At 48.7% G+C, this 122,068-nt stretch overlaps 2 protein-coding genes across 2 annotated transcripts; one reads left to right on the forward strand and one right to left on the reverse strand.

Moving 5' to 3' along the window:
* Positions 1-14,793: 14,793 nt before the first annotated feature.
* AP5Z1 (adaptor related protein complex 5 subunit zeta 1) lies at positions 14,794-46,614 on the forward strand. The gene is made up of 17 exons (XM_033167396.1): positions 14,794-14,868; positions 16,110-16,247; positions 16,556-16,742; positions 17,036-17,180; positions 20,324-20,433; positions 20,789-20,957; positions 24,472-24,612; positions 26,137-26,174; positions 26,277-26,439; positions 31,794-31,972; positions 33,535-33,677; positions 35,071-35,217; positions 36,373-36,484; positions 39,879-39,976; positions 43,314-43,446; positions 45,483-45,697; positions 46,293-46,614. Exons 1-17 carry the CDS (start codon positions 14,828-14,830, stop codon positions 46,561-46,563), a joined length of 2,430 nt encoding a protein of 809 aa, XP_033023287.1. The 5' UTR covers positions 14,794-14,827; the 3' UTR covers positions 46,564-46,614.
* A 4,113-nt stretch (positions 46,615-50,727) lies between these two features.
* Positions 50,728-101,629, reverse strand: RADIL (Rap associating with DIL domain). Its single transcript, XM_033167675.1, has 14 exons — positions 101,066-101,629; positions 77,940-78,274; positions 75,938-76,618; positions 72,898-72,935; positions 70,137-70,297; positions 69,589-69,701; positions 65,779-66,016; positions 63,756-63,928; positions 62,230-62,380; positions 60,643-60,833; positions 54,937-55,351; positions 52,814-52,953; positions 51,678-51,817; positions 50,728-51,571 (listed from the first exon to the last, which is right to left on the reverse strand). Exons 1-14 carry the CDS (start codon positions 101,613-101,615, stop codon positions 51,463-51,465), a joined length of 3,435 nt encoding a protein of 1,144 aa, XP_033023566.1. The 5' UTR covers positions 101,616-101,629; the 3' UTR covers positions 50,728-51,462.
* Positions 101,630-122,068: the final 20,439 nt, after the last annotated feature.

Below are 122,068 nucleotides of genomic sequence, written 5' to 3' on the forward strand. Positions count from 1 at the left end.
ACCGCGGAGCTCCGGTGCCGGTCGGGAGGGGGCCGTGGGATCGTGCCCAATGTCGGGCATCATCCCACGGCCCTCTCCCTCCTTCCCGGAGCCCCGCCGCTGCGTTTTAAGACTGCAACGATCGTTGCAGTCTTAAAACTCGGCGGCGCGGAGCTCCGGTGCCGGTCGGGAGGGGGCCGTGGCATCATGCCCGATGTCGGGCATCATCCCATGGCCCTCTCCCTCCCTCCCGGAGCCGCGGAGCTGCGTTTTAAGACTGCAGCGATCGCTGCAGTCTTGAAACACAGCACCGCGGAGCTCCGGTGCCGGTCGGGAGGGGGCCGTGGCATCATGCCCGATGTCGGGCATGATGCCACGGCCCCCTCCCTCCCTCCCGGAGCCGCGGCGCCGTGTTTTAAGACTGAAGCGAGCGAACAGCAGCGCTGCTGTTCGCTCACTGCAGTCTTAAAACGCGGCTTGGCTTGGCTCCGGTGCCGGTCGGGAGGGGCCCCCGGACTTTTTTTCCCATAGGAACGCATTAATTAAATTTTAATGCGTTCCTATGGGAAAAGGTGCCTCGCAAGACGAAATTTCCGCAAGACGAAGAGTCTTGCGGAACGAATTAATTTCGTCTTGCGAGGCACCACTGTACAGTATATATAAAAGCTCAGACACAGACCAGGAAAGCGTGGACCTGTGTCTAGAAATTGTGGGGCAGGAAGTAGGTGTGGAGTAGCCCTCACTTCAGACTCTGGTTTGTGTGCCTTCTGAATCCAGGGGTAACTTAGCTTAGGGCAAAATATGTCCCCGACATCTCCTATTGTAGGGTTGCTGTAAGGCAGCGAGCGAGGGAAAGGCATCCCCAAGTTTTCCTGCAGATTCCCAGAGGTATCCTTTCCGCCTTGCTTTGGCAGTGGTGATGGCTTGATGTTGCAGAGGCTTCTTCTAAGGCTCATCATCGCCAGCCCTCGCCAAAGCCTGATGGATTTCACCACTGGGCACAGGGAGAGACATCAGCCTTGAAGGTGGACGTTCAGGTTGTTGGAGAGGGGAGATGAATCCAGCCCCATGGGACACGACCCACTAGTAAATTCTCCGTTGCGGCCCCCTGTCGAGTGCTCTTGCACAACTCCCGTTGAAAACTTCCTGGTAACTTGCAACCCATTTTAAATGAGTGGGATACAGAGCGCTGGTGCCTGAATTTCTCACCTCAAACACCCAAGTGTCCAGCTCTGGAACTGGGAGTGCCACCCCAAGCTGGCCTCCTTTACCTGCTGTCAGACCACAGAGCTCCCATACTGCAACTCCTTGGCCATCCTGGCTGGAGTCCTGGCGGGTTGGAATCGCCAGAATATGCAGAGGGCAACGCTTTGGGGAAGGCTGCCTTAGGATATGACAAGACACACTTGTGGCTGTATGCGATTTCTGCATTGCAGGGAGTTGGGAATAGATAACCAAAACTGATTTTATGTTGCAGGGGGAGATGCGTAACAATGCACAATAAAACTGTAGTCCAAGGAAGCTTGCTTGCAGCTCCCGATCTTCTCAAAGAGCTACCCTCGAATTTCAAGTCTTGCTTTCCTGTTACACAGTATGTGCTGTGCATCCAGCAAAGCCTTAAGCGTGTGGGATTTGAACTATCCTTCCCCTTCTTTGGGCTCAGGTTTGCCCTGCTCCGAGCTGACATTTCCGGCATCCATTGCATACGCTTCAAGCATGCAGAGGTGCATTCGGTTACCCAGACTTGCAGATAAGCACACACCTGCTCACCTGTGGCAAGTAGCAATCTCACCAGGCAAAGGAACTGGCGGGTAGCTCAGTTGGATTGAGTGTGGTGTTGCTAATGTCAAGGTTGCAGGTTCAGTTCCCGTAAGGAGAAGCTGCATTGCCCTTCCAACTGTATGATTCTATTTCTATGGAGCTCAGGGGTTTTTTTTAATGTTCCTTTAGGTCATAAATGACTTGACGCCCAGGCATGCGTGGAGAAAGGGGGATGGAAATGGTTGTGGCCTACTGCTTTTCGACAGCTTTCATAGAATCCTAGAACACGGGGAGTTGGAAGGGACCTCAAAGGCTCATCTAATCGAACCCGCTTTGCATGTTTAAACTGCCCTGCTGGTTTGAGCGTAGCTTGACTGGGCAGTCTTGAGACGAATGTTAAGGACACAAAGGCACAGCGGATTTCTAGGGTTCCGAATCTCCAGCCATGCTGCCCGTTGGGAGAGGCAAAGAATGGAGACCTTGAGCAACGCAAGCAGTCCTCTCTTAACATTTGAGTGCCGAGCAAGTTTTCTCAACAGCAAGTTCCATGGATTTCAGGGCATCCCGGGCTGATTGAGACGTGGTTCTGGGTGGAGCATGAAGAACCTAACCAGTGCAGCATTGCACGTCCCAGACACCTGATTCCACAGAACTGTAGAGTTGGAAGGGCCCCCTAGAGCCATCTAGTCCAGCCCCCTCCTGCAATGCAGGAATCAAAACCGGGTGCAGAGTGATAGCAGCGGCTGGGGGGACAGGACCACATTGGCATACTAACATGGTCTGTGCAGCTTGTGTGTCTCTGTGGGCACTTGATCGCCCACCCAGCATTACGTAAGAAGACAGGGGTTTCTTCCAAGTGCCATCCTGGGACCTTCAACAAAAGGAGTGGGGTTTTGTAGTAGTTTTTGGACAAGCCTAAAGGCCATGTGCTGTGATGATATCTGACAATTAGAATTTAGGTTACTTTTGATACAGGTTGGGGGCCTTTCATTCTAGTGGTGAAATCACCCACTCGGCCCTTGGCACAACAGAATTCTTTCTCGCCTTTAGGTAAAACCTAATACAGATTTTTATTGAGAAAGTAACAGGCCACTCTCTTAAACCCATGTTCTTGGATGGTCCAAGAAAGCGTGTTTTCTCTCCTAAGGCAGGCTTTGCTGAATAATAGATTTGTGTTAAACTCTGTGAAGGCAGAAGGGGCCCTGTGGGGTTAAGTATTTCAAGAGTCGAAATAAAATTTTAAATTAAAAAATTCCTTCCAGTAGCACCTTAGAGACCAACTGACTTAGAGACCAACTTCAGATAACAGATATCTGAAGAAGTGTGCATGCACACAAAAGCTCATACCAATAACAAACTTAGTTGGTCTCTAAGGGGCCGCTGGAAGGAATTTTTAAATTATTATTTTTTTGTTTCGACTACGGCAGACCAACATGGCTACCTACCTTTAACTATTTCAAGAGTGTTGGTCTGTCTCAGCAGAGAGTCTTGCAGACCCAGCCATCCCCATCTTGGTGCCCTCAGATGTTTTACACTGTAGTGCCAAGCAGCTTGGCTGCAGTTGCTGGGACTGGTAGAATGGGGCAGTCCAAAACATCTGGAGAACACCTGGATGACAAACTTCCACAGACCAGCCCCTGAGGAGGTGGCCTGTAGTCCATGAAAACTTACGCCACAATAAACATCTTGGCCATTAATGTGCCACAAGACCCTCCATTGTTTTTGATGGTCGCACATCTCTACACCAGATCCTTCCCCAACCTGTTTTGAGGTTTCGCAATGCAACTCCCGTCAGCCGCAACATCATTTGTATGAACTCGGTCATTTAGCACGGCAGCACTTACACTCTGGAACTCCCTGCCTCATGAGATCAAGCAAGACGCTTTCGCTGTATCCGTTTTGGCTGCAAACATTCTTGTTTGCCTCCCCGGACGCTTGGAAAGTTGGTGTGAGAATTGTAACCTGTTTTAGTATTTTCACTTTTTTGTATGTTTTAAACTATTGCTGCAATTTTTTTCCTGACGATTTTATTGTTTTGCCGTTTTGTAAGCAAGCCACTTGGAGGCGGTTGTTTCTTTTTACAATCAAGCGGTGCATAGATTTTATGAAATAAAGGAAATAAAAATACATGGCTGTCCTGGCTCGGGGCTGAAGGGAGTTGTAGTTCGTAACATCTGGAAGACGCAACGCAGAGCAGTCGGTGTTTGGCGCATCCCAGGTTCTCTGCAATTTTTCCGTTACCTGCAGTCTCATAAATCAGCCAGTGCTGTACCAAAAATCAACATTTGTCCTCATTTTAGGCTGGATTTGTAAGTTATCATTGAGCTGATTATTGCTTTACTCTCTCTTTGTGTGTTGGATCTCAAGGTCTTTCCTTTGACCTGGTTGCAGGTGAGAAAAACCTTCCCTGGCAGGGCATCCCAGAAGATGCTCCAAAACCAAAATGATCATTCCTGCACAAACACCCTCCTTCCGTACCCCTTCATATTCTTGTTGCATCAAATCCTTCTTTCACACTTGGGTGGTCATTTGTCAAAACCTGAAGGGTTTCGATACGGCACTTGAAATGGAGGCAGCTTTTGTCCTCTGCTTTCTCTGGAGTCGGGCGGGGAGAGGAGAGAATCCCCCCCCCCCCGGACCGCAACAAATTGCAGAATATGTCTGCCTCTGAGTTACAGGAGAACAAGAGGGAGGAAGTGTTTAAATTAATTCAGTTTTCTTCTAAAACCTCTGGCCTCTGTTCATCTTTCAGCAGCTTCTTCCCTTTTGCGATGGCATGAGGGGGAAAGGGGGTGGCTCAGCGGTAGGACATCTGTTTTGCATGCAGAACGTCCGTCCCCAGTAGCATCTCTGAGAAACCCTTCTGAAACCCTAGAAATCTGCTGCCAGTCAGTGTAGACAATACTGACATATAGACGGACCATTGGTATAACTTGATGTTCCTCTGTTTTTCTGGCTGGGTCATTCAGACAACGGTTGGCATTGCCAAAGGTGGTAGATTGATTGATTGATTGATTATTGACTGAGTTTTTTTTAAAATTGTATACCACAAATATTCCTGAGTTGGGGGAGGGGGCCTCTGCCAATGTGTGGGCGCCGGGCGCCATTTTGAATCAAGATGGCAGGCGAAAATGTGACTGCTCAGTTGTTGGCGTGGCTGGTCCTACCTCACAAACTGAAGTACCTGTTTAAAAATCACACACACACACAAATGGTTTCAGCAAATTCCCAGGCAGCATCAGGCACTTCCTGGTATTAATAAATAAATATTTTTTTGATCTCGTAAGACAGATTTGGCTGAGTGGTGGATTTGTGTTAAATACTGCTCGGTTGATACTGAGCAGCAACAACTGGGCCTCTGTGTGTGCCTGAGCCAATCAGTCTCTCCTGCATCCCTGAAGGCATTTCATTTCATATTTTCATGCTGTCAGCCGCCCCGTGATCTTCAGGTGCAATGGAGGATGCTGGAGTCAGACCCAGTTGTCTCTGTGCAAGTATTGGGGGCAACCGCCATCTTGTCCTTTGCCTCAGGCCGGTCGTACCTGTAGAGCTCCTAAGGGCTACTTAGATACTTCGATGTGGGTTAAATAATTTAAAAAAAAAAACTCATTTCAACCCCAGATGGAGAGCAGGGTTGCGCTTTTTTCTCTGAAGCTGTCATTCGTCACGGCTCCTCGTCGTTCAGACTCGGCTGCAAATGGGATGACATACATGGGAACAAATTTCAAGGTTGGTGTGTGAGGAATTCATAGCTGCACATGTGGAGAAGAAGAAGAAGAGTTTGGATTTGATATCCCGCTTTATCACTACCCGAAGGAGTCTCAAAGCGGCTCACATTCTCCTTTCCCTTCCTTCCCCACAACAAACACTCTGTGAGGTAAGTGGGGCTGAGAGACTTCAGAGAAGCGTGACTAGCCCAAGGTCACCCAGCAGCTGCATGTGGAGGAGCGGGGATGCGAACCCGGTTCACCAGATTGCAAGTCTACCGCTCTTAACCACTACACCACACTGGAGGGGTCTTCAGGAGCCACGAAGACATGCCACACGACTGGTGGCAAGAAACAGATGGAAACCAAGCCTTAGGAGGAACGGCGGAGGGATTTCAGTATGTTTAGCCTGGAGGAGAGGAGACTGAGATAGCCATCTTCAAATATCTCAAGGGAGCAAGCTTGTTTTCTCCTGCTCTGGAGGGTAGGACTCGCACCAATGGCTTCAAGCTACAAGAAAGGAGATTCCGACTAAACATCAGGAAGAGCTTTTTGACAAAGGAACAGACTCCCTCGGGAGGTTGTGGACTCTCCTTCCTTGGAGGTTTCTAAGCAGAGGTGGGATGGCCACCTGTCATGGATGCTTTAACTGAGATTCCTGCTTTGCAGGGGGTTGGACTGGATGACCCTCGGGGTCCCTTCCAACTCTTAAGATTCTGTGATTCCGTGATATTGACAGTTTTATTGACACCACATTAACCATTTTAAAAAAAATGGAGAGCAGAATGGAACTTTTTAAACACCCATCCCTAGATTTAATTACACTTCCCTTGATCAATACCAAATGTGTTCAGGGGTTCCTGTGACACAGATTACAAACCACTTCTGTTTTTAATTGCAAAATGCCTGGAGGCCATTGTTCACGAGTTAACGGCACAGTCGATTTGAAGAGCGATGTAAATGCCGCAGCTCTTAAGTTATGATGGACAGATGCACTCAGAAAGCAGCGTGTCCGTATAATGGAACATTTACCCCAGTTAAATTTCTACATAAAAGAGCAGCAGTAGGTTGACCCGGAGGCGCAGCTCTATCTTTAAAACCTGCTTGTACAAGCGTTTTCCTCCCCTCGCGATTTCCATATCAAAAACGTAACGTTTTAATAACATCAGGACACAAATCTAACAGGAGAGGAACTCGGTGACCTCAATTTGCATGAAGTTTGTGGAACAAACTCTGGAGTGGAACACAGGTCAGAGGGCCGAGCTGCGTTTGATTTTGCTAGTCCCTGAAGCCTTGACTCATTTTTTAAATTTAAAAGGGGGGGGGGGGTTCTGTAGACATGGGCAGAGAGGAAATGGCATGGATAATTTACAATCTGGTGGATGCAAACTTAGAGAAGGGCCAACCAAATGCTAAAAGAAGAGGAGGAGGAGGAGGAGGAAGAGTTTGGATTTGATATCCCGCTTTATCACTACCCAAAGGAGTCTCCAAGCAGCTCACATTCTCCTTTCCCTTCCTCCCCCACAACAAACACTCTGGGGTGAGTGGGGCTGAGAGACTTCAGAGAAGTTTGACTAGCCCAAGGTCACCCAGCAGCTGCATGTGGAGGAGCGGAGATACAAACCCGGTTCACCAGATTACGAGTCCACCGCTCTTAAGCACTACACCACACTGGCTCTCACTGGTAGCAGATTTGGTGGGCTGCAACGAGTCCTGAATTTTGCTAGGAAGACTGTTGAGGTGACAAATGTCCTAAGAACACGAGAAAAGTCTGCTGTATCTGGTTCATGGCCCATCTAGTCCAGCATCCAGTTCTCACAGTGGCTGAAGAATATTTTGGGGAAAGAAGAAAGCAGGATAAGAGCAACTCTCCCCTCCTGTGGTTTCCAGTAACTGGGATTCGGAAGCATGGCTGCCTCTGAGGCTAGAAACCATCAACAGCTTTCTCGCTCCATGAATTTCCCTCATCTTTCATAGCCAGGTTTGTGGCCAGTTTTGTCTCTAGTGGCAGCGACTTTAACCATGTGCTGCACAAAGAAGGGTTTTATTTTTTCTTCCGGAGTCTCCCAAGTTCATTCAGCTTCCTTGAGCATCCATGAGTTCCAGTGTCGAGGTTAATAGTTTCACCTGACCAAAAAAAGTGCCCTGCAGAACACACCAATAATAACCTGTCACAAACTGAATCCGCATCTGCTGTATTTACTGCCAGTGCCAGATTTAAGTATAAATTCCCCCAAAACCGCCCCCCCAAAAAATTAAAGGAAAAAAAACTGGATGTACATTTCCAAAATACAAGGTAAAAAACAAATAAAACCTACATACAGCATCAGTGTTTTGTGTTGTGTAGGCTCCTATGATGTAAGTCATGGGCCCCGCCTGCTAGCCTGCTCCCTAAAATATCACTGGTTTGCTCATTTCTATATCAATTACTTTGATAAAATACATATTTTGTTATGTGCAAATGGTTCTAGATACCTATGAGGTCCATAAATTACCATATTCATATATTCAACACAAAAGACAGCAGCAATCTGTTGTTGACAAAGGACAGGTGGACATATAAAGGGTCCCATTACCTTCAGTAGCTTAGGGCCTCATCAAACCTCAATCCAGCCCTGTTTACTGCACTTAAAACTCCCATCAGGAGCATTTTCAGGTAGCATATTTCATGAACCCCTTTTCTGGGGGAAGGGACCCCGATTTTGGGAACTGCACGCACCAGGGCTTCCCAACTACCTGAATCCAGCTTTGGAACAAGCAGAATGAAGCTTGCAAGTCCTGATGGCGTCGCTGGCCCTGCAAACAACATGCCAAGCAGGGTTTCATCCCGGTTTGCAGTGGAAGTGCAGATCATCGTCTGTCCCCAAACAAGTATAAGAGAAAGAGAGTCGCCTTGTGCAAAGGGAAGCAGAGTGGGATGAGTTTATCGAGTTGCCTTCTGCCCATCCATTACCATCAAACCAAGGTTTGGTGTTGTGTCTATCTATCTCAAGGAAGCAATGAAGATACATTCATGCAATTCTATCTCACAATTGAAAGGAGATTAATTGCAAAGCGGTATTAAAGTTGTCAGTCATGTTCTAATATTCTTTTAAAACAAAAAAGAATCCTGCACAGTGTGAGGAGTTTTTAGACATCTTTCCCCCCCCCCCCCCAGTCTCTCTAGTTGATGAGCTATGGCAATGTGTGAAGGCTTTCTGCTTGGCTGTGAGAGAAATCTAGCTGTAAATTTCATACAGTGTCAAGGCACTAACATAAAACCCATCTCTAGCAAACATGCTTTGCATTTATATGACCTTTAAATTCCTGGGGGAGAGGATGGTGGAAGATGCAGCCAGACTCCACAAAACCAGCCACCAGCCGACCATAGGATACCTGCTTCTTTTCCCATTAGCCTATCACAGTTTGCTGACAAGAGGCGAGGGAACGGCAGCTGGAACAAAATATCAAGCATTTCTTTCCCCTCTAGTTCAGGACTGTTCTTTTCATTAGCAAACCAATGGTTTTTCTGCAGGACTGTAATATCAGTGGGGTCTAAGTATTACTCTCCAGAATCAAGTTGCTTCTGTGCCCAATTAGTATTTAAAACCCTAAATGACTTAGACCCCCAAATATCCGAAAGACCCATTTGCTTCCATACAGATTTTGCCGGGTGTTAACATCTGCAGAGGGGCACCCTATTCGGAGTCCTTCTGGCCTCAGGAATTCAGGGATTAAGAAGATTTGGGAATGCTGTTTGATTTCGGAGGAGGCTAAGGGGAAAGTCAGAGGCAAAAACTCAAAAAGGGTTTTGGCCCCCAAACTAGAATACCCCAACTGAATGCTTTCATCCAGCTTTCACCAAACCTGGTGTTTTGAACTGCAACTTCCATCAGCTAAATCGTGGTGGCATTTTATGGCACACCCTTTTTAAGTTCGCAAAGTACTTCACATGCGTTACCTCAGTAATCCTAACAACAGCCCTATAGAGTAGGTCGGTATACTCATCCCACACTACAAATTTCATGGTGAGAAAAGAGAGCTTGAGGATGGGATATCGTGTCTTGCCAGAAAGACATTTGATGAGTTCCTGCTATGTGGCCCAATTCTGTGGATGTTTACTTGGAAGTCGGTACTGCTGAATGCAATGGGACTTTCCCCGGTTAAATGGGAGAAGGAGGAGGAGGAGGAGGAGGAGGAGGAGAAGAAGAAGAAGAAGAAGAGTTTGGACTTGATATCCCACCTTTCACTCCCATTTTTGTTGTTGTTTAGTCATGTCCAACTCTTTGTGACCCCACGGACCAGAGCATGCAAGGCGCTCCTGTCTTCCGCTGTCTCCCTCAGTGAATTCCGGGCATGCACAGTGCATCCGAGTCAGCACTGCTGCTCCCGCGGTGACCGAGCGAGCTGCCAAGCGACCGGCGGCTCATGGGGCTGCCCCGTCCGTAAAGCAGCATGGACGGGGCAGCCCCACAAGCCACCGCCGCCGCTTGCTCGGCGGCTCGCTCGGTCGCTGCAGGAGCACCAGCGCTGGCCTGGACAGACTGAGCATGCGTGGCATTCCCGCGCATGCGCAGTCCGTCCAACGTGCATTGTGATGCCCCCAGGGGGGTGCTTCCACGCGGTGTTTGCCGCCCTGGGCGGCCAAGAGGCTTCCTACGCCCCTGCTTCTACAAGCCATCTTTATGTTTCTATGCAGTCGATGACCATTTCCCACAGGAGTTTGGCGTGTGCGTGCGCATGCAATCATGCACCTTTTGGATATGTGTGAATCGGTCGTTGCCTATACAAATAATTTAGAAACTCCCACAGCTTTGGAGCCTAAGCTTTACTGCCTGAGTTTTATAACTGCTGTATGGAAAGGCACAGGAATCTGACCTTTGAAGAGTTTGTAAGTATTGTAAATAATTTTTAACTGGCCAAACGTGTGGCTCCTTTCTGTGCTACAGGAAGTGGGGAACTTTGGAAGCAACTTAGAAGGGGATATTTTAAACATCTAACTGCCTATATTTCCACACTTTGCTTTGCTGCATCTTTTGTGATTTTAGACATCCGCTGCGGTGCTCTCACTAAAGAGTACTTGCCCCAAACCTGAATCTACGCATCCAGGAATTCTTCTTTTTATATACAATCTTTTTTCTTTCCCAACATAAATGTTACTAGGAGATCACACACAGGAAATCAATTAGCAAGGGGTGGGGACAATACAGACCGGGTCGCAAGACCCTCTAGAAATGTTTGACTCGCATGTATTTCCAAAACCCATGCACAAGTGTCTCCCTGCTCAAACGCCTGGCATTCTCTCTCTCTCTTCCTGGGAGGCAGGGATGAATTTCCGACGGGATAACTGTGCTTAACTGTTTCCTTGTAATGACTTTCCGCCCAACTTGGTGCATGTTGACAGACACATACACACCTCGGGGAAATGGCAGCCAACTCCCTTTGACAGAGCGCCTGCTTCCTGATTAAATCTCTCTGATGCCTCACATTGCGAGAAGTGGCTTGTGGCTAATTAGCAGTCAGAGCAAAATCCGTCTCTGATGCAGAGACATTAATGTCTTTTAACCTTTTCTTCTCAAGGAAGTCTTTCCACCCTTCATCTCCTTGTTTAAGCTTTGCAAAGCAACTTTTCATGGAGGTCATCGGAAGCAAAGTGAAATTCTCTCCACACCCCCCACACCCCCCCAGTTACATCTGTACCTATAAATGAACTACAGTGACGGAACTGTGCAATGGTGTTCTAATGGACTGATAATTAATAATGAGAATATTTAATGGACAATGATTAATAATTAACTCCCCCCATCTGTTTTCCCATGGGGTCTGGCTAAAAGTCAAACAACCAAATCATATCAAGAGCGAAATACAAATCATAGCCTCATAGAACTGTAGAGTTGGAAGGGACCCTGAGGCTCATCGAGTCCAACCCCCGGCAATGCAGAACTATGCAGCTGTCCCATATGGGGATCAAACCAGCAACCTTGGCATTATCAGCACCATGCACTAACCAGCTGAGCTATCACCAAGCTTAGTCTAATCCAGAAGTTTTCAAACTTTTTGAGTCCACGGCTCCCTTGGCCAACTACATTCTTTCTGTAGGGCCCTTGTGGGGCTCAGGAGCCCAGTTACGTCACCCCTTGCCTGCAGGGCTGGCAGCCTCTCACCCTGTTTCGAACACTCTCCATTATGGAGGGTTCCCTCGGCCTCCTCTCCTCCTCTCCCCTCTCCTTGGGAGTCCTCCTGGCAGCCACTGCTGCTGCCCCTGGTCTCTGAGCTGCCCCAAAGAGAGGTGCCTCCTCACACTGCCCCACAGGGACTTGGGACTTGTCTGTCCATTCCCAACAGCAAGGGTTGGTGGACTGGCTGGCTGGGCTCCCTCTCGCCCGCTGGCTTGCTTACTCCAAGGCAGGCATAGGCAAACTCGGCCCTCCAGATGTTTTGGGACTACAACTCCCATCATCCCTGACCACTGGTCCTGTTAGCTAGGGATGATGGGAGTTGTAGTCCCAAAACATCTGAAGGGCCAAGTTTGCCTATCCCTGCTCCTGGCAACCAGCACCCCCTAGCCAGCCCCAGAGGCACCATTCGCTTGGGGAGCTTGTAGCCAAGGCTGTTGCACCAAACAGCTGTGCAAGCCTTTGGGAGGCAGAGACACAAAAGGGCATCAGAGGAAGGAGGGAAGGAAAGAGGGACAGAGGCCCCTGTTATCTGCAGCACCCCTGACCATCATTCAAGGCACCCCAGGGTGCTACGGTACACTGCTTGAAAACCACTAATCCAAAGGTAAGTCTGTGCCTGAGCTTGAGTCTGGACTAAGGATTCTGAGCTCCTGTGTTCTGATTCGATACATGATGTCCAATCACAGAACATTTCAGGATTTGGGCCTTTGCCATTGGCCCTTGAACTCACGAGTCGTGATTCGCAGCTCGGAAGTTTAGACAGCCAATCACGTTGGGAGTGGGAGTGGCCCAGGCGTTCAGGTATGTATATAAGTAGTTGCTTTGCCCCGGTTACCCAGTTATGTAGTTCAATAAAGGTTATTGCTGTTACCGGTGTGTCTTGCCTCATGGGAACCCACCTACACTCCTCTGGTGATGAAGGTGGGATGCTAGGCTAGGTGTGCAGCCCTGGCTAGCTTCCACAAGCTGGGGAACTGTTGCCTCAGCTGAGCTGAAATCACTGACTGCAGCCACAAGGCAGATCACACAAAGCAGACGACATGGCCACCCAGGGCCACACCGAGGAAGTTGACACAACGGTTCCAGGGAAATGGGACTCCTACGCCACCTGGCTTGAGTTCTTCCTTGCAGACAATAAGGTGACTGACCCCGAACTGAAGCGGGCTACGCTGTTCAGTGTGTGTGGGCTTGCTACGTTCAAGATTGCCCAGGCTCTGGTGGCTCCAGCCAAGCTGAGTGATACAACGTTCGATGCAATCGTGCTGAAGCCGAGGACCCACTTTGCTCCCCAGCCATCAGAGATTGCCTGCTGGCATGCCTTCTACAAACAAGACCATGTGAATGGTGAATCCATTGCAGCCTTTGTTGCGGCTTTGCGGCAGGCCGCCCGCCACTGTAGCTTCAGCGACCTGGAGATAATGCTCCGTGACCACCTTGTGTGTGGCCCGAGGAATGAGAAGCTACAGCGGTGCCTTTTTGCCAAGAAGGACCTGGCCTTCCAGGTTGCCTTGGATGAGGCCTTGGCAGCAGAGACAGCTGACAAAACAATGAGAGAGATTCGCCACGGGCGCAGCCCACCCATGGCACGGAAGGCGAGGCCGTGCATTCTGAAGAGATTGTGGGCAGTGAGGAAGACGAGGAGGTCCCAAGACTGTGCCTTGTCTCATCCAAGAGTTTTGGCCAACAGAGAGGTACAGGGGTGCCTTGTGTCAGTTTCTGTGATGCCCAGTGCCGGGCAAGTGGGAAGACCAGCCATATTTCATGTGCCTGCCGAACAAAAGAGCAGTGGGACAACCCCCAGTGCATCCCCTAGCGTCCTACGTTAGGGACTGGGGAGGGTCACCGTGGGACTCCACGTGTCGAAGAATGCCACACCATCTCGAACTGCGCCTGCACACACAGGCCAGCTGCCATGTCTAATTCGGAGTGTGCAGCAGCCGACCTGTGAGAAGATTTGAGCGAATGACCATCCAGGAGGTTCCATGCAAAATGGAGGTTGACTCTGGGCCAATGCAATTACAATTCTATATGCAGTATTCCATCTCTTCATAATTTTGAGAGTTTAGAGGGCAACATGGTCAGGCCTTTGCCATCAGCTCAGGGGGGACAGAGGCACCATGCCCAGCTGTGCCCCCTGCCTCCCAGGATATAATGGAGAGGAAGATGACCCCATCCATCAAACATAGGGTAACTGCAGGGAGAACATAAAAAAGAGCCTGCTCCTCCACATGCAGCTGCTGGGTGACCTTGGGCTAGTCACACTTCTCTGAAGTCTCTCAGCCCCACTCACCTCACAGAGTGTTTGTTGGGGGGGAGGAAGGGAAAGGAGAATGTTAGCCGCTTTGAGACTCCTTCGGGTAGTGAAAAGCGGGATAACAAATCCAAACTCTTCTTCCACATTTCAGAGTTGGGAATCTGTAATGAAAAGGACATCGGAGCAGAAAGGAGTTGAAACCCAGTTCCACAATCTAATAGTATAACCAAATCAGCAATTTTTGATATAACTGTAAAAACTACTCTGAAAATTTATTATTCCAAAAAAATGAAACCTTTGTCTGGTTGTAAATATTAAGATTATACCAGCAAGAACGAGTCTTTCTGTAAAAAAAAAAGAAGAAGATTTAAATCAAGTCTTACTGACTAGTGATTTAAATCGTGATTTAAATAAATTTGGCTTAAATCAAATCCACCCTGTTTCTGATCAGGGGTACACCTTTTCCGTGTTTTTATAATGTAACCGCCCTGTGATCCTCGGATGAAGGGCAATGTAGAAATTTAATAAATAATTTTTAAAATAAATCTGCACTTCCAAGCTGCTAGTCCTCTGTGTCCTCTCCCATCGCTTCCTGCTCCTTAAGAGATCCTACCCACGGCCAGCCCTTAAAGCTGTGCCCTCACGCGCACCTGACAATTAAAGACCTCTGCACCTCCCACCCCAACATAACAGGGGCTCTCCTCCCCCCCCCCCCAAGCCCACGTCCCGCGTGGAAGGAAGGCCGCCAAATCCCATATAGGAAGAAGCGCCGCCTCCTCCTCCCTTCCGGAACTCTGGCGCCGGGGAGGCCGCTTTCCACACGGACGGATTTGAAAAGGGACCCGCGCGCATGCCCAGAAGTGGTCGGGTAGGGAAAAATAACCCGGAAGTAAAGGGGGCGCTGGCTGTGCTCTCCCAAAATAAACCCGGACTCCTCCCCACCCCTTTTTTTCTTTTTGGAAAATAGGATGTATTCCGCGGGGACAGAGAGCTTCCTGCGCCAGGCCAGGTAGGGGGAGGCAAAATGGGGGGGGGGTCCTCTTCGCCTCCTGGCCTGGGGGGCTGGGGGAGGGGGAGCCACTGGGGGGGAGGGAGCAGAAGCCCTTCAGAGGCTTTGGGTTCCAGCTGCTTCTTTGGGGGAGGCTGAGTTGGGGCTTGCCAGTTTCCTCTTCTTTATTAATATTACTTCTTGTTGTTCAGTCGTGTCCGACTCTTCGTTATTACTACAGTTAGTTAGTTAGTTAGTTAGTTAGTTAGCTAGTTGTTTTCCCCCCTGCCTTTTGCCCTGGCAGATTCTCTCTCTCTCTCTCTCTCTCTGGCTTTTTGAATGCTTTATTGATTGAAATGTATAACAATAAAAAGCACATTCATTTGTACCACAGTATTGGAATATGCTTTTGGGATTGACAGGAAGTCTAATCATATGGTTTAATGGTTGACAATTAGCATTTTTGGTAATTTTTGGGTTTTTATTATTTTTTTATTTTTTATTTTATTTTTTTAGGTTAGCGGGGTTTTGGGGTGTTTTTTTAGGTTGTGGGTTCTTTTTCTTCTTTGAGGTGTAAAATATTTTGTACCGGTGATCAAATGTATCGTTTAATAAGAGACATGAAAATACTGTAAAATAATGTTGTTTATTATTGTAATACACGGAGTTTAATAAAAGAAATTTGAATACTTTATAACAGAAGTGTAAAATAGATATTATAGACAAAATGAAAAATACAAAATAAACGGTTCTTTGTTCTTTAATGAATGCATGCTTTGTACATCCATTTGTGACTAGATTTTACAAGACCTCCGATCTACCCCTTGCGTTCCTGAATTAAATTCCTAAAATAACGCACTTAAACTTTACTTTCTCCATTCTGTGAAACGTGGAGACTTCCTCTCGGTTAAGATCTAAGGACACAGAGAGAGCCTGGCTTTATCAGGCCTGTGGCCCATCTATTCCAGAATCCTGTTCTCATGGTGGACAACCAGATGCCTCTGGAAAGCATGCAATGCTCTGATTTGCTCCTTGCCTCACACTGGCGGATTTTCATAATGGAAATATAAGAGTATACAAGGGTCTGTCTTGTGCTTTGCCAACCCATGAGCCACCCAGCCTATCCAGTTGTCACTGAAGTTGCCAGCAGAGTCTTTCCCAGCCCAGCGTATGGCAAAGCAACTACTGTTCTGGTTGGCAAAGGTTTGATGTGGAAGTTTGCAAAACGGAGATTTCTTAATTTCTATATGCTTTCCTATTAGGGAGATCCAGGATGAAGAACTGAGAAAATTCATTTCACGAATCACAGGCTTTCTCCAAAATCAAGACTTCGGAAATGAAACTGTTCATAGCTTGCAAAGACTGTTTTTGATTGTCTCAGCCACTAAATATGGACGGAAGTAAGTGAAGGCAAATGCTGGTTTTAATGGGTCCAAGCAAACATCTGTAGCCTATTTGTAGCTTGGTTAATCAAATGCCACAAGTGTCTCTGAAACTAGGATGTGAGTGGCTTTCCTTACCTTGGGCTGGTTCCCTTTCATACTGGTGTTCAGTCAGTAGAATATAACAGAAATATTAAAACAGCTTACAGTGCAACGCTATACATGGCTGCCCAGTTTGACTTACTCCCAGACATGTGTGCATTGATTGCACCCTTAGCTTCTCTTCATTTTGTGTTTGCTGCTTATGCTGCCTATGCTTTTTGCAGGATAGATGGCAAATTTCTGGAACTTCTGCAGACAGTGTTGCATCTGCCAAAGACTCCTGAGCAAGTCCAGTTTCTTTGTGCTGCCATCCTGAGAGAGACGTCGCTTTGTAATGATTTATCTGTGTCTTGGGATAACATCCAGGACACCAAGCTCCTGAGCCTTGCCTTCTCCATCGTGCTAGCCCAGGTAAGTGAACTGTGATTTTGGAAAGACCACAATTTGGTTCTTTGCTTTGCTTCCCTGTGACTGTGGCCCGTTTCACACCCAGATTTTGGACATGCTATAGTTTTTTCTTGTCATATTTTTTTTAAATGCTCCCTCATCTGGTGAGATCTGGTATATGCCAAATTCCAGGCATCCTAAACTTTTTTTAGTTGTTCACTCAGAATCTTAAATGCAATGCCAGAGGGCGGATGCCTTTTGGGTTAGCTCAGCCCCTGTGGCTTGTGAGCCTTCAAAATCTTTGCTTTTATCCAAAGGGCAGTAAAAAGGCAGTGGTGGAAGCTTTTGGGCAGCGTGTGGTGAAATTCCTGGAAGGCAGGCTTCCTGAAGGTCAAAATGCACGGCACCTTCTCCCCCTCCTGTCAAAAATCATCAGCTTTGTACCGATGAGCCTTAGTGAAGGTAAGTGCAAGAAGTGGGCAGGCTGGTCGGATCTACTTTATTTTTTTACTAGAACCCCAACCTCTGAGCTGAGGAACTGAACTAAGCTGAGAGTCCTTTCACACAAAACTTCAATCCTGGTTAGCATTCTTCGTTTAAAGAGCCTTGTTCAGGTGAGAGAAGTCATCTGGTTGTTGCTATTCTGAGACATTAGGGAGTCTGAAATCCTTGTGTAGTGAAATACCGAATCTTTGGTTCAGGAAATAAAGACCTTTGGGTAAATCAGAATTGGGGGTATCGCTACACCATGGGATACGATCAAGAGATGCCTTTTGGGAATGTAAAAAGGAGGTGCCTTTAAGAAGATCGCGGGAGATATGCAAGTTTTGGCTTCGGAGAGGCACCCTGGCCTGACGAGAACTGGGTTGGGGCCAACTGGTGCTTGTTAGGCTGATGAGTAATTTAGGAGGTAACAGCCCAGACTCACAGCTGCCCTTTTATCTGTGACAGCTGTGACTAACGACCTTAGGGCAGTAATTGGCCAGCGGGGGTGGAGGCCAGGTCCCCTATTGGGTGCTGGGGAGAGGGACCGCGTGGGCTAACCCCTTATCTAGGCTGGGCTGTGTCAAGGAGAGGGGGGCGGAGAGCTTTAGAGCTTGCAGCTTGCCTACTGCTGGAACATCATTGCTAAAGAGCTGAGGCGTCGAAGGACTTTCTTTCCCCACTAGCCATTATGTCTTGGGGGAACGATTGAGGACTTTTGCCAGCTCTTTCGGATGCTAAGCAGTTGAGTATCTAACCCTGCCTGAAGGAGAGGGATCAAGTATGTGTATTTAGTCTAGTTAATTAGATGTTTTGTTGTTTTAAGTTTGTGCCTTGTTTTGTGAAAACTGTGCCTTTTGTGTTTTATTAATCCTTAATTAAAAGATATTTTAGAGAACTTCTGTTCTCGTGTTTTGTTTGCTCCATTGTTTGCTTGGCTATTCCAGTCCTGACCAATCGGCTACTCTACCGTTAGAAGTACTATCTGTGGCTCTGTCTGAGCCGGGGGGAGGCTGTCTGCGGGAGCACAGGGAAAGCGGCCCCCGCGCTTTGGCCTGTAGCGACAGCCAGGCCCCGAACCCAGGGGGTGGTGGCAGCAAGAGACCTCCTGTGACCCGGCCGGAGGGCTGGGTACAGGCAAAAGTAAAAGTAAAAAGGGAAAAACCCCGCAATTCCCCCTGCTTGCTAGAGAAGGGGTAGGGGGGAAGCGGGGCTAATAACTCTACACCTTGATCTCCTGCAAGCTGCCTAGAGATCTGCCGGTAGACCGAGATCTACACAGGAGAGCCAGTGTGGTGTAGTGGTTAAGAGCGGTAGACTTGTAATCTGGTGAACCGGGTTCGCGTCCCCACTCTTCCACAGGCAGCTGCTGGGTGACCTTGGGCTAGTTACACTTCTCTGAAGTCCCCCAGCCTCACTCACCTAACAGAGTGTTTGTTGTAGGGGAGGAAGGGAAAGGAGAATGTTAGCTGCTTTGAGACTCCTTCAGGTAGTGATAAAGCGGGATATCAAATCCAAACTCCTCCTCCTCCTCCTCCTCCTCCTCTTCTTCCTTCTGTCCACCCCTCCTGTAGAAAACAACCAAGTTAGTTTGAGGCTGGGACTTTGAACATTTGTTCTAGTCCTTTGAAACTGTAAACCACCTTAGGTGCCTCAGCAGAAAGGCAGTATATCGTTCAGCCCAGACACTGAGGTCCAGCTCCAAGGGCCTTCTGGAGGTTCCCTCACTGAGAGAGGTGAGGTTACAAGGGACCAGGCAGAGGGCCTTCTCGGTAATGGCTCCCGTCCTGTGGAATGCCCTCCCACCCAATGTTAAGGAAATAAACAACTCTCTGACTTTTAGAAGACATCTGAATGCAGCCCTGTTTAGGGAGGTTTTTAATGATTGATGTTTTATTCTGTTTTTAATATTCTGTTGGGAGCCGCCCAGAGTGGCTGGGGAATAAGTAAGTGGGGTATAAATAATAAATTTATTATTGTTATTATTCAGACTAGCCTTCCCCAGTGTAGTGCATGGCATATGTTTTGGCCTTGCCAAATTTGGTACTGTGGGTTTTGTCATCCAGAACTTCAGGCGGGGAGCAGTTTGAAGAAGGTTTTTTGAACCATGCTGAGGTCTCTGGGGGAAGGGCAATATACTAATTTAATTAATAAATAATAATGATGGTAATAATAATAATAATAATAATAATAATAATAATAATAATAAAACCTGGACACTGCCAATGTCTAAAGCAGGTAGCTGTTCTGCTCTGCTTATGCAGTCAATCAGTATATTTTCAGTCAGTATTACAGAGATGAAGTTTTAGAGGCTAAGGGGTTTGCTGTTTTGCAAGAGCGATTAAGTGCAATAAACATAGACTGCATCTGTTAGGATTTTAATGTAGCCTCAGCTGCTACAGCTTGCTATTATGATTAGTATAAATCACATGAGTGTCTGAGAGAGTGTGGGGAAATGGAATACTGTCTTATCTCTTCCGCCTAAGTGTTGTTTTTCACTTCTGCTGTGTCGCAGTTTGTTTCTTGTTCTGCCGGAGCTCGGAGAACACAGACATGGAAAATTGATTCTCTGTATATAGACTGTAAATAAACGTAGTTTAGATCTACGGATGTTTCCTTCTTCTTGCTGTGTGATGCTAGAAGACTTGTGTGCTCTTCTCATAAGAGAAGGGTCGCAGATATAGGCACTCTGGACTGAAGTGACATGCCAGCCAGAGAGGGCCTCCTCTTGGAGTTCACCGTCTCCGAGCCAGCGCCATTCCCAACAGCATCCAGCCCAATGTAATTAGGAAATGCTGGAGGTGTTTATAGAAGGGTAGTCTCTTCTGGTTCCTGATAACAACTCCAGTTCCAGCCTCTTTTCTCCACAGATGAGGGTGCGTGGGTAGAATAAATTGTGGGTGTTAAAGATGCAAATCCACAGGAACGGCTCTTTTGTTGATCTGCAGAGTATTCTCGCTTCTGGCCCCAAGCACTAAACTCTTCTCTGGACAGCGTAGGGGCAGATGAAGCTGCAGGTGGAACCGAGGCTGCCTGATGGTGAACCATTGGAATTGCCGAGGCTCCCCACAGTTGTCCTCTGTTGTGTCTTTCTGACGGGCTGTGTTGCTTTCGATCCATAGATCAGATCAATCTGCTCAGCAAAAGGATGGTGGACTGGCTGAGGTATGCCAGCGTCCAGCAAGGAGCCCCCCATTCCTCTGGAGGCTTCTTCAACCCTCGAGCAAGACAGGTGCGGAACTGCAGCTCTAGGAGGCATGAGCCCCAGCTGGCTTTTTAAGGGAGGGCACATGGAAAAGCCACCCAGCGAGTCAAGTGCACAGACTCAGGTTCTGCACTGGGGTGACCCTGAATCCTGCCCTTCCCCCAAGGAGCTTGGAGTGACTTGCATAGTTCACCTTTGCCTTTGCAGCAGTGCGAGTTTCCCCCAGGCATCCGGTTGGCCACTGTGAGAACAGCAGGATGCTGGAGGAGGTGGACCACTGGTTTGATTCTCATGTTTGGCCTTTATAAACACCTGGGCTCTCTGGTCCTGATTCTCTGATTTCTAAGTAGCGGCTTACCCTGCTCTTTCTCCCGCCCCACAGCCTGGCCCCATCATGGAGGTGGACGGCACGGCCACCACCGACTTCTTCACTGTGCTCTCAGTCGGCCAGTATTACACAGAGGACCAGTGGTTCAACATGCAGACTTTCTCCATGTTGCGGAAGTGGCTGTTGTGCTACGGGAGCAATGGGGCAAGCAGTCCAAATTCAGGTAAGGATCTAGAGAGGTGGAGGGGAGGGCGCTGGGCATATAGCCAATGAGGAACATGATTGGCAGCCGCCGTCAACACATCTGCTCTAATGGTAAGACATGAAGGGATCAGGTGGCGAATGGCATTGTTTATAGTGACATGTTCCACAACGGATAGGATAATAAATACAATATTATTGGTTTGTTATAATTAGGGGGGGGGGATCTCTTCTTTTGGGTTGACATGTTCTTTGCATTTCTTCAAAAAAACACAAACTCTCTTTATATATAGTGAAGAGAGTGTGACTTTGCAATCACGAATTAAACCACGAGGTCTCACGAGGAGAGGTTGCCTGTTGCAACTCTGCACAACCCACTGCTTATTCCAATGGGCTTCTGTTGGGGGCAGCTAAGTTGTGCTGTGTCATCCACATTGGGAGTGATTAGACCATTCAATTGCACCTCATGCAGAGAGGCAGTAGAGTTACCAGCCCTTAGAGGAGCTATGCCCAGAACAGGGACTCAAGCAGAAACATTGGGGTGGGCAGAGAAGTTAGGCCCTTCTAAGTCTAGGCAGTGCTTGCCATCTTACAGTCTCAAAAGTAAACACTTTCAGTTTTAATTGCGTTAGAATGTGGGTTGGAAATTTAGGACAGTGTTTTTCAACCTTTTTTGGGCAAAGGCACACTTGTTTCATGAAAAAAATCACGAGGCACACCACCATTAGAAAATGTTAAAAAATTTAACTCTGTGCCTATATTGACTATATATAAAGTAATTCTCTTGAATTTTTCAATTTTTCCCACGGCACACCAGGCAACATCTCGCGGCACACTAGTGTGCCGCGGAACAGTGGTTGAAAAACACTGATTTAGGAGACTTTTGGGGAAAATAGGAAATTGACACAGATAGATATTTACTTAATACTGATTTGAAATTTGTTTTTTTTTTTTAAACAGAATTTATTGACATTTTCACAAAATAACACAAACCCAACCCCCACACCTACAAATATCAAAACAAATACAAATACACATAATGTCAGGATTCTTCTTCTTGTCTGTATACCTTACTAAAAAAAAAAATTCTAGTTCCAAATCTTGACGTTTGACTTCCCCCGCCTGTACACCTTCGGTTTTAAAACAATACACTATTTCCTTAACAACTTTTCTCTATAAAAATTTAGCATTACTTAAAAAAAAGGAAAAAACACCTTTATCTTAATCTTTGCATTATAACCTAAAACTTAACCAAATATTCTTACAGCTAGACTTATTTCTTCTATCATTTATCATGCTGCTTTTAACTTAGATTCAATATCTCCTTACTTATTTAAAATAAACTTGTAATTAACAGACTTCACACTCCGATTTCGGATACCATGGCAGACCATCTATGTTATACTTTAATTGATTCAGCCCACTCCCCTTTTGTCCATTATCTTCTCCTGTCTTTCACCAGAACCGGATCTCCTATTGTATTCTTCTGAGTGTCCACAGATCCTGATTGCAACCACAACAAACCCTGCATCGAGCTCCAAGATGTTCGCCCTCTCCAATCTGAGTTTCTCCGTGTCTTTGTACCATACTTCTTCTTCTTGTAGAAATCTTAATTCTATGTCCCTCGACCCCGAGCTGCCACCTCGAAGTCTGGATATTAAAAATCTTTCCGTTCCAGGGTTACTGCCACCCCCTGAACTCGGCCCCTGTTCCAGACGGATTTGCTCAGCCATCTCAAACCATCCTTGCAGCACATCTTCCAACTCTTTGCAAAAGTCTGTTTCCATTGAATAAAACTTTCGAAAAGCCTCCTCTGTGGAAAACAAATTCTTTCCATTTATAATCGCACTCAAGGCTCTTAGTTTTCGATCAAGCAGTTCCAGTTGAAAGACAGTAAGCTTTTCCTCCTCCTCCCAGTCCTTCAGTGCCAACATAAATGCAAAGTCCAGCATCTTCGGGGGGAGGTGGGTATCAGATTGCATTTCCTGTCTTTTCCTTCCTTTGTCTGAATTTTTTCCTACGCAAGTCCGAAACGTCGCCATTTCTTCCAATGCCGGAGTATAAAGACCAAAACTTCAAATGGAGATATTTTTTCCTCAGTTAACCCCCAAAAGGAGATCTCAACAGACTCAGCTTTCAAATTCCAAGTACTTTCAATTGATTGTTGTAGCAGCAGTCACTTAAAGAGTTAATTTCTTTCACCACCCGAAGGGAGAGAGGCGGGCTGCCTTTCTTCTCTTAATCCCAGAGCTTTCCCGGAATACAAAGAGTCAGTCAATTACTCACAGCTTCTGGTTTCTTAGCAACTCCTTAATGATAGGTAGAACAGAGACGCTCATCACGGACTTTGCCGCCGCATGTAAACATCCCGGTTGGGGCATTTCCCCTAAGGCCCGGCTCCGTGGTCCCTTCACCCCCACTCCCCCTTTACAGGGGGTGCGGGGGAAGGGTTCGGAGCACAATGGGCACAGCCGGGGAGCCCAGGGCACGGGACGCTCTTCCCGTGCCCCAACTGGAGCCCGCTATGCGGTAGCGGAGCTCCTAACCCCCGGGATGAACTGGGTGCCTCGCAGCCGAAGCAACCCACGACCATCCATGATTGCGCCAGCCGCCGGAAGCCAATACTGATTTGAAATTTGAACTTGAACCTACTTAGTATGCTGGTAGGTTCTTAGCCTCACAGTTGTACCTTGGTTTTCGAACAGCTTAGTTCTTGAACGTTTTGGCTCCCGAACGCCACAAACCTAGAAGTGACTGTTCCAGTTTGCAAACTATTTTTGGAAGCCAAACGTCCGATGGGGCTTCCACGGCTTCCAAAAGACGCACTCTGGTTTCCAAACGTTTTGGAAGTCGAACGGACTTCTGGAAAGGATTCCGTTCGACTTCCAAGGTACAACTGTATTAGTTTTTTCCTTCCTGTCTTTTAATTATTTTCTTTCTACTTAATTTTCTTTTTCTTATCGTGTAAAAGACAAGCTGCATAAAAGTGGGACTGTATCAGGCTGAATTTATTGGTTGTGTTTTGCTGATTTGGAATGTTTTGTACACTATTTTGATTTTCAGTTAATAAAATTACTAGAAAAAGAAACCGAGGAAACCTTTCACTAACTCATCTTGTCCCATCTTTATGTTTGTGTGTGTGATTTTTAATTGTATAGAGAACAAGCAGAAAATATAAAGTTGACATATAACCTCCCCCCATAACAAAACAGGAGCGTTAGGACCATAAATAAGAAGACCATACATCAGTGAGAGGCAAAAATAGGTACAAATACAAGAATAGGAGCCGAATCTTAACAGAAGACAGGGAGGAGATCATGCAAGCCAAATTGCCCAGGCGATTGCTAACAGGCGTTTTTGTCTGAGTGATTCAGAGGTATATAAAACAAAGTCCCACCATATTGCACACAAAAGACCGCAGCTGTTCCTTACCCTGCAGCAAATGTAGGTTGTGGGAAAGAATCTTTTTTCAAGACTGCGATGTTCCTACACCACGCTTGCACGGATAAATTGCTCACTTGTCCCTTTCTTTGCAGACGATAAGTCAGAGGTGGACGGCTCGGTCATGTCCATGGTCTCCGTCACCTCCACCTCCAGCCGCCTGCTCCCCCCCAAGGAGCGCTTGCGGGAAAAGGCCTTTGAGTACTGCCAGCGGCTTCTAGAGCAAAGCAACCGCCGTGAGTCCCCTTTTCTGTGCTTGGCCTGCTTCCTGCTGGTGAGGGTGGCAGAGATTCTGGGGTGCTGTTTGCTCTTTCACTCCTTCTGTTTTCCGTCTCCTGTTTCACATTGCAACTTGCACAGAAACTAATTTTTTTTCATGCGCCCATATGTCTGCATCCCCTTCTGGAGTCTTTCCTCCCAACTATTCCTCCAGTCGTCTGTGAGGGGAAGGAAAGGCCCAGCTCTTCCTGGAGAAGCAGCAGGCGGAGGTGGCTGTTTTGGCTCGCATGCCGACTCAGTTGTCACAAGCAGGGTATGTTTAGCTTGGAAAAGAGGAGACTGAGAGGCACCGTGATAGCCACCTTAAATATCTGAAGGGCTGGCACGTGGAAGATGGAGCAAGCTTGTTTCCTGCTGCTCCAGAGGGCAGGACCCAAACTAATGGATTCAAATCGCAAGAAAGGAGATTCTTACTGATGGTAAGAACTTCCTGATGGTAAGAGCTGTTTGGGCATGGAAAGAGTCATAGAATCATAGAATCCTAGAGTTGGAAGAGACCACAAGGGCCATCCAGTCCAACCCCCTGCCAAGCAGGAAACACCATCAAAGCATTCCTGACAGATGGCTGTCAAGCCTTCGCTTAAAGACCTCCAAAGAAGGAGACTCCACCACACTCCTTGGCAGCAAATCCCACTGTCCAACATCTCTTACTGTCAGGAAGTTCTTCCTAATGTTTAGGTGGAATTTTCTTTCTTGTAGTTTGAATCCATTGCTCCGTGTCTGCTTCTCTGGAGCAGCAGAGTCCCTCGGGAGGTGGTGGACGCTCCTTCCTCAGAGGTTTTTAAGCAGAGGTTGAATGGCCACCTGTCAGGGATTCTTTAGCTGCCATTCCTGCATCACAGGGGGTTGGACTAGATGATGATGATGATTAATGATGCTTTTATTTATGCCCCACCCATCTGGCTGGGTTTGATGTTTTATCGTAAAAACACGATAAAACATCAAACATAAAAACTTCCCTAAACAGGGGTGCCTTCAGATGTCTTCTAAAAGTCAGATAGTTGTTTATTTCCTTGAAATCTGGTGGGAGGGCATTCCACAGGGCGGGCGCCACTACCGAGAAGGCCCTCTGCTTGGTTCCCTGTAACGTCACTTCTCGCAGGGAGGGAACTGCCAGAAGGCCCTTGGAGCTGGACCTCAGTAAAAGATGGGGGTGGAGACGCTCCTCCAGGTATACAGGACCAAGGCCGTTTAGGGCTTTCAAGGTCAGCAACAACTCTTTGAATTGTGCTTGGAAATGTACTGGGAGCCAATGTAGGTCTTTCAGGACCGGTGTTATATGCTCTTGGCAGCCCACTCCCAGTCACCAGTCTATCTGCTGCATTCTGGATTAGTTGTAGTTTTCGGGTCACCTTCAAAGGTAGCCCCACGTAGAGCCCATTGCAGTAGTCCAAGCGGGAGATAACTCATGTGGTCCCTTCCAACTCTACAGTTCAATGTTTCTGTGGTTCTGCGAGTTCAATTTTGTTTTTTTCTGCCAGGGGCTCTGAAGAAAGCCGACGGGGATCTTCAGAAAGCCGTAAGTAGCCTGAAGGAAGGTCTTGGGCCTTGAGCAGGGATCTCGGGGAGCCATTCCGGAATCCTAAACGGTGACGTCTCTCCCCCTCTTTCCCTCGCACAGTGCCTTATTGAAGCCATCACCATCATGGATATCATTTGCAGACAGGACTCTTCCTACGTCTACCGCTCACTCTCCTGCCTGAAGAACTTGCATAGCCGGATCAGCGGGGACCTGTCTTATGCCAGGGTGCTGCTGCCCATTGCCCAGTTCTTCCTGAACCACAGTGAGTAAGGCTGGCTGGCTGATGCGAAGCTCTGCCTCCGAAACTGCCTTGGTAGGGAGACCAGCCACGATGCCAGACAGCTTCCGCCACGGCCTCCCTTTCCCTCTGACTCTGCCGGGGGGGAGAGAGAGAGGCCAGAGATGGGAGCCAAATCCTTGCCAGGGAGAGGCAGCAACTGCATTGGAGATTCCTGTCCTTATAGGCAACAAGGGGCAGATTGCTTGCCTTGTGTTTCCCTCTCGGCAAAAGCAGGAAGCTGAACTCCAAGCAATGCAGCGCAGGTGGCGGGAGGAACTTGGGTTTGTCACAGACTTGCCCCCAGACATCAGGTCTAAACTGAGAAAGGGGCTTTTTATTATAAAATAGCAAAAAAGGGAGAAAGGGAATGCAGAAAGGAACTTTACGAAACATTAAGAGGCTTGCAATGCTATGCTAAGGCTCTTGGAAGACAGTCCTGATTTACTGAATCTGTATTTACATGAGAATCAGGACCTGGTGGGAAAACTACTTTCTGGATTTCTCTTAATGGAAGAGCTTTAAAGTTGCAAACTTGAACTCTTGGTAGAAGAGAGGGTGGTATTTCACCCATACAGAAAAATGGACTCACAAATTAAGATTGGCAAGAGGAACAAAGCAGAGAGACACCTCTGGGAAGAATGGTGGCGCTTCATTTCATTTACAAACTGCTAATAGTTTTGGTGTATGTGCTGGAATGTAGGTTTTCATAATCAACCTTGCAAGGTCTCCGGGGAAGTTATACAATAAGAATAATAGGAGTGTCTAATACACACACAGGGACCACTCATTTAGACTCAGTGTAAGTATATGTAAGGTTCGTGTGATGGTGCCTCACGAGTAATGGAGCAGGAGCCCAAAACAGTCCTTTGCAGTTTTATTGTGCAAACTATTTACAGTGCAGAGCTACAAAAAGCATGTCTGTCTCAGTCGCTGGCAGAATCCGGGAGTGGCCCCTTCCGGCCTCTCCCCCAGCATAATAACTTTGGTACCCCAAGTCTCCTCCTACCCTCCTTGCGTTTCACTCCTCTGCGCAACTGGGGTGCCGGAAATGGCGTGCCTCCCTCCTGACCAGCCGGGCGAGGTGAGCGCAGGGTCTCAGCAACACCCCCAAGCCCTCTCCCCGCCAGGCTCCCTGTTTGTGGCTCCTGGCTAGAAGAGGTGCTGGGGCTCTCAGAGGCTTCCCTAAGCCCTCTCCCTGCCAGGCTTGTTCCTTCCCTCTCCTCCCCACTGGAGGTGTGGCGGCTTTCCCCACTGGAAGAGGTGCTGCTGCTGAAATGGTGTTGGGGCTCTCTATGCTAACGGACCCTCCGTTCCCCTCAACGGGCCAGGAGGCAGTTCCCTGACAGTATATATGTATGTATTTCATTAAAAACTGATACTCATTAAAAACTGTCATTAAAAACTGTCATTACTGAGGAGGCAGGTTTAGTCGTTGTCTGAGGACTATCCCTGCCTCCAGGTCTGGTCCTGACCGGATGGATACTGGAATCAGCAGGGGATACCCACATGACCTGAAAGTGTTGCTGTGTAATGCCAGGTCAATGATTAACAAAACCACTGCCATCCACGACTTGATTGTGGATGGAGGATTTGACCTGGCATGTGTAACAGAGACTTGGTTGGATGAAGCAGATGGGCCTGTCCTTGCCGCTGCTTGTCCACCAGGTTTCTCTTACGCACAGCAACCCAGGCCATCTGGGCGGGGAGGGGGGGTTGCAGTGATTTTTAGGAAGTCATTAGTTTGCACCAGGCGTCCTATTGGGAAGACCCAGTTTTCTGAGTGCATGTTCTGGAAGTTGGGCAATAGGGGCAGTACAGGATTCCTTTTGGTGTACCGACCTCCCCGCTGCACCAAGGATTCCCTGCCCGAGCTGCTTCAGGTCGTGGCGGATATGCTCCTGGAGACACCTAGTTTGGTTGTCTTAGGGGATTTTAACATCCATGCCGACACGACCTTACAAGGGGCCGCTCGGGACTTCGTGGAAAGCATGGCCTCCATGGGGCTGTCCCTGAATAAGTCTGGTCCAACTCATAGCCGCGGACATGCCTTAGACCTGGTGTTTACCTCTATGGATGTTGGTGATCTGACACTAAGTAAAAGTGAAACAAAAGAAGTGCCATGGTCAGATCACTTCCTGGTGCACCTGGACTTCTCTGCGACCCTTCCCCTCTGCAGGGAGGTGGGACCGATTCAGATGGTCCGCCCCCGCTACTTAATGGATCCAATTGGCTTCCAGAGAGTGGTAGGGGATGCATTATCCCATGTTGATGGCCTTTCAGTTGATTCCCTGGTGGCCCGCTGGAATGCGGAGTTAACCAGGGCTATTGACTGTCTGGCTCCGAAGCGTCCTCTCCGATTGCATGGAGCCCGGACAGCTCCGTGGTTTTCCCCGGAGCTGAGGGCGATGAAACAGTCGCTGAGACGGCTAGAGCGCCGGTGGCGGAAAACTCATTCTGAATCAGACCGGACACGGGCTAGAGCTCAACTTCGAGCCTACCAAGTGGCAATGGCGACAGCGAAGAGGACCTTCTTTGCTGTTTCTATTGCATCTGCAGAAAGACTCTTCCAGGTGGTTCGCAACCTAGCAGAACCACCTTTGTCACCGGGGTCTGGTAGGGACCCCAAGATCTCCTGCAATGCTTTTGCAAAGTTTTTTGCAGATAAAGTTGCTCAGATTCAGAAGGAGGTAGACTCCACCGTGGGAGCAGGGCTGGGGCGGGAGAGTGCTAGAGCTCTGTCTAGTCACGTTTCATGGGATCAATTTCAATCTGTTACCTCCGAGGATGTGGACAGGCTGCTTGGACGAGTGAAACCAACCACCTGTGTCCTTGATCCTTGCCCATCCTGGCTAATAAAAGCGAGCCGGGAAGGACTGGGCGATGGGCTCCGCGGGGTGGTGAACGCTTCCCTCTGTGAGGGAGTCTTCCCATACCCGCTGAAGGAGGCGGTCATTAAACCGCTTCTTAAAAAAACATCTTTAGACCCGGCCAATATGGCCAACTATCGCCCAGTCTCAAATTTACCATTCTTGGGCAAGGTGATTGAGCGGGTGGTTGCTGAACAACTCCAAGCACGCCTGGAAGAAGCGGACCATTTGGATCCCTTCCAATCGGGATTCAGGCCTCATCATGGGACTGAAACTGCCTTGGTCGCGCTGGTCGATGATCTCCGGCAGGCTAGGGACAAAGGTGAGAGCTGTTTCCTAGTTCTGCTGGACATCTCAGCGGCCTTTGACACCATCGACCATAACATCCTTCTGGACCGGCTAGAGGGGTTGGGAGCTGGGGGCACTGTTATACAGTGGTTCCGCTCTTTCCTCCTGGGCCGTGTTCAGAAAGTGGTGGTGGGGGATGAGTGTTCAGACCCCTGGGCTCTCACTTGTGGGGTGCCTCAGGGTTCTGTCCTCTCCCCCATGCTTTTTAATATCTATATGAAGCCGCTGGGAGGGTTTGGGTTGGGTGTTCATCAATATGCAGATGACACCCAGCTCTACCTCTCTTTTAAATCAGAACCAGTGAAGGCGGTGAAGGTCCTGTGTGAGTGCCTGGAGGCTGTTGGAGGATGGATGGCGGCTAACAGATTGAGGTTGAATCCTGACAAGACAGAAGTACTGTTTTTGGGGGACAGGAGGCGGGCGGGTGTGGGGGACTCCCTGGTCCTGAATGGGGTAACTGTGCCCCTGAAGGACCAGGTGCGCAGCCTGGGAGTCATTTTGGACTCACAGCTGTCCATGGAAGCGCAGGTTAATTCTGTGTCCAGGGTGGCTGTCTACCAGCTCCATCTGGTACGCAGGCTGAGACCCTACCTGCCCGCAGACTGTCTTGTCAGAGTGGTGCATGCTCTGGTTATCTCCCGCTTGGACTACTGCAATGCGCTCTACGTGGGGCTACCTTTGAAGGTGACCCGGAAACTGCAATTAATCCAGAATGCGGCAGCTAGACTGGTGACTGGGAGTGGCCGCCGGGACCACATAACACCGGTCCTGAGAGATCTGCATTGGCTCCCAGTACGCTTCCGAGCACAATTCAAAGTGTTGGTGTTGACCTTTAAAGCCCTAAACGGCCTCGGTCCTGTATACCTGAAGGAGCGTCTCCACCCCCATCATTCAGCCCGGACACTGAGATCCAGCGCCGAGGGCCTTCTGGCGGTTCCCTCACTGCGAGAAGCAAAACTACAGGGAACCAGGCAGAGGGCCTTCTCGGTAGTGGCGCCCACCCTGTGGAACGCCCTCCCGTCAGAAGTCAAGGGAATAAACAACTACCTGACATTCAGAAAACACCTAAAGGCAGCCCTGTTTAGGGAAGTTTTTAATTTGTGACTCTGTATTGTATTTTGGTATTTGTTGGAGGCCGCCCAGAGTGGCTGGGGAGACCCGGCCAGATGGGCGGGGTATAAATAATAAATTATTATTATTATTATTATTATTATTATTATTATTATTATTATTATTATTATTATTATTATACTGTGGTTTACAAACAAAGAATAAAATAGTAAGATTATTGGTAAAAACAATTAAAACATACAGGGAATTTAAAAGCAGCAATAAACCAAAAACACACCAGCATTCTAAATATCTGGGTGCAGTGTGTGTGGATGGTCAGAGGAGGTGACAGAAGAATAAGGGAACCGTGGTCCATATTTATGAATGATTTAGCCCGGGTCGCCTTGAGTGAGAGGCTGCCCATCTCTCACACAGCCAGGAAAGGTCCCTTCAGTGCCTTTTGAAGCCAAGAGACGAGGCTGGAAAAGTGCTGATTTTTAAATTTTATTTTAAAGCATGTTGCTCAGGCGACCTCTGGTAGACATATCCAATGAGCTCTTAGATTGTGGACTTGGAAGGGGCAGAAGTTAATGTGCCTCTGGGCTAGCTGTGTTTTTTAGGAATGTTGCAGCAATACTAGTGGCTGGAAGCCACAAGGTGGGAGAGTTCTCCTGTGCTCCGGTCTTGCTTGCCGTTTTCCCAGCAGGCATCTGATTGGCCGCTAGGAGAACAGGATGATGACTTAGATGGGCCATTGGCCTGATCCTGCAGGCTCTTCTCATGCTGTAATTCTCTTTTTGCAGCAAACGTGCCTCAGAAGGACATATTGCACTGCTCTGTATGTTTTAAATTAACGATTGTAATTTTTTGGTGATTATTTTATTGTTTTATCTGAAGTTTTTTTCTACAATCAAGTGGTATATAAATTTTAGTTGGGGTGTGTGTGTGTGGAAATACCGGTACTCTAGGTCTGTGCCACCCTGGGTTTCCTCCTCCCCAAGGCTGACTAAGGCAGGATGGAGAATGCTAATTTTTTGTGTGTGTGTGTGCGTGTGTGTCCTTGCTCCCCAGGTGAGACGGCGGCTGTGGACTCCGAAGCTGTTTACAGGCACCTGTTCACCAAAGTTCCCGCTCAGCTTTTCCACAGCCCGATGCTGGCCTTTGAGTTTATCCAGTTCTGCAGGCACAACACCCGGTTCTTCACCGAGAACCTCAGCATCTTCCGACAGAACTTCCCAAACCTATTCAAGGTACCTGGTAGCAAGACTCTCACGTGGCCTCGTTGGCAGAAGTTAAAACCTGTCGGAGAATGTGCAGGTGGATTCTTCCTTTTCATCCAACTGCTCTTAGTTGGCCCTTTCTCAGGGCCGTTATTATTATTATTATTATTATTATTATTATTATTATTAACGTATTTAGATGCAGCCTTCCTCCCAAGCTGAGATTCAAGGCAGCTTCCACCATTTAAAAGTGACATTATGAAATGCAAAGGAATAAAAACAAACTGGTTGAAAAACATCAAAACTACATTTCGAACTAGCAATTAAAATCCAGTTTTCTCTCACAGCAGCCCAGGGGTCAGCGTTGCCTGCACGTTTGTTTCCAAAGGCCTGTCTCTCTCAACAGGAAGGTCTTAGCTTGCCAGTGGAAGGATGTCTGGGAGGGTGAGCCAGTCTGACCTCTCTTGGGAGGGAATCCCACAATATGGGGGCAGCCGCAGAAAAGGCCCCGTCTTTGTTGGGTCACCTTCCAACAATGCTTCTGATGTAGATCAGAGAGAAGGGGCTCACCCAAAGACCTTGGCACCCAGGCAGGTTTGCAGAGGGAGATGCAATCTTTCCGGTAGCCTGTCCCAAAGCCACATGGGGCTTAATTAACACCCTGAACAAGGGATTAACCTGCTCCCTGTAACCAGCCCCGGTCAGCAATCTGGCCACAACTTTAGGAGTGATGGAGATGCAAGGGAGAGAGGAGACCAGTGCCGGATTTACGTATAAGCTAAACAAGCTCTAGCTTAGGGCCCCACTCTCTTGGGGGTCCCCCCCAAAAAATTAAAGGGGGGAAAACCTGAATATACATTTCCAAAATATAATATAAAAAAACAAATAAAATAAAACCTGCATACAGCAACAGTGTTTTGTGTTGTGCAGGCTCCTATGATGTAAGTAATGGCCCCCACCTGCTAGCCTGCTCCCTAAAATATCACTGGTTTGCTCATTTCTATATATAGGGTGCCTACATTCTGCATGGGCTGGTTGTATTTCAGTTCAACAATTACTTTGATACATATTTTGTTATGTGCAAATGGCTTGAGATACCTATGAGGTCCATAAATTACCATGTAGCATATATTCAACACAAAAAAACAGTGACAGTTTTTTGTTGACAAAGGACAGCTGGATATATAAAGGGCCCCATGACCTTCAGTAGCTTAGCCTTAGGGCCTCATCCAACCTAAATCCGGCCCTGGAGGAGACCCACCTGTGTGGCCAGCTGCGACTATTGAGGAAGAGCCACAGGTTGTCTTGTTCAGCCTGCAGCATCTCCAGCTAGAGAAGACACCTGCTCGGGATGCTTGAGAACTGCTGCCAACCAGAGTAGACGTCGTTCTAGATGGGCCCAATGGCCTGCCCAAGCTTCAGGCACCGACATTCCTTTGCATAGGAGGAGCTGTAGGTCTGGGCTTGGATCATTGGCTCTGCTGTCTTCCCTCAGTGAGGGGATCTATAGTGGGAGAATCCACTTGGGGTGTGGAGGGAGAGCAGGCCCACTCATTGCAGTTTCATCTCGTTCCCAACTACCCTCCTTGCAGTTTCTGGCATGGAACAGCCCAGCCCTTGTTGCCGATTATATGGACCTTCTGCCAGCCCTGCTTGGGACCGACACGGCCGTGGAAGTCTTCCACCTGCTTCTCGACTTGCCTTGTGTGGCAGCGGCGCTGGATGTCCAGCTGAGGTAATAGCTCTCCTCCCCGCAGCCTAGCGCCAGGAAGCACAGGGTAATGCTATTACAGTGTTTACCTTGGTTCTCAAACTTAATCCATTCCAGAAGTCCGTTCCAAAACCAAAGCCTTCCTAAACCAAGGCGCGCTTTCCCATAGGAAGTAATGCAAAACGGATTAATCCGCTCCAGACTTTTAAAAACAACCCCTAAAACAGCAATTTAACATGAATTTTACTATCTAACGAGGCCATTGATCCATAAAATGAAAGCAATAATGTTCAATTATTCAAATAAATAGGACAGTATTGTAGATGATAAAAATTAAAATTATTATTTTTTCTTACCTGCACTGATGATTGTTTGGTTGGGGGGCTTTTATCCATTTCCACAGTCACACAATCAATCTGAAGAAGTGTGCATGCACACGAAAGCTCATACCAATAACAAACTTAGTTGGTCTCTAAGGTGCTACTGGAAGGATTTAAAAAAAAAATTTTTTTTTGACAATCAATCAATCAGTCAGTCAGTCAATCAGTAGCTGAACTGGGTTCCACACAGTCACAAAAACAAATTAACCGAAAAAGCCTCAAAAACAAAAACGCAAAATAAATAGCAAAAACAAAAGCGCCAAACTTAACCCATTCCGGAAGTCTGTTTGACTTCAGAAATGTTCAAAAACCAAAGCGCAGCTTCTGATTGGTGCAGGCACCCCAGAAACAATAGCCGAGCTTCTGAAAAACATTAAGAAACCAGAACACTTACTTCCGGGTTTTTGGTGTTTGAGAACCAAGGTGTTTGAGAACCATGGTACCACTACTATTTTATATTTATTTATACCCAGACCAGGACTCAAGGCGGCTGATCAGGTAAAGTGGAAAAAGCTCCGCCAAATACAGGTGAAACTCGAAAAATTAGAATATTGTGGGAAAGTCCATTTATGTAAGCAATTGTTTTCATTAGCTACTGGAGTTTAATATACGAGATAGACTCATGACATGCAAAGCGAGATATGTCAAGCCTTTGCTTGTTATAATTATGATGATGGCGTACAGCTGATGAAAACCCCAAAGTTGAGATTGTTAATTTGGGGTTCTCATCAGCTGTACGCCATAATCACCACATTTATAACAAATAAAGGCTTTACATATCTTGCTTTGCATGTCATGAGTCTATCTCATATATTAGTTTCACCTTGAGTTACTGAAAGAAATGAACCTTTCAATGATATTCTAATTTTTCGAGTTTCACCTGTATGTAGGGTTTGGTGTCAGCGTTGCTTGTTTCACCTGTATACCTTTACAGGCTTGTAGGAAGGGGTGGGGGCTTCTTGTGGCCAGATTCCTCTGCATTTTTAACGGACGGTGCTTTTGAACAAGGTGCACATGGGCTTTTCATCTGTCGCTAGGTCTGCCCTGACTCCCCTGCCTGAGAGGACACCTGTGGACTCCGCTGTGAAGCCAGCCACCTGCCTGGAAGCTTACCGCCACCCGGACTACAGAGCCCTCTTCCAGTATCTCCTTCGGGTCGAGTCGGCTCCTGGAGACCCTGGCAGGTAGGAGGCCATCCCTGAGACAAACTGCTCTTCTTATTTGATGCTGTCTATTTGGGAGGTACAGTCGTACTTCATGTTACAGGCGCTTCAGGTTGTGTGTTTTCACTGCGCTGAACCCGGAAGTACTGGAACAGGTTACTTCTGGGTTTCGGCACATGCACAGAAGCACTAAATCACGCTTTGCACATGCACAGAAGCGCCGAATTGCGACTCGCGCGTGCATAGACACGGTGCTGCAGGTTGCAAATGTGCCTCCTGCACGGATCACGTTCGCAACCCGAGCGTCCACTGTACTCCTACCTTGCCCGCTAAACAAAGTTCCCAAGGCACCTTATGATATAACCAAAGTACTGTTGCGGTTGTGGGGTTTTTTTTGGGGGGGGGGCAAATCTTCTTCTTAATGATTTTCATTTTTTTGTCCAAATTGGTCACTAATTAAAACAAATTAAATTGAAGCAAATAGACATTTTCCCAAATCTGAACAAATTGTAACATTTTACCGAAACTTCCCGCACCCCCTCCTGGATGTGTTGATGGTTCTCCTTGGTGCTGCATCATAGAATCTTAGAGTTGGAAGAGACCCCAAGGGTCATCTAGTCCAACCCCCTGCAATGCCGGAATCTCAACGAGATCATAACATGACAGATGGCCATCCAAGCTCTGCTTAAAAACCTCCAAGGAAGGAGAGTCCACAACCCCTGAGGGAGTCTGTTCCACTGTCAAACAACCCTTACTGCTCCTGATGTTTAGTTGGAATCTCTTGTCTTGCAACTTGAAGCCATGGGTTCGAGTCCTGCCCTCCAGAACAGGGGAAAACAAGCTTGCTCCATCTTCCATGTGTCGGCCCTTCTTATATCTTAATATGCGATTAAAAACCTCCAAGAGAGGCCACCACCTCTCGTGGGATTCTGTTCCACTGCTGAACAGCTCGTACCGTCTGAAAGGTTCTTCCTGATGTTGAGTCGGAATCTCCTTTCTTGCAACTTGAAGCCATGGGTTCGAGTCCTGCCCTCCAGAGCAGGGGAAAACAAGCATGCTCCCTCCTCCATGTGACGGCCCTTCAGATATTTGTCCCTTTGGTGTGATCCAGCTGCAGCCAGACTTCTGATGCTATTATGGGTTCTTCCATTGTGGTTCCCCCCCCCCACACACCAGGTTGACTCCCATCCGCCAACTTCTGGGATCCATGGCCAGTTCCCCTCGCGTGGTGCAGTGTGCGGAGAGCGTCCCTGTCTTACTGCAGCTCTACTTTGGAGTCGTAGCCGAGGTAAGGTTTGCTTCCCCCCTGCAAGGATCTGTTCCAGTTGCATTTCCTCCAATACGCCTACTTCAGTGAAAGTGTTAAACTAGGGCTTTAAAAATTCAAACGTCAAAAGTGCATCCAATGCTTAGGCATCTGGGTCCCTCCCCTCCTCCCAAATCTGGATTCAGCTCCTGTTCTGTAGTCTAGGAGGGTATTCACTGTGACTGGCATGATGGCTCTGAGTGTTCTACAAGGCTGGATTATTCCATGTTACGCTTGCAACAGCCTTGAGGAGTGATGGCAATTGGGGGGGGGGGGAGGTTGCTGATTTCTGCCTGCTTACCATGCATGAGTTTGGCTAAACTGCGGGAGGCAGTGGAAGACACGACTGTACGACTGAACAACAACAACCATGGAGACTGGCACTTGCTTCTGAGAAAGTGCTCAAAGGATGGCATCATTAGGCCACAGTCCTCAGCACACTTACTAGGTAGTAAAGGTAAAGGTAAGGTAAAGGACCCCATGACAGTTAAGTCCAGCCAAAGGCGACTATGGGGTTGCGGCACTCATGTCCCTTTCAGGCCGAGGGTGCCGGCGTTTGTCCACAGACAGCTTTTTGAGTCATGTGGCCGGCAGGACTAAACCGCTTCTGGTGCAACGGGACACTGTGACGGAAACCAGAGCGCACGGAAATGCCGTTTACCTTCCCGCCGCAGCGGTACCTATTTATCTACTTACGCTGGTGTGCTTTCGAACTGCTAGGTTGGCAGGAGCTGCGACAGAGCAACGGGAGCTCACCCCGTCTCGGGGATTCGGACCACCAACCTTATGATCAGCAAGCCCAAGAGGCTCAGTGGTTTAGACCACAGCGTCACCCGCATCCCTTTACTAGGTAGTAAGCTGCAGGGACGCGGGTGGCACTGTGGGTTAAACCACAGAGCCTAGGGCTTCCTGATCAGAAGGTCGGCGGTTTGAATCCCCGCAATGGGGTGAGTTCCCGTTGTTCGGTCCCAGCTCCTGCCAACCTAGCAGTTTGAAAGCACGTCAAAAGTGCAAGTAGATAAATAGGTACCGCTCCGGCGGGAAGGTGTTTCCATGCGCTGCTCTGGTTCGCCAGAAGCGGCTTTGTCATGCTGGCCACATGACACGGAAGCTGTATGCCAGCTCCCTCTGCCAATAAAGCGAGATGAGCGCTGCAACCCTAGAGTCGGACACGACTGGACCTTATGGTCAGGGGTCCCTTTACCTTTAGCTTAAGCTGCAGGGAACACAATGGGATTCTCTGCATTGGATTGCTGTTACCCAGTGTGCTTTGCGGCTGCACCAGGATTTGAACTTGGGTCTCCCTGGTCTAAGTTCAGCACTCAAACCACTAGACATGCCAGCCCTCAACCTAAAGGCGGATTTGTTGTTTATTTCTTTATTCTGGGAAGCCTCAGCAGCACCATGGGTGCCGATGACGTGCTCATCTCTGTATAGTGAAGGATTTGCCGCTAACCAGGATGTGGAACCATGGTTGGAAGTGTGTTGGCAAGGCCTGGTTTGTGCTGCATCTGCTCCAATCGAAAGCACTTTCCCTGCTCCTCCAGCCTCTGTCCCTGCAAGATAACAAGCAGCTGCCCCTGGTGTCACTTTGGACAAAGTCCTCCAGGAGCAAGCAAACTAAGCCAGCTTCAGTGCACCTTTGGGATCTGAAGCAGACCTAAGTCCATAAGCCAGTTATTTCCCAGAAGAGGCGTCTGGTTGGCCCCTGTGAGAACAGGATGCTGGACTAGATAAGGCCCCCTTTGGCCTGATCCAGCAGCCTCGTCTCATATCCTCAGCGAGGGTCAGCGCTAACCCTGGTCCACTGGTGTGGCTGCACCACCACGCCAGAATGCAGATGGGTAAACCGAAAAAGATCCCCTGTGTTGCAAAACAGGACAGTCTGCAAAACATCAAGCGGCACGTAGGCTAATAATATATTGACAATATTTATATAACACTATCAAACTGTTTCAAAATTCATAGACGGAAGACGTGTAATATGGGCAGGGAGTCACAAACTAATAAGAATCAAGTAACTATGCCATAAGCAGAATGATTAGAATGGTATGTCACTGTAAAGAATGAATGAAATTGAAGCTGAACGCCTTTCCGCAGTAAATAACCGGTCCAAAATGTTGTCGAGAGTGAGCTGCAGCGTGGTGATGCTATAAGAACAGATTGAATAGAGGCCTGCCATTTCAATCTCTGTATTGTATTTGAATAACAAAATCGAAAATTCTTTCTAGTAGCACCTTAGAGACCAACTGAGTTTGTTCCTGGTATGAGCTTTCGTGTGCATGCACACTTCTTCAGATACACTGAAACAGAAGTCACCAGATCCTTAAATATAGTGAGGGAGTGGGGAGGGGTATTACTCAGAAGGGTGGTGGGAATGGGTGATAGGCTGATAAGTGTGGAAAACCTGTTGACGACTCTAAACGGCTGCAATTAGTCTTGCAGGGAAAGGCAAGGGGTGAGATGGCTAAAGATAGCTTTGTTATGTATAGTGAGATAAGAATCCAATGTCTTTGTTCAAACCAGGTTTCTCCATGGTTTTAAGTTTGGTGATTAGTTGCAATTCAGCCACTTCTCTTTCCAGTCTATTTCTGAAATTTCTTTGTATTAAGACAGCTACTTTGAGATCTTGTATAGAATGTGCTGGGAGACTGAAGTGTTCTCCTACTGGTTTCTCTGTCTTGTGATTCCTGATATCAGATTTATGTCCATTTATCCTTTGGCGTCGGGTTTGGCCTGTTTGTCCAATATAGAGAGCTGAAGGGCACTGTTGGCATTTGATTGCATACACAATGTTGGAAGATGAGCAATTAAATAGTCCTGAGATGGTGTATTTGAATGTAATGGATTTCATTTTGTATTATTGCCAGCTGATGAAGAATTATCATTGAAAAAGTTCATTATCCTGGAAGAACTGTTCTGTCTGCTGCTGTGCTCGGAGCACCCTTTTGTGACGTTTGGAGCACCAACCACCTCACTTCTGGGTTGCTGTTTTATACATTTGGATCTGATATTTACTGCGGAAAAGCATTCAGCCTCAATTCCAGTCATTCTTTACAGTGACATACCATTCTAGTCATTCTGTTTATGGCATAGTTACTTGACTCTTATTAGTTTGCCCATATTACACGTCTTCCGTCTGTGAATTTTGAAACAGTTTGATAGTGTTACATAATATTGTCAATATATTATTAGCCTGTGTGTTGCTTGGTGTTTTTCAGAATGCAGATGGGTGGCAGACCTGCTCAGTAGATCTTTGTTATAGCGGGCGATGGGATGAGTGCAGCATGCAAGGGCCTGGGATTCTCCAGGATTCCTGGATCTTCCTTCGCTGAGTTAAGGCACTGAATGGTCCGTGCTCTTCCTGCTTCTCCAGTTTGCAGATGGGGCTCTTGCAAACAAGCTGGTCCTGGCAATCCTGGAGAGGAGTGACCAGCTTTATGGAATCCCGGCTTTCAAGGCAGAGGTGTTCAGGTTAGTGTCGACTCATCATCTCAGGCGGGGAAAGGGCAAAATCTGCCATCTCCAGACTGGGGAGTCTTACGGTAGCAACCGAAGCTCCTGGATGGAGTAGTTCTATAGTGTTGCCTCTTGAGCCTCTCTCTCCAATGGAGCTATTTTCTGATTTGATACTACCATTGTCTCTTACAGTCAAGATTCCTCTTGGGATATTACCGTATTTTTCGTTCCATAAGACACACTTTTTTCCTCCTAAAAAGTAAGAGGACATGTCTGTGCATCTTATGGAACGAATGCATGGTCCCTGGAGCCGAATTGCCTAGGGGCCAAAAGCAGATCGTGCTTTTTTTTTTTTTTACAAAGAGAGAAGGGGGTGTTGAAAGGAAGCCGCTGAACAGCTGTTCAGCAAGTGATCGGGAGAGAGATAAGGCTCCCTTTCCAGCCCTGCCCCCTTGTCCAGGCCTCCATTGTTGAATGCAGAGGGAGGCTGTTTGTTTCCCCAACGACATGGGACTGGCTGATTAGATTATCTGTCTGGAAACTGTAGAAATGGCTGTAGGACTAGAAGATGCAGAACTGTGAGTTGAACCCTATAAAAACAGGGCTTTTCCTTTTTGAAAAAGAAGCTGCACCACTTTCAGCTGATCCTCAAAAAAGCAGGGCTTTTCCCTTTGCAAAAAAGCTGCACCACTTTCAGCTGATCCTCAAAAAACAGGGCTTTTCCCTTTGCAAAAAAAAGCTGCACCACTTTCAGCTGATCCTCAAAAAACAGGGCTTTTCCCTTTGCAAAAAAAAAAAGCTGCACCACTTTCAGCTGATCCTCAAAAAACAGGGCTTTTCCCTTTGCAAAAAAAGCTGCACCACTTTCAGCTGATCCTCAAAAAACAGGGCTTTTCCCTTTGCAAAAAAAAGCTGCACCACTTTCAGCTGATCCTCAAAAAACAGGGCTTTCCCCCTTTCCTCCTCTAAAAACTAGGTGTGTCTTATGGAGCGAAAAATACGGTATTTTTCTGTTCATCGCCCTGACCTATTGGTTGCTTACGTCTCTATCCTAAGCCTGGTTTATTCAATTGTTTTATTTATAAAAATATTTATTTACTGCTAATTCATTTTTTAAAAAACGAGCGGATTACAGCAATGGCACACAAAGCTCATTTGATAAAAACCACATTAAAAAACTTTAAATCAGAAATCAGCTAACTTACTGTGGAAAGGTATATTGCCTGCTTAGGCATCACGGACTAGAAAAAAATTCAGCAAGCATTTAAAAGCTGAGACAGAAGTTGTCTACTGAACCTCTAGTGGCAGAGAGTTCCACAGGACCGGGCAGATGACACTAAAGGCTTGGTTTCCAAGTGATGTGTATATTATTGCAACTGAACTACTGACACTGTTCTAACTAACCAAATGTTCTTTAGCTGAAAAGGCTTCGCAAGTGGCTTACAAAAATCGGTAGCAAAACAGTCTGTACCTCCAGGCTTGCAATCTCTTTAAGACACGACTCACAAAGAAAAGAAATGATGGGAGGGAGAGAGGAAAAAACAAGCTCCATTCATGTTCTTATACCATTAACAAGCTTTTTAAAAAAGGCATTGTGAGCCATGGAGACAGTAGTGCCTTTGGATAAGAAAAGTCTGAGGATGATTGATTGGAAGAAGAGGTGGCTCTTGAGAAAATGCCAGGGCAGCAGCTAGACTAAAGAAGTGTTAATTGATTAATCACACGAGACTGAGTCTGGCATCTAAATTTGCATATTGGTTTGGGTTTTTTTAAGGCACCAGCTCTCTTTGCTTTAAGATTGTGTGCATCTTCAGAGGCCTTATTTCCTGTGCACACAAGAGAAAAGGAGAGAATGCCTATCTTTTTAAAAACAAAATAAAATAAAAATTTCCTTCCAGTAGCACCTTAGAGACCAACTCTAAGGTGCTACTGGAAGGAATTTTTTATTTTATTTTGTTTTGACTATGGCAGACCAACACGGCTACCTACCTGTCTCTTTTTTAAGTTCAGGTCTCTTAATTTAAAATTTTTCCTAGCTGCCGTTCATGTGAAGGTTCCAGGGTAAAATGTACAAAAGTGAATAAAATCAATCCCCATATAAATACAGTTTAAAGTAAGCATTAAAAAAAAAAACATCCAAGAGAAAGAAGGCATACAAAACCACCCCAGAAATACAGTTCCCAAGAATTTCATCTACATGATAAACATTTGTATTACAAAAAAAATAGCATTAAAAAAACCCTACCCTGCCAAATAAATCAAGAGCAAGTTTTTAGTTGATCTGTGGTTAAGAGTCGTAGACTTGTAATCTGGGGAACCGGATTCGCTCCTCCGCTCCTCCACATGCAGCTGTTGGGTGACATTGGGCTAGTCACACTTCTCTGAAGTCTCTCAGCCCCACTCACCTCACAGAGTGTTTGTTTGCGGGGGGGGGGGGGAGGAAGGAAAAGGAGAATGTTAGCCGCTTGGAGACTCCTTCGGGTAGTGATAAAGCGGGATATCGAATCCAAACTCCTCTTCTTCTTCGGGAGTTTTGACGCAGCGAATCCAACAGATGAATCCCTTTGGCGTTGCAGCCCTAATTGATGCATGCTATCCTGGTGTGGGGCTACCTTTGAAGGTGACCCGGAAACTACAACTAATCCAGAATGCGGCAGCTAGACTGGTGACTGGGAGCGGCTGCCGAGACCACATAACACCGGTCTTGAAAGACCTACATTGGCTCCCAGTACGTTTCCAAGCACGATTCAAAGTGTTGGTGCCGACCTTTAAAGCCCTAAACGACCTCGGTCCTGTATACCTGAAGGAGCGTCTCCACCCCCCGTTGTTCTGCCTGGACACTGAAGTCCAGTGCTGAAGGCCTTCTGGCGGTTCCCTCACTACGAGAAACCAAGTTACAGGGAACCAGGCAGAGGGCCTTCTTGGTAGTGGCACCCGCCCTGTGGAACGCCCTCCCATCAGATGTCAAGGAAATCAACAACTATCTGACTTTTAGAAGACATCTGAAGGCAGCCCTGTTTAGCGAGGCTTTTAATGTTTAATAGATTATTGCATTATAATGTTCTGTTGGAAGCCGCCCAGAGTGGCTGGGGAAACCCAGTCAGATGGGTGGGGTATAAACATTATTATTATTATTATCATCATCATCATCATCATCATCATTATCAAAGCCTTTGTGACAAGGCCTCTGCTGCCACAAGAGCCTCTCCCAGAGCCCACCCCAAACGCCTCCTGCCAGAAGCCTATTCAGGAGCAGAAAGTGGCCCAAACGCTGTTTTGGAAATCTTGCTCTCTTCACCTGTGGGTTGTAGAGAACTCCTAGTCACCCCGGCTGTCCCCTTTTCCCTGCCAGGGTGATGAGCTCCCAGCTGTCGGTTCTGTGCAAGCTGCACCCTTCGCTGGTGGTGGAGCTGTCCCAACAGCTTCTGGAGTTTTCGGGAACGGTCACCAACATTCAGACCAAAGAGGACCTATACACTGACGTGGTAAGCAGAAGCCCACTTGCCCTGGTGGGTAGGACAACCCCCAGCCCTACACACCCATCTGGGATACTGATCATATCCCTTATGCCGGGAGAGGGGAGCCTGCTGGCCTTCCAGATGTTGCTAGACTCCATCTCCCATCATCCCTGATTTAAGGGGCTCAGCAGGGCTGGCTGGGGCTGATGGGAATCCAGCGACCCCGATGGTCTGCAGGCTGCTCTCCCTTTGTGTTAGATTCAAAACAGGGGTGGGGGAATCTGTGGCCCAGATTCTAAGCTGTTTCTTCTCTGATCCACCCAGCTGAAGCGTTGCCAGTTTTTCATCCATTCACCAACTTGGCGTTTGCTGTGGAATTCCCTCCCCAGATAAAATTAATCTGGCATCTTTTAGGTACCAGGCTAAATTTCTGCTGGTAGTTTTAGCAGAACATTGACCAGCTGTTAATTTAGTCCTTGCCCGTTTTTTTAAAATCACATTAACTTTTAATTTGGTTGCTGTTATTTTACATGCCGATTCACCTGACCTCGTGGCGAATGTGCGCATAATCCGTCCCTGAAGAGGGAATTGTGTACACAGTTGGGGGTTCTGGTTGATGTACAGAACCCTCAACAGGCTGTTTGGAATGTCACATATCTTAACTGCATTTTTGTACATTCTCCAGCTGTTACATGTTAATTTCCAACAGAATTTGGGAAATGCACCTACCAGTATCTCGATTTTGCAAGCCACATCACTTAAAAAAAGGAATGGATCAAAAATGTCTTAAATAACCAGAAGTTAGCAGACCCTTTTGGAGTTATGGAACAATTTAAACTACTGAGTTTAAACCACAATTAGTTAACTTATTATTTAAATCCCACTATTTCCCCCCAAGAACTCAAGGTGGCATATGTGCCCCCCCCTCCTATTTTGTCCACACAAAACCCCTTAAGGTGAGGTAAGGTGCAGGGAGAGATGGAAGACTGAGTGGGGCTTTGACCCAGGGTCTTCTCAGTTCCAGCCCCCATTTTTATTCACACCCTATTGTTCAGTTCAGAAGGAGCCACAAGGCAGTTTGCTAGCACACTAACATGAGGACTGCTTGTACCTCTTCTGGCACATAGCCTGCAGTTACGCCTGAGGCCCAGGAGAGTAAGAATCAGAGAAGGGACCACAAGAGTCATCTAGACCAACCCCCTACAGTGTAGGACTTGCAACTAAAGCACCCCTGAAAGATGGCCACCTGACCTTTGTTTATAAACCTCCAAGGAAGGAGAGTCCTCCACCTTCCAGTTCTGGGCACCACAGTTCAAGAAGGATACTGACAAGCTGGAACGTGTCCAGAGGAGGGCAACCAAAATGGTCAAAGGCCTGGAAATGATGCCTTATGAGGAACGGCTTAGGGAGCTGGGTATGTTTAGCCTGGAGAAGAGAAGGTTAAGGGGTGATATGACAGCCATGTTCAAATATATCAAAGGATGTCATCTAGAGGAGGGAGAAAGGTTGTTTTCTGCTGCTCCAGAGAAGCGGACACGGGGCAATGGATTCAAACTACAAGAAAGAAGATTCCACCTAAACATTAGGAAGAACTTCCTGACAGTAAGAGCTGTTTGACAGTGGGATTTGTTGTCAAGGAGTGTGGTGGAGTCTCCTTCTTTGGAGGTCTTTAAGCGGAGGCTTGACAGCCATCTGTCAGGAATGCTTTGATGGTGTTTCCTGCTTGGCAGGGGGTTGGACTGGATGGCCCTTGGGGTCTCTTCCAACTCTAGGATTCCATGATTCTATGATTCCTAGGAAGTTGGTTCTGCTGTCCTACCCTCAGAAAACTGCTCCTGGTTTCAGCCAGCAGAGTTTCCTCCCTTTCTTAAGGAGAACTGTTGGTCTTTCCTTGGCCCGGTTGAGAGAAGGAGGCACCAGGTGCAGCTGAGTCAATTCCTGCTTAGTTCGTCCACCCCTAGGGTCCCACAGGCTTTCTCTGCTGCTTCCCTCTCATGTTTCTAGTCCTCTGTGAGGCAATGAGGTGTGTATGCCCCTCTCTGAAGGAGTGTGCCTTCCCACAGGTGTGGACCATTGGCGAGTACGCGTCCGTGTCGCACGACAAGCGGTGCACGGTGGAGCAGATCAACAGGTTCTTTGAAGTCCTTGAGGCCATGCTCTTTGAGATCACTCAGCTGCGGCCCTTGGCCAGCATCCCCAAATACTCTCCTCGCGCCATTGCCGTCCTCATGACTGCGCTCACCAAGCTGGCATCTCGCAGCCAGGACTTGATTCCAAGGTTTGAACCCGGGGGGCGGGGGGTGGGGGGTGGTGAGGGAAGCAGGACTGAACGTCCGCTCTGGTTTGTGTATGCACACCTGGTAAGAACTGACGAGGACATCAGTTAGGGCTGGGCGACATCTGGTCTTCAACATTGTGATATATCGCCAGCTAAACGTCTAGTTATACCAATATATCACAATGTAAGAATGGAGCTATGTAGAGGCGTTGGCTGGCTTCACAGTTTTTCCTGCATCGTGATTTCTGCCAGTGCCTGCTCTTGTGATTGTAATTGCCACCACTGCCTCTTGTGGCAGTGAGTTCCATAGTTCATTTATTTGCTAGAGTGAAGTACTTCCTTTGCCTTCCCCCAAAAAAACACTTTGCTTAACTTCCCCAGGACCCCTTACCTGGGTGAGGTGTGCAGGATATGTTGGCGATGACAGGTGACCAGGTTTGGAGCCCACAGCCCCAGTGGCCACCCCACTCCAGCGGGAAGCCTGTTTCTCACTGAGCCAGCCTGCCCCCAAACCTCGGGGAGCGAGGGGTGCCCTCCTTCCCCTCTGCCCTGCGAGGTGGCTCAGCCCCACCCTTCTCCCCCTGTCTCCTCACAGGGTGTCCCTCTTCCTGTCCAAGATGCGGACCTTCATCCAGAACCCGGCCATCTCCTCCACCTACAGCCCCGAGGACGCCGAGGCCATCCTGACCCGGGCCACGGAGCTGATGAACTTGCTGAAGATGCCCAGTGTGGCTCAGTTTGTCCTGACCCCATCCCCTGAGGTCTCGAGCCCCCGGTTCCACCGCGACACAAACGTTTCCTTGCCGCTGGCCATGAAGGCAGCCAGCCAGATCCTGGAGAGGGGAGCAAGCTCCATTCCTGGATGAGTCCTTCAGATGGAAACGTATCATCAAGGGCTGTTGGCTGTGGGGGGCTGCCAGAGGCATAGGCAGAGTTTGGGAGGGTGGGGGGGGGGGCAGGATCCCCCCACCAACAGGGTGGAGGGAGTCTCTCTGGGGAAGTTTTGTGGGCAAAGGAATGAAATTGGCCAAGTCGAACAATTTCCTTTTCGAAAACCGGCTTGATTTTTGCCTTCCCCATTGTTTGGGGGCGATTCTGCCTCCCTTCTCTGACTTCTCAGGTGCTTCGATTTGCCTGTCCTGTGCTTGTAACTTGGCGAACAGTTTACAGGCTTTCTTTCCCCAGCCCTGTAATCAGCGTTGTTGGATCTGGGCTCCCCTATGAATAAAATGTTGATTTGGCATAGCCAGGCGCAGTGCAAGCTTGCTTCTTGATCTGCTGCCTCAGAAAGCAGACTTCCGGGGGCAGAAGGCTCCCGGCTCCCATCTTTAAGGTCTGAGTCTCTGGACTCCCTTGGAGCAGCAAAGGGTTTGGGGCATTTCTGCACTCCCGGCTAGCCCCACAGGTGACTCTGAGCCTGTCCCCCATTCCTTTCCCCCAGCTCTCCTTAAAGGTAAAGGTAAAGGGACCCCTGATCATTAGGTCCAGTCGTGGACGACTCTGGGGTTGTGGCACTCATCTCGCATTACTGGCCAAGGGAGCCGGCGTACAGGCGCTTCCAGGTCATGTGGCCAGCATGACTAAGCTGCTTCTGGCGAACCAGACCAGCACATGGAAATGCCATTTACCTTCCTGCCAGAGTGGTACCTACCATATTTTTTGCTCCATAAGACGCACTTTTTTCTCCTAAAAAGTAAGGGGAAATACCTGTGCGTCTTATGGAGCGAATGGTGGTCCCTGGAGCTGAATTGCCCAGGGGCCAAAAGCAGATTGTGCTTTTTATTTTACAAAGAGAAAAGGGAGTGTTGAAAGGACCCGCTCAGCAGCTGATCAGCAAGAGATCGGGAGAGAGATAAGAGTCCCCGGCTCCCTTTCAGCCCCGCCCTCCTTTGTTGAATGTGCTGCAGAGGGAGGTTGTTTGTTTCCCCAGGACATGTGACTGGCTGATTAGATTATCTGTCTGGAAACAGTAGAAATGACTCCCTTTCCTCAAGATTTTTCAGAAATGTGAGTTAAACTCCATAAAAATGGGGCTTTTCCTCTTTGCTTATCCCCCTTTGCAAAAGGAGCTTTGCTTTTCCCCCTTTGCCAAAAAGCTGCAAAACTTTTAGCTGATTCTCAAAAAAGGCCTTTTGCCTTTGCAAAAACAGCAGCAAAACCTTTAGCTGATCCTCCCAAAAAAACAACCCCAAACCTCAGGGCTTTTCCCTTTACAAAAAAGCTGCAAAACTTTTAGCTGATCCTCAAAAACAAAACAAAAAACAAAACAAAACAGGGCTTTTAGAGGAGGAAAACCAGAAAAATATTTTTTTTTCTTGTTTCCTCCTCTAAAAATGAGGTGCGCCCTATGGTCCGGAGCGTCCTATGGAGCGAAAAATACGGTATTTATCTACTTGCACTTTGACGTGCTTTCGAACTGCTAGGTGGGCAGGAGCTGGGACCGAGCAACGGGAGCTCACCCCGTCATTGCGGGGATTTGAACCTTGTGATTGGCAAGCCCTGGGCTCTGTAGTTTAACCCACAGTACCACATGCATCCCTCCAGCTCTCCTTAGCTTGAGCCGATTCAGTAAAGTCAGGCCACCTGAAGGTCACAGGTGTGATGCTCAGCATCTGCAGGCATGGCTGGGAAAAGGCTCCCAACCTGAAACACCAGGAGAGCCATTGCCAACCAGCGTTAATGGCGTTGGCCTCAGCAGAACACCAGAAGGGCCTGCTGGATCAGGCCAGTGGCCCCTCTAGTCCAGCATCCTGTTCTCACCGTGGCTGACCAGATGCCCTGATGGGGAGCCCGCAAGCAGGAGCTGAGCACAAGAGCCCTCTGCCCAGCTGCAGTTCTCAGCAATGCAGAGCTATAGATGTTCTGATAGAGTAAAAGGTAAAGGAGCCCTGGACGGTTAAGTCCAGCCAAAGGTGACTATGGGGTGGCAGCGCTCATCTCGCCTTCAGGCCGAGGAGCCGGCTTGTCCATAGACAGCTTTCCAGGTCATGTGGCCAGCAGGACTAAACCACTTCTGGCACAACGAGACAGAAACCAGAGCACAAGGAAATGCCATTTACCTTCCCACCACAGTTGTACCTATTTATCTACTCGCACTGGTGTGCTTTCAAACTGCGAGGTTAGCAGAAGCTGGGACAGAGCAACAGGAGCTCACCCCATCGCAGGGATTCAAACCGCCGACCTTCCGATCGGTAAGCCCAAGAGGCTCAGTGGTTTAGACCACAGCACCACCCATGTCTTTTACCTCTGATATAAATCAACCTAATAATAGCCTCCTGGATCAGTCCAGTGGCCCATCATCTCTTTCCGCACCAAGTTTTCCTCTGGGGGGAAGCATATGCAAGCTTTGAGCCTTGCTGCCGCCAGGCTCTGGGGAGGTCGTGCAAGGTCTCTGCAGCCCCTCACAGCCTTCCAGAGTCCTCACATGACATTTCCAGGGCACTGGCGCTGTGGTCTAAACCACAGAGCCTAGGGCTTGCCGATCAGAACGTCGGCGGTTCGAATCCCCGCAACAGGGTGAGCTCCCGTTGCTCGGTCCCAGCTCCTGCCCACCTAGCAGTTCGAAAGCACATCAAAGTGCAAGTAGATCAATAGGTACCCCTCCGGCGGGAAGGTAAACGGCGTTTCTGTGCACTGCTCTGGTTCGCCAGAAGCGGCTTAGTCATGCTGGCCACATGACCCGGAAGCTGTACGCCGGCTCCCTCAGCCAGTAACGCGAGATGAGCGCCGCAACCCCAGAGTCGTCCGCAACTGGAGTTAATGGCCGGGGGTCCCTTCCTATATGGTAGGGATAGTCACACTGGGCGTTTTCCGGACTGGGCTCAATTCTGCCTTTTCGCACAAACCGCCATGAATGTAACCCACCCCCTAAGTTGCCGGCCTGCTCCGCAACTGTGCACCCCTTGAGTCTGTGTGAATGGTGTTCCCCTTCCCGGCACTCCTTTGCCCTCCCTTTTGCAAAAATGAACACGGATCCCAGAATGAGACGCGGCTGCCAACGCTTGTTACGACGGTTGCTAGTTTTACTGTATCCAGTTATTAAACCCAGAGGAAAGGAGCTTGGACATACCGGCCCTTTGTCACTGGCCTTGTTCTTTTATCACATCTTCTGCAATACTGTAACTATATATACATTATTATTATTATTATTTTTAAAAAAGATGCACGGTATTAACAAATGAAGGTTGTCTCCCTTCCTCAATCCACGGAGAAAAACACTCGTCTTTCAGCCCAGCGGACCGAGGATGCTCATCCCGGCAGAAGGGATTGAAAATGTTTGTCTTTCAGCTTGAGAAAAATGCGCTTTAATACTGTTTGCCTAGAAAAACAGAAGCTTCTCCTGTTCATCGGGGTATTGGAGGAGGTCTTGTGTAAATGAGATAAAGTCTCTCTACGTGAACGGGACCACTGATGAAACTTCTCTTGAATCACTGGCATATTTTGGCTTCTTTTCCTGATCTGCTACCCGGCACGCAAAGGATGGTGGGCAGCGAAGCTCTTGCGGCCATAAGCAAAACTGCTGCATGCCCTGGCAAGGGCCAATCCGTTTGAAAAGGGCCAAGTTCCTTCGAGGAAGATGGATCCACCAGCAGCTATTGGCTACAGCAGCCCTGTTGAGCCTCCTTGCTCAGAGGCAGTTGAGCTGCTGAATGCCGGCTGCAGGGAGGGCGGCTGCCTTCATGGCCTTCCTTGGGAGCTCCCTGAAGAAGGCATCTTGCTCAGAGAGAGGCTCCTGGGCTTGGAGATTTAGACTAGGTCTGGTGTAGCTGGGCATGGCTCTCCCATGCGCTTCTTAAGCAGGTGTTGAGACAGCCCAGCAAATTTGGAGGAATCCTGCCCTGTGTCTATCCATCATTGGGTCTTGGATTTGATGGAGCTGTGCATTTGGGGTGGCCAATAAATGGGGGGAGGGGCTGGCTGTGAGGCCCCTTTAATAATAATAATAATTTTATTTACACCCCGCCCATCTGGAACATGTCCCCAGCCTCCCATCTCTCTCTGCTGCCTGACATCCATTTCCCCTCCCTGCGGACTCCGACTCCCATCAGCCCCTGTCAGGATGATGGGAACTGTAGTTCAGCAACAGGCTCCAGGGGTAGCGCTTCCCACCTCTCGTTCTGCACATGCACTATGTCATAGTTGTGGCACCCCCCTCGGCTTGTCGCCCAGTGCAGAGAAACCGGTCATGCTGTTTGGGGCTCCCCATTCCGCCTTACTTTGCACCCTCGTCTTAGCCTGGCGACGGCAGCTTCTCCCCCCTGGGCCTGTACAGGAGCAGGTAGCTAAGTGACAACAGCTCATTTTCTCCCAGGCATGTTTGCAGTTAGCGGTTGAGGGCTTGGGATGTTGCTGCAAGGCTAAGGTCCCATCCAGAAGGGCTGGGTGCACAAACAGCTGGTCTCTAAATTCTCCAGTTGCAATGACAGCAGGCAGCCACAACGGGGCAGCGCTGCCTCTCTCTAAGTCGCTAGCTGTTGGCACCTGATGTCTGCAAGAGCGAAGCCCAGCCTTTGGCTCTGAGACCGCAGCAATTCAAACCATCTTGACGGTTCCAGAGCCGGGAGAGCAGAGTTTGCTTTTGAGGCCAGGTGTAGTCTGATGTTGCCGCCTGCAGGCACTTCCGAGGGGCTGGTGGGAGCCTGCAGCCAGGGTGCCCCATTGCAAGAAGTCTCCCCAGGCTGTGCCCACAGCCCCGATCCCTTGTGCTCGATGCGGCGTGCACTGTTGGAGAACCCAGGAGAGCTGTTTCGGAGGCACCTCTTCTTTTAAGGGGAAGGGGAGGAGCTGAAGCTGATTTTCTTGGCAACCTCCAGGTCTGACTTAGCCACCAGGAACCGCAGCTTCTTGCCCCCGGATCGGATGAGGTCGACGGCACTGAAAGAAGAAGGGGAGCAGGGGGAGGGGAAAGCCCATCAGAAAGGAGTTGAGCCACACCATCAGTTCCTCCTGCCCCTACCAAGCCTCCCTCCTCTTTCCCTACCTCTGGTAATCGGAGCCAATGAGGCTCGTGCCATTGACAGCCAGGATCCGGTCCCCAATAGAGAGCCTGCCATCAGCTGCTGCAGGGCTGTCGTGGATCAGGGTCCGGATGTAGATCCCGGGGGAGTTCAAGGGCGTGTGCTGAAGAGGATGGGGGGGGGTGGGGAGAAGGCAAAGCAGGAGTCAGCTCTTTCAGCGATGGATGGAGGCATTTGCAGGAGCCCACTGTTGGACAGTCTCACTGGGAAACTCCTGGGCTGCCTTCTTGCCATCTCTTCTTACAACCGGTTGGCAGTTCGTTTCCAGGCCCAATTCCAGGGGCTCGTGTTGATGTTTGAAGCCCCAAACAACTCAGGATGCAAAGACCTGAAAGGTCACCTCTCCCCTCCAGACTCCCTTGGGTGCTGAGATTGGTGGAAGAGCCCCTCCTGGCACGTCCTCTGCCCTCAGAGGCTCAGAAGGGGGTGGTGACCTTCTCTGTGGTGGCCCCTAGGCTGTGCGACTCCCTCCCTAGAGAGGTGCACCAGGTGCCTTCACTGCACAGCTTCCGGAGGATGCTGAAGATACACTTCTTTGCCCTGGCTTTTGACACCACCTAAAGACCCGCCTTATTTATTTTACTGCAAACATAACAACAACAACCCTGCTGTGTGGGAATCCCTTGCAGATGACCGCAGTGCCTGGTGAAAATCGGTTGGGTTGTGCATCCGCAGCAGTGACCAAAAGAGGAATGACTGCTGAAAGGAGCGCTTAGAGAATAAATGCCCCAGTGCATCTGCAGCAGCACAAGCAGCCACCTTCCTAACAAGTTGGCCAGGGACCATTTTAGCACATGGAAGAAGCTCAACAAAACTCAGGGGCAGGGTGTGTGTTTTGAATTCCAAAAGGTCAATCCCTGGCATCTCCAAGCAGGGCTGGAACTAGGACTAGGGACTAGGGCTGGCTCACATGGGGTGGAGGGGTGCCCTCCAGTTTTTGTTGGGCTCCAAATTTCCCTTGGTCCCAGCAGCCAGCATGGACAATGGCCAAGGGTGGTGACAGGAGCTGTGTTCCTCTCCCATCTGCACAGCTTTCCCTACCAGCCCTTCTTTGGGAGCAGACCAAAAGCGACCGAAGCTGGGAGAACGAGAAACTCACCAGGCCATCGATCAGCCCCATTCCCAAGCCGATGGGCCCCTTTTCCAGCTCCACTACGAAGACGTAGCAGAAATCGTCCGCGGCTGAGCTGCGACTCGAAGAGGCCGGCGTTGGAAAGTCGTAGGGCGTTGGCGAAGAGCCTGGGGTCAGAAGGAAGGCGGTTTGTGAGCCTGTCTGTTCCTCGCAAGCAACACCTTCCAAATGTAAGAACTTAAGGAGAGGCTGCTGGATCAGGCCCAGGGCCCATCTAGTCCAGCGTTGTGTTCTCAAACTGGCCAACCAAACGCCTGTGGGGAACCGGCAAGCGTTTCTCTCATGTATGTAAGTTTTATTGTTAAGATAGCTGGCCAGGTTTTCCTTACCCAGTGGTCAATGGTCTTTATTTTCCCATTTCTGTGTGCAATACACTCTCTTGCTGCTGTCAGCGGTATGGTAAATCAGCTGTAAATCACTTTGAAACTGCAAGGGCCTTCTGACCAAGCGCACACAACCAGCGCTGGGAGCTCGCACAGGCTGCAGCGTGCTCCGTCTGCCCCCCAAGCGCGGCTGTTTTTGTGAAATAAATGGGAGCTCGGAGGCCAAGCGTCAGAAGCCACCGAGCCCAACCGGAGGCTGCGGCTGCCAGGGAGCTTGGCCAGGGCTGCTCCCAGCTGCTTCCACCCAGTGACTCAGAGGCGGGAGCACAAAGTGGCAATACTCTGCTGGAAGAGGGTTTGGCAACTGAAATGGACTCCGTCTACCTCCAACTCCTCCCGGGAGCTGCAATTCCAACGTGGACGGGCTCTGCCCACCGGTGGGCTTGCCTCGTGAGCCACTGCTCCTGCAGAACAAGCCTAGGCGAGAGTCCTAGAAGGCAACTGGTAGGGCGGAAGGCAGGGAGCCCACCACTAGGGGGTGCCAGAGCCAACGACAAGCAACGCCAATTAATTCTAGTGTCCCGTTCCCCCAATCTTCCTCCTCCTCCTCCTTGGTGAATTCTGCAAGGGAATCACCGAGGCTGATCCTCGGGTGAAGGGAAGCCTATAAATTCAATTAACCGCCCCAATCTGGTTGTAAGTAAGAGGGCAGGCAGGTTGGTGAGGCAGCGCCCCATCTGCCCTAGTGCACCAGCCCCTCCTGAGTGGTCAGTATCACTTCAGCCTGCAGGGTGGCAGGTCCCATTTTTTGTGGGGTGGGGGAGAGAAAAAAATAAACCTCCCCACATGTAGAAAACTACCCCCGAGTTAAGGCTAGAACCTCCCTCCCTCCTGTTTATTGTTTTACTTGCTGGAGAATTCTGGGGAGCGTTTGTGCTTAAGCCACGGGGACCAGCATCCCTTGCTACGTGGGGCGGGGAGACCAAAACCATGCACACCGCAGCGTCCAAACCGGACAAGGCCACACAGACGCCAGGGCATCGTCACGTGGATTCAGGGGCGAAACGGATGAAGAAAAACAAGCGGAGTTTGGATCCTAGCGAGACGGAGGCACTGCGTCGCTCTTGTGCCCAAGCAAGAGGTCCGCCGGCTGCCCTGGGAGGTGTTGCCGTCCCCCTGAAGGAGCAACTTTGCAGTTTCAGGGCTGCTCCTGCATCCAGCTGTGTCCCTAGAGGCTCAGGTAGCAACTCCGGCTGGCCTGAGAGCTATGGCCATTCCTGGCCACAAGCAGTTCATGTTCTGGCTGCTTCAATACTAGATTACTGCAGTGTGATTAATTATTTTGTTATTTATAATTTAAATAAATAAATAAATAAATAAATAAATAAAAGTTCGGTAGGTTGAACGCTTCAGAAGCCAAACAATTTGGAACCCGAACGCCGACAACCCGAAAGTGAATGCTTCCGTTTTTAAACAATTTTCAGAAGCAAAACGGCTTCTGAGCAGCCTTTTTTCAATTTTCCCCCCTTGACTTTGCAGCCAGCCCATTGACCCTCGGTTTTCAAACTTTTCGGAAGCCGAACGGTCTTGCCGAACGGATTAAGTTCAAAAACTGAGGTTCCACTGTATTTGCTAAGCCATTCAAATGTAGCAGTTTGCAATAACTCTCGGCAGAATAATTCAGCGGAAACACACTCCCAGTTATCATAACAGCCTTCCTGGAAGGTTCAACTCGCTTGCCCCAGAAAGCGGCTCTTCATTTCCTACCTTCAAGGGTTGTCGTTTTGGTGCCGCTGAGGCCGTTCCTCCGAGGGTCCGCCGTGGCACTTCCGGGGGTGGCCTCTGGGGTGAGTTCGAGGCCCGCTGGGTCAAAGGTCAGAGGCGTGTTGGGCGGGGTCAGCAGGCAGGAGGGGTCTGCCGGCGCCGATGTGACACTGCCCTTCCCCTGAGAGGACTGCAGGTGGAGCTGGTGGAGACTCTCCTGGAGCCGCAGCTCACAAGCCTCGTTATCCCCGGCAGAACCGTTGGCGCCCGGCGGGACAGGAGAGGGACCCCCGGCTGCCCTGGGCTCCACACAGCTCATGGGTCGGCGGCGCTGCCAGTTGGCCCGGGCATAGGAGCGCCCCGTCGCCTCTGCCTCTGAGTCCGCCTGGGGGGTGGTTTGGCAGCCGATGGCATCTGTCTTTAACAGGGAGATAAAGGGAAGAGGAGGTGTCAGTCTCTCTCTTACTTATATGAAACATCTATATCCTGAAATTCATTGGGGGGGGGCAGACTTCACAGCAGTTTACTACAGTCATACAGGAGAACCATGAAAACCATGCTGAAAAAGAATGTTAAAATCAGAAATCAGCTAACTATTGTGCAGAGTGAAACAAAATGAAATAAAAAATTCCTTCCAGTAGAAAACACATTTAAAAGGTCATAGGTTGTATAGTTAGCCAAAGGCCTGGGAGAAGAGGAATATTTTCGCCTGACACCTAAAGGTGTATAATGAAGGCTGCAGGTGAGCCTCCTGGGGAGAGCAAGTGGGGAGCCATTGCAGAAAAGGCCCCGTTCTCGTGTTGCCACCCTCTGGACCCCTCGTGAGGAAGGGCCACAGAGGATGATCTCAGGTTCTGGGTCGGTTGCTATGGGGAGAAGCGCTCCTTGAGGTGTTGTGGTTTTGAGCCGTTTTAAGGCTTTATAGGTCAAAACCAGCACTTCGATTTGGGCCCAGAAACTGACAGCTAGTGGAGTCAGGCCAGGATCGGTGCAAATCGCCTTGCCCTGGTCAGCAACCTGGCCGCTGAATTCTGCTTGTTCTTAATTGCTCACATAAACCTGGCAGAAAAGAAGCGTTTTCTGGAGGCATTGAAAAGTTGGAACAGAAGGTGCCTGCTGGATCTCCAGTGGCAGAGAGTTCCACAGGACTGGGCTGGTGACACTAATGGCTCCATTTCGTGTTTTAGTCAGACGAACCTGCCAATGTGGGATAGAAGGGTTCAGGTGGTCTTTGAGGCATCCGGGTCCTAAGTTGTTCAGGGCTTTGTCAATACACGGACCGTGAACCTGGCTCTGTAGCAGAGGGGCAGCCAGCACAGATACTACAGAAGAGTGGAGTCTTCAAAGCATCCTCATCCTCCTTGATGTGAAGAAGAGGGAAAGGTCTGGACCCAAGACAGCAGGGCATGCCAAGCACCATCCAACCTGTTTTAATCTCTCTACAACCCATGGAAAGGGAAACCATACAATCCTAGAATCCTAGAGTTGGAAGAGACCCCAAGGGCCATCCAGTCCAACCCCCTGCCAAGCAGGAAACACCACCAAAGCATTCCTGACAGATGGCTGTCAAGCCTCCGCTTAAAGACCTCCAAAGAAGGAGACTCCACCACACTCCTTGGCAGCAAATTCCACTGTCCAACAGCTCTCACTGTCAGGAAGTTCTTCCTAATGTTTAGGTGGAATCTTCTTTCTTGTAGTTTGAATCCATTGCCCCGTGTCCGCTTCTCTGGAGCAGCAGAAAACAACCTTTCTCCCTCCTCTAGATGACATCCTTTTATATATTTGAACATGGCTATCATATCACCCCTTAACCTTCTCTTCTCCAGGCTAAACATACCCAGCTCCCTAAGCCGTTCCTCAAAAGGCATCGTTTCCAGGCCTTTGACCATTTTGGTTGCCCTCTTCTGGACACGTTCCAGCTTGTCAGTATCCTTCTTGAACTGTGGTGCCCAGAACTGGACACAGTATTCCAGGTGAGGTCTGACCAGAGCGGAATACAGTGGTACTATTACCTCCCTTGATCTAGACGCTATACTCCTATTGATGCAGCCCAGAATTGCATTGGCTTTTTAAGCTGCTGCATCACACTGTTGACTCATGTCAAGTTTATGGTCTACCAAGACTCCTAGATCCTTTCCACATGTACTGCTCTCAAGCCAGGGGTCACCCATCCTGTATTTGTGCCTTTCATTTTTTTTGCCCAAGTGTAGTACTTTACATTTCTCCCTGTTAAAATTCATCTTGTTTGCTTTGGCCCAGTTCTCTAATCTGTTCAGGTCATTTTGAAGTGTGATCCTGTCCTCAGGGGTATTAGCCACCCCTCCCAATTTGGTGTCATCTGCAAACATGATCAGGATGCCCTCAAACCCATCATCCAAGTCATTGATAAAGATGTTGAATAAGACTGGGCCCAAGACAGAACCCTGCATTAAAGGTCGCTTTGCAGCTGAGGCAGGGATTTGAACCCGTACCTCCCTGGTTCAGCAGTCGGACTGCTACACCGTGCTGGTTCCTAGTGCAACTGAACTGCCCCATCCTTGCCTTCAATCCCCTCTCATGAGATCCACGAAGACCCTGCTGGATTAGGCCAAAAGCCCACCTAGTCCAGCACCATGCTTTAACAGTGACCAATGCAAGATTCGAGCACGAGAGCAACTCTTCCCTTCCTGCGGTTTCCAGCAACAGGGATTCAGAAGCATTTCTGCCTCTGACGGTGGAGGCAGAGCAGAGCCATCCTGGCTAGCAGCCGTCCAAAGCCCTCTCCTCCTCCCTGAATTTGTCTAACCCTCTTGGAAAGCCTTCCAGGTTGGTGGCCCTCGCCACCTCTTGTGGGAGGGAGTTCCACAGTTCATCTCTGAGATGCGTGAAGGAGGACTTCCTTTCCTCCGTCCCGAATCTTCTAGCATTGGATGCCCCACGAGTTCCAGTGCTAACTCTCCCCTTCTTAGCCCTGCTAAGGAGCTTTCCGGAGTCTTTCCATCCTCTCCTCCTCGCTTTCAGGTTAGGGGATTAGCGCTAATCCCTCGCATTGGCTTCTGTCTCTCTTTCTCTCTTGTGAAGCACCAGCCCAGGAGGGGCTTCAATTGGAGATAAGGCAAAGCGAGGAGGGGCTGGTCTCAAGCGCCAGCAGGTGTCTCCCAGTAGGTGCCATCAGAAAAGCAATCACAATTCCACCGGAGAATTGAAACTCGGCAGGAAGAAAAGCAAATTTCAACAACCTGCATAAACGGAGCGCCGTGGCACCCCTTGTCTCGCTTTGCAAAACTCCCGCAGCTTCCGCTACTCCTTAACAGAGTTGCAGCAATGGAGAAGCAGGAGAGTGGAATGGACTCTTGCAAGAGGGGCCGGCCGGCCGGCTGACACCCTGAACTGGAGAACCGCAAGCTGCATTTGCCGTAATAATCTTTATATATAAAGGTAAAGGTACCCCTGACCCGTTAGGACCAGTCGCAGATGACTCTGGGGTTGCGGCGCTCATCTCACTTTACTGGCCAAGGGAGCCGGCGTACATCTTCTGGGTCATGTGGCCAGCATGACTAAGCCGCTTCTGCCGAACCAGAGCAGCGCACGGAAACGCCGTTTACCTTCCTGCCGGAGCGGTACCTATTTATCTACTTGCACTTTGACATGCTTTCAAACTGCTAGGTGGGCAGGAGCTGGGACCAAGCAACGGGAGCTCACCCCGTTGCGGGGATTTGAACCGCCGACCTTCTGATCAGCAAGCCCAAGAGGCTCAGTGGCTTAGACCACAGCGCCACCCGCGTCCTCAATCTTTATATATAATTAACATTTAAAGTGCTGCACCCCTCTTTGTTGCAACAGACTTAAGATTCTTACCCCTTTTGGAGTTTTGCCTTGACCTGAAAATGTGTGGGCTTCCCATAGTGTGGCTGATTTCACAACCAGGTGAACACCCCCCCCCCCCAAAAAAACTGGGGAGACCATGGGAAATACCATTGTCCTTCCCGATTCAGATTATAGGAAGATTTCTTTGCAGACGCTCAGCAGAAACGGGCAGGTGGTGCTGAAGGAAAGGTGATGAGCAGCTGCAGGTGCAAGTTTGGTGGGGGTTTACCATGCGCACTCCTTGGAATTTGAGCCTTCGACTGGTTTTCAATTATTCAGAACTGCTGCTGGATTTCATGTTGGTTTTGCAGCAGCAGCCAGCAGCTGGTTTGCTTGTTGGGTGTGAGCCCTGGGGAGACGGAAGGGGCCCTGATATTTCAGATATGGGGGGGGAGAAGAGACTTGCCCATTTTCTCAACTCTCTACCGGCGGGGTGGGCCCCACTGACAATCTCACGTCCGCAGGTTTGCAAACAATCCAATGCGCGCGCGCACACACACACACACACACACACACATCTCAACAGCTCTCAACATATTCTGCAAAATGTGGGACAGAGGGGTTGGAGGGGAGATCTTGGTGGCCCTGTTTGGGAAGATCATTTTGGATCCTGCCCAGACAGCCCTCGGGCATAGCAAGGGTCGGGTGTTCACTAAGCAACACCGCATGAAATTATTTACCTGAACCAGTAGGGGAGCGACAGGCAGAAAGGCAACCTGTCCTTTCTCCTCACTGATGCTTCCTCTCTTAGAAGCTCCTTGTTGGTAAATTAAGACCACTTCCTTTTGGCCTTTGCTTCCTTCCTGCTTCTCCTCCAAGTTCAGGATGAGCTAGCATGCGCCAGTGGCGCCACACATGTCAAAGCAATACTCAAGAGTGGCTTTGTTTGACATAAATACGGTACAACTGCATAGGAGTTCAGTTCCAAAATGAAAACTGCAAAATGAAATACCTGCCTCGCAGACTGTCTCGCCAAAGTCAGGGGCGTCTTACCCATAGAGGCTAGTGGGGCGTGGGGCGCCAGGGTGCCAAGTTCTGGAGGGCGCCAGGGAAGAGGCGGAGTCTGGACGCGGCGCCTCCCGGCATCAACTTGCTGACCTCGCCTGCCTCCACCATGCCGCGCCAAAGCAGCACCGCACCCAGAGCCTCTGTTGTGGCCACTGCGGCACGAAGTGGCCAGCTGAGCCGGGAGGCGCCGCATCCAGCCTCCGCTTCTTCCCAGCCGGAGGAGCAGCCCTCCAGCCGCTGCCCGCCTCCTCCAGCCCCACCGGCAGCACCGCCCTCCCTAAAAAATCTGGGAGACGACGGGCGACGGAGGGAGCTTTGCACCACGGCGCCGGATATGCTTAAGACTGCCCTGGCCAGAGTGGTGCATGCTCTGGTTATCTCCCACTTGGACTACTGCCATGCAGTTCCCTCCCTGAGAGAAGTGAGGTTACAGGGAACCAGGCAGAGGGCCTTCTCGGTGGTGGCGCCCGCCCTGTGGAACGCCCTCTTGTCAGATGTCAAGGAAATAAACAACTATCTGACTTTTAGAAGACATCTGAAGGCAGCCCTGTTTAGGGAAGTTTTTAATGCTTGATCACATTATTATTGTTGTTGTTGTTGTTGTTGCTGCTGTTGTTGTTGTTGTGTTGGGAGCCACCCAGAGTGGCTGGAGAAACTCAGCCAGATGGAAGGGATAAAAATAAATTATTATTATTATTATTATTATTATTATTATTATTATTACCCAACGCCTTTGTGTCTCCTCTTCTTCAAGCTAAACATACCCACCTTGTGACAACTGAGTGTGATGCCCCTTCTGATATCTAAAAGATGTGACCAAACTCTCAAGATTCTGGAATGGCAAAAGAGTTTTACCTTGGGGGTCTCTGCTTCGGGCGAGTCACTGGGGTGGGGGCTTTTGCTGCGCAAGCTCCACAGGAAGTGGCGGATGTAGAGGAAGTGCTGGTAAATGTTGTCGTCCAGGTGCTCAGCCTCCAGGTCCACCTTGAAGCCTCCACTGGGCAGCATGATTGGCGGGTGGCTGTCGAAGGACTCCAGGATGTCATCTAAAGCCCGTTGTGGGGGGAAGAAAATGTGTGAGTTTTGGGTTTTCGTGATGCAACCAGAAAGAACACACCCACCCCACCGGACACCAGCTCAGCATGTGCCCCAGAATCCTCTGTGCTGTTTGGAGGGGTGCTACCCCACACTCGCCGTTTGCATGGGATGGGAGAACCACTTTTCAGCCCTGCCCAAACCAGCCAAGGAAGCAGAAATAGGCCGCCCTGCCTCCATCTTTCAGCCTAATTGCTTTGGGTACTTGACACAAAATCATTCCCCAAATGTTGATTTAAAAGGTTGCCTTTCCTGGAGGGGGGGGTGCTTGTTTCCACCGCGATATTTCAGCACCCTCCTGCTTTCGCCCTGAAAGCTCTGCGGGGAACGACAGGCATCCGTACTCCGAGACAAGAGCGCATGGAAGGCTGTGGCCGGTGCCGTTTCCCTTGTGTGGAAATGGTGCGGGGACTCCATGCGGCACTCTCTGAGCAATGTGCCCCTCAAACGTCTCCCATTAATCAAAATGTGCACGGGGGGGGGGGGAGCAGGGGAGCCAGCAAAGCGGATTGGCCAGCGCTGCAAAATGACTTTCACCTATGAAATATGAAACTACGCCTGGGATCCGCAGCAAAATGTTGCAGTAAGTGCTCCCGTTCAAGGTCTCGGCTGCGGCGACCTTTCCCAGAGCGCTCCATTCCGTCCCCCATTCCCACAAGAATCAGCCAGTAATCTGTGGCGCTCCCCCCCCCCGACAAGCATGGTTAGCCCTCTCAGGTCTGCACTGGGTCCTCTCCCGACTTGAGATTTTCTTTTCTGAAGTGTTTTCGTATTTTTTGAAAGATTGGCAGAGGGTTTCAGAAAGGGGGCTTCCCCAGCCCTGCTTGGGGATGTCAGGGATTCATAGAATTGTAGGGACAACAGAGGGTCATCTAGTCCAACCCCGCATCAAGGCAGGAATGGAATTGGTGACGAGGGGTGGGCATCCAATCAGCACTGAAGTCCTTCCCATTTCATTTTCAGTGGCAAAGAAATGGGGACATTTGAACTGCATACCCCGGGGTCAGCAAACTTTTTCAGCAGGGGGCCAGTCCACCTTGGGGGGGGGGCGGACTATATTTTTTTTGGGGGGGATGAATTTATTTGCCCCACAAATAACCCAGAGATGCATTTTAAATAAAAGGACACATTCTACTCATGTAAAAACATGCTGATTCCCAGACCGTCCACAGGCCGGATTTAGAAGGTGGTTGGGCCAGATCCGGCCCCTGGATTGCCTTCCCATGGCATACACATTGTTTCTTTAAGCGTTTTCCCCATTGCCCCTTCCGACTCTCCCCTTCTACGATTCCCCCACGATTCTTGACAGAATCCCTCGCTGGGCAACCCGGCCGTGCCTGATCTTACCTGTCCTGAAGGCTGCCGGGCTATCCTCCTTGCTGGGCTGCCAGGCTGGTACACAGCCCATGTCGGACGAGGCTTGGTACTGGGTGAGGATGTGGTGCAGCTGGGCAGGATTGAGGGCAGGGAATTCGGCTCTCAGCACAGGCCAGGTCATCTGAGCAAAGCGAGAGAGGGCCGGGTGATGCGTTGCGGAAGGATGCTCCCCGCGGCCATCATTGGGCGGCAGCTGGCAATCAGCAGAGGCACCAGACCTTCTGAGCTGCCAACATCACGGGATGGTGAGGAGCACCCTAGACGCTGAGATTTCAGAGGCCAAACCTGAGACCTAGGGGACTGGATGGCTGGACACTGAGAGGGGGTGGCCGGAGACTGCTGAGCGGGCACCGGGAGAAGGGGGGTTGGAGACTGACTTGGAGGAAGGGATGATTGATGTGGGAGAGCCTGGAAGATGAGGACGAGAGGCAGGAGAAGCTGCAGGATAGGAGAGCAAAGAACAGGTGCCAGAGGAGGGAGAGGTGGATTGGAATGGTGGGGAGTCAAGGCCAGGCATAGGCAAACTCGTCCCTCCAGATGTTTTGGGACTACAACTCCCATCATCCCTAGCTAACAGGACCAGTGGTCAGGGATGGTGGGAATTGTTGTCTCAAAACATCTGGAGGGCCGAGTTTGCCTATGCCTGGTCAAGGACTTCCACATCTCCTCCTCCTGCCCCACCACATCCGCTCCACGTAGGGGAAGAGGGAGGGGAGGAGAACATTACCCCCCCAAAAAAGGTTATGCAATAATTTGCAGAGATAGAGGTTAATTGGGAGGGGGAAGGGGGGGAGAGTATCAACCCCCCCCCAGAAAGGTTATGCAATAATTTGCAGAGATGGAGGTTAATTGGGAGGGGGAAGGGGGGGAGAGTATCAACCCCCCCCCAGAAAGGTTATGCAATAATTTGCAGAGATGGAGGTTAATTGGGAGAGAGGAAGAGAGAGGGGAGGAGAACATTAACCCCCTCAAAAAAAGGTTATGCAATAATTTGCTGATAGAGGTTAATTGGGAGGGGGAAGAAGGGGGGAGGAGAGCATCACACACACCCCAGAAAGGTTATGCAATAATTTGCAGAGATAGAGGTTAACTGGGAGAAGGGAAGAGAGAGGGGAGGAGCGCATTACCGCCCAGAAAGGTTTTGCAATAAGAGATGGAAGTTAATTGGGAGAGGTGAGGAGGGCAGGACACTCCTGCCCCCTGTGAGGCCATGCAATAATCTGCACCCAGCTCCTGCTGGGCTGAAGCTTGCAAGCTGTAGGCAGCCTTCTCGATTAAATTATTTTTTTAAGGCGCTCTTGCCCAGCTGGAGAGAGTCAAGTCCCCTCTGTCCGCCCTGTCACCTGCAAGGGGTTAGCAGACAAGCCTGGAGACTTTGGGTCAGCCCCCGGGGACCTGGCAACCCTACTTACGAGACGGTGGCCATGGGCACATAAAGCTCCCCCCTGCTAGACTGCCCGACTGGACGTGCCCCTTTGAGGCCAAGGGCTTCTCACCTGTGCCAGCTGGGAGTTTGGCATGGCCAAGAGGCTGGCCACGCTGGAGAGCTTGCCAAAGAACTCGTCCGCCAGCTGCCCAAAGCCCACACGCTGTGCCCATTCCAGGAGCAGCCGAAGGGTGGCACGGACCCTCACGCCTTTCGACCAATGGAAGCAGCCCAAGGAGGAGCCTGGGGGGGGGGAGGAGGAAGAGGAGGAGAGGAAGGTCATGGATGGATCACCAGCTTCGGATGTGCATTGTCAGATCGCCCAGTTGACCCCCTGATGCTCTTGAGATATTCATATCTGCCAGGTTTTTCCATTTCAAATAATTTGCAAGCGCTTCTTAGATTTTATTTCATTTACTTAATGAATTATTTATTAATTGATTGGTTGATTAATTCATTTGTACCCCCTCCTTTTCCCCTGACAGCTAAAAGCAGAGGGTGTGTGGGGGGACGACGACGACAATAATAATTATGAAACAATTAAACCTTGATAGAATTAAATCTCTCTCCAGATCCCTGCCTTCAGATTAAGTATTGTTTTAACTATGGAAAAGCGGCATGCAAATAAAATGATGGTGATCTCTTGCCAGCATCCTTGGTCCTCCTGCGGGAATGTTCAGGGAGGCAAGAGAGGATATATTGTTTAATTATATCCTCTCCAACTTGTGTTTATCTGAAGAAGTGTGCATGCACACGGAAGCTCATACCAAGAACAAACTTAGTTGGTCACTAAGGTGCTACTGGAAGGATTTTTTTATTTTTTATTTTGTTTTGACTATGGCCGACCAACACGGCTACCTATCTGTAACTTGTGTTAACAAGTTCTATGATTTAGCAGAGTAACATTCCCCTTTTAAACTTACACAGCGGATAGGTTTGCCAGGTTTGCATAAGCCTCTAAAATAAGTTTCCTGGTAATTCCCCTTTTATTCCCTCCTAAAAAGAATAGACACGACACAGTCTTGTATAAAAGCATAAAAGAGTTTACTCACACGTTCTGTTCACAAATGGATCCCAGAAGGCAGACTTACCATATTTTCCGCTCCATAAGACGCACTCTTTTCCTCCTTAAAAGTAAGGGGAAATATCTGTGCGTCTTATGCAGCGAATGGTGGTCCCTGGAGCTGAATTGCCCAGGGGCCAAAAGAGGGTCATGCTTTTTATTTTACAAAGAGAAAAGGGGGTGTTGAAAGGACCCAGCTCAGCAGCTGATCAGCAAGAGATCGGGAGAGAGATAAGAGTCCCGGCTCCCTTTCAGCCCCGCCCTCCATTGTTGACTGTGCTGCAGAGGGAGGTTGTTTGTTTCCCCAGCAACATGTGACTGGCTGATTAGATTATCTGTCTGGAAACTGTAGAAATGGCTCCCTTTTCTTCAGAAGCTGCAGAAATGTGAGTTGAACCCCATAAAAACAGAGCTTTTCCTCTTTGCTTTCCCCCCTTTGCAAAAAAGCTGCAAAACTTTTAGCTGATCCTCAAAAAAACAGGGTTTCTCCCTTTGCAAAAAAAGCTGCAAAACTTTTAACTGATCCTCAAAAAAACAGGGCTTTTAGAGGAGGAAAACCAGAAAAATATTTTTTTTCTTGTTTCCTCCTCTAAAAACGAGGTGCACCCTATGGTCCGGTGTGCCCTATAGAGCGAAAAATATGGTAAGTTACAAAATATATACACCTGGACTCTATCCCATAAGGAGATAGTTCCTTTGCTCTCTCTTGGCTAGAAGCCAAGAGAGCATCTCAGGCTAAGGAGATGTTGCTTCTTCGAGGAATGGAGTCAGAGAGAGAGAGAGAGATGGTTGCCTGCCTTGTGCTATTTTGTTACCTGCACATGTAAGGTCACGCCCACCTCTGGCCACATGTAGAGGAAGTTTGTCCCAGCACAGGAGGAAACAGGAAGTTTATCTACTGGCTGGACAAACATCCCTCTTCACGTCTAAACATGTCCACTCTAGGAATGTTGTATCTGACTGCTCTGTGTTTCACACCCCAGACCTCCCACCTGGAAGCTCCTCCCACCTCTCCTGGGGAGCCACTCACCTTTTTCCATCAGCTGGTTGAAGAGGAGGGTGTTGGAGAAGAAGAAGAGGTAGGCGAACATCTGGGAGCTGATTTCGAGGTGCACCTCGTACTGGCGGAGGAGGTCCAGGCTGGCCTGGTAGGTCGACACCACTTTGCGTATCTCCTCGGGCAGAGGCGGGGAAGAGAGCCAGCCCTCCCGCCCTTCGCTCTGGAACGGGTTGCAGTCCAACAGGGGCGGCAAAGACACGTACAGAGACTGGACAGGGATGGGGAGAGAGAAAGGGCGGCTCAGCTCTGTTCTGAGGAGGGGCGAGTGACCCATTTTGGCCCCACGTAGCGCTGGGGAAGCGTTGCAGCTTGTGTGTGTGTGTGTGTGTGTGTGTCTGTGTGTGTATCTATTTATCTAGATATCTGCACTCACAACGGGCCTCAGGATTCCCAGATTGGAGCAACGCACACACGCATTTTTCAAACGTTGCTTTTGACAGCTCTGCTGTGCAAATCTGGAGTTTTGGAAAAGTTGCATTTCTGAAATTTAAAAAAAAAATCTAAATGGGTGGCACAAAGATTAAACTATGATGCACTCAGACTGCAGGGGGTCAGGCTAGATGGCCCTTGGGGTCCCTTCCAACTTGACAATTCCATGATTCTATGAAAAGCCTCACACATAGAAGAGTATTGCAGAGCAGGCAATAAATCAGGACTGGAATCATTAAATTGTAGAGCTGGAAGGGACTCTGCAATACAGGAATCTCGATGCATGGTTCCCCTTCCAATTCAAAACCATACTGGACCCTGCTTAGCTTTGCAAATATGCTAGCAGGTTTATTGCTGTGCCATATATTTCATATATTTTTAATTTTCGGATATGCATTTTTTTTAATACCTGCCAGCGGTCTGCATTATTTAAGTCTGCAGTGAGAGAAGTCAGGGCAGGCAGATATGGAGACGGTTGGAATATTGGACCAATCTCCAAGATGGAAACAACGAGCAGTTTGCAGCTGTCTGGCTTGATTGTGTCACACGTGTCAATAAAGGCGGAAACAGTTTGTCCCCTCCCTCTGCTAATCAATGGATTTGGCTAATTCAATACTATAGCATATTATTCCTCTTTAAGATTCATCTCAATCCACAACAGTCGTGGGTTTTTGTTTTTTTTAGGATTTATTCTTTATTACGGTCGATGACCAGCACACACACACACACAAAAAAGACACATACAGAATTAATAATAAATGCAATTTAAAATTGATCTGAGATTTGATCTAAAAGTGGTTTTCGTTTTATTCTGGGCTTGAAATCATACACATACCCTTTATGCTAGAAGAAGAAGAAGAAGAAGAAGAAGAGGAAGAAGAAGAAGAAGAAGAAGAATCAAGTTGAGAGTTACAGGTGGGTAGCCGTGTTGGTCTGCCATAGTCAAAACAAAATAAAATAAAAAATTCTTTCCAATAGCACCTTAGAGACCAACTAAGTTTGTTCTTGGTATGAGCTTTCGTGTGTATCTGAAGAAGTGTGCATGCACATGAAAGCTCATTCCAAGAACAAACTTAGTTGGTCTCTAAGGTGCTACTGGAAGGAATTTTTTTTTTTTTTTTTTTAAGTTGAGAGTGGGAGGGACACCAGGAAAAGATGAGAAAGGAAAGAGCAGTCAGCTTTCCAACCTGGAGGTTTGCCGAATGTGCGCCAGAACTGGCAAAAGGCAGAGTAACGCCCCTCCAAATATAGCGTCTCGGAAAGTGTTCCCCCCACCCTTCCGGTAAAAGTGCTCATTTCTCTGGCTTTCCAGGCTCCGAGACCTGACTCATTTTGCGAGAGGTTCCTCTCGGCCAGACGCCTGGATACTCCATCTGATGCCCCCACTGCCCATTTTTCCCTGCGGAGAAGGCCAGTGTCTGAGCGACAACGGCTGGCCTTGGGTCAAACCCGGGATTCGAACCCGGGTCTTCTGGTCCCCAGTCCCAGCACAACCCAACCGCTAGACCACAGCAACAGAAGAGTGAAGATTGCCGTCGTGAGATGAGTTATCTCCTCCGTTCCCACCCACCCACCCAGTTTGCACCACCGGTGAGCTTGGGCCACAAGGAATTTAGCAACGTGGCACAATGACTTTTGCAAGGGAAAGGAAATAAGAAAGGAAGATAAACTCTAGCGGTTTCTAGAAGGCGAAAGGGGACCCTAATAGTTTGCAAGGTAAAGGACTCCTGACAGTTAAGCCCAGTCACAGGGGTTGCGGCGCTCATCTCGTTTTCAGGCCGAGGGAGGTGGTGTTTGTCCGCAGACAGTTTTTCTGGGTTATGGGGCCAGCATGACTAAGCTGCTTCCGGCGAACCAGAGCAGCGCATGGAAATGCCATTTACCTTCCGGTCGCAGCAGTACATATTTATCTACTTGTACTTTGACGTGCTTTCGAACTGCTAGGTTGGCAGGAGCTGGGACTGAGCAACGGGAGCTCACCCCGGCATTGCAGGGATTCGAACCGCCGACCTTCCAATCGGCAAGCCCTAGGCTCAGTTGGTTTAGACCACAGCGCCACCAAACAGGAGATTAAAAAGACAAGCCCTCTGTTTTGCAATCATGCTGACTTCTCGATGTCTCCCCAAAACCGTTTGTAATGTATCATGTCCGCAGCGTGCTGGAAGTTGGCCCCCTCCATTCTCCCCCTCCCTCCCTCTCCCCTTCTCCCCGTGACATCATCGCAACCAGCGACGGTTGTCACTGCCATGCACGGCTTGCTGCGCCTGTGGTGCAGTGCAGGATGCGCAGAGCTGCATCTGCAAGGAGACGCTTTCTCTCTTCGTGGTGCCAGCCATGTGTGCAGCCGGGGGCCAAGCCTGGAGACGCAGCTGTTTCTTTGCATGGCGAGCAGAATGAGCTCTGCAATGGTTGAGAGAGAGGTCTGTGCCTCTGACTGCAACTGGGGAATGATTCAAGCTATATAAGCAGGCTTGGGTGCTCCTGAGGGGGTCTAGAATGAGGACCCCCCCTCTGCTGCAACATTGGGTAAAGACCCTGATACGTGGACCTCATTTTCTTCATCCTCAGAAAGGCTGGTCCGGCAAAGGCAGCAGCGGTCCAGGGTGCTAAAAGGGCCAATTTCACACGACAGGCGAAGATCAACATTAACCTTCTCCCTGACAGGCTTGATTTCTGCTTGCAAGGAGGGGTTGCCTTGCATTCAGAAAGGTTCACCCTTCAGTCTACCGCAAGCCAGTCTCCCTGCAAGATCGCCTTGCCCCAGGCATACCCTCTTGACCACTTTGCTCTGAGGAACTGACCCCTTCCTCAGCTGTTAAGAAGTCAGATCTTTTACACTGGTGGCACCTACACACTTTGGAACTCCCTGCTGATGGACACCAAGCAGTGGCAACGTTCGCTGTCTTTTCTCCGCCACCTGCTAAACAAACCTTTTCATTTAGGCAAGCCTACCCAGATACCTAGAACGTGTTATGTATTTTTTATATCGTAATTTTGTGTTGTGAACCACCCTGAGATCTACTGGTATAGGATGGAATACAAATTTAATAATAATAATAAGAAGAAGAAGAAGAAGAAGAAGAAGAAGAAGAAGAATAGAATGCTGGTGTGTGTTTTAGCTTATTGCTGGTTTTTAATGTTCAAATGTTTCAACTGGTCTGACTGATAACCTCACTGTTTTATTCTTTCCGTAGACTGCCTTGAGTATTTCTATGATCGTGCAGCACATGCATTTCATCAAATAAATAAAATTAATATGGGGGGGGGGGTTTCCCAGTCTTTGGAACCTCGGTCAGGAGAAGCAACCCTCAGCCCCACCGCTTCCTGGAAGTGGCAGGGACATGTATTTACCTTGGAGATGTAATAGACACACTGCTGGAAGGTATACATGATGACTTCCTCGAGGACCGTCATGGCTTCTTCGCTGGCAGTGATGGTCAGGGAAATGAGAGATTCCTTGGATCCTGAAAGGGAGACAGGAGAAGAAAGAATGAGGAGGGCTGGGCCAAACATTTGGGGCTGAGCATTTGTTTGCCGAGAAAAGGCATCTCTGCAGCTCTACCGAAAAAGCCCGTGGTGTATGTCATGGGCTCCTGCTGGCCTGCTCCCTAAAATATCACTGGTTTTCTCCTTTCTATATATAGGGTGCCTACATTCTGCATGGACTGGTTGCACAGCAACATGCGCAAATGGCTTTAGATACCTATGAGGTCCATACATTGCCATATAGCATATATTCAACACAAAAAACTGTGACAATTTCCTGTTGACAAAGGACAGCTGGACATATAAAGGTCCCCGTGACCTTCAGTAGCTGAGGGCCTCATCAAACCTGAATCCGGCCCTGACCCCACCCATTCCAGGTGGCCTCCAACCAATCTAAAAGCATAATAGAACACCTTTCATGTCCAGCTCCTCCTCCATGCTCTGGATGTAAACCGGGGATTTCTGCTGGACGAAGTAGAGGATTTCGATGGAGTTCGACATCCAGAAGAGGACGTGCTGCAAGTCGGGCAGCAGGTCTTTGATGGTGAAGCGGGAGAGAGACGCAGGATCCTGGCTGACGAGACAAGCGCAGAGTTGAGAGGCATCCCGGCAGAGCCGCAGGTACGCAGTCCGCGCGCAAACACAACACCACCCCTCTCCAAATGGATCTTTGCTCACCAGGCTCCCAGAGTCTCTCGCAAGATATCACACAACCGCCTTGAGTCTCCGCAAGAGCCTGCCAGAGCCCGGGAAGCGGAGAATCGCTTAGGGAGAATCCTGCGCAAAAAGAGCTCTAAAGCTCTCCGCCTTCCATGCATTTAATTTGGGCGAGTTCAGCCGGACAGCTGCCAAACGCATGAAATTGAAATTGCGCAAGTCGGACGTGGTGCAACGTGAAAGGGTTTTGACCGGTGCAGGGATGGCTATTCCACCTGAGGTTCCTGTGGGAGATCTGGGGCAGTTGGGAACTATAGCCCAAAACATCTGGAGAGTGCCAGATGTTGGTGTAGGCTTCACTAACCACTGCACCACATGGCTCTGCTTAACCTCAGTTTCCTGAGAAACAGCCTTCTTTTAAAGAAGGACATGCCCCTCTTTGTCCCACTGGCCTTTCCTTATAGTCTCTCCAGTCTCCAGGCGCCAAGACTGGTTGTTTATTCCAAAAGAATAAATAAAATCATATGGGATCATTTCACCACAATGATAGGCTCCAGAGACTGCACAAACCAGCTCTGCTCCCTTATATTAAGAATGTTCCAATTATCTAAAGAGGACAAGGAAATCTGGCTCTGGTTTTCTTCTTCCCCTTGCACCGAAGTGCTGTTTTTTTTTGTTTTTGCTTTATATATAGATTGCCGCAATAATAATTCAACCCTGTTTGAATGGATTTTCTTAATCAAGTCCCCTCCCCATCAGATGCCTTCCTGGGTTGTTAAGGAATCGGAGGAGGAATGCAACCGAGCAAATAAAGGACACTAGGAGAGCCTCACCGAGTTGCTGTGCAAACAAGATAAAGCGGCAATAAACACAAGGGAAAGGAGGCCAAAAAAGGCTGGACTTAGCGCACAGAGACATTTGTCCTTTCCGCACTCCGTTTGTCAGCATCAAGCTGAACAACAACCGCAAGAAGTGATCGGGCTTCTGTAAGGTGGCCGCCCTAATTCCATGCCAAGGCAAGCAGCATTCTGCAACCCACGTGGATTATGCAACTGAAGCCAAATTTGCAGTGTGAGAGGCAGCGTGGTGTAGCAGTTAGAGCACCAGACTAGGATCAGGGACAGGCCAGGGTTCAAATCCCTGCTCAGCCGCGAAGCTTGCTTGCTGGTTACTTGCCTCTCAGCCTAGTCCACCTCACAGGGCTGTTGTGGGGATTAAATGAGGTCGGGGGGGGGGAGCAACAGGTATGCCACCTTGAGCTCCCTGGAGAAAAGGGTTGGATGTAAATGCAAAAAATAAACAGATAGACAAGTATCAGGGACTCCAGGGTTTGAATTAGGAATCACAGGTGGAAGCCTTGTCTAGCAGGCTATTGGGGGATGGGGTGGCCAGGCATTGGAGGGAAGGGGACACAGGTTTGTGACACTGGTTCCTGTGACCGGCAGGCAGAATGATGCCTTTGGGTGGCATGCAAAGGTTCTGCTAGGGTTTTAAGCGGATGCTAAATCCTAAATCCCTCTGGGGTCTCTGAAGCCTTTCTGCACTAGAGCAGAACTGCAGAATACAGATCTGGACACAAGCCGGTTTACTCCTCTCCGACCCTTTTTCATTCCCTCTCTTGGAGGAAGTACAGTGGAACCTCGGTTTCCGAACGTAATCCGTTCCGGAAGACCGTTCGACTTCCGAAACGTTCGAAAACCGAGGATCAATGGGCGGTTGGCAAAATCCATTGGAAGCCGTTTAACTTCCGAGGCGCATTCGAAAACAGAAGCAATTACTTCCTGTTTTTTGGCTTCCAAATCATTCTGCTTCCGAGACGCTCGAAAACCGAGGTTGTATTTCTGTCCAGAATGGTTATGCAACCACAGAAGCAAATTTAATTAAGAAATGCTCATATTAAAGGATATCTCTTGGGAGTTGGAGCTGAATGTCAGAAGATTCCGGATAGATAAAAGGAAAAAAAATTTTTTAATCCACCCAGAATCTTCCAATCTAGCTTCACTACGTGTGCAATAGTTCTAGTGGTATGAAGAAGAAGAAAAATCTCTCTCCCCTTTCTCCAGGCTGTGCATAATTAGCAAAAACAATGAGAACAGCAATGAACGATGACATCATTCTGCGATTTCTTGCCAGAAAATCAAACAGGGCTAGTCTGCTGGGCTAGGTTCAGGCATTCACACAAAGCATGAATAAACCGTGGCTTGCTGTACTGTGAGAACCAGGCCCTTTTATCATTTGCTTTGCAGTTTAATAGGCTTTGCATTAGTTAAGAGACCGTCGTTAAGATAAATACTGCTTGTTATATGATGCATTTGCAAGCTGGTATTTTGAAGGCGTCCCCCTCATCCCCCAGGAGTAATTTCGTTGTTCCCGCAAGGGGACAAATGACAATGAAGATTATCTATCTATGACACAGAGCTTGCTTTGGGCGGCATGCAAACCGAAACCTATATGCACATTTATTTGGAAGCAACTTTTCGCGGAAGGAAGCGGGAATCCTGGATGCAGAAGACTTACTGTTGCGACTGTTTCTCGGCTAGTTCGTTCGTTTTCTCCTGGAATCGAGGAAGGAAACAAAGAAAGAAAGGGAAAGGGAATGAAATATCGCTGACACCGTGAAGATGAGAAAATGCCCAAATCTGCAGAGCCTGTCCCAATGTTGCTTGCTAGCCACGTCTTCTCACAATAAACTCCCACCCTCAACCCCATTGTGAGTGTTCATTCGCAGCAGGCAAACCCAGAGATTTGCAGAAGGACAACCAGTCTTCAGAGGAGAAAATTCCAAAGGACAGGCTAATCAAGACTGAGCATGCTCAGTGGCCGTGGAATTCCCGGCAGGAGGGGGTGGGGGCGGGTGTTGTGGAAAACAGGGGAACAGAATGGAGCGGCTGGGATCTTGAACAGCGGAACTCCACGCTGCAGGAAAAGGAGCCCATGTAGCTGTTGTTGTAAGAATATTAAGGCCACACACACACTGTGTGTGTGTGTGTGTGTGTGTGTGTGTGTATATATATGTTATAACTGTACCAAGCAGACACGTATACATGTGTGGGGCACCACAGGAGAAACAGCCCTGAGAGCCATTTTTCACTCCCAAACTGACAAACTGCTTCTCTGCAAGGAAGGAGGGGTTGGGGGAACCTTCCCATTATCTCAGGAATTAAAGTGAAAATCCTTGGCATCCTGATACCAGTGCCAGACAAAAGGGTGTGATTAACTTGGCTGGGAAGCAGGGAAATGTCCTTTGTTTCACTCGATGGGTGTTTTGTGGAGGGCAAGAGGAGACATGGGGGCAGGGTCCGGGGTGCTCAGATTACTGCCACCAGACCCCACCCCCCTTCATGATGTGACCATGGTGTTTCTGGGGGTGGCCTTGAAGGCAGCGGGGGAATTTTAGATTGTTTATATAAGGTGAGGCAGACCTTAATTCTGGGTTCCTCCTCCATCCAGCATGATGTGAGTGAGGACCCTGTTGCAATGGTATTTGTTAATAAAGACCGGGCTTACTAGCCGCCTTGCTTTCCATTAGAACTCTGGTCTGGTCTCTGTCTTTTCTGCGCAGGCAGGGGTTTCAAAATAACGTCCTGCCGAGGTTCAGGATTCCACCCAGAATCGAACCCTTTATCTAGTAGCTGTCTTATACTAAGGAATAAAGCAATTGATGAATAAGTCAGACTGCTGGCCCATCTCACTCATTATTATCTATTCCGACCGGCAGCTGCTCCTCTCTGGGGTCTCGAGCAGAGAAAGGCTTTTCTCAGGACCGTGTTGATTCTGTCCCACCGTTGAATGGCTCTTGCCGTCAGAAAAAGTTCTTCCTAATGTTTAGTTGGAATCTAAGCAGGCCTTGTTGAGTGGTGCTTGGGATTAAGGAAAAGATTCAGGGCCAAAACTGGTCAACCTCCTTGGTTTCCAATCACAGGTGCACTTTTTAAATTTTATTTTATTTTAGTTACCGTATACCTTATATTATTTTATTTATCCAAAGACTCAGGGCCAAAACTGGTCAACCTCCTTGGTTTCCAATCACAGGTGCACTTTTTAAATTTTATTTTATTTTAGTTACCGTATACCTTATATTATTTTATTTATCCAAAGACTCAGGGCCAAAACTGGTCAACCTCCTTGGTTTCCAACCACAGGTGCACTTTTTAAAATTTATTTTATTTATCCAAAGCATAGCTGTCAACTTTTCCATTTTCCTGCGAGGAATCCTATTCGGAATAAGGGAATTTCCCTTTAAAAAAAGGGAAAAGTTGACAGCCATGATCCAAAGATCCCAGGGTGGTGTACAATATTAATAACCTCATGGGGGCGCAGAGATTGTCTGAATGAACTTAGTGCTTAGCATATATTTTTAGCTGCTGTTTTGTTAATGTTTTTAATAATGTTTTATAAATTCTAAATCCTGCATTGATTTGTTAATCACACGACTTGCCGTAGTTGTGAGGTTTAGCTTATTTTTTTAGTTGCTGTTTGGTTAAGGTGTGTTGTTGTTTTTTAGATTGCAACTGTTTTATTGCTAATTTGTTAATTATTTTATATGATGCATGCTGTATTTGCGATGTGCTATTACGTTTTATTATGTTATGGTTATTTATTGGTTGTAAACCGCTTTGAGATTCATTTGAATGAAAAGTGGCAAAGAAATACCGGTAAAATCAATAAATTTACGCAGCATAATAATGAAAACAGAACCCAGAGCATAATAAATACACAGCATCATGACAACATAGTCCTAATAACAGTCCCTCCTCTCCACGCATATAACAGCTCATATAGATGGTTTAATGGCCAAAGGCCTGGTTAAAGAGGACATGCAAGGATGGTGCCAGGTGAGCCTCTCTGGGGAGAGCATTCCACAAACAGGGGGCCACCACTAAAAAGGCCCTGTTCTCTTTAACCGAAAGACAGAGAGATTTGATTATATATGTGGGAATGTTCAGGGAGGCAGGAGAGGATATATTGTTTATTAATATCCTTCCTAACTTGCGCTAGCAAGTTCTATAACTTAGCAGAGTTTGAACATTCCCCTTTGAACGCACAGCGGGTAGCTGGTTGCAGGCTTGTTTAAGCTTCTCAACATAGATTCCTGGTATGATCCTTTATTTCCCTCTTAAAAGAATAAGCACACAACATTCTTGTGTAAAGTATATAAAAGAAGTTTACTCACAGCATCAGTTCACAGTTGGATCCCTGAAGGCAGACTTAGTTACAAAGTATATACATGTGGATCTATCCCATATGGGGGGGTTTAATCCCAGTGACTGCAAACTGGCAGTCACTGCAGCTCACACGACGAAAGGAAGATGGAGAAGAAGGGAGGAAGGCTGCAGGCCTTGTGCTTTTGTTACCTGCACAGGTAAGGTCACGCCCACCTCTAGTCACATGCCAGAGGAAGTATGTCCCAGCCCAGGAGGAAACAGGAAGTTTTCGACTGGCTGGGCCAAACATCCCCTTGCATGTCCACTCTAGGAAAACAAGGAATGTTGTACTTGACTGCTACTTACATATCACTTACGTATCACATCCCACAATATATCCAATATATACTGACCCATACGGTCCTCTGTATCATCTTGGCCAACTTGAGGAGGAGATGGCCAAACTCCCCGGGCCTGAAGTGGCCGGCCGAGTGCTGGACGCAGAGGCACAGGAGGAAGGCGGGCGCCAGCTTGTGGTCGTCGCTGGTGGGCTCGATGAGCGTGACGATTCTCCGCAGCAGCAGGTCCTCGCTGGCCTTGTCAAACTCCAGCTGCAGCTTCCGGCGGCTGCCCCTCCGCCCAGAGGGTCCCTGCGGCGTGGGCGCCTTCTTGGCCGACGAGCCCTTGTCCCTCGCCTGGCTGCCGCAGACCTTGCAGGTGGACGGCAGCTCGGGCTCGGAGGCTCGGCGCGCGGCCTTCAGCCTCATGAGGGTCTGGGCGGGGAGCGGCTGCGTCTTCACGGGGTCCTTGTAGAGCAGTAGGTAGTAGAGGCCGAGAGAGATGAGGTCGCCATGGTGGAGAGCCGCCGTCCTGCCCACCTCGGAGAAGTTGATGGAGACGGCGGCCCCCGCGATGGGCTCCAGGACCAGCTTCTCCTCGGGGCGGTGGCTCGAGCGGCCGGACGACTTGACCTTGCGGATGGTGCAGTGGAGGGGGAGGATGTCCGGAGCGGAGAGGCTGATGCTGGGCTTGCTGGCTTGAGTCCTCTGGCCAACGGTGTGCTGGTCGCGATTCAGCAAATAGACCAAGCTGTCCTGCACAGAGAAAACCACAAACATACACAGAGAAAGACGTACATTAAAATTTTTCCTTCCTTCCTGCACTGAGTCGGGTTGGACTAGATGGCTCTTGGGGTCCCTTCCAACTCTAACATTCTATGGTCCTATTCCATTTATATCCCACCGTCAATGATCCAACTCAATGACCCATCTGAGCCAGCATCCTGTGTTCTTTTTAGTTTATTTATTTGGTTTTTCAGATTAAAATTTGACAGTCACATATTCAACATACAACATAAACACAAGATTCTAAAAATCTCCTGGACTTCCCTCCTCCCCTTTGTGGGTCTTATTGTTAATCCTTCCTCCTGCATCTTTTATCATAATCCAAATATTCTATCTCTCCATTGTGTCCAAAATTCACCATTAAACTACAAGGTTTATTCCAATCCTACTAACTGCTTGCAATGGTCTTTAAGATAAGTTATAAATTTCCCCCATTCCTTATTAAAATTTTGGTCTTCCTGATTTCTGATTCTTCCGGTCATTTTAGCCATTTCGGCATAATCCATCAACTTGATCTGCCATTCTTCTCTGGTAGGGACTTTTATCTTCTTTCCATCTCTGGAAAGAAGGAATAAAGCCAGATGCCCGTAGGAAGCAGGATTGTGTGGAGAACTGTGGAGGCTGAGCATATGCACCCTGGCCAGGAGCCATTGTTAGCCCTCTCCTCTGTGAATTTGCCCTCATTTAAAGCCATCCGGCTTATGCCACCCTCATCTTGAGTCTGGCGCAAACCCGTAAGTACTGGAAGGGGTTACTTCCAGGTTCGTGCCGTTCATGCATGCGCGGAAGCGCTAAATTACGCAAGCGCACAGACACAACACTTTGTGTTGTGTCGTTTTCAGGTTGTGGCGGGGCCTCGGAATTGATCCCCGCCGTAACCTGAGGTTCCACTGTAATAATAATGGCAGCCACTTTGATTTTGCAAAATTTGTCACGGATTAAGTTGCCTGCTGTTGCTTCAGTTTTTTCTGCATGCCACTCACAAATAGATAGATAGATAGATAGATAGATAGATACACACATACATACACACACACACACACAGTAGACCCTTGGGTTACGTTACTCTTGAGTAACGTAAACTTTGGGTTGCAAAAGCAGCAAACCTGGAAGTATTTTTCAAGGTTTCACCGCTCGCACATGCTCAGAAGCAGCACATCTGGATACGGATTTTTCGGGGTGCGCACGGACCCCCGGAACGAATTAAATTTGTACCCAGAGGGTCCACAGTATATAAAGTGGTAGACATAAATGCCGCAGAGCCTATCAAAGGCGCCTCTCGTCTGCTTACGTGTTGCTGGCTGTAGCCCTGCAGGAGCAGGAGGTGCGGAGACTGGTACAGCGAGTAGCGCAGGTTGTTGCCACTCTGCTCCCCAGGGGGCGCCGGCTGCGCATCCCTGCCGCTCTCCAGGCACTGGAGGGTCTCGGGCAGCGTGGAGTAGTGCCTCTTCAGCTGCTCCTCCTGCTGCCCGTCTTCGGCGCTGGCGCTGCCCGCCTGGCTGAGGCTGGTCTCGCTGACGGTGCGGCGGAGGGAGGCCTGCGTGGCGTGGCCCTTGCACCCCGTCAAAAGCGTCATGGCGCCCTTGGTGCGGTTGCGCTGGAGCTTCCGGGCCTGAGCATTGATCCCTTGGAGTGAAGAAGAGGGGATTTTATGCCAGGCATCAAAACAACATACACATTATTATTATTATTATTATTATTATTATTATTATTATTATTAATGCCACGCCTTTTTCCCTGGCAGAGACTCAAGGGGGCTTACAGGTGTAAAGGTAATGGGACCCCTGACTGTTAGATCCAGTCGCGGACAACTCTGGGGTTGCGCGCACCTCTCGCTCTATAGGCCGAGGGAGCCGGCATTTGTCCGCAGACAGCTTCTGTGGTTTAGTCCATAGTGCCACCTGCGTTCCTTACAGGTGAGGAATTGTTTAAAAAATTAAGCATACACATGTGAAAAATCTATTAAAACCATACTTACTTACTTCACCAAACCTCTATTAAGCATTACAAGTATGTAAATGTAAAGGGACCCCTGACTGTTAGGTCCAGTCGCGGACAACTCTGGGGTTGCGCGCTCCTCTTGCTCTATAGGCCGAGGGAGCTGGCGTTTGTCTGCAGACATCTTCTGGGTCATGTGGCCAGCATGACTAAGCCGCTTCTGGCGAAACCAGAGCAGCGCACAGAAACGCCATTTACCTCCCCGCCAGAGTGGTACCTATTATCTACTTGCACTTTGACGTGCTTTCAAACTGCTAGGTTGGCAGGAGCAGGGACCGAGCAACTGGAGCTCGCCCCATTGCGGGGATTCGAACTGCCGACCTTCTGATCGGCAAGCCCTAGGCTCTGTGGTTTAGTCCATAGCGCCACCCACGTTCCTTACAGGTGAGGAATTGTTAAAAAAATTAAGCATACACATGTGAAAAATCTATTAAAACCATACTTACTTACTTACTTCGCCAAACCTCTATTAAGCATTACAAGTATAGGCCATCATAAAACATCCATATATAGAATTTTAAAATATATACACATAAACAGCCATGTAAAAAGTGCAATAACGAGGATTTTCATGGGAGTTTCTTCTCACTAAATAGTGCTAATAATTACAATAAAAAGGTTTCTCCTTTTATAAAAAACAACAACAACAGAAACCTTTCTGTTAGGAATTAATCGATCCAAAAAAACTTTAGAACCATCTTTATGTATGGAATCACGGCAGCCAGAATTCTGGTATCAAAAATTAAGGTGAATTAATTTCTACAAAGCTTGACTGGCAAGTGAAGATGATGGAATACCTGGAACTTGCGAAAACGACTGGGAGAATAAGAGGAAACTCAAATCAGAAAGTGAGCAAAGAATGGACAATATTTAAAGAATATTTAAAACAATACTGTGAAAATGCACATCTCCTGGCAGGTCTAGATTGAATGTTGAATATTAAAGAAAATTATAAACGTAAAAATTGTTCCTGATATGTAATAGATATAATGGGAAGTGTGTATAGGTTAAGAATATTTAGTTGTGTGTTTAGCCTTTTAACCATTCCCTAGAAATGAATTCACACATGACTCAGATATTTGGTTTGGTTTTTGGCAGAATTTATGCCACAATTTTATTAATTACAATCAAGTGGGTGGTTGCACAGGCTCTGGTTCGACTACCTCCCTGCACCCATGCAGGCAGCGCTGTCCCAGAGCCATGTTCGTAGGTCAGCCATGGATGAACACCAGGTCAAGGTCAAGGTCAAGCCCTAAACACCAGGTCATATCAAGGTCAAGGTCAAGCCCTAAATATAGGGAGAGGTGGGCGGGTGTTCCGATGCAGCAGCCCCAAAAGGAAGCTCGGGCACACGTGCATGGGCTTATGTCATCCTGGATAGCTCAGTTGGTTAGAGCATGGTGCTGATAATTCCAAGGTTGCAGGTTCAATCCCTGTATGGGACAGCCGCATATTCCTGTATTGCAGGGGGTTGGACTAGATGATCCTCAGGGTCCCTTCCAACTCTATTATTCTATATCTCTTCTGTATCTTCTATATAGGTCCCTCGGTGCCGTTTCCTTGTGTCCCATTGGCCAGAGTGCTCCCAGCATCGAGGGACTTAGCCAATAGGGTGTTGTGGCTATCTAAACGGTCCCCACCCACAACACAGGGTCTGCTTGCCAGGTCGCACCACAACACGTGTCCTCTGTGAGGGAGGACTCGAGAAAGCACAGTGAAGTGATTCGGAAGCCAAAAACATGTGTGATGTTAGATGACGTGCAGTCAATTAATGTTTACAGGTGAAACTCGAAAAATGAGAATATTGTGGAAAAGTCCATTTATGTAAGCAATTGTTTTCATTAGCTACTGGATTTTAATATATGAGATAGACTCGTGACATGCAACGCGAGATATGTCAAGCCTTTGCTTATTATAATTGTGATGATTATGGCGTACAGCTGATGAAAACCCCAAAGTTGAGATTGTTAATTTGGGGTTCTCATCAGCTGTACGCCATAATCATCACAATTATAACAAATAAAGGCTTGACATATCTCGCTTTGCATGTCACGAGTCTGTCTCATATATCAGTTTCACCTTTTAAGTTGAACAAAATAAAATAAAAAATTCCTTCCAGTAGCACCTTAGAGACCAACTAAGTTTGTTCTTGGTATGAGCTTTCATGTGTATCTGAAGACGTGTGCATGCACACGAAAGCTCATACCAAGAACAAACTTGTTGTTGTTCAGTCATTCAGTCGTGTCCGACTCTTCGTGACCCCATGGACCAGAGCACGCCAGGCACGCCTATCCTTCACTGCCTCCCGCAGTTTGGCCAAACTCATGCCAGTCACTTCGAGAACCCTGTCCAACCATCTCATCCTCTGTCGTCCCCTTCTCCTTGTGCCCTCCATCTTTCCCAACATCAGGGTCTTTTCTAGGGAGTCTTCTCTTCTCATGAGGTGGCCAAAGTACTGGAGCCTCAACTTCAGGATCTGTCCTTCCAGTGAGCACTCAGGGCTGATTTCTTTAAGGATGGATAAGTTTGATCTTCTTGCAGTCCACGGGACTCTCAAGAGTCTCCTCCAGCACCATACTTAGTTGGTCTCTAAGGTGCTACTGGAAGGAATTTTTTATTTTATTTTGTTTTGATTATGGCAGACCAACACAGCTACCTACCTGTAACTTTTAAGTTGAATTACAGAAAGAAATGAACCTCTCCACGATATCCTAATTTTTTGAGTTTCACCTGTAGTTGCCATTGTGGTATTGGTTTTATCTGTTTGTGGTTTGCAATGAAGTTAATAATAATGACATCTGGGGACGACGACCAATAATTACAATAAAAAACAGCACCAGCTTTTTCCTTATAAGCAGTCAGTTCCCCAAAGCCTGTTGGAACAGGAAGGTCTTCACTTGTTGGTGGGATGACAGCAAGTCTGGCTTCCCTAGGCAGGGCGTTCCAAAGTTGCCTGGGAGAAGCCACCACCAAGGAGGCCCTCTCCCGCCTCCCCACCAAGTGTGCCCGTGAACAAAGCCTTGAATGAGGAACATGAGAAAGCCTCGTTGGATCAGGACAAAGGGATCCCAGCCAGCCCGAGATCCTTGTTTCCTAGGGCGGCCAGGAATCCGACAAGGGCGGGGGTGTGTGTGTGATCCTATTCTCCACCATCGCTCCTCAAAAGTTGGTAAGGGAGACTGCCTCAGAAACTGGAGGCTCTACTCATGGCTAAAACTCACTGCTTACAGCAGGGTTTCCCAAACTTGAGTCTTCAGCTGGTTTTGGACTACAGCTCTGGCCACTGCTAGCTAGGAATGATGGGAATCGGAGACTCAAGTTTTGGGGAACCCGGGACTACTGTGTGGTTTTATACAGTGCCTTTTTACTTACAAAGAAATCGGTGGAGATATATATATATATTTGAAGGAAAAAAGAAGGACATGCCATTGAAAAAAGACCTGCCTGGCCTCCATCTCAGGGGATTAGTAGTTTGCCTCCCAGGTTTCTCATACAGTTGTACCTTGGTTCTCAAACTCCAGAAGTCTGTTCCAAAACACAAAGCGTTCTGAAACCAAGGCACGCTTTTCCCATAGAAAGTAATGCAAAATGGATGGATCCGTTCCAGACTTTTAAAAACAATCCCTAAAACAGCAATTTAACATGAATTCTGCTCTCTAACGAGACCATTGATCCATAAAATGAAAGCAATAAACAATGTACTGCAGTCACACAATCAATCAATCAATCAATCAGTATCTGAACTGGGTTCCACGCAGTCACAAAAACAAAACAAAAAGAGCCGCAAAAACGAAAATGCAAAATAAATAGCAAAAACAGACGGACCCCAGCGTAACACTCAAAACGGAAGTGTGGCACTCAAATCAGAAGCATAACACTCAAAACGGAGCAGGTTCAGCTTCCGAAAAAAGTTTGCAAACTGGGACACTTACTTCCGGGTTTGCAGTGTTCAGCTTCCAAGTTGTTTGAGTACCAAGGCGTTACGGACGCTGCGGGTTGCGAATGTGCCTCCCGCATGGATCGCGTTCGCAACCCGAGCGTCCACCGTACTCTAATTAACCAGGAACATTTAGGGAACTACAGTCATACCTCAGGTTGCGCTCGCTGCAGGTTGCGTGTTTTCGGGTTACGGTCGCACCGAACCCGGAAATTCCAGAAGGGGTTACTTCCGGGTTTCGGCGCTTGTGCATGCGTAGAGGCACTAAATTGAACTTTGCGCATGCGCAGAAGACCAAATCGCGACCCACGTGTGCGCAGACACAGCACTGCGGGTTGCAAACGTGCCTCCCGCACGGATCACATTCGCAACCCAAGCATCCACTGTAGCCTAGTCCCCTTAGTCCACTGACCGCACGTCACTGGCAGTCATAGGAAGCAAGCAGATGCCAGGGGAAGAAAGCCCACCCCCAGCTCTTCGGCAACCAACCAAGAAATGCAGGACAGATGCCGCAGGAGGAAGGGCACTGTTGCTCCTCTGCCAGCCCTGCAGCTGGGTAGTAAAAATATCTGCAGGCTAGTAATTTCTATGGTCTTATTTACAAGGTCGACACAACCAGCTCTTCTGATGGCCAATATCCGCCCCTCTTTTTCTCTCTGCCACTTCAGGCCTGCACTGAGACGATGCATGTGAGACTGATATAGATAATAATAATAATAATAATAATAATAATAATAATAATAATAATAACAACAACAACAACAACAACAACAATTTATTATTTATACCCCACCCATCTGGCTAGCTTTCCCCAGCCACTCTGGGCGGCTGCCAACAAAATATTAAAAATGCAATAAAACACCAGACTTAAAAAACTTCCCTAAACAGGGCTGCCTTCAGATGTCTTCTAAAAGTCAGATAGTTGTTTGAATGTACCATCTTCAGTTGCAGACGTCTCCTGAATATATGGGGTTATTACTTAATGCTTGCGGCCGGGCAAATGCTATTTGGCGGACGTCTGGCTGGAAGGAGACTTCGGCCAGGGACTTCTTGGCTCACAGCTCCTGCATTCAGCTCTCTCGCTACGTCCCCAGCAGTTTTTAGGCTGCGCTCCCAAAGCACATTCACCGGGAAGCGAAGCCACACTGGTTTCTGTCACAGGATTTGAGCACAGAGCTTATGTTTCCAAGACCAAAGTCATTAATGGAAATCCCCACCGTAGGTGCGAAGGATGGGTATGATTGCTTTTAAACTAACAAGAAAAGTTCAGGAATGGACGGGGAATGGAGGGACAGGAAGCACAACAGATTTCCATCAAAATTGATTTTTAAAAACCCAGCATGCCCCACCCTCTCAGTCCCCATTTGGCTCTTGCCTCCAAAACATGCAGCAATATAATCCAGATTGCAAAATTCGTTCCAAGGCAACACACTGAGGATGCGAAAAAGGGGGAGAGAGGGAGACAGAACAATTTCTATCCCAGCTAACTGTCCGCTTGGCTCAGCTGTAAAAACAAATGCATTAGTCCAATCTTTCCCTGACAGCTTTCTCTCCAGCTTCCCTTTCCCCCCCTCCCAAATTCTTTCACTCTCCTTTTTCTTAGAAACCCCACCGCCCCCATCAAAGAAATCCATCTGGGTTGTTTTTTACAGCATCCCTCCACAGCTGGCTGGTGTCGTAGTGAGCAGAGAGGGCATTTCCCCCCCAAAAAAACCAAGCGAGAAATTAAAAAGCGAAAGCTGGAACGAAGAAGGTTATATACATCCCCTGCCCCCGCCGACAGAGAGGGATGGATTGGGGGGGGTGTGTCGATGGCTTACCATGGAGCAGTGGGTGTGCAGTATATCCCAGACCCTCTCTGGCATAGGCTATGGGCACCTGCCCTCCTGCAGTCGAGGCTGGCAGGACCTGCAGACTGCAGTGAGGCTCCTGCTAGCTTTGCTGCAGAGGCAAAAAATAATTAACTTCTCTACACTGTCTCTTCGGGGGAAAAAAAAAGGAAGGCTGCCAGGAAGACAAATGTGTTGCAAAAGCCCAGTTGCAAAAGCCCAAACGGCGTCCCTGCTCCGGACCCAAGTGGTAGAGTCTCCTCCCCCTCCCCAAAGTGGAACGATCCTCTGCAATCCATCCTCGCTCTTCTGTGCCGCAGACCCAGCCGACTGTTAAAGTTGAAGCAAAGTTAGGGAGCTTCTCAGCAGGCAGAGAAAGGGGACCCGAGGCGGTTGTGCGCCGGAGGCCGCAAACGCAAAACACAGCAGTGCAACGAGCAACGAAATGATGAGCACAAATCTGCTCACACACACCATGCCCAATGGCAGAGCCGGCCGACTCTCATACCTTGCGTCCACTGCTATCTTGTCAATGATGTAAAGCCAGCAGGAGCCTCTACTTGGTCATTGCCACAATTTCCCATTAAGAAAATATTTCTGAAAGCGAAGAGCCCCCAAAGCATTTTCTTTGGGTTCTTCTCTGCTAAAAATGACCGCCTGCACACATGCAGAAGACAGGACTCTTCTGGAAATAGAGATTTCCCCTCTGCAGAAGTTGGGGAGGTGGCCGGGAAAGGAACCCCCCCCCAACTCGTTCACGAGAGAGCAAGAGTCTTTTACAGAGCAGGCAAAATCCTCTAAGTCTAAGCCAGCCAGATGTGTGTCCCATGTTGATCCCGACATCCAAGCTAGTGCCTTATTTGGTGAGGAACTCTCTCTGGGTTCCAAATTTCATTTTTGTTGCTGTTGTTTTAAAATCCATCCTTCCTTTGCTGGGAAAATTAAAGAGGTGACCGGGGGGGGAGGGAGGGAGAGAGAGGGGAGGGGTGCCCATACTGTTTACATGCCTTGGGGATTAGAAGAGGTGGACAAACAGAGCACAGTGTTCCTGTGCTGCGGCCTGCAGCCGTTTTAGGCAAAACCCGAGCCCTGCGTGGCCACAAACCTGCCCCACACGACGCCAGCTGGCCGGCCAAAGGAAGGCAGTCGCGAGCCCACATGTGACGTGCAGGAGTCGTGTTCGTGGCACGCAGCCAGAAGACAAGGCAAAACTTGGACGCCCCTTTGCCGAGGAATTGCACGCGCGTGAACACGCACCAAGGCTCGTCTCAGAGTCCTGCGATGGCGCCTGAGCGATGCCAACTCCAGGGCTCTGCCAGGCTTCCGTGCGTAAAAAGAGAGAGGGATAAGATGAACAGGCCAGAGTTAGGCTCTTTTCAAGACTTGAGGAGGAACCTGAGCCCTTGGAGCAATATTATTATTATTTATTAAATTTATATCAATATATCAATGGGCTCTGACTCACCACCACCACGAGACTGCGTTCCCAATGGCCAAGGGGGCTGGGGTTTAAGGTGCCCAAGAACCTCTGGAGGACCACAGCTTCGTCTCTCAAATTTCAGAGGTTTGTCAGACAGGGTGGCCATCCAGAGGGCAGTCCTCCATCCACTGGTCTTCAACTGGTGGGTCGCAACAGAAGCACAAGTGCCCACTTTGCCGCTTCAATCAGCCAGACTGGCATTGCTACAGGCGCCAACAGATCCCCGTTCTGCATTTGTAAGAACTCAATCGTTCAGTGTGGCACTTTGGAACTCCCTGCCTCTTGATATACCCAGCAGGCCCTTTCGCTGTTCTCCTTTTGTTGCCTGCTAAAAGCATTCTTGCTTAGGCAAGCTTAGAAAGCTGGTGTGAGGTTTCAATCTCTTTGGGTATTTGAACTTTTTGTATGCTTTGACCGTATGGCTGCGATTTTCTTTCTGGATTTCGGTGTTTCATCCTTCTGGCCTGTGTGGCCTTTCTACAGCCAAGCGGTGCACAAATTTGTGAAATAAAAACAAACTAAGTACAGTACAGGCATCTCCCTGATCTGCGTCACAAGTGACCACATGTACCAAGGCGTCTGAGAACCAACGTACCACTGTAATTAAAATGAGCGCTAGGCTAGGAAGAAGCTAGAGAGAAGAAAGAAGCTAGAGAGTTCCAGAAAAACATCTACTTCTGCTTCATTGACTACGCAAAAGCATTTGACTGTGTCGACCACAGCAAACTATGGAAAGTTCTTAAAGAAATGGGAGTTCCGGATCACCTCATCTGTCTCCTGAGAAATCTCTATTTGGGACAAGAAGCTACAGTTAGAACTGGATATGGAATAACTGATTGGTACAAAATTGGGAAAGGAGTACGACAAGGCTGTATATTGTCTCCCTGCTTATTTAACTTATATGCAGAATTCATCATGCGAAAGGCTGGGCTGGATGAATCCCAAACCGGAATTAAGATTGCCGGAAAAAATATCAACAACCTCAGATATGCTGATGATACAACCTTGATGGCAGAAAGTGAGGAGGAATTGAAGAACCTTTTAATGAGGGTGAAAGAGGAAAGCGCAAAATATGGTCTGAAGCTCAACATCAAAAAAACTAAGATCATGGCCACTGGTCCCATCACCTCCTGGCAAATAGCAGGGGAAGAAATGGAGGCAGTGAGAGATTTCACTTTCTTGGGTTCCATGATCACTGCAGATGGTGACAGCAGTCAAGAAATTAGAAGACGCCTGCTTCTTGGGAGAAAAGCAATGACAAACCTAGACAGCATCTTAAAAAGCAAAGACATCACCTTGCCAACATAGGTCCGTATAGTTAAAGCTATGGTTTTCCCAGTAGTAATGTACGGAAGTGAGAGCTGGACCATCAAGAAGGCTGATCGCCGAAGAATTGATGCTTTTGAATTATGGTGCTGGAGGAGACTCTTGAGAGTCCCATGGACTGCAAGAAGATCAAACCTATCCATTCTCAAAGAAACCAGCCCTGAGTGCTCACTAGAAGGACAGATCCTGAAGTTGAGGCTCCAGTACTTTGGCCACCTCATGAGAAGAGAAGACTCCCTGGAAAAGACCCTGATGTTGGGAAAGATGGAGGGCACAAGGAGAAGGGGACGACAAAGGATGAGATGGTTGGACAGTATTCTCGAAGCTACTAACATGAGTTTGGCCAAACTGCGAGAGGCAGTGAAGGATAGGCGTGCCTGGCGTGCTCTGGTCCATGGGGTCACGAAGAGTCGGACACGACTGAACGACTGAACAACAACAACAGGCTAGGAAGCAGGTGAAAACACACACCAGCATTCTGCACATCTGAGCAGGCATGGCCAGACAGAAATGTTTTTAGCAGCCGCCGCAAACAGTGCAGCAAAGTTGCCTGCCTGGTATCCATCGGCAGGGAGTTCCAAAGTGCAGATGCTGAAAGATTGTTTCCCCCCCCCCCACCAATGTGGAACGGCTATTGCAGAAGAAAGCTCTGAGCACAGCAAGGGTGACAGTCAACTCCTCCATGAATGGGAAGCCCTGGTGCCAAGTTATTCCTGGCAAGCGGCAGGAATGAGGCCCAGGAGGAGGAGGAGGAGGAATGTGCCACGAAATTGCAGGCTTTGGGGGCGACGGTGCAGGAATCGGACACAGCAGAGCACCCTGGCCTCGCTTTTTGCACCCCTCCCTCCCTTTGCAAGCCCAGCTCTCTCCCTGGTTTTCATCAGAGACGTTGCACAGGCAGATTGCAAAGGGAACACCATAAAACGAAAAAGGCCGACCCCATGATGAGTGACATACAGGTCACAATATATTATTCATGGATTATTACACAGATATAAACCCTTTCCACAGGTCAACATAAAAACTGCTAAAGACAATTCTGGTTTAGACAAGCCTACCCCAGAAAGCTTAGAAAGTTGGTGTGAATTTTAATCTGTTCTAATATTTTAACTTATTGTATGTTTTAAGGCACTGGAAACACCCCCCCCCCAATTTATGGTTTTTATCTTTTTGCAAACCACTCTTAGGTCTCTCTTCTGACAATCAATCAGTGTACAAATGCTTTGAAATAAAGACATAAACTAAAGCTACCTTTGGGAGGAAGGAAGATGTTGTACCCGTGCACTGTTTTCCGTATTTTCCCCGTTTCCGATTTTCTCTGTGGTTATAAAAATCTGTATCCCACCCCCCCCACCCCCGAAAGAAATATCAACAACCTCAGATATGCTGATGACAAAACCTTGATGGCAGAAAGTGAGGAGAAATTAAAGAACCTTTTAATGAGGGTGAAAGAGGAGAGCGCAAAATATGGTCCGAAGCTCAACATCAAAAAAACTAAGATCATGGCCACTGGTCCCATCACCTCCTGGCAAATAGAAGGGGAAGAAATGGAGGCAGTGAGAGATTTCACTTTCTTGGGCTCCATGATCACTGCAGAGGGTGACAGCAGTCACGAAATTAGAAGACGCCTGCTTCTTGGGAGAAAAGCAATGACAAACCTAGGCAGAATCTTAAAAAGCAGAGACATCACCTTGCCGACAAAGGTCCGTATAGTTAAAGCTATGATCTTGCCAGTAGTGAAGTATGGAAGTGAGAGCTGGGCCATCAAGAAGGCTGATTGCCGAAGAATTGATGCTTTTGAATGATGGTGCTGGAGGAGACTCTTGAGAGTCCCATGGACTGCAAGAAGATCAAACCTCTCCATCCTTAAAGAAATCAGCCCTGAGTGCTCACTAGAAGGACAGTTCCTGAAGCTGAGGCTCCAGTACTTTGGCCACCTCATGAGAAGAGAAGACTCCCTAGAAAGACCCTGATGTTGGGAAAGATGGAGGGCACAAGGAGAAGGGGACGACAGAGGATGAGATGGTTGGACAGTGTTCTCGAAGCGACTGGCATGAGTTTGGCCAAACTGCGGGAGGCAGTGAAAGATAGGCGTGCCTGGCGTGCTCTGGTCCATGGGGTCACGAAGAGTCAGACACGACTGAACGACTCAACAACAACAACAACAACAACAACAACAACAACAACAACACACTTATCGTAATTGTATTCGTACAACTGTTTTGGTTTTTACCCTGCACAGCTATCTATGTATTGACATTTGTGTGTTGGTATTACCTATCAGTATTGGTATTTGCGTTCTGTGTTGCAAACAGCCCTGTGGTCTTTTGACAAAGGGAGGTACTGTGGTATACCTTGTTTCTCAAACACCTTGGTTCTCAAATGCCTTGGTTCCCAAACCCGAAAACAAAGTAAGTGTTCTGGTTTTCAATTTTTTCCGGAAGCCGACCGTCCAATGTGGCTGTCGGCTATTGTTTCCAGGGCGCCTGCAAAAATCAGAAGCCACGCCTCGGCTTTCGAACATTTTGGAAGTCAAAGGGACTTCCGGAACGGATTAAGTTGGAGAACAAAGGTACCACTGTATTTGGGGCTTTTGGTTTTGCTAATTATTTTGTGTTTTTGTTTTTGAGGCTTTTTCGGTTAATTTGTTTTTGTGACTGTGTGGAACCCAGTTCAGCTACTGATTGATTGACTGTGTGACTGTGGAAATAAATCCTAACAATGACTATCATCAGAGCAAGTAAGGAAAAAAATTAATTTTATTTTTCATCATCTACAATACTGTCTTATTTATTTTATAGTACGGTACATTGATTACTGCTTTCATTTTATGGATCAATGGTCTCGTTGGATAGTAAAATTCATGTTGAATTGCTGTTTTAGGGGTTGTTTTTAAAAGTCTGGAACGGATTAATCCATTTTGCATTCATTTCTATGGGAAAGCGTGCCTTGGTTTTGGAACGCTTTGGACTTCCAGAAAGGATTAAGTTTGAGAACCAAGGGACCGCTGTATATCAATTGAATAAATGAATGAATCAGACAATCGGAGGACCCTAAACTTGTACACTCACTGCCTCTTTGTGGCGAAAGGGCCTGGCAATGAACTGTAGCCGATCCCATGGCCCCCACCCTCCCAAATTTTGAAGGCCAGCCCTGCCTCTCCGGTGAAATCAGACGCAATGACAGGCGGCTGAAAGGGAAAGGCTCTGCTGGAACTATAAGCTTATTTCAGAGTTCACTCTCACGCTCTTTCACTAGAGAAAGCAGCCTTCAGCTTCCTTATCTGTAGCAAAGGAAGCTTCTGTATTTCCTTTGCATAGCAAAAACCAGGGATTTTTTGCGTGTGTTTTGCTTCGGTGGGGTGGGAAATCGCGGAGTTTTCTTATGCTGCAGAGAGCTCTGGTTTCAAACACCGTTCAAACTCTCCATGCCAGACTGGAAAGATAAACATGGGACTTTTCCGGAGCATAACAAAGTCCCTCTATACCTCTTCTTTTTTTGGGGGGGGGGGGTCAAAGTCCCTAGCCAGCAGCTCCCCTTCCACCCTCCTGTTGATATCTGGCATGGTATAGGTAAAGCTAAGGGGCCCCTGACCATTAGGTCCAGTCGCGGACGACTCTGGGGTTGCGGCACTCATCTCACGTTACTGGCCGAGGGAGCCGGTGTACAGCTTCTGGGTCATGTGGCCAGCATGACTAAGCCGCTTCTGGCGAACCAGAGCAGTGCATGGAAATGCCGTTTACCTTCCCGCCAGAGTGGTACCTATTTATCTACTTGCACTTTGACATGCTTTCGAACTGCTAGGTGGGCAGGAGCTGGGACCGAGCAACGGGAGCTCACCCTGTCATTGTGGGGATTCGAACTGCTGACCTTCTGATCGGCAAGCCCTAGGCTCTGTGGTTTAACCCACAGTGCACCTGCATGCCGGCATGGTATAGCTGCCCGCATTTTACAAACAGGGATATCATAGAATCATAGAAGTATAAACTTGGAAGGGAGACCCCCAAGGTACATCTACTCCAACCCCCTGCGATCAGAGCCATCTTTCCCATAGAGCTTAGTGACGCGTTGTGCCAGGGTGCTGGCCTCTCAGGGGCGCCCCAGCGAGTGGGGGAGCTGTGCGGCTTTTGCGGCGGCCTCCCCTTTCCCTGCACGCCTGCCAGCTGCACCCCATCAACCATATGGCTGGCAAGCATGCAGCTTTCTTCCCAAGCCTCTGTGTGGGGAAAGTGATCACCGCAGAGGCTTGGTAAAAGGTCGACAATTCTGGGAAACGGGGGGGGGGGGGCACCAGAGGGATCTTTGCACCATGGCGCCAGATGTGCTTAAGACGGCCCTGCCTGCAGTACAGAGGATATTTATGCTTGTAACTCGGAATGGGGCAGGATTTGAAGCCAGACTCAGGGACCTGGTGTTAGATATTTTGCATTTAAAGGTGATGTTACTGAATTTGCACTTTCTGAAACAATAGAGCCAGTGTTGGTGTCGTGGTTAGAGCGTCGAATGAGGACCTGGGAGAAACTTGGGTTCAAATCCCCCATTTGACCATGAAGCTCACTGAATGAATTTGTGGACTAGCTAGTGTGTCTCTCTCAGCCTGGTCTACATCACATGAGGTAGAATGACATGAGGAGAACTATGCATCATGCCACCTGGAGCTCCTTGGAGAAAATGGTGGGGTATAAATGCAATAAATGAATGAACAAATAAATACGGCAACCGAAACACAGCCACCATGCAAAATTCACACTTCTCTGAATTTTGTAATTCTGCCAGGCAGTGTGTACAAAAATGCATATACTGTATTTTTTGCTCCATAAGACGCACCTGAACATAAGATGCACCTAGTTTTTAGAGGAGGAAGTGGGGAAAGCCCTGCTTTTTTGAGGATCAGCTGAAAGTGGTGCAGCTTCTTTTTCAAAGAGGAAAAGCCCCGTTTTTATGGGGTTCAACTCACAGTTCTGCAGCTTCTAGTCCTACAGCCATTTCTACAGTTTCCAGACAGATAATCTAATCAGCCAGTCCCATGTCGCTGGGGAAACAAACAGCCTCCCTCTGCATTCAACAATGGAGGCCTGGACAAGGGGGTGGGGCTGGAAAGGGAGCCTTATCTCTCTCCTGATCACTTGCTGAACAGCTGTTCAGCGGCTTCCTTTCAACACACCCTTCTCCCTTTGTAAAAAAAGAGAGCACAATCTGCTTTTGGCCCCTAGGCAATTTGGCTCCAGGGACCGACATTTCCCCTTACTTTTTAGGAGGAAAAAAGTGCGTCTTATGGAGCGAAAAATACAGTACTTGGATAAAGCGTGCATATAAATGTTAATGGAAATAACATGCAGAAATCCATTGCAATAGAGGAAATTGCTTGCAGAAAATGTGACTACTTGGAAAAAAACACATACAAAAATGTGTCTATCAGGATAGATTTGCACAAAAATGCTGATGGATTTTCCTGAGTTTTTTGGGACGGTGGCGGGGTTGTTGGGGTGGGGGGTGGGGGATCACAAACTGAAATTGAAGTTGGAAAAATGAGAAAGTGAGAGGGACCGAACATGACACACTCCTCCTCCCAAGGCCTGATCTGAGATGTTGAGTGAAGTGGCTTTTTGCCAAACTGTTCTCCTTCAATTAATCAGAAGAGAAACTGCGCTCGAAAACGGAGAAAGACAAATTTTGGGGGAATTCTCACACGTGAGGTGCAGGGTTTTTGCTGTGCTCCTTTTCAATGTGGCTGAAAAGACTTTTTATGTATGCCACAACAGCTGCACGGATGCCACTAGCCCAGAGATGGAAAAAAGGAAGAGTCCGTAACAGAGAGGAATGGCAAACCAAGCGGTTGGAGTACGCCGAAATGGCAAAACTGACCGGAAAGCTCAGGAACCGAGAAAACCAAAACTTCAAAAAAGAATAGGGGGAATTTATAATTTACCTAGCAGACCACTTTAAGCAGATGAAAACACCAGGATTTTAACAACACTTGTAACGTAGCAAATATCATAGACAGTATGGAGAGATGTTTAAAAATAGATTATGAAATGATATGCAGTTGAAAAGGTTGATAATAGGACCCATGATGGGGAGGGTGGGAAGTCTGGAGATTCAGAGAAATCTCTAACTATGGATACAGTGGTACCCCTGCTTGCGAACAGGATCCGTTCCGGAGGCCCGTTCACAACGTGAAAAGCCCGCAACATGAAGTGCCGTATCTGCGCAGGTGCGCAGTGCGATTTGGCGCTTGTGTGCATGTGCGATTTAGCACTACTGCACATGCGCGAGCGGCGAAACCCGGAAGTAACCCTTTCCATGGATGCAACCTGAAAAAAACGTATCATGGAGCAAACGTAACATGAGGTATGACTGTATGTATTTGGTATTGTTGCAATTCAACACTTGGAAAACCGAGTAAAAATTATTTCGAAAAATAAAATAAAAATTATTTCTCCATGCGGCTGGGGGGGGGGGGTGTTGTTCTTTGTGAGTGCCCTTTCTTTCATTCCACAAATCCTCCTGCTGGTGGCGGGCCTGCTGCAGCAGCCTTCCTGGGTGCTTTTTGTTCCTAGCGCAGAATCTCCGGCAGGGGACGAGATGCCCTTTGGGCTCCGGTCTTCTCCTTGCAAAGGCCAGCTGCGCAGCTTTTTGTCTCGGTCGCAAGGTCCCGCCCTCCCCCAAGCGATGCCACGCTGCCATTCACCAAGCCTGGCAAACGGTCTCCCACTTCCTCCCGGGGTCTGTGTCAGAAGAGAACAAGCGCCATATGCAGGCTGTTTCCGCCCACAGGTGCCATTCACACATTTCAGCAGAGCGCTTGGCATTTCACGTTCCTTGCATGATAAAAACAGGCAATTGTAATGGGGGCGGGGGGGGGCAGGGGGGAGCCTTACAAATTAACCAGAACGGGATAAAAATAACTCGACGATTGCAATCCTCTTTCAGTCTTTCTTCCCAAGGCAAGAAAACCACTAATAGAAGGCTCAATCCCCGGGTTCGTTATTCAGGGCATGTAGGTCACTGGTGCCCGTAGGATACAGAATTGTAGAGCTGGAAGGGACCCCCAAGGGTCATGTAGTCCAACCCCCTGTAACGCAGGAATCTCAGCTAGATCATCCCTGACAGATGGCCATCCAACCTCTGCTTAAAAACCTCCAAGGAAGGAGAGTCAACTACCTCCCGAGGGAGTCCGTTCCACCATCCAATGGCTCTTATTGTCGGAAAGATTTTCCTGATATTGAGTCGGAATCTCCTTTCTTGTCACGTGAAGCCACTGGTTCGAGTCCTACCCTCCAGAGCAGGAGAAAACAAGCTGGCTCCATCTTCCATGTAGGAGCCCTTGAGATATTTGAAGATGGGTCTCATATCTCCTCTCAATCTTCTCTTCTCCAGGCTAAACATCCCCAGCTCCTTCAGCCGTTCCTCATCAGGCCTGGTTTCCAGACCCTTGATCATCCTGGTCGCCCCTCCTCTGCACACCTTCCAGCTTGCCAACATCCTTCTTCAATTGTGGTGCCCAAAATTGGACACAGTATTCCAGGTGTGGTCTGACCGGGGCAGAAGAGAGTTGGACTATTACTTCCCTTGACCTGGACACTATGCATCTGTTGATGCATCCAAGACTCAAATTGGGTCTACTAAACCACAGAGCCTAGGGCTTGCCGATCAGAAGGTCGGCGGTTCGAATCCCCACGACGGGGTGAGCTCCCATTGTTCGGTCCCAGCTCCTGCCCACCTAGCAGTTCGAAAGCACATCAAAGTGCAAGTAGATAAATAGGGGCCGCTCCGGCGGGAAGGTAAACGGCGTTTCCGTGCGCTGCTCTGGTTCGCCAGAAGCGGCTTAATCATGCTGGCCACATGACCCGGAAGCTGTACACCGGCTCCCTCGGCCAGTAACGCGAGATGAGCGCCGCAATCCCAGAGTTGTCCGCAACTGGACCTACGTTGCAAACATCAGGCAAAGGAGAGGGAGAGTTTTGCAAAGCTTGCTGGCTTTGTGTTCTGAGATTCCGCCATTCTGACTGCAGATTGGGGCTACGTTTGTGCGGAATTCTCTTTGTCTCAAAGGTGATAAAACATTTTGTGACGCCCAGTCCAAACTGGGGGAAATTAGCAAAAATTATATCATATATAAGTTAAAATATAAAAAAGGAGTGAAAAAAAGGAAATATGCAGGAAATGATATTATTTTGAAATAAACCAGAGAAGGAGGTTGAAGGAAGTCCGGGGGGAATGGGGAAATTTTGGGGTTGTGAATTATGTTTTGTTATGATGTACACAGTCATACCTCTAGATACGAACGCTGCGTGTTGCGTTCGTCACGGGTTACGAACGCGCTGAACCCGGAAGTACCGGAGCAGGCTACTTCCGGGTTCAGCAGTTTGCGCATGCGCAGAAGCGCTGAATTGCATCGCGCACATGAGCAGATGCGGCGCTTCAGGGTGCGCGCTGCTCATGTTGCGAACGGGGCTCCAGAACAGATCCCATTCGCAACCAGAGGTATGACAGTATTGAAATAATGGAGAACTTAATAAAAAATATTTTTTGAAAAAACTGGGGGGGGGGTTTAACAAGCAAGAATCATGGTGGCAGCACAAATGCAAGGACTGCGGCCGAACCGATTTCAGCTGGGATGTCCTTCTGAACCGGCGGCTGCCTTTGTGCGCTTGTCACAAAAGCGGCACAGTCCTGCCTGCCTGCCTGACATCTGCTTCTTGCTTGGATAACTGTCCTGCCCCCGGGTATCAGTGATAGGAGATGGGGAACATCTGCTGGATGTTTCTTCCTCCGGGGCAGAAAGGAAACAGACCAGCAAAGGTCTCTCGGAAAACAGGCGTCCTTGAATCCCGAAACACACAGGCACCAGCGTTCGGGGTCAGCTATGGAGACGGGCGGTTCTCTGGCTGATTTGGAAAGGGTCCTGATTCTCAAAGTGTTCTACAACATAGGAGCAACCACCAGGCCTCCACTCCCCGCCCCGTCCTAAATTGGGCTGCCAAAGTGAAGAAAGCTTAGGAGACGGATGAGGGGCCTGTGGACCTCCAGATGTTGCAGGATTGCACCTTCCAGACTGCTGGTCAGATGCTAAGATCCTCTGCTGGACACCTTCCCTTGGTCCCACCATCATCAGAGGCATGGTCGGGAGTGAAATGAGACAGGGCCTTTTCTGTGGCAGCCCCCATATTGTGGGATTTCCTCCAAGAGAGGTCAGGCAGGCTCCCTCCCTGTCATCCTTCCACAAACAATATTATTGTTGTTAATATTAATATTAATATTTCCTAGGGATAATGTTATTATTTCTTGGGGATAATTTTATTGTTTTATCTTTTTTTTGTAAACCACTTTGAGTGGTTTTCTCCTACACTTAAGAGGCGTGCAAATTTTAAAAATGAAATAAATGAACAAAGAATTCTGGGCATGGGATTTGCTTCTGGCAAGTTGCAATCTTTGGGTTATCTGTCACCTCCCTAAGTCTGAAGAATGATTCCTAGGCTGTCTCTGGAAGGCGAAGGTCCTGCAATTAATCCAGAATGCGGCAGCTAGACTGGTGACTGGGAGCAGCCGCCGGGACCACATAACACCAGTCCTGAAAGATCTACATTGGCTCCTAGTACATTTCCGAGCACAATTCAAAGTGTTGGTGCTGACCTTTAAAGCCCTAAATGGCCTCGGTCCTGTATACCTGAAGGAGCATCTCCACCCCCATCAATCAGCCCGGACACTGAGATCCAGCGCCGAGGGCCTTCTGGCGGTTCCCTCACTGCGAGAAGCAAAGCTACAGGGAACCAGGCAGAGGGCCTTCTCGGTAGTGGCACCTGTCCTGTGGAACACCCTCCCACCAGATGTCAAAGAGAAAAACAACTACCTGACATTCAGAAGACATCTGAAGGCAGCCCTGTTTAGGAAACAAAATAGAAAATTCTTTCCAGTAGCACCTTAGAGACCAACTGAGTTTGTTCTTGGTATGAGCTTTCGTGTGCATGCACACGAAAGCTCATACCAAGAACAAACTCAGTTGGTCTCAAAGGTGCTACTGGAAAGAATTTTCTATTTTGTTTCGACTATGGCAGACCAGCACGGCTACCCACCTGTAACTGTTTAGGAAAGTTTTTAATCTGTGACATTTTAATGTATCCTAATATTTGTTGGAAGCTGCCCAGAGTGGCTGGGAAAGCTCAGCCAGATGGGCGGGGTACAAATAATAATAATAATAATAATAATAATAATAATAATAATAATAATAATAATAATAATAATAATAATAATTATTATTATTATTATTATTATTATTATTATTATTATTATTATTATTATTTCTTCCAGGTCATCCCATCAGGGCTCGCTCCCTATCTGCAACCTTCCAGCAAAATGCCAGCAAAACACCTCTAGAGTCCTGCCAACTAAGTCACCCGTGATCCTAATCGGCTGATCAGCTCTTCTTCCCGCAGACTGGTTTCTGCCGCCGTCCTCCACCCACCTGCTGCCACAGCCAGGCGAAGAGATGAGCTTAAGTCTCTCACCCTTCAACTGACGGATCAGCTTCCAAGAGTGGAATCCCCTTCGCGTGTGCAAGAAAGTCTTATCCTCCCTCCCCACCGAAGCCCTGTTGACAAAACTGCTTCTTTTATATATAGCAGCTGCAACGGTGATCTCAGAGGGTGATAGGAAGAGTAGAGGAGTGTCGTTGCCAAAGCAATAATGCAGGGGTCCCCAATACGGCCCGAGGGACTCAGTTATCCGGCCCGCAGCAACCCCTGCCACCCGCTGCCACCGGCTGCTCTTACCGGTGCACTGCACCTGCCCACTTCCGGGTCAGCAGAGCACCAGAAATAGCTTGTGCACATGTGCAAGCGTCATTCCAGGTCTGAGGAGGCCCGTGCACACGCGCACAAGTGATTTCTGCTGCTCTGCAATTATTACAGGGTCTTCCAACATTGTGTATGCCATCAAATGCCAACAGTGCCCTTCAGCTCTCTATATTGGACAAACAGGCCAAACCCTACGCCAAAGGATAAATGGACATAAATCTGATATCAGGAATCACAAGACAGAGAAACCAGTAGGAGAACACTTCAATCTCCCAGGACATTCTATAAAAGATCTCAAAGTAGCTGTCTTAATACAAAGAAATTTCAGAAATAGAATGGAAAGAGAAGTGGCTGAATTGCTACTAATCACCAAACTTAAAACCATGGAGAAACCTGGTCTGAACAAAGACTGTGGATTCTTATCTCATTATACATGACAAAGCTATCTTTAGCCATCTCACCCCTTGCCTTTCCCTGTAAGACCAATTGCAGCTGTCAACAGGTTTTCCACACCTATCAGCTGATCCCCCATTCCCACCACCCTTCTGAATAATACCCCTCCCCACTCCCTCACTATATTTAAGGGTCTGGTGACTTCCGTTTCAGTATATCTGAAGAAGTGTGCATGCAAACAAAAGCTTATACCAAGAACAAACTTAGTTGGTCTCTAAGGTACTACTGGAAGGAAATTTTTATTTTATTTTGTTTTGACTATGGCAGACCAACATGGCTACCTACCTGTAACTGATCATCTTGATCTGCTGAAATCTGCCAACTCCCAAGAGACTGCGATCTACTCACAGAGTTAAAAACTGGCAGTGATCTACCCCCTTTTTAGGGGTTCAGGTCATAGTTGTTGAACTTTTTTAGGGAGGGGGAAAGCGACGTTTTTTAGGGGTGCAGGGCAAAAGATGAGCTTCTTTTAGGGGAGCCAAACTTGTTGAGCTTCTTTGGGGGGGGGGGAGCCAGTGATCTACCACAGACACCCAGTGATCTGGGCCTGTGCTAAAAGAAAGGACGCAGTAGCAATGGTTGAGCTACCCGGCATGGACAATTACAGAGGGGTAATAACCGCACTCCTCCAATCTGACTCGTTTTTGCTCCAATCAGGTTTGCCCAAATACTCACTGGCATTACAAATGTCTGCATTTTGCACGCGCACAGAGGCTGCCCCCCCAGCTCCTTGGAGAAGCTCACGTTCCATTCTCAATAGATTGATTATCTTTGAGGTGTGACGTCTAACGGCCTTGTTCACTGTAAAGTAAACCAAATGCACTTATATTTCTGCAGCGTACATTCGATGCTGAAGCCAGATCCATCAGAGGCCGTGTTCCCACTGCTGCCGCAGAAGCATAACTCCGGTTGCCAACAGGGAACTTGGCCACAGAGCTACACTTGCCTGCTAAAGCAATAAAAACAGGCGGGGAGTTTGCTCGGATTCGTTTCCTGGAAATATGTTGATGGTCTCCGTGACCTAAAAGGGCCAGGGAGGCCACAGGAAAACTCATTATCTTAGCCGGGGGGAAAGAACAGGTGGCGCTTTCGCTGTAGGTACAGAAAGCGGCCGGGGTCTCTTTGCCATCACAAAGAGGAAAATGCCTGGGAAAATGCAATGTGTTGGCCCCTAGAAGACGCAGCAAAGGAGGAGAGCCCGGTCCAGGGCTGCAGGAGGGATTTGTGAATTGGTCTGATCCACATAAACCTGGGTTAATTCACAGACTGGAAAGCACTGCAACCACCAGCCAAATATTATGCTTTGGAAACTTCTCTACTCCGATAAGGCCTCAGAGTGCACTTGGAAAACACATCTTTGTGCGAAAACAGGTTTAGAAATGCACATTTAAATACATATTGCACAATGTATTTTCTTCCAAAGTTTGCATTTCTGTACAGACAGACAGAAATAATTGCAGATTAATGTGAAAATGAAGAAGACTGAATGCATGTGAAGCAGGCAAGAGACCGGCGGCGGACGTGGTTCTCCCTGGTGTTTGCGACCCACCCAAACTGGTCCCCCAGCCCATCTTCCCATGCATGTGGGTTTTTCCCCATAGAAATGTCACTGCAGAGATGGAGAAGAGTAGACCAAGGTGGGCGGCTGTGTATGAGAGAGTGGACTCTGTGGGTTTCTGGCTGACGCTGGAAGCTGGAGAAACAGAACAACGACTGCTCTGTGCTGGACCCAAATTTGTGACTTGCGGCTTCCCTGGAAATGTTGTGTTTTTGTGTTGTAAACCACCTTTCAAGCTTCAGCTGAAGGGCTATATAGAAGCTTCATTAATAATAGGAGTAGTAATAGTTCTCTCCCCAAGGAGGTGGCAGGATATAAATACAGTGGTCCCTTGGTTCTCAAACTTAATCCGTTCTGGAAATCCGTTCCAAAACCAAAGCGTTCTGAAACCAAGGCACGCTTTTCCCATAGAAAGTAATGCAAAATGGATTAATCCGTTCCAGACTTTTAAAAGCAACCCCTAAAACAGCTATTTAACATGAATTTTACTATCTAATGAGACCTCTGATCCATTAACAACGTACTGCTGTCACACAATCAATCAATCAATCAATCAGTAGCTGAACTGGGTTCCACACAGTCACAAAAACAAAAGAGCCACAAAAACAAAAAAAGCAAAATAAACAGGAAAAACAAACAGACCTCAGCGTAACACTCAAGCCGGGAGTGTAACACTCAAAACGGAACACGTTCAGCTTCTGAAAAAAATTCGCAAACCGGAACACTTACTTCCGGGTTTGGAGTGTTCAGCTTCCAAGTTGTTTGAATACCAAGGCATTTGAGAACCAAGGTATCACTGTAATAAAATAATAATAATAATAATAATAATAATAATAATAATAATAATAATAATAATTGGATAGGATGTCCCTATTTTCATCGGAGAAACGTCAGAGGTTATGGTCTCAGCCGGTGTACCAGATGGAGCTGGTAGAGCAGCCGTCCTGGGCACAGAACTGACCTACTTCCATCCCGGACCCACAGAAGCCTACCATTAATACTACTACTACTAATAATAACCCCAGGGGCTTCTTCCTCACCTGCCGTGATGGTGTCTTTGTCCCTGGAGGCCAGCTCCTCCACCTCCGCCCGCTTCCGGAGCTCCAGCCTCCGGGAGAATCCTTCGCGTGGCTTCCAGAGCTCCTGGATCAGCAGCGGCTTCTCGTGGTCCTGCAAGACCCTCAGCCCCTCCATCTGCCACTGCCTCTCGGGGCCCCCGAACCTCCCGACGACGTCGCAGAGGACGTAGCGCCCCGCGCTGACCTGGCTCAGCCCGTAGCGCTCGAGGGCCTCCTTGGCCAGCTCCCGGGCGCTGGAGCTGGCCGTGGCAAGGACGCTCTTGTAGTGGGCTCCCGTGCAGACGGCGCCCCCGAAGATCTTGAGCACCCCGGGGGCCGAGGCCTGGGTGGAGAGCTCCGAGGGGTCCTCGCCGCCCTCCGCCGGGCAAGCGGCCACAGAGAGGCGGTCCTTGTAACTCAGAGTCCGGTGCAAGACTTGGGAGAAGATCCGGCTCTGCCGCTTGAACTTGCCTTTGGACGGCGGCGACATGGCCGAGGGCGAGCGGTAGAACATCGCGGCGGAGGCGGTCATGGGTCAAGGCTGCGGAGGCGGGAGAAAGAGAGGGTCAGCACACTTGGGAGAAAGGCAGAAACCCCCAAAGAGAAAATTATCCCCCCTTTTTAAAATAGTTTTTATTAGTTTTCCATTTCAGCAAACATAATCACATACCAGCCTACTTCTTGGGAGGAAAGCAATGACAAACCTAGACAGCATCTTAAAAAGCAGAGACATCACCTTGCCGACAAAGGTCCGTATAGTTAAAGCGATGGTTTTCCCAGTAGTGATGTATGGAAGTGAGAGCTGGACCATCAAGAAGACTGATCGCCAAAGAATGGATGCTTTTGAATTATGGTGCTGGAGGAGACTCTTGAGAGTCCCATGGACTGCAAAATGATCAAACTTATCCATCCTTAAAGAAATCAGCCCTTAGTGCTCACTGGAAGGACAGATCCTAAAGCTGAGGCTCCAGTACTTTGGCCACCTCATGAGAAAAGAAGACTCCCTAGAAAAGACCCTGGTGTTGGGAAAGATGGAGGGCACAAGGAGAAGGGGATGACAGAGGACAAGATGGTTGGACAGTGTTCTCGAAGCTACCAACATGAGTCTGAGCAAGCTGTGGGAGGCAGTGGAAGACAGGAGTGCCTGGCGTGCTCTGGTCCATGGGGTCACGAAGAGGCGGACATATGCTGTAAACTGCCCAGAGTGACTGGGGAAACCCAGCCAGATGGGTGGGGTAGGAATAAATTATTATTAAAGGTAAATGTAAAGGTACCCCTGACCGTTGGACAGTGTTCTTGAAGCGACTGGCGTGAGTTTGCTCAAACTGCGGGAGGCAGTGAAAGATAGGCGTCCCTGGCATGCTCGGGTCCATGGGGTCACGAAGGGTTGGACATGACTGAACGACTGAACAACAGCAACAACCCCTGACCGTTAGGTCCAGTCGCAGACGACTCTGGGGTTGTGCACTCATCTCACTCTATAGGCCGAGGGAGCTGATGTTTGTCTGCAGACGTCTTCCGGGTCATGTGAGCCAGAGTAGTGCACGGAAATGCCGTTTACCTTCTCGCCGGAGCGGTACCTATTTATCTACTTGCACTTTGACGTGCTTTCGAACTGCTAGGTGGGCAGGAGCTGGGACCGAGCAACAGGAGCTCACCCCGTTGCGGGGATTCAAACCACCAACTTTCTGATCGGCAAGCCCTAGGCTCTGTGGTTTAACCCACAGCGCCACCTACGTCCCTTTAAATTATTATTATTATTATTATTATTATTATTATTATTATTATTATTATTATAATATTGAACATGCAAGCCAAGCTCCACTCTGATTCCTCCATCGGCAGTAGAGCTATCACAATGCCCTGTTGGTTTTGGAAGTCGTCTTTTCGTTTCGGGAGGGGTTGCGACTTTCTTAGGCCAGCCTTGAAACTCATATTCTCCGTGTAACTTCAGAAGAGCAACTCCTGTGTGCCAGATGGACTCTGCATCCGTTCAAGCGAGCGAGCAGCATCTCCTGCAACTCTTTGGGAGCCAAGAGCAGAAGGGTGGAGTCCGCATTTCTGGACGGGTCGATGAATCAGTGTACAGTATACAACCCATCTGGGACTCCTATGAAATTATTTCCTCCCGTCAGGAATGCTTGGCTCAGCTGAGCAGAATGTCTCTAGCTGGGTGGGTGGGAAAGAAAGAGACATTTTTTTTTTAGCATCCCATCTTAGAGACTCTTCCTTTTGCTCCTTCACATATTAATGCTGCATATGCGCTCTGTGGCATATCTAACAATATCTAACAAAGACGAATTGGTGTGACATTTTATTATGAGCGCAAAGCCGGTTTTCAGGATAGGGCAGAGCAAGCAAGCCGCTTTCATGAGATCTAGCAACATGTTAGGTGCATCACATAAATTTGGGGGGGGGGCAGGGCTGGATTTAGGTTGGATGAGGCCCTAAGCTACTGAAGGCAACGGAGACCTTTATATGTCCAGCTGTCCTTTGTCAGCAACAAATTGCCGCTGTTTTTTATGTTGAATACATTGGTACCTTTGGGTAACGTAATTTTAGATTGTGAATGCAGCAAACCCGGAAGTGCACAGAAGCGGCGCCTCTGGATACGAACTTTCCAGGGTAAGTACGGACTCACGGGGCGAATTAAGTTCATATCCAGAGGGTCCACTGTATATGCTATATGGTAATTTATGGACCTAATAGGTATCTCAAGCCCTTTGCACATGTTGCCATGCAAGCAGTCCACGCAGAAAGTAGGCACCCTATATATAGAAAGGAGCAAACCAGGGATATTTTAGGGAGCAGGCTAGCAGGCAGGGCCCATGACGTACATCAGAGGAGCCTACACAACACAAAACACTGTTGCTGTATGTAGGTTTTATTTTATTTGTTTTTTATCTTATATGTTGGAAATGTACATCCAGGTTTTTTTTCCTTTAATTTTGTTTTGGGGGGCCCCCAAGAGAGTGGGGCCCTAAGCTAAAGCTTGTTTAGCTTATACATAAATCTGGCACTGGGGCCGTTGGGGGGAACAATTCACGCTGTCCATGGGAACCTGCAGCCCTTCTTCAGATGCTGTTGGAGTCTAGCTCTGGCTAGCTTGGCCAACGGTCAAGGATGAAGGGATATTTAAAGGTAAAGGTAAAGGGACCCCTGACCGTTAGGTCCAGTCGCGGATGACTCTGGGGTTGCGGCGCTCATCTCACTTCATTGGCCGAGGGAGGCGGCGTACAGCTTCTGGGTCATGTGGGCAGCATGACTAAGCCGCTTCTGGAGAACCAGAGCAGTGCTAGAAACGCCATTTACCTTCCCACTGGAGTGGTACCTATTTATCTACTTGCACTTTTGATGTGCTTTTGAACTGCTAGGTGGGGAGGAGCTGGGACCGAGCAACGGGAGCTCAACCCGTCATTGTGGGGATTCGAACCATCGACCTTCTGATCAGCAAGCCCTAGGCTCTGTGGTTTAACCCACAGTGCCACCCATGTCCCGAAGGGATATTTGGACCCCTCCTTATCCTTGCGGCAGTCCTACAACTAAAGACAAGGCATGCTGGGTTAGTAAGGGGAAGGATTGCTTCACAACACCTCACCAACCCTTACAACAATCTTGCAAAGCAGGCCAGCGCTGTTATCCGTGCAGTGCAGACGCTAGGAGCTGGGAATGGAGATGTGCGGCTTGCTTAAGGCTGTTTGACGCATTTGCGGGAGAGCAAAAAGGTTTGAACTTAAACCCAATCAACGTATGGCTCGGTGGTATAGAGCCCTGCTCTGTTCTCTCTCTTTTTTTGACATAAATTTTTATTTTATTTTCAAAAATATAAACATACCACAAAAACCATTCCAAGTCCAAATGTCAAGATTGCCCTGAATCCCTTCCATGGGTCCTGTTAATCCCGTTTTCAACTGCATATCACAGGGGTGCCCAAACTGTTTTCAAAGAGGGCCAGATTTGATGAAGTGAAAATTCATGAGGGCCAACCAAAGTTGCTGAGCTTTTTTAAGGATTTGACCCCAAGAAATAAACTGCCACAGGGGCTGGATTAAACCAGCCGGAGGGCCAAATTAGGCCTCAAAAATGGACTTTGGATATGCCTTGCATATCACTACAATTTTTCTCTTTCTAAATTATCCATATGTACTGTTACATTACAAGTGTGTTTAAAATCCTGCCAGTGTTCTTTTCCCATTCTTTTTTTTTAAAGATCTCGTCTTCTCGATTCCTGAGCTTCCCTGTTAGTTTTGCCATTTCAGCGTAGTCCATCATCCGCTCTGTTCTGCCTCGGTCAGACCACACCTGGAGTCCTGTGTCCGGTTCTGGGCGCCACAGTTTAAGACGGATGTCGACAAACTGGAAGGTGTTCAGAGGAGGGGAGACCAAGATGATTGAGGGTTGGGAAACCAAGCCTGATGAGGAATGGTCGAGGGAATTGGGTACGTTTAGCCTGGGAAAGAGGAGACTGAGAGGAGGTGGGATGGGTTGCCAGCAGGGAAGCTTGTTCAGGCGTGGCCGTGCCCACCCACTGGCCCCCAGAAGCCTGCGCAGAAAGAAATGAGGCCCTCAAGCCCAAGAAGCTTCCTGCATTCAATATGTATTTCTACAGCATCACGGGCCAATTCTGTGCAAATCTGTGCATGCAGCTTGGCTGGGCAAGAACCCAGAACAACCCCATTCGAGGAAACGCCTTTAGCATTAGGTTACCAGATTCCCCCCCCCCCCAAAGAATCCGGGGAAACTTTTCAACTTGAGTCGGAATGGATGGATTTGGTCAGGGGACTGATTTGCGAATCTGGGGACTGTCCCCGGGAAACGGGGACGTCTGGTAACCTTACTTTAGCGGCTGGGTCAGCCCAGATGCCCGGCGGGGATCTACCCTGTCCCTCTCCCTCCTGCGGCTTAAAAGTCTCCTTGCCTCCTCCGTCACCTGAGCCAGGGACCCTCCTCCTCCTCCTCCTCTCATGCTATCAGAAACAGCTTTACTACTTTAGCCCTGGAAAAGCTCCAAAGGCAGCCCTCCCTGCGCAGCTCAGAGGCAAGGTCACCTTCTAACCTAGTACTGCTTTCTATTCTAAGCGCTGCGATGGGACGTCATCTGCCGTGGCTTCGCTGGCTCCTGTCCCACTTTGCGTACACGAGTTTCTCCGGGGCCCTCCGCCCAGCAGCGACCTCTTTCCCTCCTAATAATAATAATAATTTATTATTTCTACCCCGCCCATCTGGCTGGGCCTCCCCAGCCACTCTGGGCGGCTTCCAACAAATATTAAAATACATTAAAATGTCACAGGTTAAAAACTTCCCTAAACAGGGCCGCCTACAGGTATTTTCTAAATGACAGGTAGTTGTTTATCTCTCTGACTGGGAGGGCGTTCCACAGGACGGGCGCCACCACCGAGAAGGCCCTCTGCCTAGTTCCCTGTAGCTTTGCTTCTCACAGTGAGGGAACTGCCAGAAGGCCCTCGGAGCTGGAACTCCGTGTCCGGGCAGAATGATGGGAGTGGAGACGCTCCTTCAGGTATACAGGTAAATGCTCCTTCCCTTGTCACCCCAAGAAATCTTCAAAGGGCAGGTGCCGCCCGGATGCATTCAAGCCCCCAGCCAGTGTGCCTTGCCGTCACGGGAGTTGTAGCACAGGGTGCTAGCCCGGTGGGGAAGGACTATAGCTCAAGGACAGAGCTAGATGTGGGAGGTCCCAGGCTCGACCACGCAGGCATCTCCAGGTAAGGGCTCAGAGAGAGTCCCTGCGTGAAATCCAGGAGAACTGTTGTCAGTCAGTGCAGGCGATAGGAGCTAGGTGGACCCAATGGTCTAGCTCTCTTTTGAGAAGAAGCTCTACTCGTTTTGCTTTTTACTCAGCAAAGGGGCTGTCTGGGCAGACCTGCAAGCAACGCTGGAAATCCATCCGTCCTTCAACCAGCAGGATCCAAAGACCCCTCGTTCTTCTGACATGGCTGCAAACGCAGGGAACTGCCATCTCTACCAAGTCAGGCTGCTGCTCCATATTGTCAACACTGGCCGGCAGCAGCTCTCCAGGATTTCGGACAAGGGAGTCTCTCCTGATTCTACCAGGAGATACCGTCACTTGCCCAGCCTGTCTCTGAGCTATGGTCCTGCTCCGACTGCTAATCCCAGACTCTCCAAGCACCCCTGTTTTCCAGGGACAGCCCCGGATTTGCAGAAACCGTCCCGGTTTCTGATTTGATCTTGGAATGTCCCACATTTCCTTAGGACGTCCCTTTTTTCATCGGAGAAATGTTGGAGGGTATGGAGCAGGCATAGGCAAACTCAGCCCTCCAGATGTTTTGGGACTACAACTCCCATCATCCCTGGCTAACAGGACCAGTGGTCAGGGATGATGGGAATTGTAGTCCCAAAACATCTGGAGGGCCAAGTTTGCCTACGCCTGGTGGAGTTATGCCACCCCCGAGCCAACTATACAACCTTCAGAATACATCCGAAGGCAGGATTATATAGGGAAGATTTTTAATGCTCAATGTTTTGTTGTATGTTGGAAGTCGCCCAGAGTGGCTGGGGCAGCCCGGCCAGATGGGCAGGGTATAAATAATAAAATTTTGTTGTTATTATTATGGAATAGGACTTCCCTATTTTCAGCGGCGAAACATTGGAGGGTTTGTAGCCTGTTCCACTGCCCAAACCTGAGCAAAACCTGCAATGATGCAAACGAACGAATGGGGTGGGTTTTAATTTTCTTAAATTTTTGCATTTGGAATATGTTGGGTCTTTCCTCTTTGCCCCTCCAGACCTTCCCTTTCTCCTTCGCATATTGGCAGCCCTGGGCAGTGAGGGAAAGAGGATAGGGATCAGGACAATTAAAACTTTGGCCCCCTCAGAGGCCTTCAGCGGAGAGCAGGAGAGCCTTCCTGAACCCGCAATGTGGGAGAGAGGAGAGCGCCAAAACGGCAAAGGAAATGCGCAGGGAGGTGAGGCAGAGAGAGGGCCCAAAGCAAAGCTTCCCTTTGAGCAGCTAAGTTGAGATGCCCAGCCTTTCTCCCTCCCCAAGGCAGGCATTTCACTGCAGCACCCAGCGAAAGCGCTTGGCACCAGGCTCTCCTCTCCGCACTGCCTGATTCTCGGGATCCCCTTTGGAGCATCGCCTCCCTGGCAGCGAAGCTCCGGGGACACGTGGCAAATTGCAGAACCGAAAACGTCTCGGCTGCAAGCAAGCCAGCGGCACGGTCAGCTTCCTGCAGGCTGGTGCGATTTCGAGCCAAGGGTGGTACGCATGGAAAGTGGAGCGAGGAGCCAGGGAGCGTTTGTTCCTCGGCTGGTTTTGCAATGAGGTCTCGGTAGCGGAAATTTCTCGGGGCTGTTTGGGCAAACAGCTCCCCTGGTGCGGCCAGCTGAGCGCTAGGCGATGAAGGCCTGAAGAGAGCAGTTGGTTCGGTGACGCAAAAACATCAAGAAAGTAGATTGCGGATAGCCTCCAAGAGGCCCAGGAAATTCTAGCTAGGGGCAGGTTAATCTGCAGCCTGATCAATTAAAGACAGGCTCCAGCAGATTGAGTGGACGAGATCAATGGTGGGTCAAACCAGTGCCAGATTTACGTATAAGATAAAAAAACCACTGCTTAAGGCCCCACACTCTTGGGGCCCTCCAAAAAATTTAATGGAAAAAACTGGATGTGCATTTCCAAAATATAAGATAAAAAACAAATCAAATAAAACCGACCTACAGCATCAGTGTTTTGTGTTGTGTGGGCTCCTGTGATGTAAGTCATGGGCCCCGCCTGCTAGCCTGCTCCCTGAAATATCACTGGTTTGCTCCTTTCTATATATAGGGTGCCTACATTCTGCATGCATGGCAACATGGGCTAATGGCTTGAGATGCCTATTAGGTCCATAAATGGCCATATAGCATATATTCAACACAATTTGTTGTTGGCAAAGGACAGCTGGACATACCAAGGGCCCCATGACCTTCAGTAGCTGAGGGCCTCATCCAACCTCGATCCAGCCCAGGGTCCAACTGTCAAGAAGGCAGTTTCTGCCCCTGCTGTGGAGGGAAGTGAGGGGCTCGTCCGCCTGGGAAGGGAGCCCACCTGGGAGAAGGAAAACCTCCACTACCTTGTGGGATACCATCGGGAGAATCCTAGAATCCTAGAGTTGGAAGAGACCACAAGGGCCATCCAGTCCAACCCCCTGCCAAGCAGGAAACACCATCAAAGCATTCCTGACAGATGGCTGTCAAGCCTCCGCTTCAAGACCTCCAAAGAAGGAGACTCCACCACACTCCTTGGCAGCCAATTCCACTGCCGAACAGCTCTCACTGTCAGGAAGTTCTTCCTAATGTTTAGGTGGAATCTTCTTTCTTGTAGTTTGAATCCATTGCCCCGTGTCCGCTTCTCTGGAGCAGCAGAAAACAACCTTTCACCCTCCTCTAGATGACATCCTTTTATATGAAGGTCTTTAAGCGGAGGCTTGACAGCCATCTGTCAGGAATGCTTTGATGGTGTTTCCTGCTTGGCAGGGGGTTGGACTGGATGGCCCTTAGGGTCTCTTCCAACTCTATGATTCTATGATCTAAACCTCATGCAATAAATAAATAAATTCCCAGTCACCCGCAAGCCTTCAGTTCTGATATGGGCACATAGCAACCTGAAAATATTGTCCCTCCTTTTCCGCTCAACTCAGGGCTGGTGCCTGAAATGTAACATTGACTCCTTAAAAAAATAATATCACTCAGTGCATAAGAATTGCAAATGCTTCCGCAGCCCAGGAAGGGGTTTGGGGGGGGACAGGAGCAGCGATGCAGGTTTTGCTCTCAATCCAACAGGGGGGGAAACAAATAAGGCGACGCTGTGGCATTTGCTAGTGTTCCTGGCGCTAACGCAGAGGTCTCAATGGGATGCCTAATGAAGGTTTTATTATAGCAATAATGACTTTGTCGTAATTAGCTGATCACACAGAGCTCTGGAAATGGAAACTCCCCAAGCAGATCAGTTACCTGACGCTTCTCCAGGATTTCTCCCTACGGCCACAGAACGTGTTGCAAACATTTCCCAGGGAAACCCAGGCAGGCAAGAATGCTAAAGGGGGGTGAAACAACCTATTGGGAACAGAGGGTCCCATATTCCCTCCATCCTTGCCTCCCTCGATCTTCTGGAAGCCATGGGGACCACTGAGGTTGCTGGAGGCTTCCTGTGCCTGAGTCAGGCAGAAATTCAGCAGGTGAAGAAGCTTCACCTGTTGAATGTCTGCCTTCCTTTTGCATGCAGTGGGAGCTGCACAGACCTTAACACTCACACACAATCCTTCTTCACCATTTTGATATAGGACCCTTCAGGGGCTGTAAGTGGAAATATATGGGGTGGGGGTGGGGAATCTAGCCCACAGGAGTCCAGTTAACCACTGCTGCCCTAGGGCATGGTTCTAGATCCCGCAAACGGCAAAAAAGAGCCTCGTTCGTGGCCCCGTCCACTTGGGAGCTGGCCTAGCTTCTGCCACACCAGGCCCAGATTGGTCACCAACAGCAACCAGATGGGCCTCGACTCGCCGGCCAGCTATTTTTTTTCCTGGCTGCACTTTCTGAGGGAATGGAAAACACGAGAAAGGCTCTTCCCGTCAGCTGCTGAGCTGGTCACTTCTGTACACAGCAACCCTTTAAACAGAAGAAGCTAAGGAGAGCCTGCAGGATCAGGCCAGTGGCCCATCTGGGCCAGCATCCTGTTCTCACGGGGGCCAACCGGATGCCCGTCATGGGAAGCCAGGAAGCAGGATTGTGTGAAGGACGGTGGAGGCAGAGCAGAGCCCTCTCCTCGATTAATTTGTCCTCTTTTAAAGGCATCCAAGGCGGTGGTTGTCGCTGCCTCCTGCAGCAGGGAGTTCCACAGTTTACGCTTCCTCGTATCCGTCCCAAGCCTTCCAATTCTCAGCTTCCTTGGATGCCCATTCAAAGCACGTCCTTTCCCCACAAAGAATTCTGGGGGCTGTAGTTCACTCCTCGCAGAGCTACCCCCCGCAACCCTTATAAAATCACAGAATAATCGTAGAGCTGGAAGGGACCCCGAGGGTCATCCAGCCCAACCCCCTGCAATGCAGGAATCTCAACTGAAGCATCCATGGCAGGCATCCATTAAGAAACTCCAGTTCCCAGGATTCTCTGGGAGAGAAAATGCGTTTGCGAAACCGCACGCGCTTTGTGTGTGGTTTTCCTCCCTCTTGCGCCTCGCAAAGATGCTTCCTCCCTGGGCTCTCTCTCCCTTTCCCTCCCCTGCGTGTCCATTTCTGCTCCGCTGCCCAGGAGCTACTTTGGCGCATTGGCGCGCCCCCTGGTTCCCACACCTCTCGGCCCGTCTCCATTTCAGCGTCTCTGCGTCCAGGTCGCCAGCTCACCTTTCCGGTCCGTCTGCCTCGACGGACGTCTCAAGGTCGGCCTGTGCTGCAGCCATCGGAGAGGCTGCTTTATGCAGAGTCAGAACATTGCTCCACCGGGCTCAGTGCTGTCCACACAGACCGGCAGCAGCTCCCTAGAATTTGAGAGAGAATCCTCTCCCAGAGATGTCAGCCGGGATTGGAGCAGGAATATTCTGCATGCAAGGCATGGGCCTTTCCCCAAATATCTCCCATTAAAAAAGCCAATGCAATTCTGGGCTGCATCAGTAGGAGTATAGCGTCTAGATCAAGGGAAGTAATAGTACCACTGTATTCCGCTCTGGTCACACCTCACCTGGAATACTGTGTCCAGTTCTGGGCACCACAGTTCAAGAAGGATACTGACAAGCTGGAACGTGTCCAGAGGAGGGCAACCAAAATGGTCAAAGGCCTGGAAACAATGCCTTATGAGGAACGGCTTAGGGAGCTGGGTATGTTTAGCCTGGAGAAGAGAAGGTTAAGGGGGGATATGATAGCCATGTTCAAATATATCAAAGGATGTCATATAGAGGAGGGAGAAAGGTTGTTTTCTGCTGCTCCAGAGAAGCGGACACGGGGCAATGGATTCAAACTACAAGAAAGAAGATTCCACCTAAACATTAGGAAGAACTTCCTGACAGTAAGAGCTGTTCGGCAGTGGCATTTGCCACCAAGGAGTGTGGTGGAGTCTCCTTCTTTGGAGGTCTTGAAGCGGAGGCTTGACAGCCATCTGTCAGGAATGCTTTGATGGTGTTTCCTGCTTGGCAGGGGGTTGGACTGGATGGCCCTGGTGGTCTCTTCCAACTCTAGGATTCTAGGATTTTAGATTCTAACCCCCCCCCCACTAATCCAGCTGCAAATGTCACTCCTGGGCTTCCAGGCCCCACCTCCGATTCCCCACACAACAGCCGGGTCTGCCTGTGTGTGCCTGCTCTATTGGCATGGCTTTTAGGTAGGTATCTGTGGCCACGTTGGCACGATGCATTAGAAACAAAATAGCCCCACTTTAAAGAGTCCCCAAGATGTCTCTTGAGGACTGTAGTTGGGACAGCACCATCCTCTCCCAGTGCTACAGTTCCCAGTGCTACGGTTCCCAGAGCAGTTTAAGAATCGTTTCCTCCTCCGCACAAGCTGCCGAGCCAAGGGAGCGCAAAATAATAATAATAATAATAATAATAATAATAATAATAATAATAATACCTATATTTATATGGGTTCCTACACAGAGTTAGGCCCCGGTCAGACGGCCGATTGAGTTACTGCAGCTAGAACATGGTCCCTTGAGAGCCAGCGCAGAACAGAAAGTGAGAGGGCCCCCACCCCCCAATATATATTTAGGGTGTCAAATTTTGTCCTCGCCCAGGGCGCCATATTACCAAAGTCCGCCCCTGTCCCCTGGGACCTGTGATCCCATCCCCGGCACCCATGCTGCTGTTAGTACCGTATCATTATTGATTATTGATCACCGGCCCTTCGCCCTAAAGTTCCATAGCAGGTTTCAGCATCAAAACAACCTTAGAACAACACAGCGGTGGACTCTAAGCCTCTTCTCCTTCGCAGGAGGTTTTCAAGCAGAGGTTGGACTGACACCCGCCAGCTGTGGTGCCGGGCATTGCAGGGGGTTGGACTAGAGGACCTCAAAGGGTCCCTTCCAACTTGACGATTACATGATTCCGCAAACTTCCAACTGTGCAAATAAGGTGGGGTCCTAAAGACATACACTCTGAGTGTCCAAAGCCGTGGGCCAAACTCTCTCCCTCAGCTGCGTGTCAGTTATGGAGTCCAGAATCGCAGGCCTTTCGCAAGTCAGCTGCACCCGCCAGCTCCCCTTTGGAGCCGCTCCGTCCGAAGTGCTTCAATTAGCCGCTTAATTAACCCAGGGTAAGGACCGACCTCGGGTTCCACCCTCACAAACCTGTCCCTTTTCGTGGGTGGGGGGAAAACACCTCTCCTTGCGCCACCGGCCATGGAGGAAGACAAGGAGGAGGAGAGGACTCTCGATGGAAGCTGCAGGATGGGAGAAGGCGGCTCTTGTGCTCAGATCTTGCTTGCTGCAGGTTTCCATGAAGAAGCACCCGACTGGCCACTGAGAGGACAGGATGGGCCACTGACCTGATGGAGCCTCCAGCTCCAGAGGCAGTCTATGCACATTCCTACATCATTGGGAGTGCTTGGCCACTGGCCCGATCCTGCAGCCAGCTTTTTCTTGTGTCCTTGTTCCTTCCTGGCCACATCAGGGCCACGAAATTATCTTTTTTTAAAAATCCGCATTCAGTGATCTCAAGGGTCCGGGGCATGGATCCTGACCAGGGCTGTATTTAGGTTTGATGTGGCCCTGAGCTCCTGGAGGCAATGGGGCCGTTTATATGTCCAGCTCTCCTTCGTCAACAAATTGCCACTGTTTTTTGCGTTATGGACCTAATAGGTATCTCAGGCCATTTGCACATAACAAAATATCTATTTTATCATAAAATACATATTTTATGTAGGCACCCTATATATAGAAATGTGATCTTTTAGGGAGCAGGCTAGCAGGCGGGGCCCATGACTTACATCACACAACACAAAACACTGTTGCTGTAGGTCAGTTTTATTTTATTTGTTTTCTAGCTTATATTTTGGAAATGTACATCCAGTTTATTTTTCCTTGGGGGGGGGGCTAAGCTAGAGCTTGTTTAGCTGATACGTAAATACGGCCGCCCCGATCCCACTTTCTGGCTGGGATCTCGGGATCGGCGCTTGCGTGTCTCTCCGCGGGGTGTTGCAACCCGATCGTGCGCGCTGCGCACTCTTGTGTGTTTGCGGGCGCCGCGAACTCCGTCTCTATGTCAACCTGCCTGCGCCACTTTCTGGCTCCTCCGCTTGGCACGTCCGCACTTGCGGAGCCCAAATTCCTTTGCACCCATTGCTCGGAACAGTTTTCCTCTCTTTTGGGGGGCGAGGAGGGGAACCCCACTCCTGGGAATCCCCACCGCACCCCTCTCCCTCCCCCCCCCCAATTGCGCCCAGGCAGCAACAACCAACCCCACCCCCCGTTTCGCCCTTGCGCTCCTGGCTTCCCGGCGCCACTCCGGTGCCACTCCGGTGCCACCTTCCAGCGCGCACCCCCAAGTGCCCCGAGCCAGCCACTCACCTCCCGCGGCGTCCTCCTCCTCCTCCTCCGTGCGGCACCCGGGGCATCGTGGGCGTCGGGCACCCTGGCAGCCGGCTGCTGGAAGTCTCCGGCCGAGCGAGGCTCCTTCTTCGCCCTCCCGCTCCGAGCGCACGTCCCGGCCGCCGGGGCGGAGATGAGCCCCGAGCGGAGGCGGCAGCCGAGTGGGTCGCGGCGCCACCTCGTGGCGGATGGGTGGAGGAGCCGGACGGAGCAGCCAGGATTAGGAATGGCAGGAGGGTTTTCTGTGGGTACTCGGCGGTACGCAGTGCCGGTCCCCCCAAATGTTTGAAATGTGCCACTTACTGAAACAACTTCATAGTGAATACCGGCACCTTTTTCCTCCTGTCCTTTTCTTTCTTTTCATTTTCAACGTTCGATTCTCCCTTATTTCCCCCCCAGCTTTGACTATCTATCTTCCCTGTTCAAAAAAATAAAAAAAAATTCCTTCCAGTAGCACCTTAGAGACCAACTAAGTTTGTTCTTGGTATGAGCTTTCGTGTGCATGCACACTTCTCCAGATACAGACACGAAAGCTCATACCAAGAACAAACTTAGTTGGTCTCTAAGGTGCCACGGACGTGGGTGGCCCTGTGGGTTAAACCACAGAGCCTAGGGCTTGCTGATCAGAAGGTCGGAGGTTCAAATCCCCCCAACGGGGTGAGCTCCTGTTGCTCGGTCCCTGCTCCTGCCCACCTAGCAGTTCGAAAGCATGTCAAAGTGCAAGTAGATAAATAGGTACTGCTCTGGCGGGAAGGTAACCGTGCGCTGCTGTGGTTCGCCAGAAGTGGCTTAGTCATGCTGGCCAGATGAGCCGGAAGCTGTACACCGGCTCCCTCGGCCACTAACGCAAGATGAACGCCGCAACCCCAGAGTCGTCCGCGACTGGACCTAATGGTCAGAGGTCCCTTTACCTTTCAGGTGCTACTGGAAGGAATTTTTATATTTTTTAATTTTGTTTCGACTATGGCAGACCAACACGGCTACCTACCTGTAACTAGAACTAAGGAAAAGTGGAACATTCCAGGATCAAATCAGAAACCAGGATGGCTTCTCTAAATCAGGGACGTCCCTGGAAAATAGGGACACTTCAAGGTATAATCAGTGCCATTATAAGAGAACAAGGGGGAAGTTCGTGGTGAGCTCCAACACCCAATAGTACTGATGACAATGATTATTATTATTATTTCATTTCTATACTTCAATGCCAAGATGATCCGGGGTCTGGAAACTAAGCCTTATGAGGAATGGTTGAAGGAGCTGGGTATGTTTAGCCTGGAGAAGAGGAGGCTGAGAGGAGATTTGAGAGCCCTCTTCAAATATGTGATGGGTTGTCACATGGAAGGTGGAGCGAGCTTGTTTTCTCCTGCTCCAGAGGTAGGACCCGAATCAATGGATTCAAGTTACAAGACAGGAGATTCTGACTAAATACCAGGAAGAACTTTCTGAGCGTAAGAGCTCTCCGACAGCAGAAGGGACTACCATGGAAGGTGGTCGTCTCTCCTTCCTTGGAGGTTTGTAAGCAGAGGTTGGATGGCCACCTGTCATGGATGCTTTAGCTGAGATTTGTGCATTGTAGGGGGTGGGACTATGATTCTATATTTTAAAGAAATATATAGCCCTCTCCTCCTCCTGCTCCATGGCAGTGGTGGAAGGAGTGATGTCTTGGGAGACCATGGAGGAGTGAGTCAGTGTCCTTTAGGGGCGTGTGTAGTTAAGAGCGGTAGACTCGTAATCTGGTGAACCGGGTTCGTGTCTCCGCTCCTCCACATGCATCTGCTGGGTGACCTTGGGCTAGTCAAACGTATCTGAAGTCTCTCAGCCCCACTCACCTCACAGAGTGTTTGTTGTGGGGGAGGAAGGGAAAGGAGATTGTTAGCCGCTTTGAGACTCTTTAGGGTAGTGATAAAGCGGGGTATCAGATCCAAACTCTTCTTCTTCTTCTTTGCTACATTTGCAGCAAAATATTCTCTGGAATATATACGTCTACACGCACATATTTACACAGACATAAATATATAATATTATCTAGTATTTTTAGCATTACTGTATGTTGTGCATTTCATGTTTTTTACATCGTAAACTGCCCTGCAATCTTTGACTGAAGGGCAGTTGATGATGATGATGATGATGATGATGATGATGATGATGATGATAAATGAGTCCAGTTTATTTAGTTTACAGGCCACAGACATCAAGCACAGGGGACACCTGCGGCAAAAAGCACGATTTTGCTCACCGACAGGCGGCGCCTTTCGAGAGGCTTGCCAGTTCCATAGAAACAGTTGGGAATGTAGACAATTTTGAGTCAGAGCTCACCTTCCTCTGAGTAATTGCAACCCTCATTTTGACAGCTACAACCCTTCAAGTAAATGAATGGTTTTATTAGTCGAGGTTTCTCCTTTTCGGAACTTGCTGCTGGTAAACCGGTGCCCCATTTCTGCCCCGTTTTGCTCACCTTTGGAAGATGCCCTACCAACCTTTGGCGAGGTGACTCCTTACAGTCATGTTGCCGTCCGTCACTCAGTTCTAGCAGCAGGGCCCTGTCGTGAGCTCCACTGCCACCTTGAGCCCTCAAAGCAGCTCAGCCTTGTGCTCTAAGGCCAGTGTACTGGAAGAAGCAAAGATCACCCGTGTCGAAGCAATGATTTTTCAAGATCATCTTCGTCGGACTGGTCCTGTTGTGCGGATGCCTGATGATCATCTTCCAAAGCAACTACTCTATTCCGAACTTAAAAATAGAAAGCGTAATGCTGGTGGTCAACAAAAGAGGTTTAAAGACTGTCTCAAGGCAAATCTTTAAAAATGTAATATAAACACTGACAACTGGGAAACACTGGCCTGCAAGGGCTCCAGTTGGAAAACAGCCTTTACCAAAGGTCTCATGGGCTTTGAAGACACTCGAACTCAGGACGCAAGGGAGAAACGTGCTAAGAGGAAGGCACGCTTGGCAAATCCACATCGTGATCAACTCCCGTCCAGAAACCTCTGTCCCCACTGTGGAAGGACGTGTGGATCCAGAATTGGCCTCCACAGTCACTTACGGACTCATTGTTAAAACCGTGTATATGGAAGACAATCTTTCTCGGCTATGAGGGATCTCCAAAGAAGAAGGGGGGGGCATTATGGGGAATGTAAATGGTGCCTAGGCCCAAGTGCCCTTTCTGTGGGCATCCAATGAAACTGAGTGTTGGAAGATTCAGGGCGGATCAGAGAAAGCCCTTCTTCGTGCAATGCACAGATAAACTGTGGAACTCCCTCCCACAGGAGGCAGGGATAGTCGCCAACTTGGATGGCTTGAAAAGAGGATTAAACAGGAGGAGAGAGGGTTCTCGCACTCGGGTCCTGCTTGCTGGTTTCCCATTGGGGCACCTGGTTGGACATTGGGAGAACAGAATGCTGGACTCGATGGGCCATGGGCCTGATCCGGCACACTCTTCTTACTTTGCCATTGCTTGGTAGGCGTCCCGGGACCCCGTCATGGGGTGCAGAATTAAAGTGGTAGGTTTGTGCGTCTGGAGATGCGAATTAGCATATGCAAATGTGATGCAAATCTGCTCTCCTTTGTGGCAATGCAGAAGGGGCAGCCTAGCCCTGGGCTGGTCTATTATGACCGCAGGATTGGATGAGAGGATGCAGATTTTTTATTTTATTTTTTGGACACAGGCGAATCATTTTAAAACATGACACATACACAAACCCCATAGAGCTATTCCAGGGTGTTTTGCTGCCCGAGGCAGAGAAGCAAACAGCACACCAATTCAGGGTTCGTAGTCCCTGAGGCCAACCGAGGTATTTGGACACCTGAGGCAAATAAAAAAACCTTAAAAAAACTAAGCAATTGCTTCTCTTTCTTGGCTCCCAAAATCAGCTGCCTGAGGCCACTGCCTCCCTCTGCCTTGCTGGGCTGAACCTACAGAGGTTTGACCCAGTTTTGTCTCCTCCAGGATTTCACCCTCTCTAGAATCACAGAATTGCAGAGTTGGAAGGGACCCCCAAGGGTCATCTAGCCCAACCCCCTTCCCTAAAATGGGGATTTCTTCAGTCCAGCTGTGGTGGTCGCTGCGGTTGATGGAAGCCGGAGTTCAAAACATCTGGAAGGTTGGGGAAAGTGGCTTTCGCTGGTCACAAGCTTTGTTCCTTTTTTAATGCTTTATTAGTTTTGAAAATGTATAACATAAATAATCAAAAGATGTTAAAGACAAAAAAAGCAAACCATCGTTCTTTCCTTAACTGATACTTGCTTTGTACATCATTTTATAGTTGAATTTAACGTGACCTCCAGTCTTCCCATTATGTTCCTGTGATGGATTCCCTGAATACGCACCTAACTTTATTTTCTCCATGTTGTTCAACTTACCGGTACTTTAAATTTCATAAGATTCTCCGATTTACACACAGAAACTCAGTCGAAACCTGCCAACGGATTGATATTTTGACAGTATTCTTTTACATAGACTCTGTATATATCCCACTCTCTGATAATTTTTTCATCTGTAACGTCATGTAACCTTGCTGATATTCTCGCCAATTCTGCATACTCTCTTAATTTATTTTGCCAGTCTGATTTAGATGGGATAGCCTCTCCCTCCCAACCTTTTGCGATTAAAATTCAAAAAAAGTCTTTTATGTATGCTACAGTTGCTGCCAGAATTTTAGTCACAGGTTTTGTACCAATGACTTCATACCCAAAATGGCCCAAGGAAGACCAAACCCCTTCCCCAAAATGGAAGGACAAAGAGACAACTGCAATTGAGGCATCTTTTTTATTATTGTTATTTCCAAATCTTATTCCACGAGAAACAGTCTGCCCTAACATGATCTTTAGTACAATCCATATTAAATAACACTGTGTTAAAATACAAAATACTGATTTTAACAAGAGACAAGTCGTTTCCCCGTGTGCCTGTATCTCATCCGCAGTCTCGTTCGCAGACGTTCTTCTCCGAAGTTACAAATTTGTATGAAAAGTTAGTAGAAAACATTTAGGACAATCGTAACACCGCTGATTATACAACAGGAAGATTTTACAAAGCATAAAAATAACCAGAAAAACCGGAGACTTGGGGAAATCCAAGGATGTCTGGCTTTGCGTAAGGAGAAGGTTTGTAGAAGTGGGGGAACCGTAGATCAGGTGCCTGTCGCAACCTGGCGCCCTCCTGATAATTTTGGACTCCCATTCTCCCAGACCTTTGAAACTGGGGCATGGTTGAAGAAGTCCTGTTTAAGCTATTCCCCCACCCCAAAGTTTCCAATTATTATCATGAACGGGAAAACAGAATGGTCAAGAAGTAAACTCAACAGGATTTGCTTTTGAGCAAATTGAGTTTTTCTTTTGCTAGGAATGGATCAAAATTGCCCCAATTCAACACCCATATTTTCTGAGTGCATCGATTGCCGTAGTAGAAATCATCTGTAGGGTGCTAGAATCCAGAGTTGGACGAGACCCCTTACCACGGAGGCTGGATCTCCCAGCTTTCTGACACAACCTCGCCTCATGGGTGGGCTGGCCCTGCCATGCAACTGCCTTGGGTGGTCAAAAGCCTCGGGCCGAGGCAGCGCCGCTTTCAGACGGGAGACCTTTTCACTGGTAAAGGTAAAGGTAAAGGGACCCCTGACCGTTAGGTCCAGTCATGTCCGACTCTGGGGTTGTGGTGCTCATCTCGCTTTACAGGCCAAGGGAGCTGGCGTTTGTCCGCAGACAGTTTTTCTGGGTCATGTGGCCAGCATGACAAAGCCACTTCTGGTGAACCAGAGCAGCGCACGGAAACGCCGTTTACCTTCCCGCCGGAGCGGTACCTATTTATCTACTTGCACTTTGATGTGCTTTCCAACTGCTAGGTTGGCAGGAGCAGGGACCAAGCAATGGGAGCTCACCCCATCACGGGGATTCGAACCGCCGACCTTCTGATCAGCAAGCCCTAGGATCTATGGTTTAAGCCACAGCGCCACCCGCATCCCATTTGACTCAGTCCTGATTCCTAATTGGGGGAGAGGGACCTGCGCTTTCTCCTTGAGCCAACTCTCAGGGCAGAGGAGGGGGACCCCTTGCGCGACTCCAGCTGAGATGGCGGTACGTAGAAAGGAAGAGTGAAGGTCACAATTGTGCACCAAGGAATGTGCAGAGTTGTCTACGGAAGAGTAGGACAGAGAAAAGAGGCTTCCCTTGTGTACTCAGTCTGGGGAGCCCTGGGTTAGATTCAAGTTTCTGTTGTGTGTAAGGCATTGTGATCCCACACGCTCCTGGTCCATTTCTGCATGGACCCGATCCGAGCCTAGGTTTATTTTTTATTTTTTTATTTACTGAATAAATAAATAAGCCGAGGTCCTGCCACCTAGGGGTTGCATCCAGTATTTAGGGGAGAAATTTTGTTGGGAGTTTTTGCTGTTGTTGATATTAATTTTTTGTAACTTTACTTTTATGTGGAGATTGTTCAGCTTGGTTATGTAGTTTTTGATGCGTTTTATTTATTTTTATGACTACTTTGCTAGGTTTGTAGCTATGTAAATTTTTCATATGGCTGGAGCATCCTTCCTCTTGCATGTGATAGAAGGTGGGCGTGACCTAACCTGTCCAGGTAACAAAAGGACGAGTTGCGCAGCACCCTTCCCCCTCTCTCTTTTTGACTCCCTTCTTCGTTGGACCAGCTTCTAGCTAGGACTGCTCTGTCAGTTAGTACTCAGCTAGCAGAAGCACTAGGATTATTCCCCCATATGGGGTAGATCCGCATGTACATCTTTGTAACTAAGTCTGCCTTCAGGAATCCAGCTGTGAACTGATGTGAGTAAACTTCTTTTATTGGCTCTGAATAAGATTGTGGCGTCTTTATTCTTTAAAGAGGGATTCAAGGGAACTTACCAGGAACGTGCAATTCAATCTGAGACAGACTGAATTGTATAATAGCGAGAGGCTCACACGAGCCTGCAACCAGCTCTCTGCTGTGCATGAAAAGGGGGTGTAACTCTGCTACATAAAGGAACTTGCTAGCGCAAGTTAGGAAGGATATTAACAAACAATATATCCTCTCCTGCCACCCTGAACATTTCCACGCACAGTTGGGGGCAGCAATGACAGTTGCTGGAATCCACGGGAGGGGAGAGCCAGAGAATGCTGCTCTTGCGCTCGAATCCTGCGTCTCCCACTGGGTCATCTGATTGTCCCCTGGGAGAGCAGGATGCTAGACCAGGTGGGCCCTTGGCCTGATCCAGCAGGCCACTTCTTATGCTCTCCATGTGCCTTTGAAAGTTGCAACAGATCCTGAGATCCTTCATGGGGAAGGAGCAGCTATCTGGACTAGGCATTTGGTCCTTTGAAAGAGAAAGGCGAGCAATTCTGGAACCAACTGAGCAACAATTTTAAAAGCAAATTAGATTCTCCAGCCTCTCCACGTGTCCCGGTTATGTTGGATGTGTGCATGTGCATTGGGGGCGGGGGGGTAGTGTCTAGATATTTAGTCTGTT

This window comes from Lacerta agilis, chromosome 13 (assembly GCF_009819535.1).
Source record: "Lacerta agilis isolate rLacAgi1 chromosome 13, rLacAgi1.pri, whole genome shotgun sequence".
Lineage (NCBI taxonomy): Eukaryota > Metazoa > Chordata > Lepidosauria > Squamata > Lacertidae > Lacerta > Lacerta agilis.

What these genes read in the sequence shown, in the direction of transcription:
- AP5Z1 (XM_033167396.1), top strand. Translation starts at nt 14,828, where the DNA reads ATGTATTCCGCGGGGACAGAGAGCTTCCTGCGCCAGGCCAG. An exon ending in ACCGATGAGCCTTAGTGAAG is followed by an intron (nt 17,181 to 20,323) that starts GTAAGTGCAAGA and finishes TTCGATCCATAG; the next exon opens with ATCAGATCAATCTGCTCAGC. An exon ending in ACTTTGGAGTCGTAGCCGAG is followed by an intron (nt 36,485 to 39,878) that starts GTAAGGTTTGCT and finishes CTGCTTCTCCAG; the next exon opens with TTTGCAGATGGGGCTCTTGC.
- RADIL (XM_033167675.1), bottom strand. Translation starts at nt 101,615, where the DNA reads ATGACCGCCTCCGCCGCGATGTTCTACCGCTCGCCCTCGGCCATGTCG. An exon ending in TGATACAGAGGACCGTATGG is followed by an intron (nt 72,936 to 75,937) that starts GTCAGTATATAT and finishes CCTCGATTCCAG; the next exon opens with GAGAAAACGAACGAACTAGC. An exon ending in GTGTCTATTACATCTCCAAG is followed by an intron (nt 66,017 to 69,588) that starts GTAAATACATGT and finishes ATCCCTGTCCAG; the next exon opens with TCTCTGTACGTGTCTTTGCC.